The sequence below is a fragment of the Platalea leucorodia genome (assembly GCF_965183815.1).
Source record: "Platalea leucorodia genome assembly, chromosome: 15".
NCBI lineage: Eukaryota > Metazoa > Chordata > Aves > Pelecaniformes > Threskiornithidae > Platalea > Platalea leucorodia.
In genome coordinates, this window is record NC_138837.1 from 3,270,793 (window position 1) to 3,405,732 (window position 134,940).

Genomic DNA, 134,940 nt, shown 5'->3' on the forward strand with positions numbered 1-134,940 from the left:
GTGAGTAATAGCTGCAGAAGCAGCAGCACAAAGCAAGCGGTAAACGGCTCCAGGGAGCTCCCCCTCTCCAGAAATGCAGCGATCCAGCAAGACACATCTTAGTTTGCATTCCCGTCATTTGAATCGCCTGATAGTTCACTGCATGAAACCTTGTCCAAGGGTTTGGCAGGAAGTTGTGCTTAACTGCAGACTCTCATAGGAGGCACTTGATTATATTAGACAGATAATTATTGATCCAGCTATAGTTTATCCTTGCTGCCTAATTTCAATAAACAGCAGCTTGGGGGAATTAGCAAGGGATTCTGTTCCCCCTCCCCCTGCTTCTTCAGGATTTGTCAGAAACAAGATGATTTATGTGTATTCCAGTAAGATTCTCGTTTGTTGGCAGGCTGCAGGGATTGTTTGGGGTTGGAAGTACTAAGCTTTTATATTTAAATGCTTCCATGCGAGTATTCATGGGTCTCACTGCCTTGCATTGTAATATCTGAATAATAACTGTGACTTATGCAAACCAGTTTTCAGCTGTTCACTGTGATCAATTTTTCATTTTAAGCAACTCCCTGCCATCCCAGGGAAAAAAAAAATAATCTGATAGGCAAGAGGAGCGAGATCCAAGGAAGGCAGTAATACTCTTCCCTTTTTAAATAATGCACAACTCATTTCTGGAGCACTTTCAAATGTCTTGCTTTCTATTAAGCGCAGATAATATTCTCAAGATGTTCCCCCCTCCTTTCAGGTGAGGCTTTTGGAATAACAAAGCATAACAACGCAGGTCTGCCCGGTACAGCGCAGACCGAGGCCTGGCTGGGCGAACGCCCACGCAGCACAGGCAGGACGGCAAAAGCTCCGTGTTTGGCACGAAGGCAACCGGGAGAGTTACTCCCCGGTGCTGTGTGCTGGTAGAGCAGCTACCCCAGCCCATTCAAGAGGCACCGGTGTTTTTACGAGTGACCAGCAGTTCTAGAACTAACAATGCACGAGCAGCACGGCACAAACACAACCCATCACAGCAGGCGCTTCTAAAAGCGGCTGAGAGACCGGACCATCTCTTCCAGGAAGCTGGTTTGGCCCGAAGGGCGATGGTTACTATCGAACTGGGACAGGATTAGGAAAATATTTGCTCCTTGACAATACTCAAGTAGACCAAGTCTCTTAATGAGGAAAGGCTCTCATACTAGCAGGAAAAGCGATGTTTAACTAGAGAACTTCACTTGATAAATGTGAGCACCCCAGGCAATTTCACCTGGACACGAGGCTGTGGTCATTCTCCCAGGCTGATTTCACTAGCGTGCAATGGATGTCTCTGAATTTCACTCACATGATGATAAATCACTTCAGTTCCTTCAGGGAACACTTCAGTGTCTTTCCTCTTTTTTAATGAAAACCTCCCACTTGGGAAGTGAAAAAAAAAAAATCCTACTACTAATAATTAGGTCTGTGTAACAATACTGGTAAACAAGTTTAAAAAAAATCTTGGTTTTATTTCTACTTCCTGCCTCATTTGGGAGCCCACGTTGCTGAAAGACTGCTAGGGATGTAGTTCTCTCTTACTAGGACGATTTGGAAGCTTGCTGTGTAATAAGCACTTCATTAAGCATCAGACCGATGCATTATGACACGATTTACAGATGAGCGCTTACTTAAACTCTGCTTACTTCCAGGCCTGGGCTTCCCAACGGGAACCAGACAACTGCTTGTGGTTTTCTCAAGGCCAGTTAGATTGATGCTCTGGTATTTCACCTTATGCCCAAGAGTCATACTAGCCAAAAATCTTTCCTTAGCTACCAGATACAAAGGTCACGCAGAAAATGACTTTCATGGGCATCCATGAAAAATCCCTGAATCAGCAATACCCATGTACTCCCAGTCTGAGATGTTTCGTGTAGCTCTCCGCAGTTAGGAGGAGCCTGGACTTCTTGCAGGCATCAGCAAGGAGTCCTTTTGTCCAGCAAAATACAAGATAGACAGATTCAATATTTCATACTGTCACTTGATTATTTACTTTCAAGAAAGGTTTCAGGACAACTCTTTTATTGCATTAACCTTTAAAAACTGAAAACTAGAAAAAAAAAAAATGAACCAACCCTCTTCCCATCTTAATTTCAAGGGCTCCTTACTCCTCAGTCATAGCCCTTATAATAAATTGTAAATTTTGCTTAGAAAAAGGTGAGAGAAGGATCTGTTGTAGCTGGGAATCCCCAAAAATCCTGTAAAGCTGGGCTGGCACAGCCTGCCCATTTCCTTTGACCTCCCACAAAAGGACTAAAGCCCTTTTCCAGAAGCTTTTGCAGTGGCGGAGCAAGACAACAACCTTCTGACAGGCACCCGGCCTCGTCTGAAAGACGTCCATGGCGAACATTGCCACAGCCCATGGGAAGCGAGCCCAGCAGCGAATCACTAGCACAGCACTGCCTGAGAAAATGTAACAGGTTCAGTCAAGAATTATTGGGGTGAGACCGTTTTCACAAAGTATTGAGGCTTTTTCAGAAAAGATCCTGTGTTATTTTTCCCTCTCTTGCAGTACAAGGGTCTAGGATCTCCTTTGCTGAATATTTAGTGAACAGCATCTGCAGCATCTTAATTACAGTAGCTGTTCTCATCTTAATCTCTTGCTTCAGAATAAGGTTAAGTGTAATCTGTCCTAGATTCTTATACAGATGGTTCATTTCTTAAATACTTGAGAAGAGTTTAGTCGATCTTTAATTCCTTAATCTGGGAACCACGACCAACCAACCTGATTCTGAGTAATATTTTACCAGATTTTACAAGAAAAATGTAACACACACAACCCCCCCAACAGGCGTTGATTTATTTGCAATATTTTTTTTCATGCCAATGAAAGTTGCTGGAGGTGAGAAGATCCACACATGACTCTCTCTTCCTCCCATTAACCCCAATCACTACACAGCATTATGGATAAGGAGCATCTGAGTGGCAGGAGAAGCTAGCAAGACCCTTTTTCTTTAGTTGAAACAGTTCAATAATATATTCAGCAGCTGTTTTTTTTATCTATAGCCAGATTGCTGGCATTGCCAAAAAATACAAATCCTGATTGGACATAGATTTCCTTTCTGCAAGAAAACTGTGCCTAACCAATTATGATTCTGGCAAGGAACAAGCTAAGATGCATAATGGCAGTTTTCAATTAGGTTCATATTGAAACACAGCATGATTACAGCTGTGAAAATTGCTGATAGAAAATTTTAAAACAAAATTCTGTTTTGTAGATTGTTTATCTGAGTCTTGAACAAACTTCTTGACCTTCACGCAGGTCTAAACAGAAAAGGGTAGATTTTTCACTCAGACTAAGGGAATAAAAACCACAAGGGTTTTGACTACGCTTTTTCTTGTCTGGTTCAATTTCCCTTTACAAGCTGAGTTTCTCTCTCTTATTCTCAGTATCGTACTGAGGGAACCCCAGCTGATGCGAGAGCAGAGTTACGCTAGCTGCTGTACACTCCTAGTGAGAAGTGGTGCCAGCCCCCAAAAGCAGCCAGAGGAATTTCTTTCAATCTAGCTCAGTTGTCAAATAAGAAATCACAACCCCAAAGTCCCCAAAGCGGCAGAGTCAGCCCTGGGCCCCGCATCTCTGGAGGCTCAGCGCGTCGTCCAGCACACAGCCATTCTTCTCAGAGGAAATAACTGTGTGTTCACTTCTTTAAGCTAATAATCACTTCACCATTTTAATTCCCCAGCTCTTGGCTTGTGCTTATGATTTCAAGCTTTGCATTCAGTAAGACCCTAAAGGAAGCTCAAGAAATGAGCTCCCCAATACAGTCCCTTCTCTTCGCGAACTGTTCCAGAAGAGGCTCTGCCTACGTTGACCTTTGGCAAGCCGCCAGGGAGGGCATTTTGACACTCCTCTAGCAATCCTGGTAGCTCCACGCAACAAGAATTGAGAAGTTTTATTTCCCCTGACAAAAACTGTGTTTGCTTTATGAGTATTTTAAAAAATTACCATGATGATGCTCCTAACACTGCTCTATGGTAAAAGTAGCTGGCTCTGGAGAGCCCTTGAGATGTTCCTATTGCATGCAATGGTCACGGGTTTCTGCAGTACAACGAAGTGGCACGTGGCAAAGGCGCGCCGGCTGCTGCAGGCACGGCCGTGTCTCCCACCCATCCGTGGGAGGTTACGGCACAGGCTTTTCGGGCAAAACTTGTGACAGAGATGACAATGAGCCAATGGACAGAAATCATTCCACGATGAAAAAAGCCTAGAAGGGCCCAGATGAACCCCTTGCGGGTCAGCAGCAGTCCAGACCCCGACCCAAGCGACGCTGTTCAGTGCACACCAAGTCAGTGCAGTCGTCACTACAGTCACCCGCCTCCTCCAGCCCTTCTTTTCTGGGCATTCCCCTCCTTTGTGCGACAGCCCGCAGCAGGCTGGGGAGGCTTCCCCACAGGCTGCATCTCCACACACGGGAGAGCGGGTGGCCGAAGGCGTACCAGAGGTGCATTCACCCCACCCTGTGCTTCTCAGCACCGTCCATAAAACCCGCGCCTTGCTGAATGACCCTGCCCACGATTACGCCGGTTTGAGAAAGATTACCCACATACTTTCTGTAAACACCACCTCGGTCATGACAAATACCTTCGAGAACGCGGGGTGTCACGGAGAGGGATTCATTCTGGGGGCGCAGGCGCCTGCCAGCCCGCAGCGGCAGAACCCCGGGTCTCTGTTGCCCCCTTCCCCGGGCCGGAGCCGAACGGGGGGGCCCGAGGAGCCCCTCGCTGCGCCGCACCCGCACCGACAACACCCCCAAAAGCCTCAAAGCCGCATGTGTTAACGCAGTCTTCGTTAACAGTAATCTTTATTTATCTCTCCTCAATAAACCGGCGGCTCCTCAGGCCGAAATCTCCTCGCGGGGCTGACAGGAGCGCTCCTGCGCCGTGCCGCCCTGCCCAGGCTCTTTGTCACGGCCCCTTCCCCCCCGCACGCTCTCAACTTCCCCAACTTCCTAATGGGCCACTTGGCAAGCAGCAATTTTTCTCCGAGATTATAAATTTCAGCTGTTGCCCTGATGCAGCAGATGTTGGTCTTCCAGCTCTCCTCGATTGGTCCCCGGTGACAGGAACCGATCGATTTTTCACCTCGGACTGCGTGGACGGATTAACACGGTGATAAATGGCTGAGGATTGATTTGCACTTAATTGACAATTTGGTGAACCTGTTCTAAAACCCCGAGGTTTGGCCGCGGCAGCGAGCACGGCGGGGTGATCCGCGGCCCGATCGATGGGGCCTGGCCTCGCCCCGCCGCCCGGCTGAGGCGCCGCGGCCGCGCGGGCCAACAGGGGGCAGCAGAGCCTGCGGGACGGCGGGCGCGCGGCGCGGCCGTTGGGACCGTTGAAGCCGTTAAAGCCGTTAAGGCGCGGCCCCGGGGCGCTCCGCCGGCTGCCCCTCAGCGCGGGCGGCCAGCGGGGCTGAGGGAGGCGGCGGCGGCGGCTGCGCCCTTCCCCGCCACACGCTTCTCTCGCCCTTTTATCCCTGCCCCCGCAGGGCATTTAGCTGCCCCTCGGCCCCAGCCCGCCCCAGGGCCGTGGCCTGGAGTGCAGAACCTCTGCCTCAGCAGGCATCATGCCGAGGAGCCGAGTGCTTTCTGAGGGATTTTGCGGGAGCTGGGGGGGCAGAGCTGCAGGCAGCCTGCCTGCTCCCTGTTGTCCCACCCTGCCAGCCGCCACCACCTCTGCGGCTGCTGGGGACAGGCCTTCAGCACCCCGATTCCTGGCATGGGGATAGCAGGGGCCTTGCCACCCTCCCAGGCCTGGACCCCCCATCTCCACCCCACATCCACCTGCCCCATTGGGTCCCAAGCTCTCCTGATCTCTCTCTGCGTCCTGTGCTGCCTGTCCCTTCTGCTCTCCATGCTCCATAGCCCAACTCTTCAACAAGCCCCATTTTGTGTGCTGCCTTCATTACTGCTGTATAATCTTATCCCACCAGACTCGCGGTGGAGCTCCCCTTGCCCAGCTGCTCAGGGAGTGGTTCCAAACTCATTACCTGTGGCTTTATGTTTACCTTAAATGTAACATAAACTCACCCCAGGATCAGTCACCTGTGACTACAGGGCTTTATGGACAAAGCAGGGAATTGGGTTCCTGGCAGTAGTGAAAGTAAAGGCCAAGAAGGAAGTTAATTAACAAAAACTCTAACCACCATTTACCTTTTCTGTCATCTTTTGTCCTTTCCTTCTGTTGTGCCAAATCCCAGGGCTTTTCCCCAAGTAACAGCCCCGCTACACAGTCTGCATTAAGAGATGATAAAAGCTCTGTGCAATTCACAACAGCGGAGCAACATTGCCCTCCAGTATTTATCTATTATTTACCAGCAAGTGCTTTTTGAGCTGAAAAGAGAAGCAGCATGAAGTCAACCTGTTGCACAACTTGATTCAGCCCCATCTCGTGTGTGCGAATTTTCTGAAGGGCCGTCCCCCGCAGCGAGCACGACCCAGCCATCCCCTAAACACAACCCATGTCTGAATTCAAATCTTTTCCAATAGCTTTTCAATTCCAGCTAACCCGGGCTTCAGCTCCAGCCACACCATCCAGAGCCGCCTCTGGATCCAGTCTCTAGGTTACAACCACGGCTGCTAAGTCCAGTAAAATAAACTGCAAACAAAGCTAAATGGAATCACAGAATGGTTTAGGTTGGAAGAGACCTTTAAGATCATCGAGTCCAACCGCTAACCCAGCACTGCCAAGGCCACCACTAACCCATGGCCCTCAGCACCACATCTCCCCAGCTTTTAAATCCCCCCAGGGAGGGGGACTCAGCCCCTGCCCCGGGCAGCCTGGGCCAGGGCCTGACAGCCCTTTGGGGGAAGAAGTTTTTCCCAATATCCAACCTAAACCTGCCCTGGCGCAGCTTGAGGCCGTTCCCTCTCATCCCATCGCTTGTTCCTGGGGAGAAGAGACCCCCTGGCTCCAGCCTCCTTTCAGGCCGTTGCAGAGAGCGATGAGGGCTCCCCTCAGCCTCCTCTTCTTCAGGCTGAGCACCCCCAGATCTTTCATCTTGAAGAATTACCTTAGGCTCCACACCTTCTCTTCCCACTCACCCCGGCCCCACCTCACCCCTGAGAAGCAGGCATAAACCCTGCAACGAGTGCAGGCTTCCGACACAAACGCAGGACCCCAGACTTGATGAGCCAGTAGCCTGATCCAGCAGAGCAGTCCCATAACCATGCTGCGCACACGCGCGGAGCCCCTCTTCCCGCAATTGCAGAGCTCCTCTGAGTAATGGAAGCTTCTCTAAAAACTGAAACTAATTTCCTCTTCTAGGGCGACGGGGCTTTGCGGAGCACGCGGAAATGAGGCAGCGGTAAGGCTCTGATTGAGGGCAGCGACTTTAATTCACATCTGCCTGCTGCACGCCTGACTTGCAAACCCGGGCTGCTCACCAACTTCGGGTTCTTTCTTTGGGACAGAGCTGTTGTTACCGCTTTCCCTGCTGCCTTCTCCTTTGCTGCATGTCTTGGCTTTGAAACTGCCTGGAGTACTAGCCACCGGCCACACGCTTTGCGTTTATTTTGAAGCAGTGAAGGGACGCGTCACTAGAGCAAAAATTGTAGGGTGAGGAGAGACAAAGGCTTCCCAGATTTTTGTGTGTTCCTCTTAAAAGCTCATCTCAAACACAAAACAGTAAGCTTTGTTTTTCCAAACTGCAGGAGTCGTCTCCAACTCTGCTCCACCCAAGGAAACCCAGTACTACGGAAAAGTCAGGCCCACCTTCCCTCTAAGGCAGCCTTCTGGGCTATTTTGTTACGCTGGTTATATAAGGGAATGGAGATAGAGAGGCAATTAATTATGGGGGATAAAGAAAAGTTCTTTTTAATGTCACCTGTAGCTTTGTGGCACCTCTGTATTGATTACACCAAAAGGAAAACAGTGGCTTACAAGCCAAGTCAGAATGCACCGCCAATACATTTAATTGGAAATGAAAAGACAAGTTTACTAGTTAATTAAGAGCCATATCAAAAGGCGGCTAAAATTACATGGAAAGAAAAACTTAAAATTTCTCTGGCCCCAGAATGACCTCTACTCCTGCCTGCAGCTTTCTTTTCTATTCAGTGTAGCCAAATCTCTGTTCTTCGCCTGGAAAAATCGGAAGGTAGCTGATAGCGCCAGTACGCAAAATAACTCTGTATTCATTTATTATGCCAACAACTGTTATAACTCCTCAGCATGGAAAGGGTTTAAGTAATCATATGTTCAATAATTTTATTTCCTTATGAAAGAATCGGTGCGTTATGTGAAAGGATTGTGCTGCTGATACCGCTAGAATGAAATAGCATCTTCTGACGGTTTCAGCATGGTAAAAGTTGGCGAGTGCTGAGCATTAGGGTTTTAATTATTGGACACACACAAATCATTTATTAGACATTGATTTGTTTTTTAAGGATGTTCTGGTAGTGTGAAAATAGCTGGTAATTAACCTATGATTAGATAGATTTACCTCCCTTGGCAAAGCAGGGGAATCTCTGAAGGCTTACATTTATCAACCATTTCACTGTTAATCCTAAAAACAAGTCAAAAGCTCACATGGCCTTGCTGGACACACAGAAACATTCATTTGGAAAGTAAAAAAAAAAAAAATTTTTCAGAATTCTCCCTGTCCGGAAGAACCAGGAGTAAGGATTTCAGACGTGTAAGATTTAGGGTTGTGCCCATGATTTTATTAGATTCCTAAGCTGTTTGCGAAGGAACAGACAACTAATTGGATATTAGGTGTTCATTAGTTGTTCGGAAAAGCAATGTTGGTAGAAAATAGCTGAATCCTAGGAAGAGCAGGAGCTGTTTTTTTGATAGGGGTTTGTTTGTACAATATATCACAATATCAAGTTCTAAATTCTGCAGTGGCCCTGAATCCAGCAGCGGCTGATATCTGGTATTTCTGTGGAAAATGCAATTTATCAAATATGTGTGAGCTCAGGGAGAGAAGAAAAGACATAGTAAACATCAAGCAGTATCTTTAGTCATTCAAAAATGGAATGTTTTTTCCATTAGATGGTTACTGCTGGTGCTATTTCAGCCATTCAGCTGAACTATTTCAGCTACAGTTTTCCCTGCGGTAAAGTTCGCTGTTCCCTTAGAGCGCGGTTCATTGTTCCGGATGGGAACATTTGGGGGGGAAATCCGAGCGGAGTGACAACAGCGCCTTTTGCGAGTTCACTTTCTGAAGTTGGAGGTGTGAGGTGGCAGCCTCTAAATTTGCACATTCAGATCATCCCGGAAGAATTATTATTTCCATTTCCCTAACAGCTTCCAGCCAAGGATTTCAAATCACCTACTAGCCACAGATGAATTAAACTTCCACCTGGCAGGTACAGAAATATTATTATCCATCATTTTAGAACAGGGAGGTTTTGAGGGAAACAGCTGGGAAATGGAACCCCCACTTTCCAGCTCCCTGTCCTCTGCTTCGTTCCCAGGATCACCCTGCTGGGGAGCAGGTTCAAAATTAGGCATTTTGGGTAAAATCCCAGGCTCACTGAAAACACGGGCCGGGTATCTGCTGGCTCCTGTGGGGTCAGGGTTTCACCCAAAGGCTTGAAAAACTTGTCAGGTGGTAAGTTATTATATTTACTGCGCTTTTACAATGGAGCTCTTAATAAAGAAACTTTCCTCTAAAAAACAAACAAGAAGGAACGGAAATGAACCACTTTGTAATCAGGCAAGTCAGCGCAGCAAAGGAGACCGGCTGGCTTGAATTTCTCATTCGGACGCTATTCAATGCCACTGTTATTTCTGGTGCAGCCAAGTCTGGAAATGGAGGGATTTGAAAAACAACAGGAAGAAATTCCATATCCCCTCCCTGTCCTGTGAAATGTTACAGGAGACCCGGGGATAATTATGCCAGGGCTGTACCGATCGCAATCTGGGTCTGCACCAGGTGACAAAGGGTTAAGCCTGAGTTATTTTGAACAATAGATTTCACTTTATTTTCCTGTGTTTCCTACTTTGCAGACTTACATTCTGAGGCTTTACTACTTAATCCCCACTGTAGTAATAAAATTTTTTAATCCTGTGTTTAAAATATGAGATTTACTTGTCAAAATCTGGATATACAGCAGGAATTATAATCGCTGTTCAGCAAAAGCAATTCCCCTCAAGTTCCGGCTGGTGTTTGGAGGAGTTTGTCAGGTGCTTTGTGCTAGCGCTGGAGGTATGCGGATTGCAGAGGTCAGCGGCTTTCCCTTGGCACAGGGGACACAACAAGTTCACAAGCATTTCATAGGCACCAGCTCAGGTTTCCTATTTTTCTCTTTTTTTTTTTTTTAATCCATCCATTCTTTCTGTGGTGTTAACGGTAACATCAGCTCCCTCAGCCAGCACCTGCCAGGCAGTCACTACCTGGCAATTAACGGGTAAAGTCTTTGGCCAGAACGGAAACACAGAGCAGGTTTGCCACGCCAGCATCTCACCGCCACAGCTGGGCAGCGCTTTTGCACAAGACTTTCCTCAGGGCGTTTGAGGCAGCGAAGCGTGGCCTGGAGAGGAGACGGGGAGAGCCCTCGCAGCGATCACCCGCCTGCACGGCCCCACGCCTCGGCACGGGCACTGCTGCAATGGGTCAGGGCTAAACTTTAATTCGGGAGAAGTATACAGGCTGATAAGGAAGAGATGTGGGATCTAATACAGATTAACATCCAATTGACAGTACGGCCTTTCTGGGAGGGCGAGTTCCAGGCTGGAGAACAGACACGACCTGGCCACTTCACTATTAAACTTGAAGCATATTCCTCACTTGAACAACATTTATTTTCTTCACCCAATAAATATTCAGAGTAGATTTGGAATGTGCCACCCACACCTACTAATCTTTTGTTATAGTAATATGACAGAAAAGATTAAACTCCTTTATGTTTTAGTGTGGTAAAATTAATGCCAGTATCCCTGAGCTGTTTAGTGAATCCTTAAACAGCTGTAAGTTCTCGTATGTGTATCTGCATCTAGTGTACAGGCACTGGCGTAATCTGTTGCCAACAAATGCATCTCCAGGAAAAAGGTTACGTGCCAATTTATCAGCAGTTAGGTCCGATTTTCTTATGTTTGGTTGGGTCTGAGACCAATAAGCTGGGAATGTTGTATTTGCCACAATGTCACCTTTCCTGATGCTGATCTTATCCCAGCTGAGAAAAAAAGTCACTCCTAGGATTATTTTTTTTTTTCCCTTTAAACACAAAATCTGCTACTTTGGTAATTGCACCATTTCCTTTGCATTTTTGCAGCTCATCTCGCCTTATCGATTCAAAAATTTGGTGCTTGGAAAGAAACGTACTACTGTGAGCTCACCTGCGTTTGTGGCAGGGGAGGCTGGTTATTCTGGGGTTCATCTTCGCGGAATAGCTGGTTATTTCAGCATCGCTTTGAGATTATTTCTAAATGAGCCACTATTTCAACAAAACAGCCCTTTGTCTTGTTCGATGGCAAGACCATTTTTCCTTTCTGGCTAAAAGAAGGCTTAAATCTAGATGAGGAAGAAAAAGCCAGGAATAGTGATTATTTTTTCTTAACGGAAAAATATAAGCAACTATCAACTAAATCATCCTTCATGCTAGACATGACAGACTTAGGCACTTTGAAATGATTTGTTTTTAAATGATATTGTGATTTCGTGGTTGAAACAGTAATACTTTTCGCTTCACCGGCCCCTGCGTATCAACCCGTTCCTTACCCAGCGCAGACACCATTCAGTAGCAGTCGGGGACACTTTTACTAGCAGTGGAGATACAATTACATGGTTTTATTTGTATGATGCCCACATGCCTCTGCCATGGCAGGCAGTGGGTACCACACAGGGCTGGCTTTACCCAGGCGACAGTGCTGCCCTGCCTTTTTCTTTTTCCTGAGAATGGCCCTGGTGGCATCTTTCTGCTCAGGCAACGGGAGCACAGCTGCTGGCTGTCCCACCCACGTCACGCCTCCATCCAGCCCTGGCTTCCCCCCTGTTGGATAAGCCACTGCTTCATCCAGGCAAAAAAGCTCCAAGGAACACATCAAAAGCCTTTAAAATGCAATCAGCCCTCAGCTGAAAATCACCTCACTCAGTTATCCTGACTTGAAAACCTGTGCCACAGAATCAGCTGTGGGTTCCAGCTCCAGCAGCTTGATAGAAATGAAGATATTCTCCCTGCCTCATTGGACCCAGCACAAAATCCCTTCCCGGCACATCCAGATGCATCTTTGTCCAAATACTGTGACCTAAACTGCAACAAATGTAGCCAACCCTTCCATCAAGAAAAGCTTAATTTATTGTGAGCAAAGAAAAACAAATCACAGGCTTTCAGATTTATGGCCCCCAGGATCTGAATTGACCATACAGCAAAGCAGCCGTTCCAGCACTCTATTCATTTCTTTAATAAAGTTGAAAATGTAAAATATGCACGCATGCAGAGCCACCCGATCTGAATTTTATGTAAAGTGCGCAATAAGTTTATGGATGGTAGTAACATATGACTCCTTGTAATTTCATTATGTAAAAAGACACAGTTGGGATCTCTTAGGCCCCTGTTTAAACATTTATGAATTAAATAATAGAATGTATGCAAGACTGGGATTGGAGAACAACATTTTCCAACAGGCAGAATTGATGGGAAAGGGGTTTCAGTATTTTATGAGGCTGTAACAATCTCTTTGTTGCCCAATTAGGAGAGAGAATCTGACAGGGAGTGAGGAAAAAAAACCCAAATGAAAGCAGAAATCTGTCAAGATGGGGAGAAAGCAAAACTTAGTGCAAATTTAGGACCCTGGACCAAACCCACCCAGTTCTAGTGTCAGATCTGGGCGCAAACTTAAGACTTGCATCTGTCACCCCAATGGCAGCAGCACAGGCTCTTGCTTCCGCTGGGCTCTGCTATCAGCGTGGCACCAAAGCCTCACGGCAGGCACCGGAGCCCTGGCTAACCACTAATGAAAGAGGCAGCACCAGAGAGCCGAAAACCAAGGAAGAGTCCACGGATGAAGTGCAAAGACTTGGCGGGCCATGCTTAGACAGCACGCAGCGGCAAGCACAGCACCAATGCCATGGGGGAGCGCAGAGAAGGCAGTGCGAATCGTCAGCCTTCCTAAACGGTAGCTGTGAAACCTCCCCATCCTTTGGCTCTCCCTCCCATCCCTCTCCCCGAATCCACACACGAGCGGATGATACAAATTTCATCATCTCGGAAAGCCGGTGTGTGAGCTCCTCCATGGCCCCTTCCGGAGGAAGGGTAAGGACACCAGCAGGCGCATCCAGCTGTCTCCACTCAAACTGCACCCCGTTTACGGGATCCCCCGAGACTGGTGGTGGCACCCGATTGCCACAGATGGACCCCTGGAGCTTCCATCTGTGAATTCAGAGCACCTAATGGTTACTGCGGCAGCTCTATGCACATACTGTGGATAAGCCTTTGCTATGTCTTGTCAGACTGAAAAAAAATAAATGTGTTCCTGCAAATAAATGTGTTTTACCCAGTCTGCCCTGGGTCTGTTCCTCCCCTCATCACCACCCCCACCCCCCGCAAAGATCTTGTGTTTAATTTCATTAAGTACCTGTGACAAGTTTCTTTGTAAAATAGTTTGGTCCCAGTGGCAGTATAACCAAAGAAGGAAAAGGATCAAGTGAATTTTGGTTTTATGACAGTATGCATGGGACATTTTGTGCCCCGAGTTAAGTAAACTCTAACCTGTTTGGGCAATACCTTTTGGTCAATAGAAATGCCATTATTTAGACTATCACAATCAATAAATTGGATTTTGCTTTTGCAAGTGAAAGGGCTGTTATTTTTCATACAGTTTGTCAATAGGCTCTAGGTTATGAGATATATGAAAGATATTCTATGCGGGCTAGAGAGTTATGAGCTCTCAGGCAGATGAATTAAGTTCTTTTCACTTCTAGAAAAAATAAATACAGATGGCCAAAACGGATGCCATAAATTGTGGTTTTGATGTAGGATTTCCATCTTTTCTTGTCTGTTCTAAAAAGCCTGGGTTCTTTGTACTGAAAATCCTTTTACCATTTGCATCCATGCGGGGAAAGACATTATTATACACTGAAATAGCGTCCTGTGAACTGGACTTACAGGTGAAGACTTACTACACACGAGAACCGAGAAGCAAAAGCAGTGTGCAGCTCTGGCTGGAAGCTGGAGGGAAAGATGCTGTCTTCCCAGGCTGAAGCCTTTTCTTGTCCAGTAAGAGCGGCTTGCAAACCAACATGGGGGTGCCGCTCTCTACAGAGAAGTGAAAAACACCGTCTTCTAACGAAGCGCTCTGGCAGCCGTCCTCCGGGACACCGCACTGGAGGACCAGGAGCGATACTGCTTCCCAGAACACTTCTGGCCCCTGACGCGCAGCCCAAGGAAGGGCTCCAGCTCGCCAACGCCGGCCTGGCCCGCGCTGTTGGGCCATCCAGGGAACTGCAGCGGCTGAAGACATCTCATTCCCTCCTCCTTGCCCTCTCCAGAGACTCACAGCTCCAGTCCCCAGTGAGTCACAGCCAAGGAAGAGGCAGAGTTTACCTTCCATTTTTTCCTGACAGCTCCCCCTGTCATTCCTGCCTCTCTGCCACAGCCTGGAGATTACCTGTCCCCAGGAGCTATTGTAAAGAAACCTCAGCAAAGGAAACTAATTCATTACAAATAGAAATGAGTTATTTGAGAATACAATAAAACCTGTGTGATCTGGACAGAGAGCTCCTACATTCCCATGGTTTGAAATCTGTCTTCCAGCCTGCCCCTTCTCTTTGGCTTCAGTAATTCTCTCTAGCCCTCACACACCGGTTCAGCAGAGTTTTCTGCCCCCGCACTCCACTCTGACATGATCCGTTATTTAATCTTAATGTGCTCCATATACCTCATCAGCACGTTCAATATATTTTTTTTCATTTACAAGTGTGCTCAGAAGAGCCAGGTGAGAGAACAGGGCCTCTTTCTTGCCAGATGCTGCAGGGGTGCTTAAGCAGGAGCGGAGTTCTTACGCCCAATCTCGTGTATTAGGATATTGCTTCCTTCTCCCCGCCAGCATGCGCTTGAAGCACTCTGAGACAGCCTGCTCTGCCCTTGCCATTTCCTTACCCAATCCACTCTAGTTAAATACCTTTTTCATAAGGAGTTTTAAATTACAAGTCTAAATGAGGCCAATAAATTATACTTCATAAAATCCTGTGCACATCATTTTCTCGCAGAAAAGGCTCCAAAGAAATATTTTCCATGCCACCACCTATGTTCCCATCCCTTTGCAATATAACATTTATTCTAATATTAAAATGGCAGCTGCTCTATAAATTGTGAATCATTAGCACTCTTCATTGATTTTTTCCTTGCAGCCTGCAACCCTGGGCAGCAACTGCGTGTGAATATCAGTCTATTGGATTGAGATTCATATCCTATTTGAGGGTCAAAGACCGAGACCTCATGAGCTTGAACTTCTATCAGCCTAAAGCTGATCAATACTTGGAGATATATTTGATCCTGGCTGCTTGCACAGATTAAGTGGCCATAAATACAATCAAAAACGTGAGGCTGCTGGGATAAGTGGCTGGGGAATGGGAGCACAACCGCACACGTGCCAGCTCCAGCGGGCTTTCTGGGAGCAGGGGGAGCCTGCAGGTGCTTCCTCAGCCCGGGGCTGGGTCCTGCACTTTTGGGGAGGGGGCTGGGGGCTCAGCCCAGCATGCAGCACTGCTGATGGAGGAAGACAGGAGGATTTGTAACTTCAGGGACCTCAGAGACAGGATGCCACATTGTTTTCCAAGCTTGGTTTTCCAGCTTGGACATGGGACCCCTTCGAGTTCCCACGCAGTCCGCACCCAAGGTGTCCCAGGAGGAGAGGAGGACTGCTGCTGGCACGCGTCAGAGCCAGTGCACAACCGCCGCTGCGCTCGGCTTGGCTTCGGCACCACGAGTGGGTATGCCGTGAGGATTAATTGGAAGACAAACAGATAAAATAAGTTCTTCTTTTTTTTCCTGTCGTCCCTCTCACCCTCCTCCTCCATCTCCAAGTAAAACTTTAAATATATGATTAAAATGACCTATTAAAGAGGGAGAGACTCATTCCATTTGAGTATATTAATAGTGATTCTGTGCTGGCTGAAGAAGAAAAAAATCCATAATCATAAGCCTTATTAAAGAACAATATCCTTCGAGGGCTTTTTGTTTTCCCCTTTAGATAATGTAAAGCCTTGAAAAATAGACATAGAAACAGAAAGAAATAGAGACATTGCGTTGCACTGCTACAGAGACCACGGCACTCAGGGAAATTACCTTCCTATTTTTAGGCATGTTTACAACATGCCTATTTGCAGTATTACCTTTGATCCTAAACTCCAATTTAAACGATTCTTTTAAATACTTGGGAGATCCAGAATGGAAATAATTAGAAATGGCATGAGGTCAACGGGACTCTGAAAAAGCAAGGGATGAGCTCTGCATAAAGCGGTCGTAAGAAGGGACGTAGGCTGTAGCGCGTGCCTGGACAAGCAGCAAAGGGCAGAAGCCGTCCCTCGGCGTGCGCGGGGAGGGACCCGTCGCGCGGGCAGGCAGGCTCACGCCGGGGCGTCTGCAGGGCGCAGCCTCCTACGCCAGCATCTCTTCAGTGACCCGAGGAGAGAAGCCACTGCCTAGCTACAGCCAAAGCAAGCTGGTGTTTGTATTGACATGGCTTCACGTCCTTGCGGTGTCCTTGTGGGAAGAGACTTCATTATCATAAAGAATATGTTTTTATTCCACTACATAAGTACTACTTATTATAGTCTCATATATTTTCTGACACAACCAAGGGGTCTTTACTGTTGTACATCAAGGTCACTGACAAGTAATATATTCAATCTATTAAGTTATTAGGGAGATAAATAATTTGGATGCAAGCTGAACTCTGAACTTTTACCTTTTCCCCTGACAGACGGGTAGTTTCTTGGCGTTCATACTAATCTCGCCTGTGCTTGAATAGTAATTCCATTAGGGTTATGACTGCAGCTGTACATATGCAATGACCTCAAATACAATTTCTTTATGGAGATGGGCAATAGGAATATTAAAATTTTAAGCCAAAGAGGATGTAATGTAACTTTACATTATTTATTGTAGACACAAATCTTTTATAATATTAAAGGATAAAGAATTAATAAAAGAAAGATCCCATAAACAATCCATAAAGTCAAATGTAGTTCTTGATTTAATGCAATTGCTTTTTAGTGTCTTCTGGTTACAGACTTGCACCTCATTAAAAAAAATCTAGTCAAGAATCAAGAGCATCCTGACTAACTTCATGGTCCCTGGGTGTTTCTGAAAGCAGTGGTCAGCCCTCTGGTTCTGCTCCTACCCAGAGATATCCACTCCTCCGCGTGTTGGTGACTAATCTTAATCCCAAGGTTATTACAGTTAATTATTCCCTGAAACCGGGACCTCTGCACCTGCGAAGCGAGGTATCGCTCTCTGCCGGCCCACGCGAGCCAGGAGACCTCAGGATAGCCTTTAACCTGGCAGTGCCCCAGGGAGGATCTCTAGTATTTGGGAGCTGTGGTTTCTCCCCACCCTAAAGTTCTACTTAATAGTTTTCATTCCTGATAAACATAGCTGCAGAAACTGTGTGCCTTTGAAATTGTAATATGTGCACGTCCTGTGCTGAATTCTGGGAAAGGAAGGGTTTGGAGCATCACCCCTGAACGCTGTAGCAAAGAGGCTGCTTCCACATCAACACAAAAGCCACTCTCCGGGATGCGGGGGGAGAAGCCAGTCACCCTCCCAGTGCACCCCAACTCAGCCGTGGGTACTGCAAAGGCCAGGTGAGAATAGAGAGTGCCAGATGCCCTCACCTAGAAAAAACACACAGCCAAAATTGGCACCACAAAGTAAGCCCATGCCAGGCTGAGCCCACCGTGGTGCCGAGCCACAGGGATGGGGCTGGCGAGGGCAGGGAGGCAGTGCCGGGGGAGCCGAGGGGCACGCGGCGGCGGCAGGAGGAGGCGTCCTGCCCTGGCTCGGTCCCTGATGCTCTCCCGCCTTGGTCTGGCACAGGGGCCCTGCCGGCTTCTGGGCCAGGCTGTGGATACCAGCTGCACTCTACAGTTACCAACTGGGATTTCAGTAGCTGTGGGGTACCAGCACTCTCATCACTCTGATGTCTTTCTCTGGGCTGATGTCACATTGCATGAGATTGCCATCCTGGTATCAAGAATGTTAACTATGCCAAAATCACATCATATATTTAATAGGTGCTGACAACCAATGTGTGAAAGCTGTTTTCATGTCAATTCTCTGTCTAATTTAGACTTACGATGTCAGGAGAATGTTTTCAGCAAGGTTTACATCGGTAGTCTAAATAATTAACTAAACTTTGGAACGAGCTTTTCTGTAATGAGAACAGAATGAAAGTGGGGAAAAAAGCAATAAGACTTTCCTATTGCAACTATTAATTTTCCTATTGCAAATATCACTATATTCAAATATCTCATTTTAACTAATAGAATACTTAGTTTAATAAAAAAAGAAATTTGAATAACAAAAGTTACCTCATTAAATTCTACACCGCCAGCTGCCATCAGAAACTGTCACCTTTTGCTGGAAATCCCTAAAATCCTATTGCAAAAATGATTAATCAAAAATTTTACATCCATGTTTCTAAGAGAGCAAGCTTGCCGCTCCTTACATTCCTACAGCAGTTTCCATCTGCCTCACTTTTTGGAGGAGAAAGCTGAAACCTTCACCTGCCTGAAAGGTGCAGAGCAACCCACTTGGCAAACAGCAGCATTACAATTTTATCCCCAGATTTTCTTCAGGCCCCAATCTACTTGGGGCAAAAGCACGCGTGTATCTGAGCCACAGCCTGCAGGACCATGAGGCAGGTAAAAATTCTACGTTCTCTCCTTCATGTCCCCAAGATGCTCGCGGGAACATGGGCCAGCACAGCAATCAGGCCCGTCAGTTTTCCACCTTCTGAAATGCCCTCCTCTACCAGGGAATTTGGGAATGGGGTAAAGCATCTTCAGCGCTGTTCAGAGAGCTCTGGGTGCAGCTGAGAGGTCAGGCAGGCCACTGGTGAGGAAGAAGCCCTTCCAACCGTGAGCATGGGCAGTAAACCACTTCTCTTTCAGGATATTTTCACAGCACTTCAACATGGCTGCAAAAGGAGATTTCCAGACATGAGAACAGCAGGTGGTTTTACCTGGAGCCAAACACCTCTGTGGGACTTCCAACAAGGGGAAAGCCAGGGAAAAGGAGCAGTTTCTTTTTTTTTTTAATGTGGGGATCACACCCTGGGCATGGCCCAGCTGGCAGACACCAGATGGTGGTGACCGGGGCTGGGTCTGTCACCCCACACGGGGTCAGAGCCTTCCCCGTCCTGGGCACGAGGCACAGAACAGCAAAAGCCACAAATCTGAGAAACTCCAGAGCCGGCGAGGATCCCCGCTGCAGTCTCATTCACGTAATCCTTAGCATCATTGCTAGATAGTTGCATGCTGATAGGATTCATGTACTTGGGGCTGTAATATGTGACAAGAAAATAGCTACGATTATTACTTTTTATTCTGTGCTTTGGTATTGGAGTTTAGTTTTTAGCTATGAGAAAGAGACTGTTCTAATACCTCCTGGGCTTTTTAGAACTATCATTGTTAACTAACCTGTTTTATTTTTCTCTCCCCAAAACTAGCTGTGCTGATCCTGCCTCTAATTGTCAAGGGTGATGTTTTGTTCCTTCTGCTGACTACAGAAGTCAAACCCATCTGTGGTGTAATGCTACTGCAGTCAGAGTTCAAGCACTTCTTTTCACATTCTCCATTCTTGCTTTTTTTTTTTCACTCCTCCCTCATTTATCATCCCCTGCCCACACCCTTTCACCACTCCTCAGTGTCTTCTTCTGACTAGGGAATTGCTCAGGGGCTCAGAGCAAGTTGCTCCGCAGGCGCCTGCGGCCCCCCGCCCCGGCTGTCCCTGGGGAACCCGGGCACGAAACAGCCCCCCAGTGCCCAGCTCAGACCGACTTGCCCAAAGGCCTCCCTCAGCCCCAGGGAGGTGGGAGCTTTGCCCATAGACAATGTTTGTGGAGGTTTTTAGACTGCTATAGGCCAATAAGTTAGCTTGATTCAAATTTGAGGTTTTTCTCAGTTTTCTTTTTTGGCAGCGCCTGTTGGGCTGGGTCCAGGGCACTTGGGCTGGCCCAGGGCACTTGGGCTGGCCCAGCTCCACTGCTCTGCTACAAACACTAGCATTTGTATTGCAATAAACAACAAGCAAAATTCACTTAACATTACCACTTTTAAATCAAATGGCCCACACACACTATTAATTTAGATTTAATCAGAACTATTGCTGATGAAATAATTATCCACTTATTATAAGGGATTTATTTATTGAAGATGAATCATACCTGGTGCATTACACAGCTGCTAATTCTCCTCTGGCATGCCTTAAATAGTTAATTGGTGATTACTGAACTCGCAAAGGGAGTTGTTAAGTAGTGGGACTGCAGTGAAGCTGTTCTGCCCAGTGTCGCTCGGAAGGGCTGGTGGGCCCATTCTTGAAAGTGGACACAAAGTCGAGCAGAGCAAAGAGCTTCAGGACTCTCCCGCAGCAGCTGCTCCCTTACCCAAGTCTGCTGTTCGATAACGCCACCTCACACTGGTGATGGATGGGTCTGTCAGGTGGACACAAGCCCTAAATAACACCACTGAATTCTGGGGACTAGCTGTCTGGACACTCCCCATGTCATCAGGATAGTCTTGCACCCTTATAAACGAGCAGTCCTGCCCAAGAAATGGGTCTCCTCCGGCCGGGGTGGGCCGGGTTATTGCTGCAGCGGGCTGGGGAGCACAAGCCCTCATTCTGTTAAGGAGGGAGGAACACGGGAGGGTTTAGCTTTGCTGTTGCAAATCAAAAGAATGACATGGATTTGTAGCCTATCATCTTTGACAGCCTCCTTTAAACTGCTTATTTTAAAACAGGATAATCAGAGGATTAATAACCTTGCAGAACACAGAGTCTGGTTCCTCCCGGGGCAAAGGGAACAGGGAAGCCTCTGCAGCATCTCTCCCCGGCAGCTGGGTGAGGATCTCACCCACCCCCTGCCCTGCACCCTCAAAACTGTGTCCCCAAAGTGAGCTGTGTCCACCTCGGTCTGCAAAAATATTCTGCAGTCTCCAGATATACCACTGATTCAGTTATAGGAATAAGGTATAGCGAAACCTGACTTCCCTCTGCGCTGCTTGAATTAAGGGGGAGAAGTTTGTGTGGTAAATCTGAATATTTTCTTAGTCAAAATAATTTCAAGGTCAAGTCATGTTTCAACACTGAGGAATAGAGTCTTTACTCCTCCCACCCCCCATTCAAATGGGTGAATATAAATATGGATAGAAATGCTCATTCAGAACATACTTGCAAGTTAAAGCTGGTGAAAAATAGACAGTTTCCCCTGCTAAACACACACACACATGTATTTACTAGTGAGTAGCTACACCGAACAGCATGGAGGGGTATTTCATCCAAGTGCCCATGTCACTCGGTCATTTCAGGGCAGGTTTTCCACCCAGCACTGCTGCACAGCCCCAGAGCCCGCGGGGTGGAAGGGCGAGTGAGTAGGGGAGAGCAAGAGGGTCCCTTTCACACTTCTGCAAGACCTTGCTGACTTGAAAATGCCACATTTTCAGCAAAGCAGCAACACATCTAATAAATCACATCTGTACACTGCTTTATTCAAAGGCACTGACAGTTTAGGATTGACGACACCCAGGGCAACCTAGTGTCAAGCACTCCTAATGAAAACTATCCCATTTTGCTCCAGCAGTAGCAGCTGCCAACAGACATAATCTACTGGCATATGGAGAAGGCCATGCTAATCCCTGCAAGGTCATTAACAAGAGGGTGAAAATTACATGCAAAGCACCAGCTGTGGCATCCCCTGCTCCCTCACACTTGATGTAGCAGGGGCAACAGAGGTGAAAAATGCAAGTACATCTCAGCAGGCCAAGCGTTTCTATTAAGAGCACAGCTATTTTTTCCCCCTTCCCCAAACCAAGGTTCAGTACTGTTGAAATTCTTCCTGTGCAGAAGAGCAGAAAGCCTTTACAAGTGTCACCTGTCTTTACAGTCAGAAATTACTTGAGGGGAGTTTAGATTCAAGTCAGCATTGCTGCAGGACAGCTGGAGCAGACAAGCTAACAAGGTCTTGGCCCACCTTGTTATGTGGGCTGCGCTCTGCCACCGCAGGAGGCAGGTAGCCACGTCCCATCTTCCCTGACAGCCTGTCATCGCTGGCATTGTCGCCCTTTCTGGAACAGATGTGGGGCTTTCCCTCATCAGATGCAAAGAGCATCTTTACACCCTTTTTCCCAAGCTTTTTTCTTTAAACACTGACAAGCCTGAACCTTATTTTTTAACACCCAACCCTTATTTCCCAGGTCCCTGCTGGCCCACCCTCCTCGGCTCAGCAACCCCATCTTCTGTCTCCATGCGGTGTTTTGCACTGGTATTGATTGACGCTTGGCAGGTAACCAGTATGAAAACCCCACAACAGACCATTTGTGTCCTAGCCGACTGGGACGCCAGACACCTGAACGCCAGCTTTGCGCTGGGTCTTTGCTGAGTGCATTAGCAGGTACAGACTTTCTGCTACGCTGCCAGGTGCGCAGAGCACAGAGGTCCAAACGCCCTCACAGCAGCGAGGAGCAGCACTGTACGGGGCTACGGGGAAATTAAGTCTCTGACCTATCTTCCCTCCAACCCTTAATCTGCAAATAGGGACTCTGGCCCTTCAGGCTCACCTCAGATTTATACACTTTAACACTTACATGCACATACGAGCTCTGCCTCCATCATCCCAAACTCACTCCCAAAGAATATTCTACCCTCATATTTGCGTGGGAACTCAGGATCTGGTTTTGTCTTTTCATTAAATCATGCAAACATTTTTATAAGCAATAAATCAAAAAGTCTGTTAAAACCCCCAGCAGCAACTACCTAAAACAAATCTTTTTCAATTTAAATCCCAGCCTGCATAACGATCAATCCCATAAACCCCATGATTGTTAACATTACTTTGGGTAATGTTTAAAAACATTAATTTCAAAAAATGTAATAGGAAAAAAGCTCTTTAAATGGGCAAAAAGATAAATGGTCTCCAGCAGCATGACCTTTTTCCATACCACAGTGACATTGAATCATTTTAAAGTTATTTACATTTTCATTCTTCCTTGGAAAAATGTTGACAAGGCTTTCATGGGCCATAATGGATACTCAGCAACATCTATGGAAAGTGTAACGGCATCAAGAGCCCTTCCGCAATTCCTCTTCACTGCTTCACACCAAACAGCTTTAATTAATGGAGGAGAGGTGACTTCAGAGCAAGCCTGCTCATTAGCACGACTGGCTGATCGGTGGGAAGTGACACAGCTCCCCAAAACACAGCTAATGCAACCTGCGCGGTTGGGGGTTTTTTTGACCACCAGTGTCTTTCTGCCTCGAGCATATGTGCCTTCAGCTCCACTTTTCAAAGATGAATTTGACCTCCAGGCTGGTAATTGCCATCAGGCTGCAGGTTAGTCTGTGACAGCTGAAAAATACCCGAGATAAGTCTTGGCTTTACTTTCCCATCTGTAACTGGAGAATCCGCCTGCTGCCAGCTCACTGGTGAGAGGGTGTCATAGCGTACACACAACACGTGGTGCCCGATGCACATAGCGGACACGTTATATATAATGCACATTATATATAATGCACTTGTAGGCACATGCTGAGCTATAGCTATGTAGCTGGTAGAGCCGTCAGTAGGGCGACCTTTCAAAGACGCTTGCACAGCAGTGCGATGGGACACACCTAACACCCAACACGCACGGAGGTACGTGATAACGGTGGCTCTGCCCTAAGGAGTGCCGGTGCAGAGACCTGTCACTTTACAAAGCTGTTCCCTGGGGTAGGTTAAAGTTTGACACCTTCCCTGCCCTAACTCACAGCAGGAGCAGGGATGGCCTTATAAAATAAAGAGGACTCCGGTTTTCCCTTCCTCCATCCTCTGCTGAGCATTTGGGTCTTTCCCAAATGCAGAAAGTAAAACATCTGCCATGCTGGAAGCAGGAGGTGACTTCTGAGTGACTCCTGTCCCCACAGACACAGCAAGCCAGGGGTGATGGGGCCAGACTCAGTCCTGGCTCACCACCCTTCAACAGACTTCCATTATGTTCCTACCAGTTCCACCCAGGCATCCCAGCCCTCTCCCCCTGGCCTGTCAGGCACAGCAGGGAAAGCACAACCGCATCAAGGCTCCGTGCACCGCAACTTGATCTCTGCTTGGCTTGATATAATATTAATGACAAGTAATGTGTCAACCCAGAGCCACAAAAGCGATCGTATTCCAGCTGTGCGATGCCTGAAGGAGAAACACAGGCTCACCTTGACTCCAGGGCCACACCAGGGCCACACCAGGGCCCAAAAACCCTGCGAACGTGCGAGTGTGCCGAGACGCCTTGCACCCGCAGCCCCGGCTCTCCCGCCCCCGCGGCACCAAGCACGCCGGTGCTGTAAGGAGAGGCACAGAGAGCTCGAGCAGTGCAGGGGGACCTCACCCAGCCACCCCCAAGCACGGAGGGGCTTCCCACCCCCAGGGCAGGCTTTGGGGCACAAGGACACATCTTACGGCTGCACACCACAGCCAGGCCTGATACCGGGCACCAGCCTGCAAAAATCTGAGCTGAGTGCTCAGTTATTTCAGTGGCAGCTTCTGTGAACACTGCGCATTGTGGGGTTGCTCAGGAGCCCACTGCATCATCCTGCGTTTGGTCTGAACAGATAAACTTCCACATACAACATAACCGACTGCCCTTTTATGTTGAAGAGGGAAAGAAATATCCCATCTGATCAAAGCATGTTCAATTAGTGTTCTTCTAAGTTAATGAGATGCTTCAACTAACACGAGGGAATTTATTTCTGAAAATGATGATTTTCCTGCTGGCAAATCTAGTGATAACGAACTGCACAAATTTGTATTGCAATGGATCTGGGATAGAGCTATGTCTCCAGACTGACTTGGTGTGGTTCTGCTGCCCCTGTTGCTCCGACGTGGCTAATATCGGCATCCCACGATTAGCATGCACCATATTAATCCATGTGCATAAATGAGCCTGGTCCTCTAGTCCAGAAAACCACTTGGGGGACCAATTCTTTATTTCTGAGTGTATGATTAGTACAAATTAAAACCAGAATAAGTTTTAATTTTGCCACATCAGGCAGGTTCATCAAAACACCCTTATCCCCCAGAGCCAAGTCCCAATAAGAGCATAACAAGGGGATGTTTCAACTAGAATGATTAGGATAGTCCAGGAAAATTAATTTTGAAGTTCATGGCAGCCTCCTGTCAGAAACAGGCCGCAGCGAGGAGGGTATGTTCAGAAAATGAAAATGAAAAGGCTGTGCTAAGTACTGCTGGTGGCAAGGAACAGAAGCAGGATCTGGCTCTGTTCCTTCTCAATTGCTCTCATAAAAGCCCCATTTAATATGAAGCCAATTCAACATGATAAACTCAACAACTGGAGCCCAGTTCCCAAACAGGGAGGTCTACTGTCCAAATCCTCCCTCATTTAGCTAAAGGCTCCCCCGGCTCTCGATGAGGGCTGGTCGGAGCCATCAGAGCCATTGCTGCTAGAGGTGGGCCGAGGGGCTGTGCGCTGACCAACGTGAGCAGGGTACTGAGGACCATGCTGGATATTTAACTTAACTTTCCAAAGAGCATAGTTACAACAAATATCTTTTTAACACCACTACCACCACACCCTCACACGCTCCCTGCCAGCCCGGGTCTGCTCAGCGCACTCAGCCTTGCTTTGCTCCGTCACCCTCAGACGAGCCCTTCGGGTGCCGCCGGGGCTGCGGGACCTCCGTCCCACCGCACCCGAGGAAGCAATGGCTCTGCTGCACTGATACACAGTGTTTAGCCCTTCCTTAGCCAGAAAGTGATCACCATCCCCCCTCTTCTGCACACGCAGACACGGCTTGGTTTGTCCCTCTCATTTGCCAGGACCCTCCCGTCCCCAGCACACAGAGACCCCCCAGAGACGAGGCAGCAGCAGACCCAGGGCAGGGCTGCCTCCAGGAGCAGACAAGCAGGAATTTCAGCATCCAGTCTCCAGAAATATTTCTACTTTTCAAATTATAATTCATATTTGAGAAAACAAAACAAATCCCAACAAATCCTAGTCCAACTTGCAGCACACAGAAGGAAAAGCAGCCACAGCTCAGCATTGTGTGGCCTCACCAAAAGGAACCAGCAAACAACTCCAACCCCTCAAACCCAGGCTGTGTTAAAGTACAGGCCTGTTGTACACCAAGCTGAGACCATCTGAGGTTTGTTTTGGGTTTTTTTTAGTTTAGAAAAGAATCACACATTGGGAACCAACCTCCCTAGGGATATAAAGAAACACACACTACTCAGTCTATGGCCCACACAAATGCCAGGACAGATCCTGGGGAAACACCAAGCACCATGTTCTGGAGATGAGACCAGCCCCACAGCCCATGAATTTGCAACAACCTCCCCCAAAACCAGCCCATGCAACTGACCTTCAGCACAGAGGGGAAGCTCAGTCCCAGGTCCCAAACAGTAAATACAGAGTGACCCCATGGTGCTTGAGGGAGGCCAGGAATCAGCAAGGACACAGCCCTGGGAAGGGGCAACCAGCAGCCAGGAGCCATTAAATAACTCCCCTCTGCCCTGACCTGCAGAGCCCAGGTGGGACTTGTTGAGGCTGATCCCTCTTTACAGGCAGGGATGAGTAAATCAGCTGTTTCAAGTGGAAATAAACTTTCCACCCCAAATCCTGCCCAGCCCTGTGCGGGGGCACAGCCCTGGGGCCCCCGTTTCGCTCTGCTGCTTACACGTCTTTAAAGGCCCCCTGATTTACACCACTGTAAGAGAGGGGAGCCTGGCGTCGCACCCCCCATGCTCCCTTAATAAGTATTCTCCCGATGTGCTATTTCCATAGATTGAGAACAACATCCTCCCTCAGAAAAACAGAAGTGATTCCTGAATTAATTTAGATTTCCCGCTGCCTTGTTAGACCAGCTGGATATGGCACGCTTCATCTTCTCTGCAAACAGTGCCGCGGTCCCTCTGGGACACTCAGCACTTTATAAACCTGTCAAGCCCTTAAAGCCGGTGACCATGAGGCTTCACAACAAAACGCGTTGAGGTTTATGGCCACACACACACACCAGCCAGCCCTGGAGAGGAGAACCAGCACGGATGGGTTTGGAAGTGAGGGGATGTTGTTTTGTGCTACGGTTTCATTTAAAAGCAAGGGAAAAAAAAAATGCACTGCGTGATTTATTTTAAAGCATCCAAGCTGCTGCAAACTGTAATGCTTTGAGAGCATATGTATATACATGGGAAACAGGAGATTGTTTCCAACGTCATTTGCATTTGTCCCTTCCCTCCCTCCCTCATGCAGTGAGTGTTTTTGGAAGGACTTATCCTGGAGAGAGCTGGAATACCTGCAACTTCTGTGGAAAGCGGAGACTTTTGGGTGCAGAGCACCTGATCAAGCTGGGCTTTATTTACAAAACACGTTCTGCCATTTCGCCCCCGCCCAGCACCTCCAGCGCTGATTTATTTTCTCTACTCTTCCGACAAGCTTCAGAAGATTTTTTTTTTACACAAAAAACATTGATTCAGCATCTCTGTGACCTGCCTCAGGACGAGGGCTCCCTGCGACCCTCGGCACGCAGCTCCCGGCAGCGCGGCACAGGCAATGGCGACCGACGTGCCCTCGTGTCCCCTGGGCTGCTCCGTCCGTTCGGACCGATGCCCATCCCCGCAGCACGAGGGCCGCACATGGGTTTGGGCTCAGAGCCGCAGGTTGGTCCCTGCGAGCCGTGCTCAGCTGGCCGACGCTGGCTCTCTCCCAGCTGGAGGGGGCTGCTGGCTCCCGGCCGCTCCGCTTTCCTCCCACATGGCCGTTTGCTCAGCCTAACAAGTCAGCATCTGATGAAGTCTCTGCCGTTTGGGTCCCTCAGGGATTATAATATGACTGCAGCAGGTCCCAGCTATTCTCTGCAGCTCAGCATGTTGTTGCTTCATTAAACGCCAAATTGTTACATTAATTCTAACTGCCCTGTAGAGATGTAGCTGTCAGGAATGATTTACTTGCCTCCAGCTGACTCGGGGACTTTTTACAGGCTCCTGCGTAGGAGCTGGAAGAGGCCAGTGCGCGGGTGGGAGCGGGACGCAGGACGTGTGTCCAGCCAGATACTGGCAGCAAGTGACTCTGCCCTCCCCGGGGAGACAGAGACGCTCCTCAAACCACAGTGGAAAAAAAATGGGGAGCTAAAAAGAGGTGTGGAGTTTGGTTTTGTCTGAACTGGGGGCTGCTGGTGACCAAAATTGCCTGTTAAAATGCAGCATCTTTGCTCGAGTATTTACTGAGTCCAAATCTCTGGGATCTCTCCTTCGCCCTAGCAGGCAGCTCTGCCTCCGCTGCGGGAGGAGGGACCGGGTCATATATAAGTGTCAAAAAACATCTCTGGTGAGCCAGGGCTGAGCCATTTGTTAGCTTTCCTCTGGGTTTTCCCTGGGTTCAGGGCAAGAATCTCAGCACTTCACACACAGCAAATCGGTCAGGTCATCAGCTGTGCGGGAAGGGACCCCGGTCCCCTCCGTTCGGGTACTCCTCCTCGGGAGCATCGCTGTTCCCAGAGCCCTGAAACAGCAGCCAGGCTGCGGTGGCCAGTGCCGGTCCCGGCAGCACCACCGCTGGCCCCCTGGCCCAGAGCCCACGGGGCCACACCAGGCCTCCTTCATTTGTTTGTTAGAAATTACCCAAGCCTTCATTCAAAATGGAAAGAAGAAAAAAGTCTTGACAACCAATATGCAGTTTCTGCTTATAAACCAGAAAAGACCATTTAAATAGCACCTTCTGTCAGGGGGTCACGGTCTGTGTTTTCTGTAGGCAGCACACATACCTTCCTACGCTCCGCTCACACAGATACATATCTGCATCCTGCAAGAGAAATCATGTGCAGAAACTGCCTGTGTTCTAACATGGGAAAGTTCATCTAAATCCAGAGGCCTTGCATATTTGGCTATTAAATTATTTTTTATTCCCAGATTGTAAAATGCTGAGCACAAAAGCGGTGCTTTCTGCATCCTAAATCAGTGTTTTCCCCCGGCTCTGTTCCCCATCCACTGCACCCGTGTGCCAACAAACACGCCTGCACGTGTGGTTTAGTGCAAAATGCACTCCCACCTAGACACATAATAAAGATGCCAGAAAGGGAAAAAAAAACTAATTTAAACACCTTTACGTTTTTTCTCGGCATATTTTTGCTAACTTGGTTTTCTTGTCAGGTTTTAACAAAGTCATTTGCTGCTTTTAAATGTTATTTCAGTGTATAAATCATGCAGGTCTTTGCTTTCCTGCCTTGCTCCCGCAGCCCTGGGTGCCTGCAGGAGAGGCAAGGCGGGATGCGCAGGGCGGTGGGAACACCTTTGCTCGGATGCTCTGACACCTCTGGGAGAAGCCGCCGGAGAGGACCCCGAGGATGACCCGGCCCCAACCACCTTCCCTGCTCCCCGTGGGCGAGGGGTTACACCTGGCCCCCGTCCCCAGAGGGGCACTAATGTCCCCAGAGGGGCACTAATGTCCCTGAAGGGGCACTAAGGTCCCCAAGCCCCGCGCCCCGGGGAAGCGGGCTGTCCCCAGGCCAGCCCTGGGACCCCAGCCGGGGACACTCCCCTTTCGCCACCTCGTTCCCCTGGATCAGGCTGGACAAAACCCGCACGCCCTGGCCCTGGTTGGCTTGGCTCACACCGGCTTCTCAAGTTGTAGCTCCTGTAGAAGCTGTGTGAGCGGAGCCGGGCAGATTAACCACCCCCCCAGCACACGGCTCCCGCTGGCCTCCGGGCTCCCAGCCGGCTCACAGGCGTTGGGTTACCGCCCGCTGCGAGCGCCGATAAACAGGTTCCCTTGCCGAGCCAATGCCCGCGCAGAAACTGCAGGGAATATTGAACAGTAAGGTGGTGTTTTTCCCTCCTAGCATGAGGGGTTTGCTTCCGTTGGCCTCATACAGAAAATCACAATAAGAAAAAAATAAGTTACTTCTACTGTTTGACACAAAATCTAATCATTTCCTGCGTCTGTAGGGAATGCAAGTTGAGGCATGACTTCTTCTAAAAGATAAATATGCTGCTCAGGAAAAAAGCTTCATACGTTAGATTTTCCTCGCTGAGAGCACAAAAAATTTCCTGCCTCCCATGTCATGCACTCACGCAAATCAGCGGAGCCTGTAAAGCTCACCTGCAAATTGAGCAACGCAAAACCCTCTTCCTAATTCTGTTTGGGTTTTACAAGCTGTCAGTCAGTTGGACAGTGTTAGTTTTATTTGCTTCTTTCAAATTGGTTTTCTTTTTAACGGGAAGAAAGCATTTATATTAATGGAATCCCTGAGCTTCAGCCCTGAAAGGAGAGGCTGAAATGCAATCCCTGGATTTTATATCAGGACGTTCGGAGACCTCTTCTCCGCGTTCAGACGAGCACAAGCGCCGGCAACTTTCAGCCCGTTCTGCTTTCAGAGCAAAGCACAAAGGCAGAGGGGCAAATTTGCATTTCTTCCTTTCTTAAATTCAGCCATCCGCTGGGAATTCCCGGAGTGAGAGGAACAACGGCGCCCATTATTTGCTGGGAGGGAAACGATGAAAAAAAGATCTATAAAATACATGTTCAATTACTACAGTTTCCAGACAGTGGTTTTATAACAGCAGCATTACCCTAAAATCAACTACATTTCTGTCTTTCTGTTCTTATTTCTTTCTTTTTTAGGAAATCAGCATCTTTTAGAGTCTTTTTTAGTCTTTTATAGGAAAATATTATTTATACTTGATCTGCCAAAATGTTTTCATGCAAAACACTTAGCCAGACTTGGTGAGAGTGTTTCTAGATCATAGGGCAAGAGAGCAGAAAACACAGAAATCTTGAAAACACCAACTCTTGTTTTCCCTTTGGGTGAAGTTCTTTAATCTGCTCTTTTGAAATCCCACCATGTTCTAATTATTCCATAAATTTCAATCAGAAATGTCCTTGCAATGTACCCGCGGGCTAGCAGCAACAGTTGTCTCTTTATTACTCGGTTCTGGAGAAGGAAGAAAAAGCAGCTCCAGACTCTTGCTGCTGAGCCCAGCTCTGGGCTCAGACCCGAATGAGGCAAATTCCTGCCTTGGCTGCAGGAGCCACGGCTTCACCCACCTGAACAATCCCCCAGGAGCAGAGAGACGAGCAAATTTGCACGAGTCGCCCCCAGGTCCAAGCTGGCGTGGTGTTTTTACACCAAAAGCCCCGTGGTGTCGCGCAGTGGGGCTTCTCCCTGCCCTGCCGTAGCTCTTGGGCTGGGTCTCCTGAAAAAAAGTTAGTTTCTCCATTGAGTGAATCTTGCAGCCCTAAGGCAATAGGCATGTGCCTGTTTTGCTTTGGGCAGGCTTCTGATAGCTCACGGAGAGCAGAAACTGGGCATGTTTCTTCTCCTCAGGTGCAATGCCTGTGTAACAGGACGGGGAAAAGCTGTAAAGATGCTTACACAGCGCTGGTGGTTAACAAGTATTTTGCAGATCTCAACCTTTCTGCAAATATTGTCAGTACCTGTGTGCTTCTGGAGACCTCAGTGTCCCATCCTCGCCAAGCGAAGGCCCAGAAAGCAGGGAGCAATGGCCGTGTGTTATGGCCGGCACACGTCCCCCCGCGGCTGCAAAACAGCACGGGCGATTATAGCAAGAGACCGGAGACAACGACACGTCACCCCGTACCGGCAGCGGCGATGTGTCCTTTAGAAAAGGCAAGGAACAAAAGCCTGGACTTCCCAGGTGTCGCCGCCTGACATCTGGTGAGTCCCCGGGGCGACGCGCGCCGTGCCGGGCGCTGGCGCAGGGGACGGCACGGCTCTTCCCCGCGGTCCCCTGCACAGCGCAGGACGGCGTGTGCCGGGGCATCGCCCGCGGGGCCCGGTCCAGCGGCAGCTGCACCCCCGACCCCGGCGCTGCCTCTGTGCTGCTGGTCTCCAACTCACACACTCTCAAAGATGCTTGATACGCTGCAGACCCCAGTACAAATACTCCCTGACTTCCCAGGGGAGCGAGAGGCTCCAAGCCCGTGTGCTTTAAGTAGTGTTTCCCATCTGATTCTTAAATCAGAGACTTCGGCAAAGGGCTTCACTCCGCTTTGAGGAGCGTCACCGCAGACACTTGTATATGAAGATATGCGTGTGCATGCACCTCTTGTGGGCTGCATATGTTCAGCCAAGCTTAAATCCTTAAGGTTTTTTTCCTTTTCTTTCTGATTTCTCTTTGAAATATTCTAATATCTGACTTTTAGTATTTCCTGTGCACAACTTTCTGTCCACAGACAGACAATATCGGACTCAGCTATTTTCTATTGCCCTATCAGCACAGATTTTTGCTTTACATATTTCTACCTTTGCAATGAATGCTGAAAAATAACCATGACCCGTCAAAAACAGCTCGGCTGAGCTCAAAGCCTGTGCACACACAGAGCGATATTGCTTGCATCTCCCGAGGATTGCCAGCCTCCGAAACGGCCGGGTTTTGTTTCAGCTTATCAAAGCATTTTTACGTCGGTGGGGTTGCTCCCGTATGTAAAGGGAAGAGTGTATTTCAACGCTTTGTTGAATCATGGCATTGAATTTTGGGGGCTTTTCCTTTTAGTTTCAGGTATTGTATTTACCTGTATCGATGCTTTTGATGGGAATTTAGCAAAAGACTATTTAAAGTTTAGCTGACAAATTTATTTGCAATCTTGAAGTATTTGATCATCAGAGAGAAAGCGAGAATATAAATAAAAGACACTGGACATTCACATGATCTACAGTTAATTCAATAATTTTTACAGATAACAATATACATATTGTCTTGCCTTTCTTCACAATCCGCTCGCACTATATCTGCGTAAATACACGAATGCCTGAAAGAGAGAAGGGTCGCCGGGAAAGCGTGCGCTCGCCCCGACACGCGCCCGGCGCCGCCTGGAGAACGGCGCGAAGCAAACGGCCGCACCTCCCTGCCGAGACCCCCCCGAAGGTATTTGGCAACAAGACGTCAGGGTGATTTTTGAGACACTTTGCAGTAAAACTGTTGCAAAGGAATTTGAAAGAAAAGCAGAAGTTTCACAACCCAGAGCCGCTACTGTTCCTGGGTCAAGAGAAGCCACCTCTTGACCTGGTGATAAAAGTGTAGTTATTTGGTAATAAATACATCGAGTCACGGTTTAATGCTTATATGGAAGAATAAAACTATCAATCTACAAATCAAAAAGATGAGAAGCAGAATTAACATATGATTTTCATTTTACAAAGGAAAGGGTTATTGATAAATCATTGGCATATTAAAGAGCATTTCATTTTAGAAAAGTTAATGTAAATTCAAAATAAAACAAAACATACCGCATCGGTGCGCTTTTTAAAAAATCTGCTGGAAGAACAGAGTTTTCTACCATGGATTTCTGGAGTGATTCACTATTAACATTTCTCCTATAGAAATATAGACATTGTCACACCTTTTACCGTGGATGAGGACCTTATTTTCCCTTTAAAAGGTTTCGGTGTGGATGGGTGATGAAGCAAGTCCTTGCTTTGGAGAACGCACTGACAACAGAAAGCAAAATACCTTATATCAAATCTGTAAAGCACAAGTCTTGGTGTTTAGTAAAGACACAATAATCAGTTTCGTTCGGACGCTCCGTATCTCTGCGGTGCGACTGCCGGTGCCCACCGTCCTCTGCCAGCCCACCGCTGGGTCGCCCTCCGACAGCGCGTCCGCCCTCTCCGTGCCGTCGCGCTTTCCTGCCCCGCTCAGCGACCACAGTTTGTCCCTCCTTTATTTCCAAGGGTAGATGACATTTAACAGCACCGAGTCCCTTCCCTTCCCGTTGCACGGTGGTGGACCCTGTATCAAAACTGAGCGTGGTCGACTTCATCCAGCCAAGAGGCCGGGCTGGCAGGGAAATCCGGGTATCCCCCGCTGCTGCCGGTGGAGAGGTCGGAGCTGGGTCCGTTCCCAGCCAGGACCCTCATGGACTGGGGCACCCCTTGTCCGCTTTGTCCCATGATGCCCAAGCCGTTGTCTGGGTAAACCAAGCTGGAGATTAAAGGCTGGTGGCCTGGCAGTGCTTGCAAGGAAGCTGGTGACTGGGGTATCCCGTAGGGGCTGTTGGATCGCAGGTCGTGGTACTGGTCCTGAGCTGGGATGCTGCTGTGATCCAGAGCAAAGCTCCCGTTGGTCCCAGCCTGCCTCCCCAGAGCAGGGGATGCTTCGTTGAGATTGCTGTAAATCCCATTGGAATGGCTCATTTCAGACATAGAGGGCTCATCTGAAAGGGAAACAGACTGGTTTTACTGGGAGGGCAATGGTCATGGCTGGCAGCGGTCGCACGGGAGCTCCTGCAAGCTCTGAGTATAAATAGATTAGATGGATGGGAGCTGAGCAGCCACGCACTTGCCACTTGTAATTCCTTATTATTCCCGTGCTTGTTGATGGATCTTCACAGAAGGCCACAGGATTATTGTTTTTTCTGAGTACAAACATCTAATACATTTTGGATTTTAAAAATATGCATGAAACCTACATATTAAAATATAAGACTGTGATTTAAAAATAATCCTTTAAAGGGAAATGTGAGTTCAACGTCTTTCCACCTTTTGTTCTGCACTTCTATTTGGCTTTGAGGTTTATGTCGAGTTTTGATATCGTTTTTAGAAGCTACCTGAACATTCACCGATGCAAGAAAAACTCTCCATTGCTTAGAAAAAAATATTAAATCTCAGCAGTATTTGTCTGCTCGGGAACAGGCTAATGAAATGTACCTGTACGACTTAAAAACACTTCTGAAAAATGGGCAATATTTTTTAAGTTACCAGTAAAAATTGTTTGCATTCGTTAGGGGCTTTACGGACAGTCAGCGCTCTGTTGCCTAGGATACAAACCCGTTTGTGGCATCAAGCTATCAATAATTGTTCAACATTTTTTAGTTATTATTTATAGTATATTCATATTTAATGACGCTGATGCACAGCGTGTACAAACAGACTTGAAAATCAAATAGTTTTTAGAGACACGGGAGGGAAGCTGAGATGCAAAGCTGTGCGTGTATAAACATCCACGTTATAGACGCATGTCTGTGCAAATATGTACACAGAGTTTTGCATTGCAGCTCCTCTGCTGGATTCCTAAAAACCACACACGCACACGCACACGCACACAGAGCCATTTGGGCACCGCGGGGCACAGCCCGGACAGCGTCGGCAGAGACCCTTCGGCCCTGGGGCAGCTCTGGGCCGCAGCGGGGGCCATGCAGAACGCGCCCCCGCGCAGCGCTGCAGGCACCGATCCCCCAGCCCGGCACAGGGCCGTATCCCGCTCCTGCAGCAGATGCCCTGGGTCTGGAGAGCGTGGGATGAGGCTACGCAGGGCAAGAGCTAGCGCAGCGACGTCCCTGGGTTTATCAACAGAAACCTCTGCTCCAAAAACAGGGCCCTCCGATGCAGAAACCTCCCAACACGCAGCGATCTCCCTTTTACAGCGCAGTGGAGAGCTAACAGCTCCCACACAACTGGGAAGGGAATCCGAACTAGTAACTACACAAATAAAACCACCCCTAAATAGGATGAAAAAAAAAAATATTCTACATACTCTTCCCATAGAAACGTTCAGAGATGCTGGACTCTCTGGTTTTTGAATTTCCAAGAGCCCCTTGAACAGGCTGCGATGAGCAGCGCTCTGACACCCGCAGTGCCCACCCGGGGAGCTCCCCCTGCCCCCCTGCTCCTTTCTGGAGCTGGCGCAGCCCCCCCGCAGGGGGAGCGGGGTCCCCTGCGGCTCCTCAGCCCCGGCTCCCCCGCCCCAGCCCTGCCAGCACCGGGCAGCCGGGGCCGCCCCGCCGCGGGTCCCGCAGCTCCGCACCTCTCCCTCCTTGGGCGCTTGTTTTCGCTCATTATATTACGGCTGAAAATTCTTAACGTAGCAGCGAGGGGGTGAAAGGAGCCCGGACGCGGACAGCAGCTTTGCAGGGAGGGCAGAGGGAGGGCAGAGGGAACCGGGCTCCGGGGACCGACCTGTGAAGGAGACCTCGGCATCGCTGTCGGGCCCCTCCTCCTGGATGCTGTCCTTGTCGGATTTGGAGGTCCCCCGGGACCGCTTCATGTTCCTGAAGTACTGACCCCACCGCTGCCTCCCCGCGTCCTTCTTCAGCCTCTTCTCCTTGGCCCTGCGGTTCTGGAACCAGACCTGCAAGCAGGGCACGCCGGGGAGCTCCCTCCCTCTCCGCGGGGCCGGCTCCGTCCCCGCCGCCTCCCGCCCCGCGGCCCGGGCAGAGCCGGGGGCCGGGGGCCGCCCCGTCTCACCTGCACCACCCGCATGTCCAGCCCCGTCTCCGATGAAAGCTGCTCCCGGACGTGCCGCGCCGGTTTGGGCGAGTTGTTGTAAGCGTTTTTGAGGGTTTCCAGCTGCTTGGCCGTGATGGTGGTGCGGGGCCTCTTGGCCGTGGACTCAGCCTCTGCCGACACGGGGCGAGTTAGAGGCGAAGCTACCACGGAGCGGCCGCGGGGACCTGGGACCCCCCGTCCTCCCTCCAGCCCCCCGCCACGGCAGCTGCTCCCGGCACCCCTCCCGCCCGGTGCATCGGCCTCTCCCGGAGGGCAGGAGGGCCCGGGGCCGTCTCCCTCCTGCCCTCGGGGGTTGGGAGGGACGGGGCAAGGGGTACCTCTCTGCTTGGCCGTCTCGTAGTCTGCCTTGCAGACCAGCCTGCTGTCCTCCATGAGGTAGAACTCGTCGCCGGTGGCCAGCTGCCGTTTGCAGACGATGCAGGCGAAACAGTGCAGGTGGTAAACGAAGTCCTGGGCTCGCCGTACCACCTGGGTCGGGGGGATGCCCTGCTGGCAGGCGGCACACTTCGTCCCGAAGCGCCTGAGCGGGGGGGGACAAGCGGCGGCCGCTGAGCGCGGCGGGGGCGGCGCGGCCCGGCGCTGTCCGCGGTGCTGAACGCGCCGCTGTCCGCGGTGCTGAACCCCCGCCGCGGTGCCGAACCCCACGCGTGCCCGCGGTGCCGACCCCCTCCCCCGGCTGTGTGTCCTCTCCCCCCCGGCTTCTCCCCGTCCCCACGCACTTGAAGAAGTCCTCCTTGCAGTAGACGCCGTCCCCGCGGCTGAAGCACTTCTCGGCCAGCTGCGTCTGGCAGTCGGAGCATTTCAGGCACTTGCTGTGCCAGTGCCGGTCCAGGACCTTGAGGATGAACCTGTCCACGATGTGCTGGTTGCAGCCGGCGCACAGCGGGATCTCTGCGGGGAGGCAGCTCCCGTCAGCGCCCGACCCGACGGCCCCGCCGCCGCCCGACACCGGCCCGGCCCGGCGCCCCCCGGGGCTGCTGCCGCCCGACGGCGGAGCCGGCGGGGGCCGGGGAACGGCCCGAAAAAAAATTTATATTCGTTCAAATTCGTTAGCGCGGCGCCGTGGGAGCCTCTCCCCACGCCGCGGCCAAGCCCCGGGCCGCGCACACCGCGGGGAGCGCCCGGCGGCACCGGGGAAAACGAGAAGGGAAGCGATGGGAGCGGCGTTAACCCCCGGGCCGAGCCGCCGGCAAAGCTGCATCGCGATTATTCCGGGATCTTTTTCCTTTTCCTACGCTTCCAAAATTCGGCTGCCAATAACGGCGGGGTAGCCTGGGGGGGGGGAAGAAACTGCCAAAAATTACGAGAATTGCACTGAAAATAAAAACGCGGTAGGCTTGTCCCGCCGCCCTGCAGATACCGGCAGAGATGATAGAGAAAGAGATGATGTAAAGGTACAGATATAGAGAAACAGATATAAAAATAAACAGACACAGTAGATAGAGAACGAAAATGTACAGATATATAGACATAAATTATAGATATCGGCATATAGGTGTAGATATAGACAGGGAGGTAAAAATGTGGCTATAGAGGTACATAAATCTTGACATATCAGTATAGATACAGACGGAGAGATGTACAGGCACGGCTGTATAGGTATAGATAGATGCAGACATAAGAGTATCTATATGTAAAGATAACTATGGATAGCTATACGGAGATGTACGGCGGTGCGTAGGGGCAGAGGTGCAGATGATATCGTTGTAGGTATTAATCCTCTCCTCAACAATTCCCCGCGTCCAAACGAATAACCCCAGTAACGGCAGCGCCGAAGGCAGCGGCCCCGGCCCCGGGCTGCCCGGGGGGGACGGGGCTCCGGCTCCGGCTCCGGCACCGGCTCCGGCTCCGGCTCGGCGGCACGGCACAGCCCGGCACGGCCCCGGGGCACGGCAACGCGGCGCAGCCCCGCAAGGTCCCGGTCCGGCCCGGTCCGGCCCGGCCCGCGGCTCTTACGCTGCATGGCGGCTCCGCGGGCCGCGGCAGCCCCGCTCGCTCAGGCGGGCCGCGGGCACTGGCGCATCTTCCGCGGGGCGCGGGCGCAGCCCCCGTCCCGTCGCTGCCGAGGCCGGGCCGGGATGCGGAACCGCCGCGCTCCCCCCCGGGCCCCCCGAATCACGGCGGCGTTGCTCCCCCCGCCCCCGGCCGCTGCCACCCCCGCGGCGCCCGGGATTTAATGCCCTAAAGCGCGTTATTTTTAGACGCCGGCCCTCCCCGCCGGTGCCGGGCTGAAGCGCCGGGCAGGGCATGGCGGCGCGCTGTATTTAACCCCCCCGCAGCGGCGCCACGTCCCCTCCCGCCGCCCCCCTTCCCGGCCCAGCCCGGCGGGAGGGCGACGGCTCCGGGGCGCCCAGAAACGGACCCCGGGCGGGGCCGCCCCCCCGAGGGGGCCGAGCCGGGGGGGAGGCAGCGGCGGCCGCTGCCCCGAGCTCCTGGTGAGCCGCAAACCCCGGGAGCTGCCCCCGGCCCGGGCCAAGCCCCCGCGGCTCCACGCCGCCGGGCCCGCTCCTGCCGCCGCCCGGCCCCGGGGAGCCCCGCCGCTCCTTCCCGCTGCCTCCCCGGGCCCCGACGGAGCCCGGCCGGGGACCGCGGTGCCGCGAACGGGCGTTTTCGCGTCCTGCGGGCAAACGGCGTTTTCGCGTCGTTCCTTCTACCGGGGGTCCGCTCTCGGCCGTGTCGCCTCCTCCCCCCGATAGCAAAAGCATCTCTTGATTGCCGGGTCAAACGCGCAACTACCGCGGCCGCGGGGCAGAGCCACAGAAGGACAAACCGGGCGCCAAGCGCGGGGTAGGACCGGGGGCACCAGCCCGACGGCGGGGCTGCGGGGCTGCCCGGCTCCCGGGGACACCTCGGCCCCCGCACACCGGCGGGGCCCCCCGCCGCGGCTCCTCCGACGGGTTTAAGCTCCCGTCGGCCGCGGTCGATGCTGGCGGGAATCGGGACAGCCCCGCACCGGGACCGGGGCTGCTGCCGCTGCCCCGGACCCGGCTCTGCCACCCCCGGTGAGACCCCCCGGCACCCCGGGCACGCCAGGGGAGCGCGGCCCGGTTCTGCCCGCCCCGACAGCGCTGTCTCCGTTCGTTAAACGGGAGGAAAAAACATTTAGGAGAGGAATTAACGGGAGTTTTTCCATAGCGGGGAAAAAGCCGGGTCGGAGCGGAGCGGGGCGGTGCAGGGGATCCCCGCCGTCGGGGGGGAACCGGCGGGCAGAAACTCCCCGTTTCGCCCCTGCCCTCGTTGCGCGGGGAGCGGCGGGGCCCCGGGGCGGGAGCCACCGCTCCCCGGGGCGGGACAGGGCTCCGGTCGGGGCTGGGGCAGGGGGAGCCCGGGGCGGCCGCCGCCTTTGACCCCGGAGCGGGACAGGGCTCCGGTCGGGGCTGGGGCAGGGGGAGCCCGGGGCGGCCGCCGCCTTTGCCCCCGGAGCGGGCGGGCAGCCCCGGTCCGGACCCGACGAGACCCCAGCGGGCGCGGGGCCGGAGCCGCCGGCGTGCGGGGGCAGCGGGGCGGGCTCTGATGTCGGGGACGCGGCAGGAGAGAACGAGAGGGAGCGCGGGGCGGGCGGGAGAGACCGGTTCGGACCGGGATGGACCCCCCGGTGCCGTCGGGCCGCCCGCCCTGCCCTGCCGCCAGCCCCCACCGCGGCCCCGACGGTGCCCCGGGGAGCGCGGAACGGGCGCAGCCGGGGCCACGGCTCCCGAGGGCCGCCCCGCTCCCGCCGAGGCTCCCAGAGTCGCCCCCGGTGCCTCCGCGGGGGGACGCGGAGGTTTGCGCGCTCCTCCCCCCGCCCCTCACCTGGGCTCCGCGGGAAGGGGCAGAGCTCCGCTGCCTTCTCCGAGCCGGCGCGGACGCGCTCCAGCAGCATCGCGGCCTCCGCGGGCGCGCCGGGCGCCGTCCGAGGTGCGCGGGTGGCTGCGGAGGAGTGGCGGAGCGGCGCGGAGGGGAGCGCAGGGAGCGGCGCGGGGGGTGGCCGCCGCCCGGGGCGGAGCGGGGCCGGCGCGGGGGGGGCGGGCCGGGGGCGGCACCGCGCCGTCGGGCCGGGCCGCAGCTGGGCCGCGCTTCACCGCGGGGCTCTTTAGCATCACAAAAGCGGGCGAGGGGAGGGGAGGGGGGGACCGTTCCCGTCCCCCCCCCGTCCCACGCGTGGCCGGGGCCGCCGCGCCCGACGCGTGGGCTCAGGCTGCAGCCGCCGCCCCCCGGGCGCAAAGCGGCCCCGCGGCCCCCGCAAAGCCCCCGGCGGCGGCACGGCGCGGGTGGGGGGAGCCCCGGTCGGGGGGAGCCTCCCCCCGGGACCGGCCGCCCCCCGCCCGCCCCCGCGCCCGGATTTCGTTTGCCCCCGCGGCGCGGGGTCTCCCCCGCCGCCTCCCGTGGGGAGCGGGGCGGCTCTTCCCCCCCGGTTCGTTAATGAGCGCGGAGAGGTAACGGGGGGGGGGCACTGGCCGTGGCAATCAGCGCCCGGCGGCTGGAGGAGGTTAATTGCAGTAATTGAGGACGGGGCGGACATGGACGTGTGTGTGTGTGTGTGTGTGTGTGTGTGTCTGTGCGTGTGTGTATTTGTGTGTGTGTTTGCGTGTTTGCATGTGTGTGTACACACGTGTGCCCAGCGGGGTGCCGGGGCTGCGTGTGCAGCTGTGTGTGCGTGCGTGGGTGTGTGCTTGTTTGTACGCGGTTTGCGTGTGTGCGCTTGTGTGTGCAAGGGGTGCATGCGTCAGCCTGTGCATCCGCGTGGGTGCGCACGCAGGGGTGTGCAGGTTTCTGTGTGTGCAAGGGGTGCAGGCACCAGCCTGTGCATCCGCGTGGGTGCGCACGCAGGGGTGTGCAGGTTTCTGTGTGTGCAAGGGGTGCATCCGTGCCTGTGCATCCGTGCGGGTGTGCACGTAGGGGTGTGCAGGTTTCCGTGTGCGCGTGTGTGCACGCAGGTGGGTGAGCCCATGCCTGTACCTGTGCGCTTGTGCTCTGGTCCGCAGGTGCTCGTGTGTCTGCGTGTGCAGAGGCGGTGCTGTGTGTGCAGGGGGTGTGAGCACGTGTCTGTGTGCTTGTGCGGGGCGCACAGCCCCGTGCGTGTGTGCAGCGCTTGCCCCAGGCAGCCGGAGCTGATAATTGTGGTTGTTACTGTGAGCCCGTTAATCCCCTGAATCCCTTTACCTCCTGCTCGCAGGGGATTACAAATTAATAAAAGCAGCTTAGGGGCGGGAGCCTCCAAACACACATATGTTCCTGCCGGACGCAGCATGGGGACTTTCGCCTGCCCGTGGGGGCAGCCGGGGAGCAGGCCCAGCGCCGAGCCCCCGAGAGCCCCAACCCCACGGCACCCGCATGGGCCCCGCACCGCTACTGTCACCCCTGGGCGCCGGGCTGCCCTCCTGCCTGTGCCAGGTCCTGCACAGTGCAGGGCTGCGGGGGCCGGTGGCTGGGTCGGGACTGTCCCCTCGGATGGTTCATCTGGCCGGGGGACAGGTCCCAGCCTGGGGGACAGCTCAGACCCGTAGGGTTGGAAAATAACACAGGGAGACATTTTGGGGACGAGGATCTGGGGTCCCCAACTAAAGCACCTAGAAATGCCAGGCTGGAGCACAGCTGGGGTACAGGCAGAGCACAGCTGGGGTACAGGCAGAGCACTGGTGGAGCATCACCGGTACCGCGCTGGAGTCATCCCGGGTACCGCGGCGAGTCCTGCTGGGCACCGCCGGCACCGGCTGCGCTGGGGCACCTCGGCCCTCCCCAGGGCCGTGAACAGCTTCGGGGGGGGCAGGCGATGACCCACACGGACTCTTTTAAGCTCAGTTTTATAAGTGGATTTTTAGTCTGATCCTCTAAGGAAGCAGTTTAAGGAAGCGCGTGTGTGTTTGTGCGTGGTGGCGGCTGTTCCCCAGTGCACGGGGCGCAGGGCAGGGTTGCGGCAGCCGTGGCTGTGCAGGATGGAGGGCAGCGGCCGATGTCCCGCTCGGGGCCATCGATGGCACGGGCCAGCCCCGCGCAGCCGCGTGGTTTCAGCCCCCCGAGTCGCTCACGCCGCGGCACCGTCACGGCAGGTTTCCACAAAAGCCCCTCGGGATGATCTCCGCACTACACACGCTCCTGTGCCCTCCTGCTCAGGTTGTAGCAGCCATCAGACCCTGCCCATAGTCTTCCTCACTGCGGTTCTGCTGACATGAAAAAAAATTCCTGTTCTTCCTTCTCTTCCATGGATTCAGAAGATCTCTTAGCAGCCCTTGAGAAGTCTGGCTTAAACATATTCCCCTGAGAAGTCTGGGCTTAGACATATTCCCCTGCCCGTTGCCTTCTGTGGACAGACCCAAAGGCTGCAGCGCCCTTCCTCCCAAGGAACGGGTGCCAGTTCGTGACAGCCCTTGTCCCCCCCGGACAGCAGAGCATCGGATCGTGCAGCGAGTTGCAGCACCACTCTTAGCACCTCTTTAAAACGAGGCTGCAGACGTATTAACTTCGGGTGGCAAGGACGGGGCACCCCTAACCCTGCCCCAGCAGGGACAACGTCTGCGTCTGCCCTCAAGACGTTCCGGCGATGAGCCCGTCCATCGGGCGCCCCGGGGGAACACCCGTTTTCCAGGCAAGGTCACAGGCCAGCGAGGAAACGCACCGTTCCCTGGAGAAGCGGCTTGCGGTGCCAAACTTCAGAGAACCTTATCTACAGGTTTAGAGAGCTTACTGATCTTAAAATATTAAAATATTTTAAAAATAAAATATTAAACTAATGTTAAAATACTTTGAACGAGTCAGCCGTCCCACCTCCTCAGTGGGGCTGCGGGCGCCAGCAGAAGCACCGGTGGAGGTTAGCACCATCCCGGCCAAAGAAGGGATGCTCGGGTTTAAGGGAAAGGAAGATGCGTGGATGTGTGTCTATAGAGAGAGAACGTGCAAATAATTGGTCAGAAACCGACAATTTTTCCATCGCTCCTGCAAACATTCACTGACATTTTATAAAGTTAGGGGATGACAGTGAAAGCAATGGAGGAAACGTTTATTTGTCCCTGGTACTTTTCAAAATTAAGTACCTACATAAACTGACCAATATGGTTTGAAACGGACGTGCACACAAGCTATCCCTGCAATACAGTTTAGCTGAAAAGAACTTGAAAATACAAGTAAAAAGCCAAAACGCACCACTTTGCCCAAACATTTGCAATTTATTTTAAACAAGCACGTTAGTTTACAATTTAGTACAAAATGGTCACTTCTCCTTCCTAGAGAGGTATGAGACTGAGTAAAAAACCCAAACCAAACAGAATAGACTTGAAAATGTCAAGTTATTGAATTAAAATAAATAAAATATTTAAATTACCGAACTGCTATATTCACTATTTTCAACACCTCATATGCAACACCTTGGAGGTTTTTGGCTGCTCCCACCCCGTTCGGAGCAGGAACAGCAGGACGGACACGCTGCTGGAAATGAGAAATGAAGAGTTCTCAGGAATAACTTCATTAGGTTTCGTTAGCACGTGCAGCTTTTCTCCTGGCACGTCCCACAGTACTCCTTTTATTTTCTATGCAGGTTTAATATTTCCTCTTTAAACACATCCGAAGAGCAAAGAAGGCTCCATGAATTACAAAGGGCCAAGAAATCCTTCTTGGAAGTGCCTGCCACCGGTGTGGTACCATCCGCAAAGGAAGGTGACATTGTGGTACAACACAACACGCAACGAAAACCTCCAGGACGGAGGAGACGGGGGTTTGAGGCAATTTTTTAAGAAGGAAACACTTTTTTGTAACTCACCCACTGATAATGCACCACGGCAAAGCAGCATCACACAGTCCCCAGCAGCCATAATGCATCTTTACAGTCAGAGTACACAAAAGGATAGAATTTGTCATTATGAAGATAGAAAATAAGAAAAGTAAACCAAGATTTACACAACTGAATTCAAAGTCAAGACAACTTTTCCAGACGAGGTGACTACTAGCAATGAAAGCGAAAGCCTTAGCCAGTCAGCTGGCACCAACACGGATAATCAACATCCTAATTTCAGGCTTTTACACTCTTAAGAAACAAACAAAAAAAAAAACCCAAACCCATTGGAAGTTTGAGTATCGGTTCATTTTGTCATGTTTCCAGCAGGGTCACAGCAACATGAACGTTAACGGTGTGTAGCAAAAAAAACCCCAAAAAACCAAACTTATTCCAAAACCACATTTGCTGCTGTTTTAACGGCAAAATCAGCCCTACAAACCTTCAAAGCCTTTTGTTTTCATACGCAGATGAAAATAAGCAGAATGAGGCAAAGCTAACAAACTCAGGTCTGCAGATTTGGTAGAGTTCCAAACAGCAGCAGCAGCAATGACTGATTTTCACCTTCAAAATGTGCGACAACACCGACAGCAGGCGACTCAGGAGTCCCACAGAAACGGGCCAGATTTTTCAGATCCAATACTTGCTGTGCTGTGGTTTTGGTTTTTGGGTGTGGGGTGGGTTTTTTTGAGAAGCTAAATGTCCTTGCTTCTTGGCTGCTATCAACATCTCCCCAGATTACGTCATTTAAAAGGCACCTGATTTTCAAAGCCAAACTTGGAAACTCTGGGCTTTCCTCGTAGCCGACCTCCTCCTGCGACCTCAGGGGCTTCCAGCACAAAGCCAGCGGCACCGACGAGCCAGCCTGGGCCACCTTCCACCGCTGGGTCGCTATCTTTCTAGTTACTTACAAAAGTTGTTTTAATATTCAAGCCCAGGTGCTATAAAGACAATTATAGGGACGCTTATAAATTCCTAAAGAGAAGAGATCCATGACGGCTCCTTGTGCCAGAACTCTGGAACCCGGAGGGTCCTTAAAAAGCACGGACGGACTCAACGCTGCAGACTTAATGCCAAAATGAAAGAGAGGTTTTCGTGTCAGACCACAGGCAGCAGCGCTTGCCCGCAGGTGCTCCCAGCAGCTCTCGGCTCCCCGGAGGCGGCGTGTGGCAGGAGCTGGCCTCCAGCTTCACGGAGAGAGCGCGGAGTCCAGCTTCTCACCTTGGAGCAAGAGCCATCGGGCGCACACAACAAACAGCAAAGATGGCTTAAGAAAACCACCGATCCTGTGCCTCTACGTACATCAGCCTAACAGCGTCCTGTGAACGGAGGTTTTTCCTCTGACCTATGTTCACAATAACCACAGAAGGTTATTACTTTGCGTGTATGTTATTTTGATAAACTTCAGGAACAAGAGACAGTAAATCTTTGAAGCTCAACTTTGTCATTCCAATTGCAAGCTGTAGATACTTGTCAGAAATGTTCAGTTTTGTGAACAAACAAGATTTGATTATGAAAAATTATCCCTCTTGAGTTTTTGTGCTTTTAGACCATTCTTTTTGCTAGGCTTTAAACTTTTTATGCTAGGGCTTATGATGGAAATAAGAGGAGGACACGCTAACAGTATAAATACAATGAATTGGCCAGAGACTATTTATTCCTTCTCGCGTAACAGAAGAGGTAGCGAACATTCAATTAAATTAAAAGTTGTAAATGTAGAATTGAAAGGAAAAGCCTTTTTATATAACATAATTAATCTGTAGAACTCACTGCCACAAGAAAACATTGAGGCCAAAACCTATTAGGATTAACTAAAGATTAGGTAATGGATAACTAGAACATGCTCAATTACATTGGATAGGATTATAAACTTCACTATCCAGGACGTGAATTATCCCCCACAGCTAGGATCAGAAAGGAACTCCTATTCGAATGGTAAATTTATAACTCTCGTCATGGTTTCTTCTCATTGCTGCCTGCCAGGACCCCAGACAGATCTGTAAAGGCAACTGTCACATTCCCCATTGCTGCCACATCCCAGAACGGAGCAGCTCTCGGCCTTAACCGTTAGTTAAACCCTCCTTGACCCAAGCAGAGGAGCGCTCCAGCAGGAGGGCAAGAGAAACGGGCTGTTCTTCTAAGTACTGGACAATTTTACAGCTAGCAGGTGATAGTGCTCTCTGGGAGCTCAGAACGGGAAATACCAAGCAAAGTGTTTACCCCACCTTACAAGAAGAAAAATTATTATATTGTAATGGAGTGATCCGACATCATGAGAAACTTAGGATTTCCACATCTGTAGATTTGTTCTGGCATGCTGATGCAAATCTCTCTGTCCTTCACTAAAACAGTCTCCCTTTACTGGAGTTCATCAGAATCGGCTTCCATCCGGATAACGCAATAATTGCACAGCTACTTCTCTGGCTCATAAATGAGCGAGGCGAATTATCTAATGCTCCATCAACACATCCAACAGAGGAGCAAGTAAAGCACCGAGGCCGAGTTTGTCCTTGCTTACATCTAAACTCCATTAAAACAGATGACAGCATTAGCAATCAGATTCAGGCTGCTTATTGAGATACAAACTGCCCCCAAACTCTCATCCTAGCAGAGACATACACATCCTTGGCTGGAATGCATGGGAGAATGGAAGACTTATTTGAACATGTAATGGTTTCTACTTTAAATATGCAGTGTAAATAATATTTGAGAAAGTCACATAGGTTCAGAATTGATTTAATCAGAATAGAACTCTTGTTTCCTGAAAAAAAAAAAATAAATCAGAATTCTTGCTTCTCCAAATGAAGCAGCCAAGGTAACAGCATAACTGTTCGGTACTCGGGTAGGTAAAATCAGCTCTGGATAAATTAAAAAAACCCTGACTTGAAGTACACAAAACAATATCCAATTTCCTTCTAAAACCAGGCACAGTTGATTGCATAATGTAATGTTTACTCGGAAAATGAGTAAAGGATGTAAGTGGTAAGTCACGGAAAAATCTTAACTGAAAAATGCAATGCTTACTTCGGTGGACATTTTATGATAGCACTATGTGCCTCACTTAAAGGTTAGGGTTCTTACAGCGAGCTCTCTATATTAAGCTAGAACACTTCTGAAATGACTTGGGAAGAAAGGGGTTTTAAACAAGGAACACTGTATATAAAATCCCTGATCATAAATATTAAAGCTGTATCTGGTACTGAACAGCCACATACAATGAAAACTTTGTTTCCAATTTAAACTTCTATACAGATGAACGATAATACTTCACTTTCCACCGTTTAGATCTCATTCGGAAAAAAAAGTACATTATCATTAAAAATAAGGATGACGCTACATACAGTATGACACACAGACTCATGTCTATGTTTGAAAATCCAATCCCTAGGAAAGACACGGCCTGCTTCGTCTCTTTAAGGTTAGCTGATCCAACCGCGCTTTTACCGCTATCTTTGACAGGTCCGTGATTTGCTATTAGCTTATCTAACACCTTAGATTCTGAATCTAGTACGTTTTCTTTATCCTGGATCTTATTTTCTCTGTTTCCACTTGGTTTCTTCAGCAGGCTTTTGTCTTTCCCCTCCCTTGTATCTCCCTGTTCAGTTTCACTGGGGTCAGTCTGGCTTTCAGTGTATTTATATAGAATATTTTCACCGTTATAGTGATACTTCATGAACTGCAGAACTTGGGCTTCATTCCAGCTGTGTAACCCTTTAATTTCTTCATGACATGCAGGACAAATGTCTGGCGTTGGCCACTGAACTTTGGGAAATTTTGGATCTTCAGTCAAATCCCCTAATTGGGAGGAGAAAAAAAAAAAAAAAAATCAGAAGTGAATGAACTAGGAAAGCTGAACCATCAGACACTTGACTGGAAACCACAGAGTATTTTCCACTTATATATAGTGAGGTTGGCAAAAAAAGCCCACAGCACAATAATGTTTGTATTAAACTGAAGACAATCATGAATAAATTTGGAAATTCATAAGTTTCCTTATGGAGGCACCAATTATGTTCTGAAGTATTGCTTCCTCTTTCAAAATACAAACACTAAACCAATTATTTTTGTTTTCTCTCAGTAAAAGCTGTAGCGTTCAAATTCTAAGACAAGATACTACAATTGCTATGTTTTTAGAAGGCATAAAACCACCACCATCTGGGCCTTTCAGGGGTTAACTTGAATTATGGTTCAAAACAAACTGCTCTTTTGCACTCAATACTCCCTAATCCTGAAGCTTGGTTTGCAGCAAGCAGTTTCAAGGCCAAAGACTTGCAGATATTTTCATGTTTCTGTATCGTGAACCATTCCATCCTAAGCTTGTCTTTTTCATAGCTTGCATTATTACTATAGCAAACTGTTTTCAGTACTTTAAAAACCATTATCATATTTAAGATGTATTTTTCAGCTTGCTTTTTAGCATTTAAACATATAACGCTGTCTTGAACTAGATCCAATTTTACCATTTCAGTTGCTGATAGCTCTGGCCACCTTTCTGTCTTGATAGCAAAGAGCCGAACACTGTAGCTAGTGTTGCACTTTGCTCTAAAAAATAGCATTTTAAAATGTGGAGGGAGATCATTTTTAGAAAAAAAAATCTCTACCTGGTAAAAAAGCTAATTTATTTATCTGACTGTTAGTAGTACACTAATGCTTAAAATATTTCAGAAATAGAGAGTCTTGTTTTATTACTGGTTTTATCCTTTTTAAAGGCAGGAAACTTCCCCATCATTTTTAGCAAAATATTGTTTAGGGATTCAAAGAATGCTTCGAAATATTTGTCTCGTCAATATTTACAAGTAAGAGAGCAAGTTTGCATTGCAGATATCTTTAAATAAAGATCACTCAGTAAGCAATTTGTTTCAGTAGAGAAAGCAGAAACAAAACATCTTATGGTAAGATTACAAACAGAAAACTTGCTGTACTTCATGTTTTCCTGCCAAAAAGAAGAATGCCCTAAATTCTGTACATTCTAAAGCAACAGGAAAGAACTAAATAGGGCAGAGCCATAGACGACAATCTGTGGCCCGCACTTGAAGGCTGTGCCAAGGTGTTTTCATTGACCAGGCAAACATTATTTCGCATTGAAAGCTACATATATCACTAGAAATACAGATGCAGCTTTTAGGAATTAGGAATTAAAATGAGTCACTGTCCCAAAGAGAAATTTTAGTAAACTTAGAAAGCATATTTTAATATTATTATTTATTCCAGTATGTTTATACTTCTTACTAAAAGGGTATTTTAGCTGGCTGTTGCATCGTCTAAATCAATATCCATGCGAGTTTTCCAATAACTTAATGTTCTAAATAAGTATATTGCTCCGCTACTTAGCAACTTCAAGTTAACAAGACGACTTTTTTCCCTGTGTTCAACCTGGCAATAGTACGAACATTAGGCGATATTTTTATTTAATACCTCATAATTTCCTTTTTTCTCCTTGGAGAAAGGAGGCAAACTGTTTATGCTTACAACAGTATTTAATACTTCATAAGTCTTGGGAATTCAGCATAACCATAATATAAACACAATATAGCATATTTAAATTGTAACTAATGCTACATTACACTGATCCATAACAGCAGACAGAGATTAAGTGCAAAGAGAAACCAATTTTCTTTAGTGCTTTAGTTACTTGATATCCCCATAACAGAACGGATTAAATACAACCAGTATTTTAACGGTACTTTTAGTCTAACTGAAAACATAGCAATCTAGTGGGGGAACAGATTTTCTTCGTACAGTAATTTTATTTTATTCAGTTGCTTATCTGCTAATAGTTTAGGCTCTTTTACCCTGAGAAAGTCTCCTGTTCAATTATCATCATTTTCTATACAGCATCTCTCCAGAACAATATGAAGACAAGTTTTAACATCTATTTAAACTGTTACGGAAAGAAATTTAATTATTTTTTTATCCACTGATAAGTAGCTGAACTGTATTGCTCCTTTTCAGAAAGGCTTTGATTTGTACTCCAGAAAGATCCTCTCATCAAGCAACAGGCGAAATCACAGAAGAAACAGTATCTTTGAGAATGATGACGTTTTTTCATTATATATCATAAGAGATAACTATGTTACTAGAGGACAGCCTACCTCAAGTGTGTATTTCTCACTCAAGCAAAGGTTAGGGTGTCGGTCTTTAGAGTTATAGTTGACTGGGACGCTCTGGGTTTTCCTCTATACACAAGTACCCTTTCTTGTACACCAACGTAAATGTGGAGCTAGTCTTTTGAAGTCAGTATCTAACAAAGGATTGTCAAGCTGGAACAACTGTTACTGTTGTTTCTAAGCTCCTGTTACAGAGCTTAATTTGCATATCTTTGTTCAAATACACGTACGCGTTGTACAAAATGCCATAGCTTTGTCTTTCAGGCACAGCTGCCTTTGGTGGGTTTTCCTAAGCAAGGTCTCCCATACCTGCGAGCCTGTTATTCACTATGTTGTGTTTCTCCCAGAGCCAGAGAACAGCCTTGTCGAAGGTTTTCACGGAATCCATGGACTCTTTAGCCATTTCTTCAAAATGCTGAGCACAAGCCTTGCATCCAAAAAAGTGATGAATGTATCTCCGCATGACCTGAAGTACTATTTGGGGATTGTCTTCAAGACCTAGGAATACAGATGATAGGAGCATTTAGCACCATCTGGACAAACATAGCTTCAACACTGCCACTTTAACGTACATAAAAATCAACTGTGGGAAAAGGAAAGGAAATATTGCTACCTTCTTGTTGCAAGCAAATGTACACCTCCACTTTAGAGATAAGAAATTAGCTACTTTTATAATTTAAAAGATATCCACAGCACGTGTGCCATCATACAGAACCTATACCTCAGTAAGTCACAAAGATATTAGAGGGATTAAAAGCTTCACACAGTTCGTAGAAGAAATACCCCTCCCCAACAAAATACATTTAGAGACATTTAGAAACTAAATTATTTGGCAATAAATAATGTAGAGTTTAAAGTGATCTCAAACAGTACATTTCAAAACATACTGTTTTAAAAGGTTGCCTGGGATATCAGAAAAAAATACACATTATTTCAAACACATAAAGGTTCAAAAAATGCTAGGTGAGCGATAGTGTTATTAAAAATGCAAAGTAGGTATTTATACCAATACATACTAACACATTTAGTCTATTCAATTGTGTTCAAAGTTACCCTGAACAACACATTAAAATAAGAGTTAAAGGTCAAGTGGTCTTTACAGTGAAATTTCTCCTTTCAAAGCGTATCTTACAATTTGAGGGGGGGGAACAAACTTAGCTAAATGAAAATCAGACATTACATTTTTTTTTTCAGAAGCCCATTATCAGAGTACATCTTGAAACTGTTAAAACATGCAAAGTCCACGTTGCCTATACGTCACACAATTCTTCTGGAAGCAGAGACTTTCTCCAACATCTTGCCCAATAACTGAATGAATATTTAGGTTATGCATTCACCACTGCATTTATGCTCAGGCACTAAAGTTATGGTGACCTTGCTACTGAAAAACCAAGTCAAAAAACCTCTGGTACGTATTTCACAAGGTGCCCGTGGTATCTGCTTGTTACTCCGTAACTCTGAGGTATTACAGAATACCAGCATCTCATTACAGTTATTAATTCCTTGGCTTTTTTGGCAGGCACTGAATGCATACACATAATAGCTACTTAGCAACATTTGAACTTTCAAGAGTAACTCAGGAATTCCTTCTAAAATAAACACAAACACATTTTTCTTTCTATAACATTCACAATTTTACACTAAAGATAATGCAAAAGCATCATTATTTTATTCAGAAGTAAGCTAAGGTCTTTACAGATTGAGAACTTTGTCCTGGGCCTTTATTGTGACAGCAGGTAGCCCCTGCATCTGTAAGTGGCTTGAAAACCTGATATAATTTGTTGAAATCCTAATGGTTTCATCTCTGTCTCACAGATTTTCTGATTCATGCTTAATTGACCCAGTAAATTATGCCAAAATGTATTTACAAACGTACTATATGTTACCACAAACACACACTTGTCAAATGAAACACGTTTTATGATGCAGATTGATCAAATTACCGACTCCTGCTGCTGAACACCTCTGCCGCGAGTCATTTACAACGCAGGTTTTGTAGGTTCTGTACTAACGGGTTACGGTGCTTTGCTCGCTGTCCTATTCCGGTAATGAATAACAGTTTGGTAGCACATATGCCCTCCGTACGTGCTTTGTTTTTTGGGGAAAAAAAAAATCCTCAACAAAACCTATTCAAAACTATCAGAGTACTCATCTGTTATGTACATAAGAAATAAATGAAGACTGTTATAAACACCTTTATTTAGAACAACAACATTATATTCTTAAACGTGGCAGCAAATAAAGTCTTTAAAGCCAAGAAGAAATCATAAAAAGCAAACAATCTCTACTCAGACATTCAATATCTGTGATTGAATAGGCATGTATAAATAAAAGCTATGAGATTAAAGCAGATTAAATTACAGTATTAAAAGAAAGGCTGAAAAGTAATTTTGGAAAGTTGAAACGAAATTTCAGGCAAAACAGTTTTACCATGTATACTACAATATATATTTAGAAAAAAACACCACCACACACACCAAAAGTAACTACAGCAAATAACCTCTTTATGGAGGAACAGAGATTCATACACAAATTTAATTATATCTGTTCTCCTGTGTAATATTACGCTCTAGAAAATTCATTTTGTGAGGAGGTCTTTCAACTTCAGCAACAGAATAAAAAGAATCCAGATAATTTTTTTATAAAATCCACAAGCCTGTCTTACACCAATAGATCCTATTACCTAAAAACACATTTCATATAACTAAGCGTGCTCAGGACTAGATTTCTACAATGATTTTATACATCCTCGGATGTGAGCAGTTCTGTTCAGAGTTCCTTTGGATTCTCTTATGCTGATCCCACTGCAGGTTCAAATTACACCGTTCAACATTAAAACGTGTCAAATATAAACCAATAAAAACGTTACATCAAGAAAGCCATAGCGAGTTCACACTGACTGCCAGACTCTGCAAGTAGAGGAAACTATCAAGAAAAATACAGCTGCTTTAAAAAGAAAACAAACAATTGCAAAATGGCTCATTTTGTTTGTTTTTCTTTTATCAGCCCAGAGATGAATCTTCTATTAACATCTGCCATGTATCATCGTGTAATCCTCCTTTTCTCTTTCCTCCCAAACTACTGCAATTCAGGGTAACCCTAATCTTTAAAGTGGACAAGAACCATAAAACCCTACCTGTGGTGGGAAGGATTAGGGAGTACATCATGCTTTTTAGTAGATGGGATTTAAACAAGCAATAAGGAGAGGAAAACCTCCCAAGACATAATCCGACAGTCTCAGACTGACCCAATTCTTTCACCATAAGAAGTGATCATCACATATCTGTCCCGATTTAAATTGATGGTTAAGTGTGCCAAAGAGTTTTCAGGTTCTACAATGTATTTTTAACTTCAGACTGACTAGAGCTTATGCCCGAAACATGGGAGCAATTTAAGATGCAATTTTGTATCGTTAAATATTAAGAACATTTTTACTTTGAATTAGAACACTTTTGGCAATTGGGACAAAAGGGGAAATTTAACTGATCCTGTTGAACAGCTAATATATCACCCAGTACAAAAACCCCCAAACTCACCAGGCAGAGCACAGTACTAAATTAAAGGGATTCAACCTACTGTTCCATAAATAACAAACAAAACAAGACAAAACAAAGAAACAGAAATCAACAACAGCATGATTAGCTATCCAAAAAAATCCCTATTCTGCAGGAGATTCAACAGTAAGAATTGAGAGATTTTCACCGTGATTGCAAGTAATGCTGGACAAATGTAGGTATCCATAATTAGAAATAACCAAATAATTTTTTTTTTTTTTAACATACAATCAGCAACTGACAAATTGCAAATTTCTGAGTTTTATGATCTAGTAACATTCCATCTAGCATTCTTATATGCCTTGGAAAAGACATTAAAAAGGTTTAAATGAAAACTAAATAGAACTATAACCAAAGCACTGTCCTGGCAAGAATAAAAACATATGAAGGCCAATATTTTAGCATTAGTAATTCTATTTCTATTGCGCGAAGAAAATAGATTATATACCCAGCATGTTTCTTAAATAGGAATCATCACCAGAATATTAACACTCTGCTTCAGAAGATGCTGCAAGTCTAAAAATAAGCAATTTTACAGCGTGCTTGCAAAGTAGTATATCACTGCACAGATTAATGGACATTAGGTAGGTTCAGCTGAAAAAAACCCCAGTCATAACATTGGGTATTTAGGAAATAAAATTACAAGACTGGCTAATGGTTGTACAGCTTTTATAGCTACTAACTGTACAGTTAAATCTCATTCGCTTCAAATTAAATTAACAGTGCAACCTCAGGTAACCTGAACAATCTTCATCCCTTTTCAGGTGCTTCAAAATTCCTTTTTTGAAATTGTCTCCTTTTTCTGCTTTACTGCTCACATCTTTAGGGCCACATACTTTATTTACCACATTTCTAAGCACGAATTGACACGCTTTCTTTCAAAGCCTTCTCACTGCAGTAAAGCTACGCTCTGACCCCTGCTGGCACAAACCTGAAAGCTGAGCCTTGAAGGCCACTGTCCTCCACCAATGTTTTAGTTTAGTATTTACAAAATAAATCTCTCTAATCTGTTACTTTCTCTATTGCATAGCAGAACCGCTGCACATATTTGTCTCGTCCTTCAAGCGTTTCCCGTAACTGCTGCTTACCTGTATGTATCAAAGCTTTTGGTTGCAGAGCAGCTTGAACAGTTAGGGTATGAAACAGCTTCCAAAGGGAACAGGTATAGCCTCTCAGCTCTGGTCTGCTGCCCTGACATCCGACCCACTGAACTTTCTTAGTGAGAAATATCCCAGAAATCTGGAAAAAAAAAAAAAAAAAAGTATTTAAGATATACAGAGCTCCGGGACCTAAATTCACTACTGAACAGAACAGCAGTCACAGTTGATCCTACCTTGAAATTGAGGTGATGCAAGGACAAAGAACAGTAAATGACTCTCTCTGCACTTGTTGCTAATGAATTCATGCTTAAGGCAAACAAATTTTAAACTTATAGCAATCCTTAAGTCTGAGATACTCTGATGCTCCGTTATAAAACTCATCCCTCTTGCAAACGTATTACATGATACACAACACACGGTCACTGATGTCAAAGACACATCAAACACATCTAATTAGTCTGACAGAACACATTAAGTAGCTTAACTTGTGAAGTTTTTTTTAAGCACAGTATGAGCACAACAGGCACACACACAAATACTACTGTAAACTCTGAGAGCGACAGTTTCCCCGGGCACATTAAAAATTCCCTATTACTCAGCAAGATCTACATGACTTACAGTGGTAAAGTCTTAACAGGCTAAGATGTAGAATTCATTATTATTTCTTCTTAAAACAAAAACACTACTTATTCATTACACCTAAAATCCAGTGTAAGATTTCAGTTTCTGAGCCTTATCTCTCTGCTTCCTAAAACACACAGGAGGTTTCCAAATTTCAGATAGCAATCCCATTTCACGGGAAGAAAGACTCGTATTAACTTCCGTACAAAGATGGCCCTATCGCAGGGCTCTGCGTTACCAAAGCGAGATGGGATTCCTAGCAAGGCCTTTACTGTGCCGGGAAATTAAAGAGTATTTGGGGAAACTCTTCAGGAATAATGCCCGTTTCGGTGGGTAAATTTCCCATCACTTAAACTCCGACCTTCCAGAGAATCCTGCTGATAGCAGGCATAGCAAGCAAAGGCAACTCAAAAATATCTGTGGGGAATCTTGCATCATTTGAAGCTGATGTTAGGGCACACACATATGTTAGTGATTGCTTGCTCATTATAAAACTGAGACAGGATTTTCAGTTCCTTCATGTGGATTTTTTTCTCGTAATGATTTCACTTTATTTTCATTTTAACCTTCTTATAACTCCATTATGACTGAGGGACCACCAGTAAGTGATGTCTTAGATTTATACAGAATCTTATCCTTTACTAATGCCGTATTTTATGCTGGAAACTAGTAACAGCTTACCCGCATTTTGTTGTTGACCAGATCTAGGATAGCATCATAAGGGATTTTGTCTAATGGAAGGCTCACCAGCCACTCTTGCAAGGTCTCTAACAACTTCACCACAGGCTGACGGCCAGGAAAAAGCTGAGGGGGGAAAAAAAACCAAAGAAAATACCCATATTTTAAAGCGCAAATCTCATTAGCAGCAAGACACTTATCTTTACCTAAATGTGTTGTTCCTGTCTTTAAAACGCTTCAGATTTTCTTTTGTTATGAGGAAATTGATTACTTGTTCCGCTTTCAATAAAAAGCCATCTCACACTAACTTTTGCTTACAAAATTTAACAAGTTGCACACACAAAATGTTAACCAGTAAAATGAGTTAGTTCTTATAAAATATTTGTTCAGATTTCTGTAAATGTAGATGATGTTGGTTATCTAGAAGAGCATTTGCCTTTTCATATGTGTAATAGTGGTGACTTCCTTAACTTGCAACTAAAAGAAGTCAGTCTGGCAGATGTGCGTCAGGAACAATCAGAGGTAATGCCGTTATTTTACACTAGAAATGGTATTTTGCTTTAGTGATAGCTGTAATTACTATAGAATTAAGTAGAGTATGCATACCATCCTCTAAGTACCCTTCCAGAGGCAGCAGTATTTCAACAGATGGGAAATAAAGTCCCTGTATCTGCTCCTTTAAATACATAAAGCTATTTATGACAAAACAAGCTATACATATGCTAGTCATTCTGCAGCCATTGTCCAACTATCAATAATATCTCCAATTCATAGACCACTTCGTTGATACCACACAAATCTTACGGGCAGGAACTCCCTTTTGCTAATTGTCTGTATTGTATCTAACACAAGGGACTCCGTGCATTGTTTGGGTTCAAAGACAACTCTTAAATAGTCTGTAAAAAACCAGCGCACCTCTGAACTACTGACGGCATACTATAATTACATTTACTCCTGTAGGAGCCCCAGAATATCATCCATTACTATCTGAAAGACAACAGTTGCACAGTGTCTCAGGTAGGCATCAGTCTCATCGACGATTCAAAAAACAACGGACTTCTGCACTGACTGCCAAAACCCCTAGTTCTACTACAATGAAAATTCCCCAAGTAGGGAACCAGAGACCTCCGTGACTCAGGATTTATCATCGCTATAAATGCTGTTACACAGGAGGATAGTATAAAAAGTTTCCTAAGGGAAACACCCAAGACTCATGACTGAGAACCATGAGGAAAGTGCTACATGACAAGAGAAGACAAATAAAGGACAGCAGTCCCCACTTGCACACTGGCAGGCTGGAGATGAGCAGGCAACTAAAAGAGAGCATTCCCCATTTATGCACTAATAGCCAGGGAAGCAAATGACATCAGCTGGCCAGGAGCCATCAGGAAGAAGAGAGGATGGTTTAGGGATAATATGATGGAAAGATTACCACTACACTTTCTTAAAGAAATGAGGCCAGCTAGAGATTTCTGACCTCTGATGGCTGCGGGGGGGCGCGAAACTGTCTGTCTGATTTTCAGATAAATGCAGATATTTGGAAATAGTTCATATAGGCCTTGTTATTCCCTTAAGTAGATATTGATTCACTTTCTTTAAAATAAAACAAAGTGTTATCTGCTCAGTAAGTAAATATAAGGAGACAATGGTCATTTCAGTAGGCTGTCATTATAAAGTTAAATTCTTTCTTTTTTTTTTTTTTTCCAAGTCATATCACATTATATTACATATCTTGTATATTTACTCAAATGTAAAATGTAAGCATCTTTATTTTTAAATACTCAATTATATTCAATACCTCAATTATTTTGAAATACTCAATTAATTAAATTCAAAAGCTCACTAATATTCAAAATTTAGACAGAAGTTACTAATCTCTCTAAATAGAGGACCATTTGTCGAGTATGCACTACCGAAATCCAAAAGTCAAGAATGAAAAACAAAGGGTTTTTGAATCCCACTCAGTTACAATAGCTACTTATCTTGAAAATCTGATAAATGGACTATATTTACAGTGTTTGTTCAATATGCTGCAGACTACTAAAGCTTTATTTAATTTCGAGCCCTCTAAGATTAAATTAAAATGCATTTCAACCCAAAAGTATGTCAGAACGGCATACAATAACTCAAAAATAACATTTAAAGAAACCCACAAAACTATTTTTTAAGCTAGTGAGGAAGCATATATTTAAACATTCTGAAAGACATTTTGAGAGACTTATGTCACATAATAAATTTTATGTTAGAGTCACTTTATTCTTACAAATAATCAAAGACTAGAAGTGTATACCTTGGCAGAGATGGTAACAAAATCCTTGAAGGTCTTTAGCTCAGCTCCCTCAAGTGTCTTGTGCGTAGCAAGCTCTACCCTGAGCAGGTAATGCAATCCCGATTCAAGGTCAGCCATGTACAGCTTAGATCTGAAACACACATATATAATGTTATAAAGTGGCAGGTTTCTTTCGCTCATTTTCTCACCAGTCATGAAGGTAAAATTGATATATAGTAGGTGTCATTAAAACCTCAACATTTGCCACTCCACAGTGATTGCGGCATATCCTACACCAGTATGGGAAGACGCAGCAGTTACTTCAGGTGCTCGGTATGGTGAATGTCAAGTTCAATGAGTTTCACTGTACTCTCTTAAAAGAGTAATTTTATGTCATTTTGTTCAGAGCTTAGACAAATGAAGCATAACCGCATACAAGAATTTCTTTTATATTTGACTAAACTTTTTGCCTCCCAGCCAGCTTTACTTTGTAATGAAATTATAACCCTGACATTGTTGGCAAGGAAACAGCTAGGGTAAAGAAATTATAGCTTCTCTTCAGGACTGACCACAAATGGAAAAATGACATGCTAGGAAAAAAGGGAGACTTTTGTTGAGAAGTAGATTATACACAGAGCAGGAGTGCAAACAAGACCAAAAAAGGTCAATGTTGGAAAGGACTGAATCTAGAAATCCTCTCCCAAGTGCAGTAGTTTTACTGTGGGATCTTTGCATACAAGTTTAAGGGTCAATTTTAATCACCAGCTCTTAAGACAGAATTATGTACCTTATGACAGGTACAAGTAAAACACGTAAAGCAAATCAAAGATTTTAAGAGTTCCTTCTCACAACCAAATATCTTCATAACAATAAGAACACTTTACAAAGTACAAATACATCAAGTAAAACACCCTGGCTTTCCGTGCTTTCAGTACAAACTCTAGACAGTATGACACAGAGCAATGTAACCAAACAAACCGAAGTTCTCATAGTTAATAGAGTTAAACAATTCTTGTAACAGTTCAGCAGCACTATTATTTCTAAAACCAAACCAAATTAAAAGAACAATCATCCAAGAAACTGGCTGGCCCCACCTCTTAAGTAACATGCAGGAAATAACATACTAAAATATGGAATAATCTATATTCTTAACAGCTTAAACTACAGACTTACTCTGAAGTTATCTCCTTAATTAATAACGTACTCACTCACATTTAAAAGAACAGCAAAATTCTGCTTCAAGTTTCTTAAATAAAGAGACATCCATGTGAATGCAGGAGGTTCCCCCCAAAGAATCCTATTTAGAATATACTTGGACTTGAGATTCACATCAACAAGATTTTGTCTTGCTGGAAAGCAGCTCAATTTAACTGAGTTGTTTTGATAACAGAATGTTTCATATAAAATATCTTATAATAGTCATTGAAAGAAGATGACACTAATAGTGTCCATGAAAGGAAAATAAGTACAAAATGAAAGCACTCGGTCCTACATCTTTTTCCATCTAAAGATGCTGAGGGATTATCTCTCTGCAAAGCCTTTGCATCCTTCTCTCAAACAGACAAAGAGGGGAAGAGGGTGAAGACAAACCTTACCGGATTTTGTATGATAAATGTCTTTTACAGTGACTTTAGTGTTTTCTATTATACTTGCATTTGACAAGCACTTTTTAGTGGGCACTGCTTCACTATTATACACACAGAGAACTCTTGTTTTCCACGGAAATGTTATAGCTTGTTATTTTACTATTTATTTTTTCAGGGACGCCAATTACTTGAAGTTTTCCAACAATTCAAACCAGTGATCTATTTACACCAGGTAATGGGTGATGCGTCCTTGGTATTTTTAAGTCAATTAAGTACTTAGCAATACTTTTGGAGAAAAACATTCCTTCCATAGCAGTGCAGATGCTTGCTGCTAAAAACCAAATATTGGCAGCTCTCAATAATTTGAACTCTGAATTGTTTGAAACACTGCTCACAATCGTAAAGAAGTTGTAACCTTGAGGCTGGAATTAAACTAATTCACAAGTGTTACCTGAATATACTGAGAAATAGATGAAGTTGAAGCAACAGAAAGAACAAATTTGATGCCATAATTTCTCCAGTATTAAGCACGAACGCCTTTAATTTTACTTGGCAGAAGAATGCAGATCATTCGGTAGTGACCAACCTATTCAACTCAAGGTGCATCACCTGGGATGGAATGAAGTAAAAGTTTGAACTGCACTAGGATTTTATAACAAATTACAGCACAGCTTCCCAAACGGCAAGAAAAAACTGCCAGCAAATTTTTATAACGAAGCATTGATCTGAAAATCGAGGCTATCACTTACTTATCAAACTCTTTCCACACCTTGATTTCTGTACTCTCCTCTTTGTTTTCTGGAACAGGTAGCTGAAGCGGCAAAAGAAGTTTTTTTCGTACACCTGGCAGTGACTTTAAATACGAAGAAAAGAAAGACCGTAGAGGCTTCAAACTGCATATAAATGGACAAAGTAAAGATTACTTTTAATCTCAGACTAAGCAAATTAGGATATTTATAAAATAATATATTCCCTTTGTTTTATGTTTTACAGTCCTAGTGCAACATGTTATGTTTTGATACAAAGTGAAACGAAATAATGTTCAATTTAGGAATAGTAGTAACAATCATTTGGATTAGTGGTTTGAATTCCATTCAAAATAAGAACACATCATGTTCATCAAAACGTCAGGCCGCCTTACAGAGGCAGTGTTCACATGGAACAAGTATTTTGACTTAGAAGCGAGTGTTTTTAAGAACATTAATTTTTTTTCCACTTTTATTCCAAAGTGTTTTCCTTTCAGAAGTATCACAGTAATAGGTTAAAGCTATACGTAGGCAACAGTGGTAAGCAAAAGTAATATTAGGTCTCTTATTAAAAAAATAGATGTAACAATATTAAATGGTTCATTAAGAACAACCAGCCCATTGCTGTCAGGGTATCAAACTCCATATAACAAACACTGGCTTAGAGCTTTTATTTCCAGTTAGAAACACTACTTCAAAACATCTACTTAACAAGTGCATTTTGCCAGCAGTATAAACTTGGTATAAGACCACAAGGGTTATAATTAGCCACCACACCATTCTGGCTAATCTTCCCTACTATATGACGAAACCTAACTTCCACTGGCATAACCCATGCCTGTTTATTACGAGCACTCACAAAGAGTAAACAAGACCACTAGATGATTTAGTAATTGCTAGAGAGGACTCAAGACAGGCAATTTTCAAACACAAAGAAATGGAACACACAACTTCAGCCAGTACAATGTATTGATTACATGCCAGGACACAACGTCATTATATATATGCAAAAGAAGGTTATAGAACAACTTACTTTGTATGAAAGGAAGCTATAGAAACTGTTTTTATAGCTTAAGTGAACCTCCCCATATTCCTCAGACAGATAACTACTTACATGTTAATTAATCCATGGGACCCATTTGGATGTATCAGATAGCACGAAGGGACTGAGGTAATACCAAGTTTCTCAAGAAAAGGCTTATCAAAATTCAACGCTCTCTTTACAACGATGTTTTCATACTGGATCAAGTCTAAGATAACCTGGATAATGGAAAGATGACATGAATTATACATTGTTCAAGGAATATCCAATCTTGTAGGACAAGACATATAAATAGGCGAAGTGCATCATCCTTTAAGGGTAACATTAAGCTGTTCACCAAGGAAGTACATCTACGAGTATTCTGTGGGCACTAACAATTTCAGTTAAAGATGATTTACTCTTCTCTGGACATTATTTACTCCTATCTTCCATGTTTTTTTCTTGGTCTATCCTGATCTTTTCCCTTTGAAGTCCAACATCTGAAGAAAACATGAGAATGAATGATAAAATGTCCTCATAAACCTCAAAAAAGCCCAGAGGATATTCCACAGACGCCAACAGGTTTATGTTTCATGTTATATATGTAGGACTCTAAAGGCAAATTTTCAGGTAGTGAAGAAACATTTATTTGGTCCCACCACTTTACAGCATTCCGATGTCAGAGTCCATGACTTAGAAAACAATTAAAGGCTCCACAGGAGTTAAGGCTTTGCATGTCAAGCCCTGCCAAATCAAGCTGTGCAGTCCGTGGCGCCACAGCATCCAGCTGTCTCTTCAGCTCTTTTTGTTTACCAGCCCTACAGCAGAGACTCCATACAGAACAGGTGCCTCTATCTCAAAAGGTCCAGTTCACAGTCCAGCATCTTAGCTGAAACCAGTCTTCGTCAGCTGTTTAAATTGGTGTTGGGCTTTTGCACTAGAGCAGCTGAGAGCGGGCACAAATTTCTTTGCAAGGTGTAAAATTCAGTGAAGGGTGGAAGAGGCAGAAGAAAGTGGTAACATCAGGATGCCTCAAAGATTTGCCAGGACTCAACTGTCAAAGTTCTTTGCCAACTACAGCCAAAGCTGCACCTACAAATATGATGACTTGGTTATAGTAATAAAAATTTGCCCTTTAAAAAAAAAAAAAAAAAAAAAAAGAGGCTTAAAATACTCATTTCTTCCAGTCTTAAATCCTTCAAGATCCCAGTACTAAAGTACTCTTTTGCCAGTACTCGTTTGCCGTTCTAATGACCACACTCCTCACATCCTTCCACTACCCTATGCTCTCATACTACCATTTCAAATGTCCCGTTCCCGCCTACAAAGCCTTCCATGTTTCTGACTCTTCTTACATTTCTGCTTGTCATTCTTTTACCCCTCTCTGCCTCTTCTGTATCTTTTTCCTGTTAGTTTCACAGTTTCCGCTATGCTTTTCCCTTTCAGGTGAATACTACCTTTGCTATGCTTTCCCTCGCTTTCAAACTTGTAATTTAAGAGACCCTTCCTTCCTTTCATCAGTGATAAACACATGGCCTCCTTTCTTCAGCTGTTGTGACTTCTATTAGGTTTGTCCATACTATCTTACACTGTAAACTTGAAAACAATGTTATTTTGTATTTTACTAAGCTATTCTATAAAGCTAAAATACTACATAACATTAGCAAATATTTTTTCTTCTGAAAGCAGACTCCACTTTCTGTTAATCAGATGACACTCAGTCTTTCCCTATAACAGCAGGTAATAAAATTAAAGTGAGTGTGATAAAAAGCTGAAGAACTTTTTAATCATCACATTTCTTCTCTTCAGTAATGCCTACTTGTATCAACAAAGCAGCTTCCAGAAAACAAATGTCTGGGAGCAGCCTGCTTCTCAAAGTGATTCTCGCTTTTGGCAGCACACTCTCCTCCACTTATGCAACGGGGCCATCTCAGCACCAAATCTAATTAGAAACATTTCACAGACATTGGATGTTTCTATACAGATTATGCCTAGATAATTATGCAATTTATTTTCTTTACTTATCCTAGATCTTGGCAGGAAGAGAAAAGTAACAGTTGTCTAAGCTAACAGCAGGCTCATTAGGTGGTGAAATGATGCCAAATCAAATATTTTATTGGGAGGGTGGGGGAAGCAAAAAATCAAAGACTTCCACTTCCTCAGTGCTTCAGAGCTGTGAAAATAATTTTATGCTATCATCTTAATTTAGAATGTAATTTCCTAAAACCTATACGTGAAGAACCAGAGAATCTAGATTATTATGAACAGTTGAAATCACAAAAGCTGCCCAGAAGAATGAATATTATGAACGGTTCTCTAGCAGTAACAAAACAATAACATAATAGGACAATGTTGTTGTTGTGATCTTCCAAATCTTGAAAGAAAAAAGAATTGTGGTAACAATGAAATCAATAAATTAATCTTCCGCTAAAAGGTGAATGGAGTAAGTTAACATGACATCATATTCATTTGTAAGCAAGTTCCTCTGTGTGACTAAATACAAGAGCCGTATATAATCCCTTGACTTTGTGATACTTCAAATATGCATAACCTGCCCTTTATGACCCTTTAATTCAGTCCTATAATCAGAAATTTTGTTGCTTGGCTAAATAACATAAAATGCAGCTGTGTTATGATTTCATTCATTCATATTCATTTTGTCATTCATAAGCCATACATTACCTCTCGACCAACATAGGAGTTATTACTTTCAAACACAATGGCAGTATAATGATGGCTGTTCTTGTCAAAAAGAGAAGTAATATCACTGGACCTTTTAAGAAAAGAAAAGCTATTTAGCACAGGTAGAATGCAATACACCCACTGTTACTGATGTTACTGTTACCCACCCTTTTACAATCTCGTAGCAGAACTGATAATAAGAAAAAAGCTTACTTCGTCTTTAATAGGACCTTTTACATTTCATTTAATTAACATAGTAAGCATAAGCCAGCTGTATTTTAAACAAGAAACGTACGAAACTGGGTCCAATGGTGGGCAAGCAGGCGGTCTCAGCTCTTGGGAATGGTTCTGTAAGAAGTCAATCATCATCTGACGAACTGTTTGCAGCTCTCGATCTGCTCCTGCTGAGTATAGGTTACAAAAAAAATACACCGCTTCAGAAAACTGAAAAAAATGACTCACATGCAGGTTTTCATACATTCTCATGCTTTTCTGTGTCAGGTTTTTGATTTAAATTTGAACGGAACACTATCTGACTGAAGAACAGGGACTAAGGATTTAGTTGTAGGATTTCACTTCAACATTGAGATGAGATCGTATTTAAAAGCTGTCATCCCACCCCAAAATTAATAAAGCCTCAAGACTTTTCCAAATCTAACCATCTGCCTGTCTTGCTGATTTTCTCTTCAAACAATGCTTCATTCTAAATCTGTGCTCATTTTCACAATAGTTGGCATGGGTAACTTCAGTAACTTTTTTGCAATAAGGATATTTATCACGTGTTAAAAACTGCAAAGATGTACCATTCTTACCAAATGGGCCAGGTGAGGTTACAAAGCCACATAACAATATGAGGAAATAACTGAAGTGTGAGAATATTTTATTTGCTTTAAAAAAAATAAATTAAAAAGCAGAAACTCTCACAAATGCCAAAAAGTAACAGGTACAACTACGGTCTACTTCTACATGAAGGGTTAATGGTGCAGGTGGTCTCTCTTCTGACCTCTGGCCTTTTAAATGTTAATCCATTGAAAAAGACAACATTACTTTTGTCCCCAGACAACCACCTCAAGCTGTGATCCTGTCAGACACACAGAATAAGCCTGTTTTCAGTTAGTCAACATCTGAATAGGGGTTCTCCCAGTGAGAGTGAGGGTGCCTGGAAAGTGGCTGACAGATCAAAAAGCACGAGTCAGGACTGAGCAAACTGGATCTCATGCTGATGAGGTGTGTGGTGGAAAAAAGGAATTTTAAAAAATTATCTAGCCATTTGTGAAAATTAAGAACTACATTTCAAAAAAAATGAAGAATGTGAGCCCTAAGTTCTTGAACAAATGTTTTGCCTGTCTAAAATTCTGCCTGACATTCCATTTTCTTACAGTACTTGTAATATCATATCTTAAAGAGCTATTTAGCGGCCATCCCATCTCTAGCTGTCTCAACTAATTGACAGCCAAAGAGATTTTGCTTATTGTGTGACACATTCCTGGCTGATAGGATAACTGCTTTGGGGATTTCTTACAGTAGGATATTCTTACCTTTGTAATTTTCTCCAGTAGTAAACTGTTTTGTAAATGCTTTGAAGTACTAAATGGGAGAGAAAAAAAAAGCATTATTGCTTCGAAAATAACTCGCTGTATGAGACGAAAGCTCAGTTTAGAAACAAAAACGGCTTTGAAGAGTTTTTACTTTTTACAGCTCTAATTACAAAACATTTTTATCTCTCTATTCAGAAGACAGTTTTCCCTCTTAGCCTATGAGTTGCAAAGATCTGCTTCTCAACTATATGAGGGTAGCTCATATGTACCAGTTGAAATGCTAAAATTAAACAAAGCAACTTTTAGAGGGAAAAATACCATAATGCATAATTCAATACTGTATATTGATCCGTTACTGCAAACATTAACCCAAACACAAATTAACTGATTACCAAATCAGTACTACCAACTGTGTATATACTTGGAACACTATTCACATTTTCTCAACTCCCTCCAGTGGTTAAACAGGATATATAATGGAGCTTGACTGCCTTCTGCTATAAAAAATAAAATAGAAAAGATTCAATGTCTAATAAAGAGTGCCTTCTAATTTACACCCCAAACTTTAAAGATTAAAAAAAAATACTGTTGTTTCTATCAGGGTAGAACATCACTTCTCCAGTGAAATGTCTCCTGTTCCCTCTCCTGTCATAACAAACACAGTGTATTCAGTCCTCTCCATCCATCACATTCTGCTCATACTTACGGTTAATAATGTGATTATACAAATTGACAAAGACAGAGAAGTTAAAAATTGCACTTAGACCTGAAAATGAATAATGGTAGATACTTTTGGCAAACACAAGATCCCTTTTAAAAGCCAGTTTAAGCAAATTATGAAATTAATTAGAAAAATAGTGAAGAATCCATCAAGGGTAAATTTTTAATTGCGCATGAAATCAGCTGATTTCATGATGCAATTTCAATGTATTACCTTTACTTTCAGATACCAACACTAAAAACACTATTAATAATCATGAACATTTGAATTCGAAAAATATTTATACAAATCGTTATTATCTAACGAATATATTAAAACTAGGTGTTATATAAATGTAACAACATAGTACTTTCTAGAATGGTATCTTCTTTCAATAAGCATTTTTCAGATTCAGAACTGAGGACTGAATTACTACTGTAAATACCTGCATCAGCTACTGCATTCAGCAAGAACTCAAATTAATCTTTTATCAACTCTGCAGTTTTCAAACTGCAAAGTAAAAGTAAAAAAAAAAAGCAAAGTAAAAGTCCAGCTAAAGAACAAGTAGTACTCTGCACAAGCATGTTTGTTACGGTTTTAGTTACTATAAAGCATGCATCATTTACCTAAGGCAATATATTATGCCACTTACCCTAAAAGTTGGGTAATAGTGAATACCATATTCTTTGCACGTCTCATAGTTCTCTTCTTCCCCACAATCCAGCACACCAACTCTAATTGCAGGTTCCCAGTCTGAAAACAAGGATATCTTTCAATTTTCAGCAAAAGTGATCACGGATCCCAGCTGATGGATTACCCTGCTTCCCATGGAAATCAACAACAGAACTCCGATAGATTCCAATGGAATAAAAATCAAGCTCTCGGTCGATTCTCATTTGCTATTCATTTCTATCCTCAAGTGTAATACATTCTACTGATTTTAAAAATAACTAAAACCTCCTTGTTTGTCTTCGCTGCCTCAGTATTTTCAATACACCTACATAAGAAGAATCCCAACACATCCTGAACATTAGATATACCTCAAAAAATAGCTGAGTTTTAACCAGAGTGGTAAATAGTTGAGTCTGAACATCGCTGCAAGTTTCCTTTATAAATGTTTCATAGCAATAACCACAAGAGTTCAAGTCTTTCTATAAATATGCTTATATAACTTGGATAAAAGCTTTCAACTCATTTATAAATTTTTCCTTCTCATTTTGCTAGGAACTTATCTTTTTGAGCCATGCTCCACTGCAGCAATCACTTTAAGGAAGAATCGCTCCGAGAGACTCCTTGGACAGTTACTTTTGAAGCTAAGCTAAATCAAAACAGCTGTGGGCAGAATTTGAAGGTACACCACAATTCCCAAGTATCAATAAAACTTAAAAAGCACTAAAATTAAACTTGCTTTTATAGCAAAGAGCATGAAAGCTTCATCAAGTTCAAGATCTGATTGACAGTTGCATGCCTGGCTGCTTTTGAAATTTAGCTTGACCTTTTATTTGTCTTTGGAGGAGGATGGGGCAGCTGATGGAGAATTTCAGTTGTGCTGAACATGCCAACAGCTGAACAGGCACCAGGAGTAACTACAAGCATGCTAGAGCAGATGGGCATGCATTCATAGGAGCACAAAAGATAAAACAGTCTATTTCATCAAATAAAATGCAAAATAAAAAAAAAAGTTTGGCTTCTGGGTATCTCTCATTCAACTTTCACCACTCCTCCTCCTTTTTCCACCTGTCTTGATCCTCCTCCACACAATGAATAGAAGCACTATGAACCTAATGCAAATAGCCCATCGCAACAATGCAAACCCATCTCTAGCTAAATGCTTGGGTTAAAGAGCACCAGCTGGGATGTGTGCTGCTTAGCATTTGCTTCTGCTTAAAAAGGAGCTTTTCCTTTCTAAAGGACACGAAGGTTGCGGGAGCGCACAGCCTAGCCTGTGCAAGTTTACAGTAGCACTGTAGCCTGGATTGTTTTTTTATTTAAATGCTGACGAATTTTAAATTAGCATTAATATTTTTGAAATACTAACTCACAAACTATATGAAAGGGGTAGATGAGTGATATTGTATTAACCAACACTATTTCTGTTTATGCTAAACAAGTTCCAATGAATGACATGAATGTATTGGACAAACTGGAAATCCAGCAGGTTGGTCAAACCTCCCGCTGAAGAAATGCCACAGAACACCAACACACCAGTCAGTGTATGACAAGGAAGGTACTTTCTTTGCATAAACCTTGTGTGTTCCCTCCAGCAGGCAGATGCAATGCCGTGTGTTATTTCCCATTACGAAGTTTCAGTCGCGGAGATAAGAGATGCATCACAAGGAACCTCTCCCCGCGTGCTGCTTGGGAGTTAGGTATTTTAACACATAGGCTGCTTCCTGCATAATGACAAGGTTTCTGCAGTTCCCCACCAAATGTGTTTAAAGAACCATTTCTAGAAGGAAATCATTATTGCTAGATTTGGAACAGTTGTTCCAAATCCAGAGGCGTGGATTGCTTCTGCATATAATTCAAGGGTTGTTGTATATGGGATTTCCAAGGGTTTGTTACTTCTACACAGAAAATTACTACGCATAATTCCAGCCCACAGGCATTTTGGTGGATAGATGCAATCATCCTTTAAGACAGAAAAAGTACAATTAACTATAATGGCCACTTCGGACACTACTGTAATAAAACTCAATGTGTGATTAGGAATGCAGCAGCAATGACTCTAAGCTTAAAGAATGATCCGAGAGGAGAGGGAGCATCAAACTCGGAACATAAATTGCACAAAAGCAAGCACTGCTCCTATTTTTCAGGAGGATTATGTTCTGCTATGAAGTTCGCAGCGATAGTATTGCCAAGATTTAACAAATGAGAAATGAAATAAAAATTAAGCCTATTAGCACAAGCCTTTTATGGACAAAGTAGTTGCATCAATTTAACTGGACTATACCAAATTAGCAAATACAACCACAGTGATCTAGGAGTTCTCTAATGTAGAGGAGTCTGCATCCTCAAAGGTAGCTGTAATATCCTAGCAGATGAGTAAATATTTTTGAAAAATAAATGCTGAGACAGCCTAAGTGGGCGAAACATTTTGGGGGTTTATTTTGGATGAAGTTCCCAAACGAAAGTGTGTGACTGTTCTCCGTCTCCTACTAAAATCCATTCATTCCAACTTTAAAATGGAAACATTTTGCTGACAAATAACACCAGAAGCCAATTGCATTTGCTGGTAGTGCCAATGTCCACGAGCATAAAAATCCACTTTTTAAATGAAAGTCTTCATAAAAGCTCAATGGATTAAAGAGTAGATATGCCTTTAACTGGTTATAGTAATACAAGCGCATCACATCATTTGCAGTTATCATGAGTGCAGATAAGAAAGAAAATATATATTTGAAGAAGCCACTACAAGTTACAAAAAATATTGCCTACAAAGGTATCATGCTGCGGTAGTAACATATAAACACGTCCCTGTCTTATTTTGACAGAAGTTCTGGTCAGTTCAGGCTCTTCATGATCTTCACTGCAGTGTTCAAACACCTCCTTGTTCTTACTTTTCTTCAAAAAAGAAGAAAATCTAATACTATTTTAGCCACCAGCAAATCAAATCAGAAGGTGAAAACGTTACAAAAACTTATGCAAAGAAAACAGAAAAAAGCTACTGCTTTTATGAACACAAAACCTATGCAAGTAAGGAGCATCTGAAATGCTCCAAAACCATTACTGCTCTGTGTTTCTCCGTTTTTGAGTTTCTGCTCCTCAGTCAGCAATCCTCAGCGCATGAAGAGTTCATCAGGACTTATTTTTGGGTAGGCCTCCATTTCCATCTATCTAAAACCACAAATACCTAATACTGCACCTACATTTCATGTTAATTGTTCACACTTTTCACATACGAAGCTGCCAGAGAAAAGCCAGAGCTCTTCACTCCCTCTCAAACTGAAACCATATGAATGCATTATAACTGCTGTCTCCATCCTGCAAGCGTCTCTTGGGTCAAATGCTAAATTAAGAGTAGTTTAAAAGCCTTTAACACCACTATATTAAACATAACATTTCCTACAAATTTGATCTCAGGTCTTCTCCCCACCAGAGGTATTGAATTTAACAGATACCTGAGGGGCCTGTTTGTTTCTTTACCTTACATCTACAAATGGAGTAAAACACTTCAGCACCTGCCAAAAAACTTGAGCGGACTAAGACACAGCAAGGCAGATCTTCCTCAGTATAAACTCTGGAGGCCACTATTTCTTTTTAAGTCACTATTTGATAAACCTGAAAACCTGACTCTCACTTAAGCGGATTTTTGTATTATTTCCTAGCAGTCCTTTTCCCCCTTCTAGTCCATTCACACTATATTGAATCGGCAAGATATAAATCAAACATGTGCAGGGCCTCTCCAGTACCACAATATTTATTTTTTGTTTAGCCTCTAAAATAGGCTAGTCTCTTTACAAAACATTCCAAAGATAAAGATCTTGCCTCAGAGAGTTCAGTCTAAACACACCTCCTGCACCTCAGTGCATCCACTTGCACGCTGCAATGCACACAGAGACGCTTGCGTGTAAATCCGCAGCTGGATCGCTCTGTGTGTGTAAGGGGGGGATGTTTTACCCCTGGATTCCTATGAAACCTTTAACGTGGAGGCTTGCTGCTGTCACCCACGCCTCGCCGTGTCCCGGGTGCCATTCTGGCAGCGTGGCAAGGGCCGTGCCTGCCAGCAGAGAAGCGGGAAGCCGGACGACGCTCACGCGCCGAGGCACCGCGGCTCACGCAAAGCACGGTCACGCGTGGCAAGGCACTGCCGAAGCCCACGGGTGACACGGCCAGCCGAGGCCCCGCTGCAGCCGAGCGCCCCACGGGTGACAACCACGGGCACCGAGGCACGACAAGGCACCGCTGCGGCCCACACGGGTGCCCCGGTTCCAGCACCGACGCCGGCGACTGACGGCTGCGGCCCGGGGACGCGAGGGAGGCCGCGGGGGCGGCGGGCTGCGGGCCGGGCCCGCGGCAGCCTGGCCCCACGCCGGGCGGAGCTGTGGCGAGCCGGGCGGCGGCGGTGACCGCTCGCCGAGGGCGGGGGCCCGGTCAGAGCCCGCGGGCGGCGGCGGCGGCTCCTCACCTTTGACGTCCCCCGCCAGGGCCCGCCAGGTGGGGGCGAAGGCGATGCAGTGGCCGCAGGACGAGCTGTAGAACTGCACCACCCAGGCGGCAGAGGAGTTGAGCAGCGCCTGCCGTACCGAACCGGCCGCCAGCACGGTCAGCGGGTCCTCCCCCGCCCGGTACAGCCGCGCCGCCGCCGCCGCCAGCAGCGCCAGCAGCAGCAGCAGGGCCGGCAGCGCCAGCGGCCCGCCGCCGCCCGCCGCCGCCATGTTGGGACGCCAGCGGAGCGCGGCGAGGGGCGGGGCGGGGCGGGGCGGGGCGGGGCGGGGCCCCGCCATAGCAACGCGCCGGCCCTGGCGACGCGGCCTAGCGCCCGGCCGGCCCCGCTGGCAGCGCGCCCGCCTCCCTTCCTTCCCGCCTCGGCGGCCTGAGGGGGAGGCCGGGCCCCTGCTCCGGCCTGAGGGAAGCGGGGGTCCCCCGTCCACAGAGAATGAGGCGGCGACGCCCCCTGCCCCCCGCGGGGCCGCGGCCTTTCCGCAGGCGGGGACGCACCTGTCGGCAGCCGCCCCTCAGGCAGCGCCAGCCGCCGTGGCCTTGTCCCCAGCCCCGGAGGTGCAGGGCGAGGGAGGTGGTAGGGTCGCTGCCTCCCGCTTGGTGCCCGAGCGCGCTACCAAACCCCGCTGACGGGGACACACCGCTAATAAACCCTTTGCCGCTGTGTTTAGAGCCACATTTTCCTCAGGGGGACTGTCTAAGGAAAAAAGTAAAACTAGTGAGATTAAAACAATAGAGCTTGGTCGCTGATTTTACGGGGCAATTGCTATAGAAAAGGAATTTTCAACTCCACGAAGCTTCTCATTGAGAAGAGATCAAAATAGCACGGCCTTTGTGCCGAGAGCTGTCTGATCCCAAAGCGCGTCACTCGGCAGGAGAGCGCCGGTTCCCTCAGAGCTGCCGGTGCGATGAAGGGCTGCACGTAGGACGCTGCCAGCTCAGAAGAAAATGCTAGAAACCCCGTCCTTGTGCTAAATTCATAGTGGTTGTGCACTAGTAATGGAGCTTAGCACCTTTTATAGCTGTAGCTACAGTAGGAAAGTCTCCTTTCATTTGTAAATACAGGCTCAAGAATTTTCATTACATTAACAGAGGGAGAAAACAACAGAGAAAATGTCCCCAGAGGACGACTTCAGATGAGTTTAAAACTCAGATAATGAAAGACTGAGGTCCCCAAAAAGATAATTCTTCCTTCTGTTACTCACAAATGCTTCTTTTAATCCTTCAAGAACAAGTAGGAAACGAATCCAAATTCTTACTTCAGGCCCACCGATGTAAATTCAGAGGTTAGCATCTAGTTCATCATTGTTTCTGGCCAGTAATCCACAGAGAGTACAAGGGCGGGAATCCTATATACAGTAAAAATCCTCCCCTCTGAGAACCAAGTAAGATTCTGCCACCTTTGCCTTTTCTTTTCCTGATCTTTTCTTGACCACTGGTACCTGAAGTGCTTCAGTCACCTACCTTTTGCATCCATATCCACAGCTATAAGGTACACGGTTGCTTGTGTCACGTCCCAGCTGAGGGGTTTTCTGTCTCTATTTTTCCTGGGTACTGTGAGCAACAAAATTAGATGGTGACAATAGTGGAGTCCAACTGCTTCAGAGAATTGAAAAATCTTGTGGTAGCTGCTAATTAGGATTTTAAAAATCTGCAGTGCCTAAGATATTTTAGAGCGCATTTTATTCAGAAGAATTGTTAAATATATGAAGATGAAAGAGATGGATTACAGGAAAATTAAATGTAGGGTTTAACTGAGAAATAATCATTTTCTATGAAAGATAATGACTTCTCTTGAGGCTAGTATCACGATTTATTGACCCCAGAGGTTAATATTGATCAAAACCAAGGCAAACAAAATATTAGACCTTGAAGGAGAGTAATCTTGATATTGAAGTCTTGCCACTGACTGAACAGGTCAATATATCTGTGTGCCAGAATCTAAGGTTTTGAACACGGAGTGGTGGGGGATATTAAATATGTCTGACATGTTCTATGTATACACTTATTATTCTCATCAGCAGTGGTTACTTTATAGCCATGTCCTTCTGTATATAGCATCTTGCAAGGGTTCAGCTTCACTCACAAACCTAATTGCAAATATAATGGTTATCTTCCTCAAGTGTAACGTATAGCGTAACATAAAGCACCGGTCTGAAATAAAACGAGTCCTTCATCTATTCATTCACATAGATAAGCGATGTTTCTAATAGCTTTCATTCCAAACACAACGATCCTGCTGCTGCTGCAAAACCATAGTGCCAATAAACTGAAAAACTGTAGTGCTTCAATATATAGATTTGTCATTGTATCCAACAATTTGTCTATATGTCCAGGAGAAAAAGAAATTGAGTTGAATTCTACTATAAACTGACAACAAGAAAACATTAATCTTAGAACAAATATCCTCATTGATTAATTAATCCAGATAAGTTTAAAGTTGGAGACTTAAGAAAATATACCACTAAGGACATGAAAGTTTATAGGATAAGATCAACAGTGAATGCGCTTGGGCCAGAAGTTGCCTTTTATTTCTGCTCATATGGCAACTGGCAGGACAGGGCTTTTTAACGTCCCCAGGAGCTGTCTGCAAAACACCAAAACTACTGCCGTTCACTACTGAGAACAGCAGTGTATGCAATATAATCTGAAATCAATTAGAATTGCAGTAAAAATAAATAAAAATGAGATATAAGGTTTATTTTGTTTATTCATAAAATAAACAGTATGAAAACAGTTAAGTCATCAGTATTTAAAAATAGAAACATAAAATGTATTTCTATTTTTCCCCCACCAAAACCAATTGATTAATATTGTAAATATTGTGATTTTAAATATAAGTTTATATATAGTTTATATTTAATTGTCCTGCTTTTCATTTTATTTGAAAGACAACCTGAATGAATGGAACTTGAATAAATCAGATCTACTTACATTCAATTATTTAATAACAAACAGTTTCTGAATTCCAGTAAGAATTATTTGCATAGTATCTAGTTAAAAAAAAACACCTAACAAATAAAAATTTATCACTGGTCTTCTCTTAATGCAAAATAGGTGGGACCACAGCAGTATACATAGTGAACAATTAGCATGCTCAGGGAACGCTTATATTTCCTTGTTAAAAATCTTGCTTTTTCCAATTTTGCCAATACAAAATAATAGGATTATTGATTTCCTCTGTTTTGCCAATGAAAGCACATCCTCAGCACCCTATGGTTAGTTGTTGTAAGAATGCAAAGGGCTCAGGTGAATTGCATGATAGTTAGCCTAATCACAGGCACATATTTAATTTTCAGAAATTGGAGTTACTGATAGAAAAGTATCTCATTTAAAGTGCATTACATCAGTATTTGTCTCATTTATATAAAATTATAGACATTAAAACTCAATGTCTGGCTCTAGATCCTGCCAGGGCAAGATCATTCACGCGCCACATCTCTGAAGCCATCTCCAGGCTCCTTCTAACCAGTCGCCCAGTGTATAAACACGGATGCATGGTCACCTTTAACTCTGCTGTAGCCATCAGGAAAAGTTTTAGACTTGTTCCAACTAGAGGAGTTTATTCCAAACTACAGAGGTCCACAGCAATTCAGTTTCTGGGAGATGTCATTCCCTCTGCACATTTATGTTCTTAAAACAGGCGCCTACAATTTTCTGAACATTATTTTCAAAATATGATTCACTTGTCATCATTCACAACCTGAACATGATAACAAAGAATAGAATAATTTACACATAAATTGGTTTTGAACCCTGTTTATGTAGACATGTATACCATTTTAAAACATGTTGTGCTCTTAAAATGCATAAGCAAATAAAGTGCTATCTTGACCAAAAAAAAGAACAGACAAGAATAAAATTTTCACCCCTTAGATTCTGTGTGACATCAGTCTAAGACGACCATCGATCTTAGTGAGCATTCCTAAAGCACAAAACACAAGAAAAATGTTTTGTGTAATATTCTTCTATCTGCTTAAGTCTCTGCTTGCAACCTTTCCTTGTAAACATGAACATATAAATTAGGCCAAGGCTACACTGGTATTGGGTACAAGTTCAGAATTAAAGTTCTTAAATCATGCATTTCTTGCCTAAAAAAAAAAATAAATAAATAAAAATCAGAGATTAAGATTCCTCCGTTAGGGCCTTTTAAGGAAAACTTCTAATCACAGGCTTTTCTCAGATAAATCTCGTTAAGAACTCTGATTGTATCAAGGATCAAGCTATCAAATATGTCTTCAGTCATTCTCATCTTCACAGTTAATTCATCATCATCATAGTAAGTCCACTGAGATTCTTCTTTGCGGAGCTCCTGAATCTAAAATACAGCATGGATATGAATGTTTACTTCAAGAATAAGAGCATGGTCAGTTCTGAAAGGTACTGAGACGCTGTACCTAATCCAACAACTTTATATCTGCATTGTCAATTTAACCTATTTAATTTAATTTAAACTACTCACAAGAACTAGAAATACTAGATTATTATTGCAAGTGTACTAAAAAGGAAGACAATAACTTGAAGTTCTGAAGTTATTTTAAGTAAACATGATTCTCACAAAAACATGAGAATTTCTAGTTTAAACCTAGAGAAAGTAAACAAATCTCCATTTGGAAGCCTGCTTACCAGAATGAGGTCCACTCTGTCTCTCTTACAGTTTCCATACTTGGTCATATTAAGGAACTTTCTTTTCATTTCTAAGTCATTCTTCTCCAGGTTCATTATTTTAATAATTTCATCCTGGACAAATGCCTACAAAATAAAAAAGGCTGAGAAGAATTCTTCTCATAGGAATTCTGTCACTGCGAAGGTTGCAAATGAGCGACAGGTGCCAGCGTGAAGATCCAGCTTTAAATCCAGAAACACCCCAAAGCTTAGGGAACTGATCTAGACGTAGCTGATCACTACTGGCCAACCAACACATTTTAAACATAAGATTACTTCAGAGGTTACACCCAAGATAGTCATAACCAGGGAGATTTAGAAGCCCAATTCCCGTTCTTCTAAAGAACTCCCTACACTTGGATTATTTAGACTAATTAGCTGACTCTATATTTACTCAAGCATTTCAGAGCAATGCTGTTTTATTCTCTAATCACCTCAGTTACGCCACCGTAATCCTCCCAAATGTCACGTTTTTGTCTTTTTGCCATTGCAATTTCTGCTCTCTTCGCTGACTCTCGTTATTGTACACATTATGCTTCTAGAACGTACCTTGACATCATTGACATCTGTTCTTCTGCAAAGACCCCTGGAACAGTAAGATCCCAAATTTTCTTTCATCCATGGAAATTTACTTGGATTTGCAGTCACTTGATATTCTGTACATAGCAACTCACGGGTCAAATCAAATATAACCTGTAACAACAAAAACACTGCCAACATCAACTGAATCTCTCACTGATGCCCTTTCAGAAGTCTTCTCAGCGCTTCTGAAGGATGTTAGGCTGGTGACAGTAAAGGTTTGCATCTCAGTGCAAAATTCCCTAATATCATCTGCATCACCGATGTTCCTGTAGCTGATGTCATGCTGACCATTACAGCATTTACATGCTCTTTAGAGCAGAAGATATTTGACCGTAACATGTGAACACTCACTAAGTGTGGATGGCTTATACAAGAGGACCTGATGGGACCCTTTGTAATCCCCTCCTGTGGACAGAGGTTCACAACACTCAATAGTTTCAGGATGCTGAGGAACATGAAGATCTGTCCAAACTCAGCAGGACATCCAAGGCAGCGGCAGACTTGAACTCTTTAGACTGCAGCTTTCCAAGAAGCTTGGCTTTTTCAGACCAGACCCAAGCCAGACACTGGGCTAGGTGTCCAGGCTCTTAGGATTGAAGAGCTCTAGCAAGAGGCTTGTGTCACAGCAAGGACATCTCTTCTAGTAGAATTATTTTTGCGGTAGATTACCAGAAGCAGTATTTTGCAATACCTCTTCCAGTGTTCCTTTAGCTAAATTTAGTGTTAGCAGCCAGAATAATATTAAGTACTAGCTAACATGAGTCAGCCTACAGAACACCAGAGAAGTTTAAGAACAGTTAGTGCTTTACCCATACCTGATTATACACCCTCTTGCTTTCTGTTTCCAAATCGTTCCCTGGGAGATCATTACATTCAAAGTGCTTTGGCACACTGATGCTCATGAAATTTGAATACATGTTTTCTGGGGTCCATAATTCTTCTACAGCAGACGCAGACAATTTCTTAACATATGAACTGTAATGTGGTACCACAAGAGGAACTTCCACAGTTTTCTTCCAAGGAGCTGAGTGCCACTGATCTAATTTGTACAAATGCTGCTTTTGTGTTTGTCTCCCCAGCATATGTTGGTCAGAATTAGGCTGATCAAAGTCTTCAGAGCTTCCAAAAACACCGGCATCAAGGATTTTTATAAGGAACTTTAGTAGAGAGAAAAAGAAAAGCCGGGTGACATACTCCATATTTTTCCACAATTTTTAGAGGTATTGAGATTATTAGCAATGGATTAAGGTTACACTTAAAATCATCTTTTTACTCATGGGCTCAAAGAAAGACTTACTGATGTGTCATAAAAAAGCCCCAACTATTTTACCTGAATTTGGCAGAATTTAGAATTAGAAAGAATTCCAAATTTGGAGTTCTCTGAAAGTTTTTGACATTTTGAAACATTTTTGTTGTGAATTGGGACTACTCTCACCCCCCCAAAGCAAGTTTTTTTTCCTTTTGTTTTGTTGCTGTTTGGGTTTTGTGTGTAGGGTTTGTTTTTGTTTTTTAGCTATCTGTGGTAGCACTTCCTGATGGACTATTTAAGAAGTAAAAGTTAGACACCATGGGATTGGAAGCAGCAGGCATCAAAAGCTTCCATTTCGTTTGGGGTTCCAGTCTCCCAGGGGGCTGAACCGAGTCTTGCCTTTGCTAGAAGCTGCCTGCAGAGCTGATACAGAATTTGAAAGGTCTCACAGCCAGGAGCTGCAAAGGAATCAGGTAGATGAGCTGACAAGTGTCCAGGTTTGCTTTGAAATAAATCAAAATTGAAGTCTGTACAGATTTATCAGTTTTGACTAACTGACAAATTCCAACAAAAGAGTCCCATTTGCTTTCTTTGGACTAGCTGTAGTCATCATCCCCATGCTCGGCTCATCCTTGTCCCCCCATACACATGCTATCCACTGGCTGCAGGATAATTCCTTAAATGAGGAATGGATCAGATTAAGTGAGCAACCTGGTCCCAAATGTTAGTGTGATGTAATTTTTATGGATGATAAAAACAGCAGGACAACACAAATGCTTGCCTCTGTAGGCCCAGTTTCAGGTCCAACACTTAAGCAGACAAAAACTTCCTGACTGTACTTACTGGCAAAGCGGTTGGAGAAGTCTCTGAAGATGAATGAAATATCTTGTCTGCTTTTGATCCGTGTTTTCTTTTAATCTTCTTATATTCTTTAACTGCATCATCTACAAATTTAGTGACAATTCTTTCTGCTACCGTGTGACAACCATGAATGCTAAGCGTATTGAAATCACACAGTAAAACATCAGAAACCTTTGCTGATTGTTCAGATAAGATAGCAACTGGATTTTCTTTGAGGAGAAACAGTTTCTGATTGTCTTTTTGTCTTAGGCCTTTGCCATAATTCATCATGTCTTTTTCAAAGGCACTTTTACATTTGTGTTGAGCTGTTTCAGAAAATGCAATTAAAGCGTCAAACAGAATTTTTTTACCAAGTTCACTCGCAATATCATCAGCGAGTTTATTTCTTTTCTGATCCTCTACCAAGCAACAAATATTTTTGCTTGTGTGTACCTCATCTGTGTTACCAGTTTTACTTTTCATTGGAAGCACATCTGCAAGTATCTTTTGTTTTATTTGTGTCGGTTCTGTTTTTTCTTTATCTGGTCCCAAGTACTTCCAGTTCTTTTGACAGAGGAATTCACTACCCTTACACTGGTCAGAATGTGGAAACTTTTGCCCTTTTCTGGACAGCAAGGCAATGTGTAACCTAGACTGCTTTTCTTTCACTTCTGATCCTCCTGCACCATTTGTGTCTTCAGCTTTCTGCTCTGTAAGCCCTCCTCCCTGCTCATCATTTTCAGAGTATTTGCGGTCTCCTTTGAAGGATTCATCATCGGAGAAGGAGTCAGAGTCTTCATCCCCAGTGTAACTGGAACCCCTTTTGTTAGCCCCCCACAGGTGTGAAATCTCCTCAGGTCTGACAAAGAGCCCACAGTGCTGCGCACACTCAAAATTCTTCACCCCTTTGTCAGTTCCAGCATTATCACCTTCAGCTTTGCCAAGCGTAACACCAGCCCAATGGCCACTATCAAAACAAGTCCCTCCTTTGAACAGTAGGGTTCCAGGTTGGGTCTGCTTTACTAACGCTCTGTCCCCAATTTCAGATGATAATAATGGGTCATCACTGTCCTCCTCAGCTTTGGGCAGCGTTAAGTATGTTTTGCATCGTTTCGTTGTGAAGTCAGGGTTTTTACTGGCCTGACCAGAAGAAATAGGATTTGACACAGGCAGAAACTCCAAATGGTGAAAAAGTGTCTCATGTTCTCCTTTTTGGTATTCTAATAAGCCCTCCTTTGCACTGGAAATAGCTTTAACTAAAGATTGTTCTGAGAGACGACCATCCCGAGTCGGAAAGGCATCAGTTGTCTCTTGATTGAGGAGAAGAAATTCTTCAGGCACAATGTTATCAGGTAATGGGGGTAATGCATCCATTTTCAGTGATATATCTTCATCCATACACTGTCTAGTGTCTGAGACTGTCATTTGTTCTGGTGGAGATAGGAAATCATCCGTACTGAAGCTAGGATCATAATTTTTCATTGCATCTGCACCTAAAGGAGGAGGAGGATCTTCACTTGGAAATGACAAATCCTTTTTATTAGAGGATGGCAAGTCAGCACTTCCATAGGACAATACTTCAGCAACAGGAGACAGGATTTCTGACAAGGTATCCCCATCAGTTGGAGGGAGACCCTCATCACTAATAAAAATTGTATCATCTTCACCTTTGGAAGAGCAGTTCTCAGCTTGAAACAATTGCTTTTTTGAGGAGACAGAATAAAACAGTCCCTTCCTTGCTTCCTTTATGGCTCGCCTTTCAGTCGTTGAGTTATTTTGATTTCCTGTGGCCACCCTTTGCAAAGACTTGAATGAATTGGGTTCTGTATGGACTTCCTCAGAAATTCCTGGCATGGACATGGACAGAGATACAATCTCACTGAGTTTGCTGGATGCGAGTGTCTCGTTCAGAAGCTGTGCATGATTAGTTTTGCCTCCTGAAACTGATAAGTTTCTTGAAGATAGACATGCTAACAATTTTTTACTTGTAATATCTTTGTCAGGTGGAAAAGAGACAGCGTTCCTAAGTTGGTCAGCAACCAAATCTAGATGTTTCAAAGAATCTGTCAGCAGAAACCCCATTAAGTCTCTATTTTGATCCGCAAATAAACTGTCAATTCCGCCATCCCTTTTCACTCTGCTAGTTGGAGAGCTGGGGTTCTGCTGTTCATAGGTCTTAGGTGAGTAAATATCATCACTGCACAAAGAGCTGGCAACTGCATCTTTACCCTGTTTTGTGACCTCCTGAGAACAGGTTTTGTTTGTACTGTAGTTTTCAGAGGCATCCAGATGTGGCTCATCCGTTCCCTTGGCAGGGTTATGAGACTGGGAGGAATATGCTGACTTTGTTTCAGAGGCATTTGCTTTGTTTGATGGAATGAAAGCAAGCAAGTGATCAGTGCAGCCATTATCTGAAACATCTCCAGGGTATTTCTGGGAGCGTGATGAAATCTCAGCGCTATCGTCTTTGGGCACTTCATGTTCACTGTGTTTGTCACTAGGAAATGTTTCCTTTCCATTACTTATTGCTATTAGCGTCTCTTTTGAAACATTAGGAAATGCATCACCATTGTCACAGACAAACTCTTCTGGGATACTGACATCTGTGTCCTCTCCATTTTTCACCTCTAATTCAGAGTCTGAAATGGAGCTTTCCGAGCTGTCAATCCAAACTGCAGACACTTTCTGAAATTCTGGGAGTGAAGAGCCTGATTTGGCACTTTCACACCTCAGAGAGAAGTTGCTTGACTTGGACGATGATTCAGTGGAAGCTAATCCTTTGGAAAATGCTTTTAAATTTAGTTCTTCATCAGAAGCTTCATGAGAAATATGGTCCAAATGCTTCAGACACTGACTACCATCCACCTGACGGATCTCATAAGGGACAGGCACTTCCACTTCCTTAACTGGAACATTAAAAAAAAATATCAGCATTTCAGAAAAATCTTTTTGTTTTATAGAAGAGGTTGCTAACTTACCATTCAAATCCAGTAATCCTTAGCTGTAAATTGCATTCTAAAGACAGTAGCATTAAATACACAGTCAAGATTAGGACTATTTTTAATATCATTATAAAACAAAAAAATCAGACGTATCAAATAAAGATGAGGAGCTCAGTAGAGTAGCAAACAAGCGAATACAATAGTGTCCAATGTAGTTGACCAGACGAGTTTGAATACAGGATTTTCATTAAGATCTCTATTATTTTAGCCCAATAAGTACCTTCATGGCTTGGTACAAGAAGTAGGCCATTATCCTCTATGGACAGGCTCCACGAAGAGCTAGTACTCAGACTGTATGTTAAATAACCACAGAAACCCCATTGGGAAAAGGGTATTTCTTACCTTCTGAGAAAGGGATTTCAGAAGGTACTTTTTTGCCTATATGTGCGATTTCCAGTTTTCTCTCACAGTCTGTGCTAAATCTGAAAATACAACATTACAGTTGGTTTAAACTGAAAGTATGAAGTGTAGGGTATGCACTGTTATTCAAGAATATCGAGTAGAACGTTAAGTTTCTTTGGGTGTATTAGCTACCTACCGACAGCATAACGCAAAGTGTTTTAACTGTTACTTCAGATGCTTTCTGTCTAGCCCAAAGCCTTCTGAAGACAATCCCTCCCCACAACTGATTTCACCACACCTTCAGTTGACTCCAGACAATTAGATCACCTAAGAAAAATTGGCAGACAACGTTTGATGAATGTGACAAGTATTATGTCAAACTCTTTTATAAAAGGAATTTTTTGTTGTTGTTTTTGGGGGGGGGTGTTTTATTGTTGTTTGGGTTGGTTTTTGGTTTTGTTTGTTTGTTTTTAAGGTATACAAGACAAAAAAATCCCAGGCTGACATCATTCAGATCTGCCTCCTCTTTCCACAAGAGAATCACAACCATGGGCCTAAAACAAGCAAGGCAAGGTTTGACATGTCAGTAAAAGAATTGGAAGGTAGGACTGAAGGTTTCGGCCTTGACAGATACAGTACCTCTGTTCTGCTGATGACCTTTCTTTTCTCAATGGGGTTTTCACTAATGTAGCTTCATTTGGCATCTGTGTTGATCTTCTTTCCCCTTCTTCATCATCAGAACAAAGATCCTTATTCCTTTTCCCAGCCTGTGCCTGCAGAGAGTGCAATCAAGAAGCACTGAATATACAGGAAACCTAAAGAATAGCAGTGAATTGCTACTGGACTTCCCCCAGACTTAAGGGCAATATTTTAACCTGGTCCAACAAAACCTCAATGCAACTTCAGCTTCTTTGCCTGCAAGCAGAGTTCCAAGCACAATATCTCCATGACAGCCAATACTGAGGATTTCTTCTGTGGAAAATTCATGTGAGAAAAACTCAGTTATGATAAATTATAAGCTTGCCACATGCCTGAAATGGACTGCAGGGGTCCTGCTCTTCTCTTAGAGTTTTATGACTTCTCTGCTCCTTGTGTGCTTTCTCTACTATTAGGGACTCTTTCTCTAGATCTTCTAAGGATGATGTAGCATCACCTGAAATACACAGCTTATTCAGCACAGAAGGCAAATACAGGGGGGTTCTTTAACTCAGTCACACAAAGTAGCCATGACTACAAGGATCTAAGCCTTGCTAGTAGAGGTTATGGCAGAACCTAGAGTGTCAGTGCATAGGCAATGAAACAGCACAAGACTCCTTGCCCAATATAAGAAAATGAAGTCAAAACACTAATGGTGAACTTGTGGTCCACTGCAGTCCATGGAAAAAATTCTCTTTGCCTGAAGGACAGGATTTATTTCAGGCAATTTGATGTCCACATGCTCAAAGCTAGGTTTGAGAATCTAGTTAGTTTGGCCTATGCCAAACTTCTATCATCAAGACCACTGTTACTAAGTCTTAATTACACAAATCTATAGTCTCCCTCACTATGGTATCTAGGAGTAAATGCGGAAAGATTGTTCATTAGAAAATTAACACAAATATGAAATATTGCCACAATATGTAAATATTTATAATACAGAGTTTATGCATACCCAGAACTATATAAATGATATAACTGGCTCATATATAAACAGCCAGTTTTATTTTTTATATGTCCTACTGAGAGCAAGAAATATGAACTGAGGATAAAACCTGGAAACAAAAATAACTCCAGCATGTCCTGTCGAAGTCTATCATCAACTGATCTATGTTCTTTTAAAAAGAAAACCCTTAAATTATTTTAAAATGCCTCAAAAGAGAGTAAGTTGTTAATGACACAATCAGAATAAGTTATGATTTTGTTCTGAGGAAGCAGTATAATCATATCTCATAATAAACCTTTGAGAGATCTCCACCATCTTGCCTAGCAGTGATTTATATATTGGGTACAGTGAGCAAGACACTTAGGTAATAAATGAGAAGATTGTCTCTCTTTCTGTCTGGATTAAAGTTTGATTGAAGTGGTTGAAACAGATTGGACATAATAGCATTAAATATGATTTACCAGTTCCTTGAAGAGTATTTTCTGCCTGAACCAGGCATAAGTTACACAAAGTAGAAAGCATTCCCAAGCCTTTCACTGTGAACTTGCTGTCACATGGATTAATGTCTTCATTGTCTTTGGGATCTATCTTTGGGTTTGAAATAAATGCCTTTTCCTCCAGCACAGATGCCTGGAATGTAAATATTTAGGAGGCAGAGTTAATGTCTTCAGAGAAAAGGACTTTGCTGGTGGCAGACTGGCACAAAGAATAGTTAAGAGAGCAGAGGTTAAATCTACATGTTCACGCTAAGCTATGTAAGTGCATATGGACTCCTATGCACATATACCCACTTTGGGGCTGTGTCACTGGTGTAGGAAATAGGAAGGAGACTAGTCTCTGCAGCTGCTATGGGCAAGTAATAGTTTACCGCTCCAGGGACAGGTTTCATTTCTCCTGGAGCAGCACAGCACTTATCCACGGCAGATGGCTTAAACACATTGTCACTCATTAGTAACAGGGAAAATGGAAGGGGAAGGAAAGTTGTGGTAAACCAGCCCGTGTCCAAATTTAGTCTTTAGCTGAAGTACACTTAATCAACACACAAGACTGATTTCTACCTGATGTCCATAACTGCCAAGTGAGTCCTGTGTAAGACAAACATAACCTGGGGCACCATTTCTTGAGGCAGAAATGGAATTCCAGAGGTGATCCTTACCGGAAACGCACACTTTCTGCCTTCTCTTGTAACGGGTGTGGATATAGGTTCATCCATTCTAGCTGAATTTGCATGTTCCAGAGGTAATAAAACAGGATCCTGAGCATTAAGCTCTGAAAGGTACAACATTAAGTTACAATGTTTCCCGTGGTGCATCTTTTTCCATGAGTAACTTGACTATAACTTTTTGTTTAGCTCAGGCAAAAAGGCTTATTTAAAAATATTTATAGTTTGAGTAGCTTCGTTTTGCCCTACACTTTCCTGGTCACACCAAAAGAAGCTGAATGATCTTATTTATCCAGTCATCACCTTACGTATCATCCAGTTACATGGTAGCAACTGTAAAGCTCACTTTCAGAAATTTCTACACTCTTTCTCTCTTTCTTCATCTATGCGTAGCTGCTACCTCAACAAAACAACTTACACCTTTGTTACACCTTCTTCTTGCTAGTCCTGAACAGATCCTGGTACCAAAACCCACACTGGAAGTAACCAAGGAACAGATCAACATCACAAGTTCTCTCTCATGGGCTCATTAGCTCGACAGTCCTCTTCTGAAAGATCATTTGAACTGCTCCAAAGACAGCCGAGACTTCAGCTTTTGCCCTGAGTCATTCAGTTTGACTAAGTCGTCACAAACATGGTTTGCTACAGAAGTCTTCTTTAGTGGGTACCTCTGTTTATGCAATCTTTAATCATAAAGACCGAGCCTGTGGCGTGACTGGTAGCACCACACATTTTCTTGGCCACTGTTCCAGACGCGTCAGGACCTTGCACACCAAGGGACTGCTCCAAACCTGGGGACTCCTCTGCCTGTTTCTGGTATTGTACCAGCGTTTTCTTGTTCTCAGTAGAAAAGCTGTAAACAGTTAGACAAGGAATTAATGATTGGGAGTTGTTTGCGTATTCTCAAGTTAATCATGACAAATCGATATGAGGTCAATAAAGGTATGAATTAAATGCTTCTGGTAGTGCTTGAGAGTACCTGTAGAGTGTTCACATGCACATATGTTTATAAGGCAACAAATTAGTAAAGCCAGAAGCACTCTGAATAGTCTATTTATTTCTCCATTTCCCTCCCTCTTACTTGATACTGTATTTTACATAGTCAGGTTTCTAATCTTCATAGACAGGAACAGGAGGAGACTGAAGAAATCATCAGCACTGAAAAGGCAAAACCAGCGTCAAACTCTGAACTTGTATGCCTCCTCCATTTCCAATGATACACTATCAGGTTCCAACAGATCTCATTAGATTTTCCACTTTAAGTATAGCATTGCAACTTTGTGGACACTTGGGACATCAGATACTGATTGTGATGGTGACTTTGAACTTTCTAAACAGTCTCCTTACTGCAAAAGCACAAGGCAACACAATTCATACTCACAGAGTTTTCCATTAGCGGTACAAGTTCTGGAATCCACAGTTCAGTAAGTTATTCTGTTCAGATAAGTCACCTACATGTGGGATTTTCTTTGGTTTTGTTGGGTTTTGTTTTTATTACAATAACAGTTTAAAAAGTTAAATATATTCTTGCATAGATTAAAATTAGCAGTATGACAGTGACTAGAAGCTAAATCCCTATTCAGTTTTTTTTAACGTGAAAAAAGCAGGCCTATAGAGTATCCAACACCACTAATGTTTACGGACTTCAAAATACATATCCCAATTCAGAAGATATATTCTCAATTCTTACCTAAAAGCTTGTCCATTTATAAGAATTACAAGTTTCTGTATTCCTCGTTTCTAACATTTAATAGCCAGTAATAAAACCCCAAACCAGCAGCTTTTTCTGCATGTTGGTAATCTATTTATTATTTCGGTTTGCTTTCATTTTTAAAAGTATTTCCCAACCCTTTCCGTCTCCTTACAGCCCTGCTTATGAGCTACCTTCCTGATCAGAATAAAATATGGACATACCTGCACTGGTGGGTAGATAGCATAATTACCACTCTGCACTCTTACATAGGGAAGGGATCTATACACAGTCACGCAGCAGCCAGAGTTTGGGTGCATTGCGAGTTGCACCAGGCCCCGCCTGCTCTAGACCGCCGCTAATATTCACTGTTCTCCTATGAGCAGGCTTGTCAGTAATAAGAGGTGAAAGCACAGCCAAGAAACCTTTTAAAGATTTCTGTGACTTGTAATCAATAACACCATGAATTATAGATCAGTTCCATGCAGGGATTTATTTGAAAGCCTTTCCCTGTGGGGACTTCAGTAAATGCACAAGCCTGGCTCACCAGTCTGCTAAAGGTCTGGGTAACACTGAATGAAAAGGGTTTTTTTAAATTCATATAGATAAATATTTGCCTTTAACTGCATTTGGTGTTTTTGGTTTTTTTTTTTTTCTCTGAAACAAACTAGATTTTTGTTCATCTGAGCCTGGTTTGGAAGACTGCTGTTCTGAGCAGTGTGGATACTGCTGGGTCCTCATCTGCACTGCTCAGCTCCGCCAGCTCAGCACGAAGCAAGGGGGGATGCTGGGGATGCAGCGCCTGGGGAACGGGAGGCCAGTGCTTTCTCAGAACAGCCTGGCTGAACTCCTGAGTTACCTCTGACTGGGGGCATTTTACATGACACCTTTACGCTTCAGTTTAAGCATAAAATTAAGCCGCGTGTAGTACAAAAGCCTTCTGTGGTTAAATCCTAAGTGAAACACAAACCTGCTCTGAGGGGTTAAGTGACACATAGGCTTTGAGCCAGAGGATGACAAAGGAGTGAATTTCACCAATTAAATCAATACATTTCTACTCATTCCATATGGGCATTTTGAAGTTTAATTAATATAGAGTTGGAAAGTGTTTTGAGTTTGTAGTTAAAAGCCATCATGAAAATGTGAATTATCATTAGCAATTGTGTGGCATCATTAAAAAATATCCTGGTTATTAATGCTATGTAAATTAACTTGCCTAGACCTGATGTCAAAGCTGTGTTTCTTCTAACATTGCAATGACAGGCCCCAGTCCCACAGACTTCGATAGCACTGCTTAACATTTTATAGTGCAGATAGTCTTAGTGAAATACGTTTACCTGCTCGCACAAAAATGCAGAGTTTAAAATTAATATATAAAGCCTGCAAGGACTGGCTTGCTTAAAGCACAGAGGATTGTGACACTGAATGCAAGAGCATGGAGCCATTCTAATGAAAGCACAACTGCCTCAGGAACAAATGTTGCTCCACCTTTTGCACCCAGGATTAAATAGTTTATAACCCAGTGCAGCCCCTTCCATGTGCAATAAGCTTATGATGGCAGACCAACGTGTCTTTTTTCAGCATGAAACAGACTTGTCCAACTTCTAATGAGAAATCCAAATCACCATACTACATGATTACGTATATATGTATGTATAGGTTATGTATAACACAGACAGATATATATATATATGTATACACAGTCTCTCTAAATTTCAGCATTAAGGCTCAGATTTAGCTTGTTCTATTGAAGGAGTTAATATTTGTGACATACAGAAGTACTGAGATCATAATGTAACTCCCTGTAACCACCAGGAGGTTTGGGGGTTTTTTGTTGGTGGTTTTTTTGGTTGGTTTGTTTGTTTTGGGTTTTTTTGTTTGTTGTTGTTCTGGGGTTTTTGTGGGTTTTTTTGTTTTTTTTTTTTTTTTTGTTTTTTTTTTTTTTTTTTAAACATCAGAAGCAGTTCTTGATAAACAGTACAGTTGGTATAAATACTGACACAAACAACTTTCTGGTGAAATTCAAGATGTCACTTAAAACACTTCCCCCCTGCACAGAAGGGTACTTTGTTTTAAAGAATGGAAAAATCTGAAATAAACACACTGTTTCTTATCGATATAGTGAAGCGATGAATGTATTCTACCTGAAGAATTTAGTAAGCGGTATGGAAAGGATCTCCAGCTGTGGATCCAGACACCTTAATTTACTTGATGCTGTTCACGTACCTTGCAATAAGCTGGTCCGTGCCCCGAGGAACTTACCGTTTTGGACATGAGATGGTAGGTTGGACGAATGGAGGACACACAAATAAACACTGAGGCAATGCTGGTCAGAATGATAAGCAGCGATCTTGATGCATCAACTGCTTGAACACAGAGGTTTTCGAAACTTATCATTGTAAAACTCCCTCTTGGGAGCATTTAAAGCTCACACAATTACATCGGACATAACTGCTTCCATCTTCTGCACTGGATTGGTTCTTATCTTCAGCTATTGCTGTGGAAAAGGTTTTACTTACCCCTCATGTTTCTTGCTTTGTTTATTCTTTAGCTGGACACAACTCACTCTACTCCCTGACAGATCAGGCCTTTCTGGCTGGGCTGTAGACTCTGCTGAGGAGCATAGCTTCGGACTAGAAATAAGTCTCACTGTCTTCAGCTTTATTGCTTCTTCAGTTGCCGGGCTCCTTGTAAGCTAAAAGGAAATGGTAATACATACGGTTTCACCTGGATTCCTTCACTGTAGCATCACCTCTGATTTCAATTATTATCCACTTAAAAAACACCCACCGAGACATCTAGTGACTGTGACTTAGTAACCTCTTGCTTCCCAGCCAAATTATGCAGTTTTTCCTGGAGTTGTGCTGTTGAATGCCGCATCATTAAGATTTCTCTTTGCTGCTTTAATAAAAGCTTTCTTTCTTGATGGGCTGCCCTGTAGATGTTTTGCAGGTGCTGGATTTCTGCCTACACAGAGCAGAAACAGAAAGGAGCGTAAGAGAGCTAAGATAAGAGAGAAACCTATTTCAAAATGTGTATAGTATTTCTTAACATAAGGCAATACTACTCACAAAACATGAAACCTGAAAATTCAATATGCAGGTCTTGTTCCTTTTTTTGTAAAAGATTTTTGCAGTTTTATTTTTCACTAATGCTGATTGGGGTTACCTGTGAAAACTAATGACAGGTAAGGGGATATTTCACTGCCTGGGAGATGGGGTGTCTCAGAGGTGAGACTTTTGGAAATGAATTATCTTCAGGCCATTCAAAACTACAGGGTACTTGTGGTTTGCACTCTGTTTGCATAGGTATTCCTTGAAGTAAAGGAGAGGCTTGTACCACATAGTGAGTAGGACAGAAATTTTCTGATTACCAAGTGTAATTGTGAGCCCAGCATTCCTCTCAGTAGCAGGAGAATTGAGACTATAAAATTAGCTGTCAGATTAATTTAATATATTTCAACATCAGAAGCATAAATCAGCAGAAATCTACATTATATGACCTGTTTGTTGTGGCACAAATAGAAAAGTCCACAATAGCAGGGAAGTAGCGGGCGGGGGGGGGGAAGGTGTTTTCTTTTCTCTAAGATTTACAGACTGCTGACTTTGGCACAAAAAATACCTCACTGAATGTAGGAAGCAAAGCAGAATAATGCATGTGCAATGACATCAGTGACATTTTTAAAAGCAAATCCTACTTGCTCCAGCAGCTCCAGGCACCTCCCCGTGTTGCACCCTCCCACTGTTTAGGAGATAAAAATCCAGCTCCTCTTGCTGCACCCTTACCTGCTCCTCTTTCAGCTCCGTTAGGATTTTGCGCTGCTTTGCAGCCATGGCAGAGGCTCCCTTACTATCTTGCAGGTTTTCCAGACAGCTGGAGACCAGAGAAGGATGGGGATCACTATCAGATAATTAAATGCCATGAATTTAATGCTCTTCAGAAAACAATGCCAGGGATAGGATCAAAGCTCCTCTCAAAGCAGCTGTAAAAGCAGCAGTAGCTATGGAAGGCTCTGCAGAAAGTTCTGCTAGAGTTGGAGGACACCTCACCACGCCGGGGCCATATCGCCTGGGCCTCTCCCAAGGCAGCCAGACTTCCCTGAGCACTCAGTGCACAGCATCGACTGGTGAGGGACGTCATGCACCCGGGGGGCTCAAACTGTACCTCACGGTGCCCCAGCCCAGTCGGCGCTGAGGGACGCCATGCACTGGGGGGTTCACACCGTCCTCAATGGCGCCTCAGCCCAGTTGGTGCTGAGGGACACCGCACACCGGGGGGGCTCACACCGTCCCCAACGGCGCCTCAGCCCAGTCAGCGCTGAGGGACGCCGTGCAGCAGGGGGGTTCACACCGTCCCCAACGGCGCCTCAGCCCAATCAGCGCTGAGGGACGCCATGCACTGGGGGGTTCACACCGTCCCCAACGGCGCCTCAGCCCAGTCAGCACTGAGGGACGCCGTGCACCAGGGGGGCTCGCACCGCCCCAGACAGCGCCTCAGCCCAGTCAGCGCTGAGGGACGCCATGCACTGGGGGGCTCACACCGTCCCCAACGGCGCCTCAGCCCAGTCAGCGCTGAGGAGGGGCTCACACCACACCTGAAAGAGGCTGCAGTAGGGACCTTGACTGCGCTCTGGAGAGAATAAAACTCTGCAGACTCCTCTCCTCCTGCTCTACCTGCACTTACTCTGTAAGAGAAGGATTTTATACTTGCTCTCTTTCCCTGAGCAGGGACAGTTTTTCTTCCTTTGAGCAGGCAGCGGCACATCTACCTCCTGCTGAAGGACCTGTCCCCATCAGGGCAGGCCTGTGGTGTCTGCCCACACGTCTCCCCTCACCGTTTCTGGTGGCCCAGCCAGGCCAGCTCGGCCCTGGCTTTCTCCTGGAGAGCTTTTTTGCGGAGCTTGAGGAGGGCAGCCTGGTGTCGAGCTCGCAGCTCTTCTCCCCTCAGACACTGCTCCACCATGGCCAAGCTGAAATGGCAGAAGGAGCCTCCATAGTGCCGGCCGACTTCACTCCACTGGGGACAGAGCAGACATCATGTTTACTGGAGAAGTGCTGTGCGGGTGACAAGTTCGACATGGGGACTAAAAGCCAAAAAATCCCCCCAAAAACCAAACACCCCACACACTAGTACGAGAGCTGGTGTTACCTGGCTGTCAGAGCTGGCTTCTTGGCTGCTCTCTCCAGAGCTGTCCCCTGCACAGGTCTCCCCGTGGGGCAGATTCACCAGAGGTGACAACAGATTCAAGGTTTGATGGTCTTGCAGTGGCTCCCCGTGCTCTGCCAGCAGAGATCCTAAGGAGAAGATTTAAAGTCACCGTAAGTAAAATACTTCTCTGTAACAGAAGGAAAAAAGACCCCAAAACCAGTTCCCATAGTACATGAATTAGCGACCATTCCTGAATTCAAGGCGCCTTTGCAAAGACTTGGCAGCCAGGCCTGTGCGCTGCCCTCAGCGGGAGCCTGAAGAGAGTCACCCCACAGCCCTTCACCTACAGGAGCAAGTTGTGAACACTAACCTCTCTTTCAAGTGAAATCATGGTAAACAGGTAAAAAAAAAAAAAAAAAAAAAAAAAGAAAAAAGGGGCCTATATATAGGGTAAATAACTCTCAGCTCCCAAGATTATTTTCTGTAGAAGGGTCCGGAGTACACAGGGAGATCGCTATGGTTTAAATATGCATAATGAATATAAGTATCCAGGTCAAAATTGTCAAAATCAGTTAGCAAATTACTGAAATCTGTGATTATGTGTTCCAGCCCCTGGATGTTGCACTGTTTCTCACGCCATGCTAGAAAGTGGTGGTGTTTACCCAATACCACCAAATCCCTTGACTTAGTGTTCACCTTCTTGAAGCTCTGAGCAATATGAACCCCTTCCTCCCAGAGGTTTTCTTTCTCCCACTGTTTTGGGATCCACTGGACTGTGATCTCTTTCTATCTTCAATGCAGATTCTTTCAGTGTATGTGTCTCTCGATTACTGAAGGCAAGAAAGGAAGAAAATATTTTCTTATTGCAGTCAGAGATACTATTTCAATTCCTAGCTTTCATAGCAGAGTCCTCTGTGGAGGCTGAATCTTTTTCAAACTAGCATGGTGCTCATTTTTATGCAATATTGGAAGTTTTACCTGTGCAAAGTTGCCTTTCTGGTAATTGTATCCATGAGTCTAGAAGCAATTCTCAAGTCTCTATCTATGCCACTTTAAATGAACATAAAAGTGTGCACATACAATATTCTTATTTGTACCGAGGTATATGATGGTAAAGCAAAATGAGGAAAATTATATTTTCCCCACAAATTTCAAAGGAGCTTCTACCTTTTAAAAAAAGGCAAAATCTCCCACAGTATCAGAAAGGAGTTTATACTATGGTTTGTGTATAAATCAGAGTAGAAAGATTGTATTGCAAAGTTGGATACTTCACAGCAGAGATCTGAATGAATAAAACAGGCCATAGTCTTAAAGATGATGTGACAGCCATGTAAGCTGTTCTTAAATGACTTGAAATGAACATCCATTTTAGAAACAACACGGTGCAGATGCTCTAGAGCCCCAAGTCATTCGTATAGTCAAGCCACAGGCTAAACCAAAGTGCCTCCATGTATACTGCCTCCTGTACCTGCCAGCTGCGTTGTCACCTTCCAATTGGTATCCTCTCCACACTTGCTCTGCATGGTCCAGTCTTGGCACAGAAGAATACCTGCCTTTGGAGCTACTGCACTCCTGTAAACACAGAAATTGTGGACCCAAATGATCCATTTGAAAGGCAGAACTTTTAAGCCTTCTTCCCTCATCCTCTTGGGAAAGCCCTTCATTGTTGATAATGCTTTTCACAGGCCAATAATTCCTAAAGAGTTGGATTAACTAATGAGCTGGCTACTACTCACAGTGAAAAAAACTACGTGGGCATATGGAAGTAAGGTAGTACAACAGCTCACAAACTGTTCTGTATTTAGAGCTGCTTTCATGGGAGCCAGGGTACTGTGTTCATCTTAAGGGCTTTAAAAAAAACCAAACACAACAACATACAGAGATCACTTCTGTCTGAGCTGTTCAAACATATTGGGAGACATTAATTGAGCTAAAGTATCCTCCAAAGCAAATACTCTCAACGATGTAACGAGAGCTTGGCATTGCACATGAGGTCTGAGCTTGTGTTTATGCATATGGAGCTAAATTCTTATTCTAACAAATAGACACTCAAGTCCATCAGCTCCTAGCTGACTTCAGAATCTGAGGCTGGAAGGTAAACAACAAATAAACAGCATGCTAAAGTTTTATTTATTTATTTTAAGGATACTTTTTCATCAAGATCAGCATCTCACTAGGCCCTCATGTCTGAGCAAGTATCACAGTAATTATCTCTTGAGGACTTAAACCTTTGTCTTGATTTTACAGCAAAACCAGCCATAGACAGCAAAGGCTGCGGTACCCAAGCGATTTCAGATCAACAGTCCAAATGACAGCCTAAGGGAGGCCGTTACCTGCGAGGCCTGGGCACTGCCAAAAAGTTACCCTGATCTACAGTTTTTATCAGTTTAAAAATCCCCTTTTGATTAAGAGACTCTAAGTGAAAAACAAAACAGTGGGGATTTGAGGAACATTTTGCTGAATTCAGGAGTGGTAACACAGGATCTGAAATGACAACTCACCTCAGAATTGTGCTGAAGCAGGTCACTCAAAAACCTCTGGCTTTCTTGAACTTCTAGCTTTGCTTTCTCCCTCAGCACTGCAAGCTGCTGTTTCTGCTGGAGCTGATAGACCTGTGTTAGGAAATGACACGCTATAAATGATATTTTTAACAAAGTCACATGACTCCTCAAAGCCGGGGGACAAAGGGCAGCGAACTGTGAGAGAAGACAGCACAGGTATTGTGCGGCCAGCTCCTGTCGCATCCTGCTGCCTTTGGAAGGCAGTACAAGCGCTTGCTTCAGCAGAGCGATGCATTCTTCCTACCAGTAGCTAGACTAGGACCTCCAAACAAGAAACTAAGGCTGGCACCTCTCCTTTACAGCTACACAGGGTTTATAAACCTGATGCACAGTCAGCTGATGCCAACTGATTATAGCCTAAACAAACCTGAACCCGGGGATAGCTAGCACCTTTTTACCCAGGACAGCAGAACTTGAATTGCTCTTTGCTTGTTGCATAGGTTGCTTACTGTACCTTCAGTCTGTGAGCCAGTAGTAGGGAGGTTTGCCTCAAATTATCCAGATGGCTCCTGTGTTTATCTTCCAGTTCTGTGCAGCTAGGGTCTCCCTCACCTGCAAAAGCTTAGGCAATAGATGGTAACAGTCAGCACTTCTTAATTAAAAAAATCTGTGCTCCATTTAATAGGTACTAGCTGAAGAAAGTATCAGAGTTAACTGGAGGGAGGCAGGGGAAGTAGATTTTTTCAGATTCCAGTTGCTGCCCTGAAAATGTGTTCTATGCTGTCACAGTTTTTCAGGATTTAAGCATTTGCTAAGTGTTTTGCCAGCAGGGCTGACTTGCTGGGTGACCACTGAGGCCAGGATACCGTGTAAACAATCTAACAGTACCATGGTATTTTCAATGGGGCACCAGGGCATCTGCTTCTCAGCATTCTTTGCTGCATTTCAGGCCTGACTGTGCTTCTCAAAACATGCCTGAGTCATAATACGTAGACTTAGTCAAGAGATCACCAAAAGGGGAAGCGGGGATATATACATTGTTCCTGACTGCGTTTTCCTTTTGAATCCTTCCTGGGCCTATTTTTGGAAGCCTCCTGAACCCGACGTCTGCCTTTATTCCTGGAATAACTTCTCTGCATATGTTTACTTCTTCTACCATATCTGAAGAAGGAAAATGTCACTACCTACATCCTGTCAAGGAATCTGTTAACATAAGGTCCTGCAAGTATTGGGGAGAGGGAGGACTCAAGAGGGCCTATGCCAGGAAAGAGAGGGGCTGGGGAGCAATTCCCATTCTAAGCTCAAAGCCCAGAGTGGCTTATTGCCACTCTTGTTCCCACCGCTCCTTTGCTGCACCAACAGGATCAGACCCACTAGTTACAAAAGAAGAAAAGCTTCCCAACCTGGTCACCTCTTTGGGAATGCTAGCAGCATCGCGCGTGCCCCCTCCATCTTGCAGCTTCTCCCTGTACAGCGGTGCAGGCTCGATTTCTCTCTTTTGTCACGGGGGAAACAAACCCGTGAAGAAAAGCTTTCGCTTTTAAGTGGGGAAAGTAACTCTTGTTCCAGGTGCACCTATTTCACTGCTACTTCCTTACTGTAACTCTCCTGTCTGTCTTTTACAGTATAGGTGATGTAATGTTTACCAGTGATATGTTCTTGGCTACTTTGAGCTTCTCAGACGAATTGCTAAGCTTATGCAAACAGGTTGCGTGTTTACTCTGTGCTGTGCCACTGTCACAGCAACCAGAGTCATAAATGAATTGAAGTGTGGGTCATAAATAGAAATAGGTTTGACTTGGAAACTTCAAATAAAATCTGTATCCCTATCCAGGTTGTCTGAATCCAAATTACCCCATGCCTCAGGATAAGCCCACAACATGCAAGGTTTGTTTTTGCTTTAAATACTGAAATGTCTTTAACATGGAAGGAGCAGAGATGTGGGGTTCTTTGCATGCCAGGATGCTTTTTGTGTTTACGTGGATGTGAGTGAAATAAAATGTTAATGCTTCAAGCCTACTGCAGATTTTCTATTAGAATGCTGCTGTGTTTTTATAAACAGCTTGAATGCAAATTTCATTTACCTTTTACAGTGTTATTATAGGAGGCTTTTCTTAAACCCCTACTTTTCAGAATCAAAAGACTGGATGGACTCATCTTTTATTTCAGTAATCTCCTGGTTCTGGAGGGTTGTTTGAAAAGGCAAAATCACACTGAACTACCTAGAAATCACATGCCCAATGAACAGTTCATCCTTTGAAAAAGATTTTTGTTTTTACTCCAATCTTTCTAATTTTGAGGACTGATTCAGCCTCTTTAATGCTTATAGTTACCAGAGATGATTTTGTGAAATGGTATATTTAGGAAAATCCTCTGGGTGAAAGAGCTGTTGTTTCTACAGGGAAGTTTTATTACTGGTTGTAGGCAATGTAAGAGAAAAAAGACAAGCAAACAGTTCTTCAGCAGATACATAGACAAGTCATCAGTTTCAAAAACCAGAGGAGGATGCCTCCTTCAATACTAACAAATAAGGTCATTTTATAAAAAAAATTTACAAGCTAAATTTATTGATGCTAAGTTGTCTGAGTAGCTTTTAATACTAATACCTGGGCCATTCTGAAATACAGTAATCTATTAGGATATAGTTTAAAACTGGCAAGTATTTTCATTTTGTGCCTCCAACTGAACAATGTTGTTGTTGTTCTGCTCAAAGCCTGACAATGGTATTGATCTCAAAGTGAATGAAAAGTTTGTTCTGATCTGTTTTCACTCCTTTTGAACATAATTTTCCTAATTGTGGCTATTTCCAGATGCATTTCTTGTGTTGCAACATCCTGCGTTAAAGAAAATACCATCTGGCTAAACTTCACGTCCTCTTACATTATGATGAATGGCATTTTACTGCATACCCAGATAGCTTCAATGTACATACACTCAGTCTTTTTAAAAAAATGCTATTTATTAAATCACTTTCCGCTGCACCTGCAGAATCTCAGTAAAGCCCTGTAGAATCTCTGTGACATATAATTAAAAAAGCTGGGCTAAAAGTCTCATTTTTCTAATCACTTGAAGCTAGGCAGAAGCACTTACTGCTGCTTCATTCAAGGACAGCTTTTTCTCTTTCTGCCCACGTCAGCAATCAGTCCAAACCAGTTATTACAAAAATACATACTTGCAACTTTAGATGTAAGCACAACTTTGACTACATTATTGCCTGGAGGTGTATGAAGACGGGGTGTAAAGAGACCTGAAATGCTGCTGTGGAACGGAGCAACAGATCCAGAAGGCCTTGACCCATTTGATACCCAGGTCAGGGCAATCCTTCCCCTCTCCAAAATTACTGTGCGAGCTCAACTGCTTTATTATTTTAGGATGCTCTTCAGGTAAGGGGAGGGATGGGTGAGATACTACCCAGGCGTTTCAGTACTTTGTTAGTGCGCAGGAACTGAGCTGTAGTGATGACAGCTAAATGGAGATACAGAAAAGAGGTTTGCTGACTCCTGATCACAGCTGAGATGTGCAGCACAGGCGAACAGGATGGCTGTTTGGCCCTTTTTCAGCAAGACTTGTGAGCCAAGAGCAATCCCCAAGCAAGAGACTCTAAACTTGAAGGCTATACTTGTTTATGCAGGAAAATCAATAGGCTCATCTGCATTCTTGAGTACCTTGGAGAATCTGTATTTCCATGCCTGCTGAATCAGTTTCTTCTCTCCTCTATAAATACGTCTGGTATCCCACTTGTCATTGAAGAGTAGCTGCTTGCTAAACAAGGGGATTAATGTGGCCTGTGCTGCTCCTGTCCTCTGCATATTTTGTGTTTATAGCTAAATCCTCTAGTGCGGAGGGTTGGCCAGAGTTCAGCTTCCAGCCAGATGTTGCAGCACATGGCAATGCCTCACCCTGGGGCTGCCCCTTCCACGTGCGGCATGTCACATCCAGAGCAGCAGAGCAGCTCTTGCTGCAGGCTAGCAAGATTGAGCTGGGCCTGAATCTGGACCTAACCAGAACCCTGAATTTCCATGGACTGTTCCTTCTATTGCTCATCAATTATACTAAATTCCCTCAACCCACTACACTTGCAATATTGATACCAAAGCCCCAGCCTGTACGGCAAAGCAACACTGGACTCCGCAGAGCAAGAAATGCACATGTGTAGCACGGAGAGGGACAAAGTCCTGACTTCTTGTGCACACACAGGCTATAGGATGATTTATCAGCCAGCTAATAAGCAGTGCAAATAGTCTCTGAGGGTATGGAAAGAAACTAGTTCAGAGGCAGAAAACTGGTATCAAAGGAAGCGAGAGCAATTCTCAAGAGCAATTCTCGTGTTGCCTGTCGCAGAGTCAAGAAGCACGCTGTGCTTCATCGCTGCCGTCATTGCAGACTACCTTAGAGATGTTTGAAGGCTGATGATGGCGCTCACTGAAGCTTCACCAGGCAGAAGCCTTGTAAAATACAAAAGGCAGTGTAGGATTTTGAAGCAAAACGTGAAAGGCTGTCTTATCTCAAAGCTATCAATCAGAGGACAATTAGCTGAAACCATGCTGTTACACTTCTTTGCTGATTCCACTAGTTTAATCATTTCTCCCTCTGCTACAAGCAAGAAGGCAGCTCCCTCTAGTGATATGAGAAAATATGTCAATCGGCAGTTAAGGGGAAAGATGTTACGTATGAATGTATTTTCTTTGTAATCCAGGTTGAAATTCTGCATTTTAAGAATAATGGAGAGCATGCCATTTACTTTCCTAATGCCAATTACTTTAAGCCAGTAGCTATGCTTAAGCTTCAACATTTAGAAAATACTTTTTTAACAATGAATTTCAGCTTAAACCTTGTTGTCTCTCAAATACAAAAAAGGAAAAACTACGAGTCTGGCCTGATGAAATGAGCTTTCTGGCTCATTTAGTCCAATCTGGCTCATAGTCCAATTGCAAGGCTGTGGGAAGGGGCACAGACAAAATATTTTTTTAAATCACCCTCTCCCTTGTTTAACAGCGATACAGAAACTTGAGCACTGTGGGCTGTATTCAGAGGGTGTGCTGCAGTGCCAAGGAAAGTACAGCTCATCTCCTCAGCTCCCTGTGGAAGAGACCTGGTGGTCTGGCAGGAACGATGGAAAGATTTTATGTGGTGGTGTCTCTGAGATGAGCAGAATGTGCAAACCATCTCCTCATCAGCTCACTTGGCTATACCAAGTCTTGTGCCTAAACTGATTAGAGATGCACATAAGAGCTATGTGAAATACTTTCCAGTGATGCCTGCGGAGACAATTTGTGTTCAGCGCAGCATGTGCTTATAGCATTTGCAGTTCTGGATTTTATACTGGCTGTGTTTAAAAGGAGAATTCAACTGTTCAGAACAGGTTCACTGTCTAACTCCAGGCAGTAAATCGTTACAAATATTTTGTGCATATCTGCTTCTTATGCTGTGTTTTATTATGTTTGAAAACAAAATTTGTTATTTTGCCAAGTATGTTTACTACAGAAAATTTGTCTGTCTTTGGCGTAGCAATTAGCAGTTAGGTGATACATGTATCTTTTAAAGGTAAATATTTATATTTTGCAGCAGTTGTATAATTACACATGATTATGCTGCCTGTGCACGGTGACTTGGGTGTTGTGTGAAAGAGAACAGAATCACTGCTGGTGTGATGCATTCTGGCAGACAATACAGCCTTGCGCCTCAGTGCCCTTTTCCTGGTACGAGTGGTGAACAGACCCACTTGTGACTCATATTTCAAAACCACATTGTCTTCAGAGCGACAGTTCGGGGCCTCAGCTGCAGCGACATGGCCCGTAGTGGAGCTGCTGGCTTACAGTGAAACCTTGGGCTTGAGCTCACCCAAACGCTGTCAGCTCCTCCGGAGGCTCAGAGGTAAAGGTTTCTCCTGGAATAGACACCAGGCAGCAGTTCCTATTGTTCATGTAGTGAAGAGTGGATGGCAGGGTCTTTTTGCTAGATATCTTCCAGAATTGGGGCCCTTAGTTATTAATATTAAATGAATAAAGTCTTTTGCTTATGGTAAACACTTCAGATAATGGACTTAGTGTCCAATCATGTAAGATGCCCTCCTAGTCGCTGGGGGCTGGGGAGAAGCACAGTAAACAATGCTGGCTTCTCCACCACCTCAAAATCCAATATTACATATAAAATTTTGTGGGGAAAACAATAAAGAATCCTTAATAAAAGCAAAGGCTTTTTGTAAGTACCCTCTTTGAGGAAAGTTTATCTGATCTTGTTCTTTTGTCTGAGAAAAGCCCTTAAAACAATGCACCATCTGCTACTGTTTGGTGGAAGCAAGCAGAGGTCTCTTCAGACAGAGCGGCCTGCATGCTACTGTTTGCCATTTAACCCTTTCGGCCACAAACTTCCCCTTGTTTCTATGCAAACATTTGTTGTGAGCAGAAGTGGCGATGCCCTGCACCCCACCCTTGCCTTGGCTAGCCCTGCACGATCCTTGAGCAGATCTCTCCATTCAGCCTGCAGCCTTTGCTAACCCCTGTAAATGTTCCGTGCCTTGATGTCTCTTGCTGTACAAGTACAACAATATCCCACGCTTATCTCATGTGGTAATTAGGAAGAATTAATTGCAAAGCTCCTTGAGACCTTCAGATGAAGCTGCAAGATGCTGAAAATGGCTCTGGTCTGAATGGGGTTTGTTCCATCAGGGGCCATCTGTAGCTGTTGCTGTGTCACTCAGCCCATGAGCAGCCTGGGAGGTGATGCTCTGCTGAATTCACACCTGTGAGACAGCACAGCACTGCACAGAAAAGGCAAAGCCTTTCTATTGCATTTTTTAGTGGGGTGTATCTGTTAAATTGCACATGAAGGTCGAGGGGACATTTCTCCATATATTCATTCTTCACTTTTGAAGTCTGGAATGCGAACCAGATATTTGAAATTCCCCCTCACCCTGAAAGTTTTTTCAGTCCTAGTCAGAACCGTTAGCAAGAATCCTCTTGCAATGAAGGACTATTCATTCTTTTGCAACAGCGTAAGAAGTACCTTGGGAGGGCACCGAGTAACCACCGTGCTCTGACACTTTGGGAAATGCCACCTTACCAAGGTCCTGCTCAAAGCTGGCGTGAGTCTCAGCGCCAGGGCTCAGAGCGGCAGAGGGCTGGAACCTGCGGCTGTCCGGTGTCCTCAGGCTCTCTCTGGGAGACTGGCTGGCAATTTCCTCTTGATTCTGGACTTTGAAAATAGTCTCACACCGGTAGTGATTCCTCTGAGCTGCGAGTTCTCTCTGTGGACTGTGTCAAGGTAACAACAACAATTACGCAGAGTTTTTGAGAGCCTGCATGACTATAAGCAATCTTTTGAACTAAAAAATGGTTATTTCATTTTAACAAAGCTAGCATTTATTAAATTTTCTTAAATAGAAACAAAAGACCCACTGCAAAGTCATACCTGCCAATGTACAATATCCCCTTTCTCGTACCTTGATGTTGTCAGGAAAGCTAACAACACTCGTCTTTACCTACTCTAAATACTGCTCTGAAAGAGCTGGGTATTTTTCAACCTGATGGAAAAAACAACCTTGCAGTTTGAAGCTTAATTTATGAGGGCTGCATTGTACAATCCGTGCCATTGTTAGGACTTGGTTGCACAATCTAGCTCTGAACCTTGGCAAAGTTTTCTGAAATCTTTTCAGAAACACAAAGCGCTGATCTCCGTTCCAGCGTTTCTGGGACATGTGCTGACCATGGCTATGGCCCAACTACGATTTGCTACATATACTTTAATATTTCAAAACAATGTCAGCACCAGGTCCCACAGTCCTGACGAAGATCTCAGCTAACCGGTTTTACTTTGTTTTGATCTGTAACTATCTGAGCTTAACTAAAAAGATTAGGAAGAAAGGTGTGAAAATGGGCATTTATTGATCAAGCCTCAGCTGAAACACAAGCAGAGACACTGAGACACATTGAAACGGTGACAGCTGTTTTCTTTTTTTTATGCAGAAAAATGAATGTGGAAATTTTTTTTTATCGGCAATCAGCTTAGGGAAATCTCATTTCATTTTTCTCATTAATAAGCTTTTCTTTGTTTTTCATGACCCAGAAACTGCTAAAACGATTAGAACAGCTTCCACTAACGCATCTTGGATGTAGTCTCCAGAGTGGGAGCAAAGGTGGATGAGAGAGAAAGAGAAGAGGTGACAGGGATTTCTTAAAAAGCAGTTCTAATATTTGTTGGGCAAACACGCTGAGTATTGTCTCTGCATTTGTATTGCGTTAGTTTTTTAGTCAATGCCACTGTTCCCTTTGGCTCTTGAGGAATGCCTGCTTCTGTTTGGAAAGACTGTTGTCAAGGTCCGAATCCAACCCTGCCTGTTTCCTGGGAAGGCTACTGCCAACAGCAGTAGAAATCAATGCAGATTCTACAGAACACACTGAGATTACACAGGATTGGCCAGCAACCCCTCTCCTCCAGACACAACCAGCTTGGCAGCGGGCATAAACCATCACAATTCCCAGATGAGGCTCTTTGGATTTGCACCAGCTAAAGAGAAAGCACTATTGGGTCCACAGCAGGAGGCAGAGCTGTGATCAGGACATCAGGCCATCAGGCCTCTGCATGGCGGCTGCTAGCTCTGCTCTAGCCCGTCAGGCTGCCCAGTGCACTGAACTTACGGCAGACGTGTTATGATCTTTTTGACTCTCAAGAGATGCAGAATGTAACAGAAAGCCACTTCTGTAGGTAACTGGATCAAAGTGAGGATGAAATTGCCTACACATTTTGTGGCAGTTTGGAGAATTCCCATCAGTGAGTCATTTGCATTAGCAACGAATCTCCATCAGCCGCCCCTGCAGACTGCAGAGCAGCCGTGCATGAAATGGGAACATTTCTTATGGAAAGAGGCATCTGCGGGATTTCTTGCATGAACATGAGTCACTGTTTTCACAGCTATAATTAAACATGTAAACACAAAACTGTGCTGTTGAAACTGGCTGTGGATAAGATCATGTTCAAGAGCACTGATTTTGTAACACTGGATGTTTTGTATTTGTGAATGAGGCTGGCAAACAGTCGGTTTTTAACAGGTGGCTTTGTTTAGATGAACTCTTGAAGAGAATATCTCTTGTAGCCGACTGTGGACTCATAACTCATCATCACTGGTAGCAACAGTGGGAGTCGGAGCATAGACCCAATCCAGCTGTTTTTCCTATCACATTTTCTAACCTAGGTCTAGCTACGCTGGTGAGGAGCTATGCAGGCATGGATTTACCAAGGGCTAAGAACACAGCACTATCCCCGCCTGTTAGCAGAGTCCTGTCAAGTTCTGCATGCTAGACAGGCATCCTTCGCTCCCTGCTAATGCTCCCCCATACGGAGTTCATGCACTCACAGGGCAAATGTGTCTGGAGCAGGAGGAATTACGACCCTGGAAAGTGTTTCCCTCGGTCACCTCCTTAACACACTGGTGCTCCTTTACCACGTGGCTGGCTGGCTGATCAGATCGTAGCTGTATGCACTCAGCAGGCGTGTGAATCGGTTGATACCGGAGCAACTTCAGGAGCAGCTTGATAATGGGAGCCTCGTGTTATCCTTACCTGTGCGTGCTGCCCACTGGTGTGTACAGAAGGACTCCCATCCACTTTTGCTTCCCGTGAGTGAGTGTGCAGCATTTGGGACTAGGTGCAAAATTAGAATCTAGATCATATGCAAATGAAAGCTGAGGACAATTCAAAGACAGGCTTTTGCTCTGAACCGTTGTATTTTCTCCTTTACCAGCAGCTAAGAAAGGGTTAGACATGGGGTGGTCTTTCCTTTATATCGTCCCCTTACTGTTACTACTGCTGCATCAGAGGGAGCCCTCAACCCACAAGGAGATGAGTCTGAAGTCGTTCACAATATAGCAACACTTTCCACTTCTAATCTCTAAATACAGTGATATTTTATCTGCGAGTAGCTCTCCTCATCTTTTGAAACAGCACGTGCAACAGGGTTGTGATTTATTGTTTGAGAGGTTTTATTGGTGTTTTTTTTTTTCTGTGATGCTCTGAGGACTTTGACTCCGCTGCTCAAACGCACAGGAGCTTTGCTTTCTCAGTAATTGCATTGTTCAGGAGATCAGTGCAATCTGTCTTATTTCTACTTTGTCTGATGCTTGTCCATGACAGCTGAGGGGTTATTCCCTTCGGGGCCCACGGGGGTTCCGCACCCACCTTCCATTACTGTGAATTAGAGTTGCATATAAACATGCACGCATCAAGGCAAGAGTAATGGACCCCACCATTTTCTTCAGACTGGTGGGCTGCGCTCTCTAAGGTGCAGTGCACACGTGGCTCTGACTCTCTTCTCTGCACCCTCTGCGTGCTGAGTGCTCATGTTTTATACATTTGCCATCTTCTCTGACAGAACAGCTCCATAATCCTTGCAACTGATCTCTCAGAGCAGAAACCAGCCTAACCTTTGTGAAACTGGTACTCGCGCACAAAGAACAGGATTTTAACTCTCAGTAATTCCCGTAATTACTGTTTATAACTTTGGTAAGCTGAGCTGTCTGGACTTATCTCTCCAGTTTTCATTTTCCTCATTTACTTTGTGCTGTAAAGCTGTAAACAATCTTCTTAAAAAGAATGCTGTGCCTTGTATCCTGCCTTCAGTTAAAAAACCTGCTCTTCTTCCCACTAGAGCTTTCTGCAGTTTATCTGCAAGGAGGCTGGCACAGCCAGCTCGGTCGCAGGCACCGGTGAACTGCCTGTTCAGCAGAGCCACGCCGTCCCCGCCTGGGCAGGGATCCCGCAGCACCGACACCTCATCCTTCGCTCTGAATGGGAAGCTGAGGACGCGGTGGCTGCACATATGTCCTTTCTTTGGTAATGCCTGTCCAGGTCATATTTAATCTTCTAGGGCTCAGGGGATTTATTCTCTAAGGGAAGACCACTCTGCAGAGACACGCGTGGCCCCTGCAGGGATGCTGGCTTTGTCCTTCTCTGCGGCTGGACAGGGGCGCGGTCTGGTTTGCAGTTTGCAATTGCATCTGACCTAACAGGTCCTGTCATGGTCCTCCCTGTCACCAGAGAGGACCCACCTGGAGCAGTTACACGAGTATGTCTTTGCTCTCTAAGATACAGGCTAAACGCAGAGGGGTTTCTATCAACTGCCATCTACATTAAACATTTAATTAATGTAGGCTGACTGAAAACAACCTGCGTTAATGTAATCCTTTTTTCTAAACTTCCTGCTTCAAAACCTATTTTCCGTAATAATTACCATGCTCTGACATGTGTCCTGTTCACGGAAACTGAATGTTTGTGAGTAGGTGTTGCTCCACGTACACACAGCCTGTAGAGCTGCAGTCATCAGAACTTTTCACCCACTTTTGGAGCAGAGTGAAAACAATTACTAAAAAGGAATGTATAGTATTCAATTGATTAAATCACTCTTTAATCCCCTGCAAAAAGGAGATCAGTGGAGATTTAACTAGGTGCTCATAAAGAGAATCAATGTATTCTTCTGCCACCGCCATATGTTAAAATACTGAGGGTTTTGTTTCACCAGGGTGGAGAGGGAGGTACGAGCTACCTGTTGCTTTCCAAACACAGCGGTCTGACCAGGGGCCCTTGGGGGGCTGCGGCCATCAGGGTCCCTGGGGCTCACAGGGTGCGGCGGCCGCAGCCCCGGCCCAGCCCACCCCGCGGGGACAGGCCCAGGACCCTTCTCCTCCCAAGGGGTGCCCCTGCTCCAGGGAGGGGTGGAAAGCCAGAGCGCCCTCGGACAGGCACAGCAGGGCTTGGCTGCATGGAGAGAAATCTCCCCCTCGGGTGCCAGTCTCCCCACACCGCTGGGAGGTTGCATCTAGGGCAAAACTCGGGTAGGGGAGATCCATCTCCAAAAAACCCCGGCTGAACCTTTCCTATTGATCTTCCAGCTCTCTACAAATAGGTGGTTCCCTCTTTCAGTATATCTTGTGTCAAAATCTGCCTACTTGGCAATTTGCTGGGTAAGGAGTAAAGAGCAGTCTGGCTCCATGCTGAATTGGTGCTATTTATTTTAACTACGTGTGCGTGTGGTGCATTTAGCAGAGAATAATATATCCAAATTTGTTTACCTTCTAGCGAGGAATTTGTGAGATGGAGAGGCTGGGCTGGTTATTGGCTTTTCATGCAATAGGCTTATGTCCACTTCAGAGCTCTTATTCACAGGAAAACCTTTTAAAAAGACAAATGAAGTCATTTAATAAATATGCTCTTTGTAGAAATGAAATGGCCCAAGGTTTGGCATCTATTCTCTGCCTACTTATATGTGAACACTTAACTTCCATATAGCTCTTCTTATCCACAGATTTCTAAGTACATCGGGTTAGGCTTACCATTCCTTTCTTACTTCTGGGAAAGCCTAGGCACCAGAAGGTGAAGTGATGTGTCCAAAACCAGTGGCAAAGCCACAGATAAAATTAAGGGATGTAGTTTCACAGGTGCAATAAGGGGAGAAGAAAGTAATTAGGTCATTACCCAAGTTAGATCATTACTTCTTAATGTGATAGCCTCTACTGCAGTCCCATCTCCCCTCTCACAGGGGGACTGACAGACTTTTCAGTGCTAACCAAACAGACATATAAGAAAAGTCAGTCACTACTAACATTCTGGCAACCTTTTGATCTGAGGAGATTTGCTGGAATTTCATGGTTCTGCCCTACTGATCTAAAGATACTGAACAGCATATGGCGTGGCGCTCGTACTGCTGCTGCCAGAGGGTCCCTGCGCTGCCTGTGCTGCTTGCGGAGGGCACCTGTGACTCTTCTTGGTGTTAGATTTGTGAGCTGTGCAGAGAACAAGTCTGCAAACACTCAAGGCTCCAGCGACAGCTCCCTCTGAGCAGTACAGATGCAGCCTAGAGGACCTACTGCTCAGGGATTTTCCAAGACGCAACACTTCCAATAGCCAAGGGGAGACCAGGCTTAAACACTGCTTTGTAGCTTTGAAAGACTTGGACCATGGCATCTCAGCCTCACTGTTGCATTTTGTCAACATGATCTACCTTACAATGTGTTGCTCAGGTCTTCCCCAGTTTTAAGATGCCTCCATCTTGTGCTGCGAGAGATCCATGGTAATCCTTTGCTCACAGCTCTCCCACCAGACAAAGGAGTGGGCATTGCCTTCTCTTTGTCCAGGGCTGTTGTTCCCTCAGTGCTACCTGCAAGGTTAATAGCGCCCGGTCCATGAAATTGCCTATCTGATGACACACATGACTCACCAGGATCTGGGGTGTCCAGAAGCATTTGTATAGTCATTGTCCTGTCTTGCTCATCCTTGGATGTCTCAGGCTCTGGGACAGAAGACGACTCATTGAAAAGGTCCAAAGTTGCCTCTGTCAATGTTTTGTCAGCAGAGTCTTTAACCCTACTTGCTTCATTCAGTCTCTTAGTTGCCATCTCAATCTTTTCTGCAAGTTCCTTGGATAGGCTATGTATGGCTTTCACTCGATCCTGTTTACTTCTGTATGGAGAAAGACCAGAAGTCGAATCCTTGGAGTAAGGTTTTGCATCTTTCTGAGGAAGGGAAAAGCTCAGAGGAGGTGCATGCAGGGCTGGGGGAGAGCAGTCCCTCAAGTCTTCACATTTCAGAGGACTGAGAAACCAGCATTCGGATTCCAGTGGTGCTGGAGAAACTAATGACGCTCTTTTTTTAGGTGATTGAACTGTATCTAGAAGTTGATTCCTGTTTAAACAAAAAGGAGAAATTTCAGGTTATAAAGACAAAGTAATAGTAGCTTTCTGCACAGACCAATATCCTCAGCTAAAGCACTTCACAAAAGAAAAAGAAACAGATTTCCCTGTCCAGAGATACATTTATCAAACGACAGATTCAGGATGGAGCATGAACTGCTGACATGCGGAGAAGAATCAGCCTGGGGCTGGCAAGGAATAATTATTCTTTAAAAATACAAAGCATAAAAATACAAAGCATAAAACTACAAAGCATAAAAGTAGGCTGCTAAGTCTGCCTCAACCTGGATAGCCAGAGCATCGGTCTCCTTCCATGCTCAAAAGCACTCCCAGATGCTCCCAGGTTCTGTAATGACTCTGGACTAGGGTGCAGTGAAGCTGATTTTCAGTTCAGATATGATAGTACATTAGTCCATTGCTCTATTTTTTATAGTTTACAGCAGAATACTATGAAAAGTCTGCAGTGTGTGCTGAGAAAGAGGCTTTGTAGGATGCTTTTTATGTCTGAGTACCTGCCTCTGTGATCTTTGCTTAGGAGAGTACAGGATGCTCTATCCACCCAGGCAATGAAACTCCTCTCCAGGATTCCACCACTGGTTTGCTCCTGAGACAGAAGTGACCATTAGTATAAGCACTAAATAGCTAGGCAACATGAGGGGAATATTTGGCTTTTGTTCCACTTAATAATTTGTTCATGTAACTGGAAAACTGCATGCACCGAACGACAAACCTGTTCTTTTAGCTCGAGCAATGGAGATTTCCAGGCTTTTGGCCCTGAAGTCAAGGGTTCCAGCCTTAGTAATGAGCCCAGAAGTTCTTGCCGTAATTAGAAGTTAATTGCTGTATTTTTCCAGATTAAACTTTTTCTTCCTGACACTTCAAAGCATTTATATGAAGTGTTTCATCTCCTACATGGTGCTGTACTGATCGAGATCAGAGGGTTTTCAATCTGTCACTCCTTTATGACTTACTTACTTGCTCAAGTTTACACCGAGGACTTTCCTTTGCAGAAGCTGTTTCCCTGATGCGCTTGTGAGTCTGGCCAGAATATGTTTTCTTTCCAATAACTTCTTTCTGTTTCCTGTATACTTCTTGCAATCTCTTATTTCTCATCTCCACAGCCTGCACCGAAGACTTTTTTTCTTCTAGTCTTTTTTTCTTTCTTTCTTCATTCTTTCGATACATAAATTCCTGAACAATTTCAGGGCTGTAGGGGTAAAGTTTTTTAATGTTTACCCTCCTCTTTGAAGGGTGCTTAAGGTTTTCTTTCTCAGACCCTTTCTGTGCAGGGCTGCTTGAGCCTTTCTGTCTCTGAGGAGATGTGCTTTTTCCTCTGCTGCAGTTTCCTGAGCTACTGGGCTTGGCTCCATCTTTCATTGATGAAGATCGTATCTTTTCCCCACTGAAGGCAGAGGGAGTTATGGCCCGAGGCCCAGGTGGAGGAGAATGGATCCCCAGGTATCGCTGCAGACCTTCCACCTTTCCTTTCACAGTATCTTTTGGGAGCCTGGTATGCCTGCGTTCATCATGATACTGGCTTTGCAAATGCAAGTTCCTGAGTATTTTTTTTGTATCCTTGGTTGGTGCATTGCTGCCCCTTTCAACAGGCTTGCTGGGGGGAACCACGCAGCTTTTGAATTCAGGGCTCTTCCCCGCAAGTTCATTTCCCTTTTCTCTAGAGCTCTTTTCCATCGCTGGCATTGCTACAAATCCTCTACCAGGTTCTGTGGAAAGCATTTGGAAACAACAGTGGTGTTAGTACTTCAGAGATGTATCAATTCCTGTATCAATCATGTGCATCTCAAATCTTGCTTCCTACTATAGGTCTGAGGACTATTTGCATGTGTAGCCCTGGCTTGTACCTCTGTTGTAAAATCTGCAACATTCTAGGGAGAAGATAAATCTGTAAGGGTGAAATTGGAAGTTGCAGTGGCCAATTGTACAAATGATGTGTAGTTTGTGGCCCTTCAGTAGAAATAGAATTTAATATACGTGGCAATGAAACCTTTTATCTCATAAACCTCTTATGCTTGTCAGCGTAGCACAATGAGAACTCAGTGGCCAGCCTCAGCTATTGGCAGACCCAGGGAAGCTCTCCACCTGTGTCTGGCAAACCAACCCAGCTGAAAAGCGGAGTATCCTAGTATGTATGGGACATGGAGCTGACGCTGTATCTCTGCTAGAGAGACATAACCTGTGTCATGATCCAGACAAGTCTTATTTTAAGGATACAGTGCATTTGCATTGTCTCTTCAAAACCACAATGGACTCATTGTGCCAGCTGACCATGGACAACAGCTTTAGTAATTGTTCCGGGTGGTTGTTAACCTGACAAGTGAGTTATTGCAAGTCATTAAAGACAGGTGCTCAGAAGGGCCTTGAAACCTTTTGTTTCAACTAGTTTTAATAAACCACTTTTTTGTTTGTGTGCCAAAACAACCAGTGTAGCAGAGAGGCAAGTGTACCAAAGGTATTTGCTGTGGTCTGCTCTTCAGCTGTGCTCCTCAGATTTGGAAATGTAGGAGGTGGACCAAGCAACTTTCTAGCTAACTTCTGACCTTCTCTCCATGCAGAAGCACCAGGTAGCTTCACACCTGAAACAGAAGATTTGTATTTAATTATTAAACCCTCACATGTTCTTGGAAAGAAAATTGTAACTCTATTATAAATCTTTTTAATGGTGATTTCCAGGAATCACACTCACGGTGTGGGGAGATCTAAAAAGTTTGTCCGAGCAGGTTTAAAAAAAAAAGTTGATGTTACTTTTGTAACAAAAAGATTTTAAAGCACTCAAACTTTGGAGACTGTCACTCTTGCTACTGTCTATTCACTGACTGACAGAGAGCTGGTTCATGAATCAGATGAGGGCAACACATGAAGGTTCAGTGATTCCCTAAGGCTTTATCATTAGCATTTATAGAATTTAACACTTGTAGCATGTTCACACAGTTCTTACAAGTTTTACTCAGAAACCATTGACTCCCAGAGTCCTCAAGAACACTAAGAGGAGGTCGGGACACCTACCTGAGAGCATCCTTCTATGATGGCAGCTGCAGACACCTGGTACTTACTGGGTATCAGCAGATTTGAGAACTGGAGGGAGGGGGGGTAATGAAAATATGATTTTCCTTTGATTACTTCAAACTCACTAGAGTAACCTAATTCATTTTTAAACTGGTGAGAATCAGCAGGATGCAGTGTGGAAGAATCAATGAATGATACAGGACGAGGGACAATGTATAATGCAAAAATAAATGATACAGTATGCAGCACAAACAAATTATTCTTGCTTAATAGGCGGTGTCACGTAATAGACAACATTTATCACTGTTTTACTTCGTAATTTCAGATTGCATTCACAGCATGCCAATACTTGCACTGGCATAATTATTTATTGCAAACACTTCTCCAGCAGAAAGTAACTAAACAGGTACTTACTTGGGTTTTGCATGGAAATCCTCCCCACCAAATTCTCCCCCAATGGAAATATTCAAGCTTTTTTTTTAAAGAAAAGATTTTACTCTGAAGTCAGTATCAGCCTCAGTTCAAAGGTGTGGTTCAGTACTCGGTCAACTGAGTCAGGCTTTTCTAGCTTCTGTTCGGCAGCCTTGGCTATGGGCTGAGCTGACTGTGCGCAGCACCTCTGAGAATCATCTGTTGGACACGAAGCACTTTCAGAGACGGACTGGTTAATGGGATTGTCCTGAGGTTCCCCTTTGCTTCGTGAACAACAGCTGTAAGGCAACGTCTTCTCAGCTAACAGCCCTGGGCTCCGTACCACGGCCACTGGCAGAGTCACGGCCACTTACATCAGCCGAATTTGCAGCACTGAGGTGGTCTGGAGGCTCATCTTAACCGTGCAGTTTAGGTCGTGTCACAAGAGAAATTATGTTTTTCAGACAAGGAAGAGCTTCACTCTCTGTGGGGCTGAAGTCAATTCCTATAATCACGTGGACTTACTTGGGAAGCCTTGAGAGGAATTATTCACTAGATTCATGCAGTTCAGTGTCTGACAGCAGGAACCACGGGTGGAATTGCCAAAATTCGTTGGACTTGGGACAGCTGAGATCCATCAGTGTTTTTAATGAAACATTTATAATGAACATGTTCATTATAAATTAAATATAAATATATAATGAGCATTTATAATGAAACGTATGATTTTGTTTTCTAGTTTAGCAGTATTAAAAATGCAGGATGTATTTATTTTTATGCTGTCTTAGTTTCTCTGAATGCAACTGACAAATTAACATGTGGATCTAACGATCTTTGCTTCACCATGTTGTCCGATTTCAGTTAAATCTTTTTTTAATCTCCACAGTATTTATTAACTACAGAAACTATTATGCTAAAGTTCAAGAGCAGCCTGCATTTCTGATGAAAACCCTTGCTAGAAGGAAATTTTTTGATTTAAATATTCTCCTGTTTTTTTCTGCCTATGAACAGATGAATATTTTATAGCTGTTGTGACTTAATTTTTTGTTAACTACAGCAAATTTGTAATTCATCAAATTCCTGAGTACTCTGGCTCTGACCCCTGCCCCTCATTCATCTCTTTGTAGCCCTGCCTTGGCTCTTTCACTGACAGAAACTAATAGCCAATAAAGACACCATGACACTGGCAGTTACAATGATGAATGCTTCATGTGGCATGGTCTTATTATGACCCACTCTCAGAGGAAGATCAAGCCATTTTTCAAACAATCCATTAAAACAAAAAAAAAAGGAGGGAGAAGGAAATTATTATATATTTCATGCATTTTAAATAGTACTTAGGTAGCAGAGCACATGATGCCACTATGCTCATAATTTCATCCGCACGGTATTAGATAGCTTGGATTTTTTTCTTTCTGTGTCACCCAAGTTACATATCCAGTATCCCGCCAGTGTAAAACACAACCGCCTGGAGTCAGCCGTGCCCATAGCACTTCCACTATTTCTCTTGTTCCCCACAAAGTCTGAAGGCAACTATTTCCAACGCAAAGTAGTAGCATTAAATGGGTAAAATTACTGCAGTAATTAAAATCTGCACTTAGACACATCAGTCAAAGAAAACTGAGAACTAGTGATTGGGACTCTTGTTCCTGCTGTTGACTTTGTAGAAAGGCTGTAGATAATTCATCTGACTTTTCAGTGCTTTGACCCGGTCCCTGTTTTGCAGGCCGGGAAATCCCTGCCTTTTGCGGGCACTGTTAATTCATTAGAAAACACAGAACTGAACAGGTGACAGACAGCTCTTCCCACCTAGGACGTATGGCTTATTTTTCAGTGACAGAAAGTGGTATCAGGTGGCCAGTCTGACACCCCATCCCAGGGGCCCCAGCACGATTTGCCAGCAGCTAACCTAGAAATTAAGCCTTGTGTCCCTGTGCTGCCTATGGTCATCTTCCGCCTCCCCGAACAAATGCTGATTTTTGTCTGTTCCCTCAGTGGATTTCTTTGTTACCTGCTTGGTATAACTAGGCCCTTGACTGCAGATCTGAGGATTTGGTATTATTTTAATAACCAGCTAAAGATTTTGGCAGGTGAGTGCTCAGATGCCACTGACCTCCAGTAGTTTTGTCCATCAATTTGTGTAACTTCTCATGATTCTCATCCTTTCCTTTACCTGTCACTGCTCTCTCCAGACCAGAGGACTTGGGTGAAGGCTGCCTCTGGCTTTGTGTTTGAATTCTCCGTGCTGAACTTCTCTCTATTTGCTCTTTAATCAGAAGGGGAAAAAAAAGCACAGAATAGAATTAGTATGCAGCTAAAATCAAACTGACATGACTGCTGTCACCAACAAACCAAACCCAGTCCCATTCACTTGGAACACAAAAGCGGGAGTCTCTCTAATGACACCAGTCACGGAACAAGCAGGGTACCTTATTTTGTGGTGCTGGAGATGTCCCAGCAAAGCAAGCATTGGCCTGGATCCCTGAGGCTATGTCCGTGACCCCGTCTACCTGTACAACGGTGTACGGTGCAAACAGCCCTGACCTACCTGGCACATCCCGTGGGTGCAGTGGGACACCTTTCCCCTTGCTGTCTCTCTGGAGATCCAGACTAACCTTGCTCTGCAGAGTACACAAACACTGCATGCTTGGGCGAGTTGCCTGGAACAAACTGTTATGATACAGCATTGCTAACCTGGGATCTTGGGGGCTTTTTTATAATCCCTCCCTTGTCCAGGGATGGCAAATTCTTCTCTGCCTGGTATTCTGTGCTCTTCATCAGGCAGGGAGAGAGCAGACCTCAGGTTCACAGCACTAAAACCTGGACAGATATTTGAAACCTCTTAGGCTACAAGGAGCAGTGCAAATGCTGGTATCTGATAGCGCTGAGCTCCTGTACGTGTGAAAAGCAGAAGCAGGTATCCTGGGCCAGACTGCAGATATCTGACAGAGGTAATACCTGGCAAAGCAGCTGTGACACACGTTTTCCAATGGTAGAGTACAGTCAGACAAATAAGCTGCATCTAAACCGAGCGTCTGGAGCTGTTACTCTTCAGCCTCAGAGGCTGCCTCTGTTCTGCAAGTTCAACTGTTTGTCTGGTGGTTCCCTAACTCAGTTATGTAAAATGATCTGGGTTAAAAACAAGCTAAACTAGCCTTCCCCTGAGAACGTTCAAAAGAGGCTCAGCAGGGATTGTGGCTTTGGCTTCTGGGTATTAGGAGGGGTAACGCTGCGCAGCGATGAGAGAAAGCGCTGCCTGATTCAGCTGGAAGGGGGAGATGGCAGCACAGACGTGTGCTCGCACAGACCCGAGGTGAGCACCATAAAATACTTCCATACATCATTGTAAAAGGTGATTTGGAGCATATCTAAGGGAAATGCCCATGGAAGCAGGGATCACAGTGCCCAATGAATTAACACTAATGCTATTATAGCAATAAGATTTATTATGTACAGCTTTTCAGCTCGTCTTCTCTAGTCTAATATACCCTCAGTAATCCCCCGTTGGCAGAAACGCTTGCCAAGCGGGCAGGCTAACAGGGCTAGCCGTAGGCAGTCCTTGCTCTCGAGTCTGTGCATTACTCATAGCAACCTGAGATCTTAAACTGCGCTAAACTAAAGTGACAGCTGTGGATGAATGGTACTTCAGGCCCAAATTTAGCAGCAAAGCAGGATAAGGAAGTCTAATAATAGTTGCTTTCAGAACCACACTAGTTCCACTGAATGAACTGTTAAATCCCCTGTAATGCCTCTGAACTACACAATTCCTGCTTTAAATACCTGTGATACCTCTCCGCACTACTGTGCTGCTATTTCCCATTTCATGCTTTCTATCTGGCAGAAGGAGGAATGTGGGAGGAAAGGGGAGAAAAGAATGCATTTTCAGCAAATTCTTTACTATTTTGTGGAAAGAAATTTATAAATTTGTGCATACTGGGGAGTAAATCCAGTGGAGAAGTGAAGTCAGTAAGCAGGTTGATATGTATAGCACAGGGAGGTTTACAGCTCCCCCAAGGGCTGCAGAAGTAAATGAATTTATCATCACATGAACATGGTTGCTGCCCAACATAAACCAAAGTGTGGGGTGGAAGCTGTGTGGATAGCGATTCAGCTGTGCCAAAGCCCTGCTACGTAATACACAGTTGCAGCCTTTCTCCATAGGTGCCAGACTACTACTGACCTCCGTAAATTGGAGCAGGAGGAGCAGACGCCACTTTGCACACTTTTCTCTTCAGGGGTCTTTTTTGCGGTGGCTCTTTAGCACAGGCAGAAATCAGACCCTTCTGCTCCTGAGATGCTGCTTGCTGCTTTTGTTTCTGCTCCTGGATTCTCTTCTTGAGTTGCTCTAACTTCTTTTGGGGTGATTTTTTCCACAACTCTTCCAGCTTCTGATCACTGGGCCTGCTGGTTGATGACAGGTGGTATGTAGGAAGCAGGACAGCCGTGGGCATGGGAGCGTTGCTCCGGCTGCCACGTGGGACAGCTGAGAACGGACTGCTCCCTGCAGGGCCATGAGGTGGGTGATGCAGAGAGCAGGGAGATTTTTCCTTTTGTACTGTGCGGCCTCTTGAATCTGCCTGCTCCCTGGAATTGTCCCTTCTTGGTTTGTACAGGCTCTTTGCAGGTGACCATGTCCCAGCTGTGCCTTCGCCATCAACAGCCTCCCTCCTGGCAGGGCTGCAAGGTGCTGAGCGTGAGTCTCCCCTGGGGGACAGAGAGGTCATTCTGGATGGGCCAGAGCTCACGGCAGGGCTCTCGAGGAAACAGGTGTGTGACCAAGCAGGGGAGGGAGCAGCAGAGTTTCCCTTTCTTAAGAAAAAGAAAAACAAGACTGAATATGTAGGGCATATTATGAAATTATTCAATAGACTGCTAATATGAATGACAGTTGAGTTTCTAGAACGTGCTCTGATGGTGATCTCAGTGTCTCTACAGGATCAGCATTTTGCCAGTTACCCGCAGTTTGGCAAATGAAGATAATATTGGGAAAGTACGAAGCGAACCGTGGTCTGCTAAGAGTTATTACCAGCATGGGCAGATAGACTAACACAGAGAACTGATGTCAGGGCGTTGGCTGTTCCACTGGCTTGTTGGTCAGCATGTCCGAGAGTGACTTTTTCTTTTTTTCTAATAAATAGTAAGGTGCTAAACTTTTTCTGAAGTCCTGCATCCCAGAATTTTAAATCCTTTTATGTGTGCCTTTGCCTCTTCATCCACCAAGTGCCGTACGTTCAGGTTATTACTTACCTGCAGGCTGGAGGAATCTCACTGCTCTTTTTCTCATTCAAAGCTGTTTCATCTCTGCTCCTCTCGCCATCTACAGTGTAGCAAGATTATGTCAATGTCAAAAAACCAAAAAGGTTCCTTAACCATTAAATTAAACCAGTTTGTTTTACTGGGGACTATTCTGCAACCAAATCTGGCCCTTTGGACACCTGGGTACAATTTTGTTCATGCTGGGTAATGAGCCTGCCAACATTGCAGTTCTGGGACGGAAAAGTGAGAGTTTGTTCTTTGGTGTAAAAATCTCTGTGTACGCTGTCTCCACGCCAGCCCGGCCCGCAGGGCAGACCGAGTATTTGGTTACTAGCTTGCACAGAAACCCACGCTACCTTTCGTACTCTTTGTCCCAGCTACTTGAGTACCGCAGTATAGGGTGATAAGGTGTGCTCCACCAGGTCACATCGTGCCCCTGTCATTTAAACCCAGTGACAAACATTCATCTCATCTTTCCTTCCCTTGTTCAAAGGGCTTGGGAGCCAAAAAAAGATTCACATGCAAAACCACAAGCTGCAGCAAAGCTCCTAACAGATCCACTCAACACACCTCTCCTGCTATCCTTGTTACTGAGACCGGGGTCGAGGCAGTGAGCCATCTCCATGAGTGCGGTACAAAGCCCTACTGCTTAGGGAGGAAATAGCATCCATAACTATTAAAGGCTGGCAGCTTAAACTGTTCCCAGCCAATAAGCCATCTCAAAACCAAATACCCAGCAGATGCGAAAATAACAAGTGAAGTCTGTTCTTTTCATTAGTTTTTAGGAGTCTTCTGGAATTGGGTTAAATTTCCTGCTTTTTTCTTATCCCACTTTGTCTTTTAGAGATGATTTTAAACATATTATGTATTTTCTGCAAAAGTAAACAAACAAAATGCTGTATTTACATCACTTCAGTTATCTCTAGGAAAAAAGCCTCAGAGGACAAGCGCACGTAGCTTTCACTTTGCTGTAGCTGGTGGGTATTAATGCTGCATCTTTTGCCTGCGCTCTCTCCAGCAAGGTGTGGCTCCTTGTGCATTGTGATATTCTTCTGGGGACATTAGTAGAAAGCTGATGAAAATATACACTTTCCCCAGTAAAGAGGGCCTTTCACTATCTCTTGTCACCTTCCCTTCCCTCCAGCACCAAAGCAGTCCCCCTGTCTCAGCAGTTGCCCGGTAACTCAGAGCTCACCAAAGCTTTTTTCATGCCAAAGCTTTCTTCTGGCTGCCTGTGTTTTGGCACAACTCCACGTTTGATGATAAAATTTGTTTTCAATCCTTTGTAGCTGTGAAAAGGCAGATTTTTCTTTTGAAGGGAGACATATGTTTTTTTTCCGTGGTAGCCTTTTGCTGGCATACATTGCTTCTCTGATTAATTTTGCAGCTCCTAGTTACTCTGTAAATACTGGCATGTCTGAGCATGTTCCATGTGGTATTTCCTACAGTTGGAAAGAATGCAGTTGACTGGGTAGATAAGAGATGAAATCACCTCTCTCCATTATTTACACTTTGCCTGTATGTGTGCCTCAGATTTTTACCAGAGCTGCTCTGATGTTTTTCAAAACAGCGTAAGCTGGAAGTAGCCCCCTCCAACAGCAACTTCAGCAGTGTGATACGAGGGTCAGGCCTTGGCTGCGCAACCAACACCACGTGCATTTGGATAATATTATGCATTCATCCAAGCAGTTTCACTGTTATGATTGCAGCTGCTGTGCCTGATATAAATATTATTATGTTTCCTACTAAGAGGACAATAAGACAAGGAGGATTCAGAGGATTCCTGGCTCAGGGAGTATCAGCTATTATTCTGCTCAGGGCTTCAGCCGCAAGCAAGGCAAACCTTTATCTGCTCTTGTCATTAGTTTTGAAGAGTGTTGTGACACTTGGTAAGATTCCTTGCTTTTCTCCTTATCCTCTTTTTGCCATTTAGCAAATGATTAAAGCAGTTATATGTTCATTGCAAAAGAACAAACAAAATGGCATGTTTACATTGCTTTCAATTATATTATTTGAATGAAAGAAAACTCTGTGGAGGTGATGCACAGGTAGCTGACAGAAAGTGATAAAGGTATGTGACAGCAAGTGTTCCCTGAACCGCACGTACCACTGCTTCGGCTTTCTGAAGACTCTTCCAAGCCAAGGCCACATCTGCGGAAGCGGGAGATGAAAGACATGTTTTAGCATCTCTTCACACGTGTCTTCACTATAGGCAATTTCCCCTCATGCCCAAGCCAAAACAGATTATAGAGCTGGTGGCTGAAACACAGAACTGCTCCTGAAAAATTGTGTCTGGACCGCTTTTATATATGGCTTGTTTTCAATGTGTGCTTAGTTCCATCAGAGCTAATGCTCTTTGAGCTATGTTAGTGCTTATTCAGGAAAATCCTCACTGATACTAGCTGGTAGTTTTGCATGTATTTAGGAAAGACTGAGCTGAATTTCCCAATTTAGCCCTATTTGGTAATAGTTACAAAAAAAACTTGCGAGAGTAAGAATGGCTCGTGTCTTTTTACAGAAAAAACAAAGCAACATATCAGATACGGAGAAGCTCCTAGTGTGAACTTATTGCATACATTCAACAGTAATTGAGTCTTGATGACTTCAGGCTGAGGAAGATTCATAGAGCAGGTTTCTGTTAGAAAGCAGCATGAAATGGGGAGTTTTGGTCTTGCTGTAAGAGCAACAAGCACAGTTACAAAACTGTCCAACACCCTCCAAACTTCAAAATATTTGCTCCATTGTGTCTGAAGTCATGCAATCCAGATTAAACTAAGCACTACAGTCTTTCAAGAAGTGATAAATCCTTGGTTTAAAATAAACTTATCCAAGTCTCTGCTATGACCATACGGAGGAAAATGGAAGCTCATTACCCACGTACCAGCTAGAGGATCTGATTCTCCAGATGCAAAACTGTTATCCATCTTCCAGATGTGCTAGAGCTCTGCTTACTTGATATCCATGTCTGAAATAACCATACAAAAGGACTAGTCATTGCTACCCTTTGAGAACAGACTAGGTCATTCTTATGCCCATATATTTTTTTTTCTCATCTATAATTGGTGACTGCCCATAAAGACCCTCATCATTCACATTTCTGTGGTGTTCACAAATGTTACCTGTTATTAATTTTCTCAGCCTTGTGAGGGAGTCTCAGGGAGAGACAGGGATACGGCACAGTTGGTAAATGTCCTGCTCTGGGTCAATACACCCTGAAGAGCTGCCCTGGGAGCTCAGGAGTCTAGCACGCTCGCTTGGGGCTATGACCATGATCAGAGAGTCAAATAAGTCAGCTCCCTCCCACGTCCCCCTGTTACTGCCTGGTTAACACTTACCTTTTGAAGCCTCGTCCATGCATGGAACAGTCTCCACTTAGGAGCTGTGCAAAAGCACGTAGAGAAGCACTTTAGAGATGACCTGTGGGAGGGCTGCAGCCTTTCTAAAGTGGCTAATCCCAGAAGCCACTTCCAAAGGAAGGTGTGAGAAAGATCTCAGCACTGAACATCCCATTTGCTGCTCCTTCCCTGGGCTGAGCCATCTGCAGGTGCCAGCTCCCTGGCACCAGTTGGGAACACAGAAGTTCCGCTGAGACAAGCACCAGGTCAGTCCCTGCCCTGCCCATGAGCGCTGGGAGGCGTGGGAGGACGTCCAGAGGAGTCCCACCAGCCCAGCCAGCCATCAACCGTCACCACACCTTTGTTTGAGCCCCTCTGTGCAGGGCGACAGTAGCAACAGCACGGGGAGAGGCTGTTAGGAACAGAGGAGAAAACAAACAGCACCAAGAGGAGCCTGAAGGCTGATCTCAGTTTGCAAACATGTGGCAAGATGCCAGCAGCTTTCTTGACAAGCCCTTGTGTCCTTTCCAGGGCATCTGGCATCCTGGCAATGACCGTTCCCAGGGCTGGATGGCTGCAGAGGAGCGGGCAGGGCAGCGGAGGAGCAGGGTGACCAACCTGGGGCCCAGGTGGAAGCAGCTCTGCAGTTCTGGGATGGAGAGAGAATATGGTGCCAGAGCAGGGGGAGAAACCAGACCTGGCTGAGTCCTCATCACAGGGCACCTTTCCTCATTGCAGGGCACTTCTTGTCATTCCAGGGCACCTCTCCTCACACCTTCCTCTGCGGACTCCTCCAGCCCTTGATCCTGCTCTCAGCAGCACTCTCTGTCACACCTGAATCCCTGGTCTCAAGAGAGCAGGGGGCTTAATTCTGAATATTGGCTTTTATTTAGGGGCTAATGAAAAAAAGTGTTTCTGGTCTTCGTGATTGTAAAGAAAAGCTTGAGAATATAAAGTAAGTGTATGCTGAAGTCTCAGATAAGGTTTTTCCACATTTGTGGGTGTCACATTTTTCAAGTTTAAGTATTTGAAATCTGGGGTAGCCATTCTGCTTCTTCAGGTCTTGCTGTTCTTAACCTCCCATTTCGGATTAACCAGAGGGAACAGTTTATTCAGCAAACAGCAGAGGGCAAACTCAGCTCGCAGACAGGAGATGAAGCGCTCACATTGCTGGGAGGCTCCGGCCTCTGTTTCTGCCAGGACAGCCCAGGAGAGTGGCAGTTGCCACTTTGGTCAAAGACAAGCCGGAATGGGTAGCAGCAGAAAAGCTCTTGCTATAGCAGTGATTCACTCTCCTCTTCATTTTCATACTCAGCCTTTTCACAGAGCATCTTTCTGATGGGCTTCAATGGGCAGTGACTTCCTAGACTAACGCCTGCCAGTGCATTTCTTAAACCCTCCCGAGATTATGGCTGCAGATGGCTAAGCACCCCTCGAGGCGTATCTCAGTTGGTGAATTTGCCTTCTCTTTGCATGCTGCCCATGCATTGCTTTGGGAGACTTGGTTTCTGCAGCTCTTTGCCCCAGAGTTACTCACAGCTAATTCCTGGATCTGTGGTTACAACCAAAACTGCTACAATCAACATATAACGGCCAAGACCAGGCTAATCATCCAATGCTGCTTCTCTTCCTTGGTTTGATGGTCCTTAGGCATTGGTTTCCTGTGAAATTTTTCCAGTTCTGAATTGTAAATTTGCTTCCCAGAAATATCCTCTCATATGTGCTGCAATTCTGCAGGTCCCAAGGCTATACTTGCCATTGGCTCGGATATTCACAGAAGGCATGTGAATACGATAAAGACAAACAAATAGGGATAAAACAAATTTCCTGTTACTCTACAGCAGTGGCCATCAATTAGTACTGTCATGGGTTGAATTTCAGTAAGTAACCTGAGAAGAGGCTTTGTATCCTCTTCTAGGTCCCACCTCACTGCAGAGCAGAGGAGACTGATGTACTGTTTCATCAGCATTTTGGTTTATATTGAATCTGGCTCTTGTTTCTGGTTTGTGTCCTCAATTATTTGTTCATGCAAATCCTGCAGATTTGCTTTAAGCAGCAATGTCAGTATTGTAAGTGTTCGTTATTACTGGAAAGTACTCAGATGGTGAGGCAAGATACCAACACCACATCCTTTCATGTACACGGATCCCTGTGGTCTCCAGAGAAGTTCTTGAAGAAACAGACTCAGACTGCTAATCTAATAAATGTCACTGCAGTCTGTGCTCAGACATCCCCAGCATTTCAGCTTTTCAAGTCTAACCAAACAAGGAATTCCTGAGCTGCAGACTGGAGTCGTGGAGTTCCCATTTCAAGCTGTTCCAAGCCAACGTTTTGGCCTGATTAGAGGTTTCAGTGCTAGGAATGCAGACCTTGTCCAAGAGAGGAGCCACAGCTATTCAGGGTGCGCAAGTGATAAGAACCCTAATTGCAGCCTTGGGGTTCACAGGCAGCCACTGTGCCAAGCGAACTGGTCCACCGAGGAGAGAGGAGAGAACAGTAATGTGAAACCTCAGCAGTGGGAGGGCAGCTTCCAGTGAAGATCTGGTGAAATGGGAAACTGTGACAGCAACCAAGAAAGCCCAGGGCTGGTCCCAGCCTGCTGGGTTGATGGAGGAGCCAAGCGGAGCGGGAATGCACGTGCTGTGACAGGCAGAGCTTTCAACTGCGCACAGGCAACGCTTCTCAAGCCCCTCAGGTCGGACTGGCATCTATTTTGGCACCGTTTTTTCTCAGCAAGCTGTTGGAGCTGACGAGAGCCAGGAGAGGGACAGATTGCCAGCGTGTTATGCTGCACATCTTGGAGTGTTAGACCACAAATCTGCTGAGAGATGAAGCAAAACCTATCACTGGGCCAAATCCGACTTCTGCAGTGTGTGAAACTCCCAAGTCAGGGAGCTAAGTGGGAGCCGAGGCAGACAGAAGCGAATCCATTTGTATTTTAGATCTGTATGAGCAAAATGAGCCAGTTGTGTATGGTTCTGGCCTGCCGACTCCACAACTCCTGTCACATGGAACTAAGACAGAATTAGGCCCCATGTTTTCACTCATATGGCATTTATGATGCATCAGCCCTCAAACAGTAAATTTCCCCTACAGAGGTACTCAGGCTGCCACCTACTCATTTTAGCAAATTAGACTACAGGCTATCGCATACCCAGCGGAGGTTTTACAAAAGCCATTTTAGGCTTTTTCTGGAAAGGATATTGCAAAGTTTCTTGCAGATAAGAATCTGCCAAGAGAGATGCTGCTAACCCATCGCATGGGATTATCCCATGGAGAGCATATTGTCCAGTTACGAGTCTCTGCTTTCTCCCAGCCAGCAGTTTCTGCTGCCTTCACACTTGCATACACAGGAATGAAGGGGGACAAGAAGCGCCCAGCTCTGCCACACTGCGGCCTCTGAGCTTCAGCGTGGTCCTCTGGTGTTTTGGCAAGGCAAAGGCAAGTGGGCTTGGTAATTGCTTGACCCCGTACCAGGCTGTTTGGAGCCTGGAGGTTTGTTTGACATCTTTCAGGCTGCAGGCTCACCTCCCAGAGGCTTCAGTTTCCGCTGTTGTGCACTGTCACTGTTTAGGAAATATTTAAACCAATAACCCACAAGGCCTAGCAAAACTGAGGAAGTGCATATGTATGTTGTTGTGGTTTAACCCCAGTTGGCAGCTGAGCACCACACAGCCGCTCGCTCACCCTCCCCGCCCCGCAGTGGGATGGGGAAGAGAATCGGAAAAAAAGTAAAACCCATGGGTTGAGATAAAGACAGTTTAATAGGACAGCAGAGGAAGAGAAAATAATAATAATAATAATAATAATAATAATAATAATAATAATAATAATAATAATGATAGAAGAATATACAAAAAAAGCGATGCACAATGCAATTGCTCACCACCCGCTGACTGATGCCCAGCCCGTCCCTGAGCAGCGATCGCTGCCCCCCGGCCAGCTCCCCCAGTTTCTATACTGGGCATGACGCCATATGGTACGGAATAGCGCTTTGGCCAGTCCGGGCCAGCTGTCCTGGCTGTGCCCCCTCCCAGCTCCTTGGGCACCGGGCAGAGCAGAGGAAGCTGGAAAGTCCTTGACTGGTATAAGCACTGCTGAGCAACAGCTAAAACATCAGTGTGTTATCGACATTATTCTCATCCTAAATCCAGAACACAGCACTGTACCAGCTACGAGGAAGACAATTAACTCCATCCCAGCCAAAACCAGGACATATGTGAACCAAACCCAGAAATTCCTCCTAAGTCTCTGTGTTTTGAAACAGCTGCATATCATGCAGCTACACTTTTGTGCCCATCAGATATACTCCAAGGATCTTACAAGCTATAATTCGCAGCCCTGGCAGACACACTCCTTTCTTTCTCTTGCTGGTTCGCAATGTGTGCCTAGCTTTGTGAGAGCTTTGAGTTCCCTCGCTTTTGGAAAATATGTCCAGCTAAAAGGAAAGGAAATGGTACTTGGGTTTTTTGGTTGGTTTTTTTTTTGTTTTTTGTTTTTTGCTGTGCCTGACTAAGCAATTTACATTGTAAACCACTTTTCACAGCAATTCTCAGTTAGCAAACAATCAAAGCACAAATCTAGACTTCGATTGCAAGCTGGATGTGACATGAATTTTGTAGTAAGCATATGGTGGGAAGAGGCAGCTGATAAAAAAAAAAAGAGTGTACTGCTCTGAAGTCTGACAGCCAAGGGCCTAATCCTGCACCCACTGAAATCTGTGACAAAACATGAGCTGAAGTTAAAAGGGACAAAGATAAAGACACTTAATAAATTGGGATTTGATTTGAACCTGCAAAGAGCTTCGGGTTGACCACTACATATTGAAGTAATTCTTAAGGGTACTTATTGTCTCTCAAATCAGGAGCATAATAAGACTGAGATAAATGGGCTGCCCCATTAATGATGCCTTGTCACAGTTCCTGAGATAAGACATAATTTTCTTCCTCCACAGGTAATATTGTAAAATGGCAATATTCACGTAAAACACTCAGAGATACAGAGGGACGAACCTGACCCTGGCTGCAAAATTTTTGTTGGTACCACTGATCTTATTTCTTTTTTTTTTTTTCAATCCTAGCAGCTCATGCGGTTTCCCATGTTGTTAGGAACAGGCAGATACTTTTCCCATGGTCTGTGTCATAGACTCAGTTACTGAGTTGTACTCAGTGCTGTACAGGGAACAGCTGAAATGCAGGTGGGAGGCTACCATGAAGCTGCCCCAAGCCTAGGGAGGGATTTGCTGCAATAGAGAGATACACTTCCTTTGCAGTGATTACAGCCAGAAACACAAGGAAAGATTCAGCTTGTATTTTCCTATTGATGTCCTAAAATAACAAGAGTAATGTGTGTCAGGAAAGAACTAGACCTTCAGAATATCTGGATGTTATGCTGCTTGCCAAATGATGTCTGGAAAAGGGCAAGTGTTCTCTTTATGTGCTAAAATACATATATATCATCCAGTTACTGCGGGAAAGTGTGTTAAGATAGAAAATAGCTATCCGTGGCCCATTTGGGTATTTTCCTATCAATAGGAGATGATGTGAATGGAATCTGAAGTGAAGAAGGCGGGGGGGGGGGGGCTGCCTGCACTGTGCAGCTGAACGTGGGAGAGCGCAGGATTGCCATGGAAACCCGCTATAGTAAACGGGGCTCTCCAGCTGCATGAGAGGATTTATAGCGCCAGGCTGGGACTAGGCAATTTAAATCAACAATCTCCAGGTAAAATGGCACATTTCCTTGCACATTGTCTCCATGCACTGTAAAATGAAAAAGGAAGGGTAGGTGGGCAGGGAGAATTACAGGAGTACAAAGTTATGAGGTGTCTTAAAGCCTGACCTAAAACCTGCAGAAGCTGATGCAAAGATTCTTGTGGGTTTTGGTGGGGGCTGGACCAGGCATGCAACGAGCAGGCATATGATCCCTGTGCACCAAACCAGAGCAGCAGGCACAAGGATGCACCATACCTATGCCCAACAAACTCAGAGAGAGGAGAAGCAGAGTCTGTTCCCTGCTTGCACAGCCCTGCAGGTGGTAGACCCTGCAGCGCAGGAATGCTGCTCGGTTTGTGCTTTTGGTTTGGAGCTGGGGAAGAGTCCATCTGGGAAAGGCCTCCAAAACAGCTTGTTACACCTGTAAGTGAGACAAATGTGCTATAAGCCACAAACAGTGCTTCTGTAACAAGGGATCAGATGAGCAGGGAATGATTTACTGTTTTCAGATTCTCCCATTTATTGACATTCAAGCACAGTGATAGATGGAGTGGTATGAGACAGCAACAACATTATTTTTGCAGTGCTGCCTTCATCACCATACATTACCAAGACCTGAGTGGTAGTACCACATAATCTCCTCCTGGATGAGACACCACACATCTGTCTGATCCTGCTCCCAGCTCAGGGTAACGGTTAAATCTAACCACCCTGGGGCCAACGCGGTCGTTAGCTCCTGCAGAACTGCATGCGCTTAAGTAACTTGCCTTGTCATATCTAGTAACAAAGCTCAAAATCTCCTGGCTTACCATGTGTCCTGGGCTTAGTGTGACTGGATTTAAATATGCAGTTTAGTACACACCCGGGTATATTTGTGACGTTAAATATAAGAAGGAAAATTCCTTCTGAGCTGGAGAATACAGCATCCTCAGCAGCAAAGACTCAAAGCTCTGTACACTGTAAGGGTGTTTTACTGTGCTACGCAGCTTTTTCTTCAAATGTTACTTTGTTCTGCTTCAACCTTTCAACAAAGCATCAGACAGGTACCAAGAATGGCAAGATTTCAGCCTCTTCCTTCAAGAAGACTTCTATGTTCAAAATCCAAATAGTCCAGTCAAAATCTGGGAGTTGGGTCCTCCCGTCCTTCCTCTGCTGCTGCCACCTGATTCTTTGCCATCAAGTCCTGCCCACACAGCAGATGCTGCCAGCCAGAGCTTCCACTCCCCTTCTGCATGTTTTCCTCTCTGTAGTGCTTTCCTTGGACCTTCAGTGGCTTTAAAAATCCCTCCTGCCACCTTTCAGTTCTTTATCTCCACTCAGCAATTTGCCGGCTATTAATTTCAGACCTGCACCATTTGCAAATGACATAGTGAGAAGCTTACCTAATTACCTAGGCAGAAACTCTCGGGCAGGCTAGGACGTTGTGGTGTGTGCGGATGCACCGTGAGAGCTCTTCTCTGATGCACAACAGCTGTCTTGCATCGGAGCTGATCTGCTCTGTCCCCGTTGGGACACCAGTACAGGTGACTGCAAGAGGTTATGAGAGCAGAAATGCTTTATATATCCCACTTACTAAGAACAGTCCCTGGGGCCATTGACCCTCTGCTCATAAATTCACTCGATTTCCCCTTGATTATATTTGTTTTACCACTAAGTGCCAATCCAAAATACTGTCAATGGAAAAGCAGCAGGGTAAAATAACACAACAGACTGTCTTTTGCCTTGTTATGCTCTGTCAAGTCAGGTTGCCCTCAGATTTGCCAGAGTTTCATTGCTGCTATCCCCTGGGATGCTAGGCAGCACGGTCATTTAACCCAAGATCATTTATGACTGTGACTGGAATTCGTTTGTCTGGGCTTTTTTTTTTTCCTGTCCCTTTGGATAATAATGTAAACCAGCAAAAGTATTGCCTTATTATTGACAAAATTAATCTATATGGAGCTAAGTGCAAAGGAAAATAGATACTATCTGCATACCCATCTCCAATGGAAAATAAACATAGCATATGTTTGAAGGCTAAATTCTCTGCCGATGTAAAGTGGTACAGCCCTGTGTCAGTAACTAGAGCTACCCCAGTTTATGTAAGTAGAGAAGCTGACCCTGAGGAATTTCTGTTTGCTTGCAGCAAAGCTGGTGGGCGTGCTACCTCACGGAGAGAAAGAACAGATCCTGGACACCTGGAAACGATGGTTATTTAGGGGCTGAGCCACTGTGAGCAAGGAGCGCCACCACGACACAAGAATTCGGTAAGAAAACCTGGACTCGGTTAATTGTGCTGTCTGGTAGAAAGGTAATAAGTTTGCAGAGACCCAGATACACGTGAGTGAAATGTGCTGTCCTGTGCGTACCTGGACTGGAAGGGCTCCCAGATGCCCCTTTTATGTTTCTATGACAACATCATTTAGCAGCTCTCGAGCGAAAGTCAAAAGCAGCAGCCAGGAGGTAGACACACTGTTCTGAGGAGCCAAGCCACTACCTTCGCTCCCTTTGCTTTTCCAAGGAAAAGTGAGGGGATGGGATTCTAAACGTAGACTAACACTGTGCTTTGTCACTCCCAAACATTTCATTTAGAATCAGGACTCTGTTCTTTTCCAAGAGGCCAACGCAGCCTTCAGGCTGCAATCAACAAAGGACACAAATAGTTGATCTCAACAGACAACTTGAGCAAATGTTAATATTCATTTCGTCCCTTAGGCAATACAGGCTGTTAATCACATAGTGTGATCGATACGGCAGTACACGTTACACTAAAAACACGACTGTCATGTCAACCATAATGTTGAGATTTGCCAGCCCAGGAAAAATATCAAATATCAGTAGATAAAACTGATCGATAGGTAAAACAAGAAGAGTGGTTTTACAGATAACAGAGCAGACTGTCTAATTAGAGTTCTGATATAACGCAGAGTAAGCACTCACTCAGCAAACGCTGCATCAGACCCAGAACTTGTGTTTGAATTGCAGCATATTTAAACACCATTCTTCCAGATATCAACTAATGGAGGGCCCACTCGGTTCCTAAGAAGTTAGTTGTTCCACTGTTTAATTACCTACATGTAAACATCACATCTTATTTCCAGTCTGAACTTCTCTAGCTGCAAATTCTGGATATGCCACTTTCTACTAGACTAAAAGCTTTCTATTCCCAGAAATTTTCTTGTCTATAAAGTTAACTGTCATCTAAGATTAAGTCACACCTTAAAATTCACTTAAGCAAGCTAAATCGATGTGCTAATTTTGCATCGCTCCTGTAGCTGATATTTACTTTCTTCGCTACAGCATTGCTTTGTGGTCTGACACTTGGTTTGTTAGCTCGCGGCACCCTGATAGCCTTTTCACAGCCCCTGCATTTCAGCATCTGCATTATCATCTTGATCTTGTCATCAGAACTGTAAATGCAGTGATGTTTGGCTGTGCTGGAATGCACGCTCCAAAGTGTCCCACCCTACCAAACAAACCAATCCCACCTCTCTCATCAATTGTTACTGTTATTCTAAATTGCATTTTTTACACAAACTTTGCCAGTAATGACAGATCATTGATAAAAAAGTTGAATAACGTTGTACCAAGAGTAAACCCTTTTGGACACACTAGAAATTCCTCCATCAGATAATTACTTTTAGATTCATGTTACCAAATTTTCCATCCATTTAATATAAGCTACATCGATTTTGTTGAGTACTATTTTTAACAGAATGTCATGCAAGATTAAGTCAACTGCTTTGCAGAAGTCTAAGTCTATTATGTCAGCAGAATTACCTTTATTAACTGAATTTATAATCTCCTCAAAAGAAAGATTGCTTGTTTGATGAGCAGTTTTCTGGAGCAATGGATTGACATTCCATGGCCCTTTTGACTGTGTCCCATATTAGCGTGGCATCAGTATTGGACTAACGAGGCTAAAGTTACTTGGGTCATCCCAGTTACTTTCCTAAGACATTTCACTTCACTATTAGTCTCTTTTCAGGCCTTTGAAACTTTGTGTTCTGTTATTTGCTCAAAAATCAGCATTAATGGTGCAGAGAGTGTGCACTGTGCCAGTTATCAGTCCTAAAATGAGAATGATTACTTTTAGAAAATGCTGCTTAATGTTGCTATAATAGTGTCCTAATATTCTAGTAGAATGATAAGAACAGACTTATCTTCAAGTGGAAGAAATGTAGAAAAAAACCCTGTATATCCTGCCATAAACACTTAGCAGAGTTGAGCGGTAAATGGTGATATTTTTGCATCGGCTTTCATTGCTGATTAAGAAATTGATGGGTTTAGACCTGAGCCTGTGTGGTTAGGCTGCAGCTTTGGTTCTAACCAGAACGCGCTTCCTGTCGCAAGGAGCCGGTGCGGGGACTGCGAGGGGCAACGCCGTCTGGTGCTGCTGCAGGAGCCCCTGTGACCCTGCGGTGTGGCTGGTGACAGAGTCACTTTGCCCGCTCCTTCTGCGCCTTCTGTCTCTGATTCTCTGAGCTGTTGGTTGGTTAAATAGAGAGAAACCCTGTCAGTTACGCGGGGAGTGTTTGGAAAGCACTTGCAGAAGCTTGACTAAACAATGAGATTAAAGTGTAACTATTGGCAATCTGTTTTAAAAACAGACCCAAACACGCTTGCTTGTAATTAATGTCATTACCAACGGTTACAATTTAAAAAGGAAATAAAGCCCCCTTCAAAGGTGAAAATCTGTATTTTTCCCCTGGGCTTTCAAGTATAATGAAAGATTAATTCTTATTTCAGTTAATGCTAACAGGAGGTTTCCCCAGACTTCCAGCAGGAGAAATTGGGTTTTTGTCTGTTGACCATTGGAAATGAAGTTGGTTAAACAAACCCATTGCCATCATTGTAAATATGAGCTGATCCTGACTAGGAGCTCTGGGGTATTTGCCTGAGCAATAAAGCTTTGACAAAGCGCCTCCAGGAAAAGCTCCCTGTTACTGCCATTGAAGTCTTCCAAGCCCATTAAAAAGCCAGCATATTTCTGATGAAGCACAAGAGAGGCTCCCATCACCCTCTTGGGTGAAGTCCTAAGAAGACATCTTGAAGTAGGCACCTTGCAGGCCACTAAATTCTCCTGCAGGAACAGCGAGCGGGCAGGGACCATGCTCTACAGAGCACGTGCCCCCAGGCAGTGAGAAGCCATGGGAATTTTCCAAGAGATGAAAAGGACGCAGAAATCCATGTGTTGCTCAAGCATGTCCAGCTTGCTGCAAACATCACTGAGATGCCTGGGGGCACATGTGAGAGGCAATTAATAATGCCAAGGCTGTTCACATCCCCCCCAGCTGGTTATCAAATATCATCCCTCTTGGATATTGCAGTCAGCTCCAGCTTCCCCTCTAGGCCCATCAGTCAGACTGGGTCTCAGGTAATTCACGGTCATGGCAAAGCCAAGCTGAAACGCAGACCACACCAGTAGCCAGTTCTGATTCCAGGCAAGGAGGAAGATGAGTGTGTCTGCAGAGACCCTGAGCACCCTGCACTGGGCCAGAGCAGCCCTGGGGCTGCAGTGCCACAGCAGGCTGGGCCAGGCTCCCCTTAGCAAGCTGCATCCAGAGACAGCGATGCCAGGGCAGAGGAGGAGGTTGGCATGAGGCAGAACGCTGTTACAACACGCATCAGTTGCCTGTGCTTGAAACTTGCTGAGTTCAAAAGCCTTCCCAGGCACTCTGTACAAACAGTCATTCTTCTCTGAGGTAAAGAGTAAGATTTCAGCTGAAGAGGAGGTGCTGGCTTTTTGGATCCAAGGCATACATGACATTAGCACAAAGAAGTCAGGACAGTCCCCTCTGGCCCTGCCTAAAAAATCCCCATCTACCAAGCAGGCCAATGCCAGGCCATAGGGTCTCATTTCATCAAACAAGCTATGAGGTTGAGGGCAAGGGAATTTTAAGGGTCTCTTGCTATTTATTTAATGAAGCATTTTCAGTCAAGCTTGAAAGCTAAAGGAAGCGGATGAGTTCTGCCTCTTTGTTTGCCTCTTCCGAGGCTGAGAGGAGTATTAATGAAAAGGAAATTCAGGGACATCAGAGACACGGGATGTATAAATATGCACAAAGCTGGAAAGGCCAAATCCTCAACGGATGCGTGCACCCAAACATAAAGGAATGTAACTTGTGAAAGCTGTCAAGGTCTTGGTGTGTGTTTTCGTGCTGTACCAGGAGAAGAGAGGGGTGGGCGTGAGGGCCTTACCCTGGGGTGGGGAAAGAAAGTTAAGAGCACGCTTGCTGTGTTACTACCCAGGTGCTGGGCAGGGCATTGCATCCAGCTGTGCTGCCTAACAGGCATCTTACCACACCACTGGCTAGCCGCGGCAGCGTAGCGCTGGGTGTGAATGTGAGCCCCAGAGAGGGTCTCTTTGCTCAGCAGTTGCGGCTGTTTCAGGCATGCATGCACACAGCTAAATTATTCAGAGAAGCTCATTACTCAGAGCTTTTCCCGGGTCTCTGTGCTCCAAGAGGTTCTAAAAGAGACAACCACAGTCAGCAAAGCAACTCTTCACTCTCAGATGATCCTCCTTATTTCAGGTATGCATAATATTCCTGGCTGTGAGTCTCTATTACAGGTTATCTGCAGATTGTAATAACCTTTTGTTCTTCTACTTTGGAGAGGAAATAATGATTCCTCACTGAGTCTCACCCTCTGAACAGAGTTTTGTTGCCTTAGGACCAGATTCAGTGGAAAGAAGGATTGAAAAAGCCTTTGAAAAGTGTAATTCCTTTCCAGGTCCTGAAAAAAAGCTGTGCAGCACAGCAGTTTTATTTAGACCTGTTAAATCTTCCAGATGCATGCAGGGTTCTGTTCTCCAAAGAAAGATATTGAGCCTTGTTCTTAATATGTTGTTTTAAATAACAGGAATGGCTAAGCGCTCCTGCTGAAACCCATCCCTGTCCCCTCACGAGTTTCCTGCATGGCTCTGGGCTGTCCTGAGGAGACTGTTGTTGCAACTCATGTAAATTATGTTTTCTGAAAATCCCAAAGCCAAAGCCAATGTTACTGGTTCAGGCAGGCTGTGTGTGGCCTCGATGCACACACCGGCCTTCGCACCCTCCAGGGGAATTTCTGTTACTCCCTTTTTCTTTAACAAAGCTAACTCCTCTCTTATCCATCTTCACGCAGGTTTCGGGCTTAGTCAAACTACTTTGCTCACAGCCCAGTAATACATTTAAGATCTTCAGACATTAATTCTTATTCCTTCCCCAGGAGGGATAGATAGAAGTTATTTTGTTATCTCCACTTTAGAAACCAGCATATGGCAGCAGCAACAGTGATGTTTCACAAGAAAGCAGTCCTGGCCGAGGCTACGCTGCCCATCGTCCCCTCCCTTCCAGTCCTCTGTTCTTCATCTGGTGCCTGCATCTGTGCGGATACTTGCCCAACAAACTGGGGAAGGAATGGATCTAGCTGAAAAATACCCACTGTGTATGCATGTGCGGAGCATTTGCTGGGTTACTTTTCACTTGGGTCAGTTCTCTGATTCAGTTCAGTGTGCGGCTGCATGAACACTTGTGCTGGACCAGTGCTCAGGAACCACGGGGACGGGCTAGGAGAAACAGAGGAAGCGTTACTGGGTTAGCTGTTTAGCGAGCTAAACAAAGTGTGGAAGGTTAAATGACCTGTGCCTGGTGGCACAGCCCTGCTCAGTGACAAGAAAACACACTTGTTTGTTATCTCAAGGTCTTTTGACATCTGTGGATTTTTTACTCTACGTTAAAAGCTAAAAAATAAACACCACCACAACACATGCATATTGCAGTTTGGAAACAAAGAGCACGTGCGCCAGCCTGATTTATCCTGTCTCTACAGGGTTTTGTCTCTTCAGTTTTTGCTTTTGCCATAGAACTGCTTTTGACAGCCATTGTTGCTTGCTTGCTTATTCACCTCTACTCACTGTAAACTACTACTGTTGTTTTTAAAGGAATTCTGCTAATTACAAATTTGCATCTATCTCCCCTCTCTACACTTCCTGCAACTCGAGCTAGCATTTAGAAGCATGCACACAAAGTTACATCCATTGGAGTACTTTGATATTAAAAAGGTGCAAACTTCCTCAAAGATATGTTTATCTCCATCTAAATTCACGGCTGTAAAACCATCTGATATAAGCCAAGACAGAGTTTCCCCAGTTTTGCTGCATGATTCTTTTTAGGCTGGTTTAAACTAGTACTATTCTGTCTCCAGACTAAGATCATCAAGCTGCCTAAAATGTGAAGGAAAGGGGTAAGGAAATTATTACCATCTGCACCCCGTTCTGGTTTGTCTACTTTGCCTGACTGATAGTGGGTCATTTACAGCCTCTCTGTCCACCTCCAGTCTGACAGCAGCCAACTTTCAGCCTTGCTAATAGTTTCATGACCTTTTTGCAAGCGCTGCTGAAAGCCTACTTGCGTGTGGATTTGTCTCTTGTGATTGGACTCTTAGTTAAGCATGAACTCTAAAACAAGCCCTGTTCTGCTACCTGCCTACTAACATCTTCAGCCACATAACAACCTCGGTGTTATCGCTGCCCCATTCTCTTGGCTGGGGCAATAATAGGTCTCATTATCCTAATATTTTCAAGAACCTCATAGGAACTTTCTATCTTCAAAACCATTCTCTTTCTGCCAAACTTGTTGAAAGAGAGGACTTGAATGACTGTTAGTGGGGAAGATGCAGAAATTGGATGCACCTGCCCATAGACGAGGATCACCTGTGCCTTCTTTCACACCAAAAAGAACACAAGGAAAAAATATTCAGTTCTACATCCACAGCAACAGAGACCATAGCCTGTTTTTCCTTGTAGACTACCTTTAAAAGAATTTAGAAAATAG

At 44.9% G+C, this 134,940-nt stretch overlaps 3 protein-coding genes across 4 annotated transcripts; all 3 read right to left on the minus strand.

The window, feature by feature from the left end:
* Positions 1 to 33,905: 33,905 nt before the first annotated feature.
* LHX3 (LIM homeobox 3) lies at positions 33,906 to 40,257 on the minus strand (the record flags this gene model as incomplete). Its single annotated transcript, XM_082327341.1, has 6 exons — positions 33,906 to 34,324; positions 36,066 to 36,237; positions 36,354 to 36,505; positions 36,713 to 36,915; positions 37,115 to 37,286; positions 40,188 to 40,257. 6 exons carry the CDS (start codon positions 40,255 to 40,257, stop codon positions 33,906 to 33,908), a joined length of 1,188 nt encoding a protein of 395 aa, XP_082183467.1.
* Positions 40,258 to 43,528: 3,271 nt separating this feature from the next.
* Positions 43,529 to 72,119, minus strand: QSOX2 (quiescin sulfhydryl oxidase 2; the record flags this gene model as incomplete). 2 transcript variants are annotated; one of them, XM_082327259.1, is made up of 12 exons in its annotated part: positions 43,529 to 47,934; positions 50,556 to 50,744; positions 54,889 to 55,039; positions 56,203 to 56,325; positions 58,490 to 58,619; positions 60,804 to 60,947; positions 61,915 to 62,060; positions 64,504 to 64,594; positions 64,799 to 64,904; positions 66,042 to 66,090; positions 67,394 to 67,494; positions 71,870 to 72,119. In XM_082327259.1, 12 exons carry the CDS (start codon positions 72,117 to 72,119, stop codon positions 47,384 to 47,386), a joined length of 2,031 nt encoding a protein of 676 aa, XP_082183385.1. In that variant the 3' UTR covers positions 43,529 to 47,383. The 2 variants fall into 2 exon arrangements, with proteins under 2 accessions (XP_082183385.1, XP_082183384.1); XM_082327258.1 differs by having other exon boundaries at positions 64,799 to 64,907.
* A 3,947-nt stretch (positions 72,120 to 76,066) lies between these two features.
* On the minus strand, positions 76,067 to 120,059 carry CCDC187 (coiled-coil domain containing 187; the record flags this gene model as incomplete). Its single annotated transcript, XM_082327854.1, has 33 exons — positions 76,067 to 76,222; positions 76,531 to 76,656; positions 77,119 to 77,262; positions 77,967 to 78,308; positions 79,244 to 82,146; positions 82,585 to 82,664; positions 83,224 to 83,351; positions 83,616 to 83,737; positions 84,688 to 84,856; positions 85,383 to 85,495; positions 86,057 to 86,241; positions 89,598 to 89,773; positions 89,869 to 90,045; positions 90,864 to 90,951; positions 91,913 to 92,094; positions 92,227 to 92,372; positions 92,923 to 93,056; positions 93,695 to 93,798; positions 94,728 to 94,838; positions 95,242 to 95,348; positions 101,790 to 101,980; positions 106,789 to 106,893; positions 107,723 to 108,397; positions 108,918 to 109,009; positions 109,381 to 110,129; positions 110,871 to 110,999; positions 114,014 to 114,106; positions 114,535 to 114,653; positions 116,014 to 116,544; positions 117,088 to 117,157; positions 118,292 to 118,385; positions 119,204 to 119,285; positions 120,049 to 120,059. The coding sequence occupies 33 exons, from the start codon at positions 120,057 to 120,059 to the stop codon at positions 76,067 to 76,069; spliced, it is 8,634 nt and encodes a 2,877-aa protein (XP_082183980.1).
* Positions 120,060 to 134,940: the final 14,881 nt, after the last annotated feature.